The following is a 144,179-nucleotide window of genomic DNA, read 5'->3' as shown; positions in this document are numbered from 1 at the left end:
AACAAAGGGGAGAAATGTTTCAACACAGCTCTGCTCTGAAGTGGTGCAGTATGGGCTATGAAAAGCAACATTACATGAATGCACTGAGATAGCAAGAACTGCAGATGCTGGAGTCAGAGATAACACAGTGTGGAGCTGGAGGAACACAGCAGGCCAGGCAGCATCAGAGGAACAGGAAAGCTGACATTTCGGGTTGGGACCCTTCTTTAGAAATGGGCCTGGCCTGCTGTGTTCCTCCAGCTCCACACTTTGTTATCTATGACAGGAATGCATTTCTTCTTCAAAGAGACTATTCAATTTCCAATTGGTATGGAAAGCATATGGAAGATGGACCAATGGCAGCAGTGTGGCTGTGGAGAGCTAGGTGGGAGTTTAAATGATGGAATTCCCAAGAACATACCAAACCAGAGTTGGCAATCTGTATTGACGTGCCATAGTGAAGATGTGGATTGTTAAAAGCATAGAATTGAGATCTAGATTTTACAGAATGTAAATTAACTGTACCTAGCATGGAAGAATGAAATATTGAGTGTATAAATTGCATTTGCTCCATATAGTGTAAATTTCTTTTAAGCAGCATAGGAAATTATTTAGACCTTTAGAGCAGGAAGGAATAGTGCAGAAGGCCTTGGGAAGATTTTTTCAGTCTTGCATTGCATGTTCTTTGCTTGTTGTTGCAGAAAACATTTTAAAACACTCAGATCCCAGCTCAGTGTAAATTAAATACCATCAAAGAGATGTGCAATTCTAAAAATATAAATCCCTTGTGTGTTGCAGGTATCATATTACTGTCTCTGCAAAACAATCATGACAACTACTTATGATATGAGTAAGCAAGAAAAACACAGATGGGGGGGTGGTGCCATTAGACACATCCCAGTTATTCTGCCACAAAAAATACATCCTTTTAATCATGATCATAAAATTCAGTATTCTGTTAAATTATTCTGAAATTTGGTCTCCAATATCCTATAACCGTCTGCCTGTCCACTCTTAAAACCACCTCTGTCACTAAGCCTTTGGTAATCCCTCCTAATATCTCCTTCTATGGTTCAGAATCCATTTTTGTGATTATACCTGTATGATGCATATTATGTTTTTCTACATTAAGGGATTGAAATTTATTTCAGGCAGTGGCACAGAACCATAGAAAGGTTATACCACATAAAGAGGCCATTCAGCCCTTCACATCCGTGCAAGTTGTATTTACTACCTGCTCATTCTATTTCCTACTTATTCTCGTGGGTTACAACACTTTACATAGAGACCCATTTTCCTTTCAAATGAGTTGGGCGGTGAATTCCAGACACGCGCTATGGTATGACGGAAGGATTTTTCTCATGTCCGCATTAATGCTTCAACCAATCACCATAAATCTGTGTGCCAAGTAATTGGTCTCTCCACTAGGTGCACCAGGTCTTCCCTGTCCTCTCTATCCAAGTCCTTCATGATATAATACATATCAATCAAGTAACCCTTCAGCCTCCTCTGTTCTAAGGAAAACAATTCTAGCTGTACCTTGTCACCACAATTTTCAAGCCCTGGCAGCAGTGTTGAAAATCTCCAATGTAATTTTTCCAAAGCAATTACGTCTTTCCTGTAATGTGGTGCCCAGAACTGTACACAAATCTCCAGTTGTGATCTAACCAATCTTTTACATAGTACAAGCATTACACCCCTGCCTCTTTGGTCAATAACTTTCCCAATGAGGAAAGCATCCCATTGTCTTCTTTACCACCTTATCTATTTGCTCTGTCATCTTGAGGAACCTGTGGACATGTACTGCAAGCTTTCTCATTTCCCCTACTCCAGTCTATACCTTCCTATTTATTTGTGTATTCCTTACTTTATTTGCTCTCCACAAATACATAACCTTGGAGTTTTCAAGATCGAGCTTCATTTGCATCTTTTCTGCCCAAGCAAACAAACTATTGATATTGTCCTGCAGTTAACAGCCATTTTCTTCTATATCAACTACATGGCCAGTTTTTGTCATGTCTGAAAATTTCTCAATCACGCCTTTCACATTCAAGCCTAAATCATTAAATAAACAACAAACTGTCCTGTGGACCACCACTGGAAACTGCTTTCCAGTCCCAAAATCATCCATGATCCATAACCCTTTATTTCTCGTCACTGAACCAATTTTGGCTGAAATCAGCACATTCCCTAGTATCTCAATTTTTTTTTCTGAATAGTCTGTCATGTCAAATACTTTCCTGAAATCCATTGGCAGAGCCTAACAATTTATTTCAATTATTGCATTAGAAGTGAATATCAAGTTCTCCAGGCAACTGATACTACCATCTTGTGCCACTGCTTGAAATTAATTTCTTGGTTAGATAATGGTTCTAAAAGGAAAAAGGCACATGGGTAAGTTTGAAGTGAGAAGTATGAGTGAAAGCAATAGGTGAACACTTATACCATCTGTAGCTTGGTAATCAAAGGAATTTTTCCTTCATTGCAATGTCCAAACAAATGTCAGGGACCAATTTCAGACTAAAGGTGCTTGACTTGGTGTACAACAGCCTTTTAAAGATGGTGCAGGCACCAGAGATGCTGGTGAATTGTGGGATCTTCATTCAGTAGTGAGTTGCTCCAGGTACGATGGTTGGTAGAATGTTTCTGGCATTGGATGAGAGGGGTGGGATAGATAGCTAATGAGATGAGTTTGATAAGATGCGGCAAGAAATCCTGTTAGACTCTGTGGAGAGAAACCCTCTGTGAAACTTGACAAAACTGACACTGAATCAAAAAAAATTTAAGATCTGACCCATTGATCTAGAAATCCCTCCCTGCAGTAAATTTTCCAGCCGACCTATCATGCATGCCTTTTGAATTACCTTGTTATCCCACATCTGTGACCAGGAATACAAATTATATAACAAAATCAAAAATTGCTGGAGAAACTCAGCAGCTTTGACAGTATCTGTGGAAAGAAAGCAGATTTAGTGCTTCAAGTCCAGTCACCCTTCTTCAGAACTGACAGTAGCTAGGAACGGTGGTATTTGTGCTGATGACTGCAAGGGGAAGAGTTGAGCGCAGAGTTGTGGAGAAAGCCCAGAGAAAGCAAACAAGAAGAAATATGTAAATGGAAATCCTGTCAGGGAGAGGAGCAGAACTTCTTCAAGGTTGACATACCTGGAAGAGATGTGGCAGTCAGTTAAATACTAATCAAAAAACAACGAACTGTGGATGTTGAATATCTGAAACAAAAACAGACATTACTGGAGAAACTCAGTAGATCTGTCAGCGTCTGTGGAGAGAAAGCAGAGTTAATGTTTCGAGTCCAGTGTTCAGTTTTATTTTAATCCAATTTGTGTCAGTATCCTTGCCATTACATAGCTGTAGCTTGAAATCCTAGTGTGTTAGTTCTGTCTTTTAAGAAGGTCTAGCAGTTTATGCCTCCTTTCAAGATTTTGATAAATAGTGTGACTCTTTAGTGTGCGACATGGGGAAGTACAGCATTACCAAGAGTGCTGACTTGTGGAAATGGTGAATGACTTGCCTATTCCTGTGGATGCAAATGAAAGAATTATTTATTTGAAGAAAAGCAGGGGGCTATTGACTACAATTTGTCCTACAAACCCGCCACCTAAAAAAAAATTCATTCATCTCCCTGCTGTTTGTGGGATCTAGCTGTGCATAATTTGGCTACAGTGCTTGCCTACATTATAACGATGACCATAACTCCAGAAGTCATTGATTGATATAAGCTGATTTTTAGTATTGCGAAGTGAAAAATGTTATATAAATGCAAGTTCTTTGACTCTTCAAAACATTTAGTCAATGCTTACCTTTGCTTATCATTCCAAATAATTAGAGCAGAGGCCTTACCAAGCTTCCATTTGTTTCATTTGCAGTAATCCAAAGTAAACACCACACAGATGTGAAACTCTAAGTGCTGGGCTTACCTCTGAGGGCTCAGCGATCTCAATATACTTGGTGACATTTAAGGTGAACTTATCACAATGTGTGTTCTATCTGCCTTGAGATAGGCTACCAATAAAATCACACTTACATTACTTTTAAACTCACTTATCTACGATCATGGTCCCAGAAAACAATTAAAGAAATCTATGCAGAAACCTTTTAGTGACTTATTTTCAGTAATACACTATGAAAAACAAAGTGTTATTTGAAAACATGCCAGACTGATGGCCTGGTAGTTGTTTTCCAGTGTAGATGGGAGGTGCACATGGAGACCTTACAGAATCCTCATCAGACCAGACTCCAAAGGAATTGGCAGGGAAATTGAAGATTTGTCCTGGCAATTATTCTAGTCTTAAAGCCTTCCGAATTCTCTGATATAAGTGGATATATTCGGAGGGTTCTGTTAGAGTAATTAAATAGTTACTCCAGAAAGGTTAGATTATTAGTTACTTAGTCTGACTCCTGAGTGTAACAATGCTGTGGTTTTAAGAGGTGTGTTTTGTCCTAGTTTCTTTTAGAGAGAGACTGGGGGAACAGGTGCCGAGCTATGAGAAGACAAACGACTTGTGAGGCCTTGGTTTTTTTTAAAGGCTGGAACAATAGAAGCCGATTGAGTGGGCGTGGTCAAGCTCCCACAGATCCAGGAATTTTAGTTAACTTTCAGCAGTTATTGCTGGGGTCTCAGTGTTGAAAGGCAATGAATCCCTCCTGGCTGTTACACACAATCCGTCTCTCTGGGGAGCTGCTGCATGTATCATTTGCTGATAGTATTGCACATGAGACAATCTGTTTTTCTGTATTTGCCTTTTTGCCACAGGTGTGTTTGTGGGATGTCACTATATTGAAACAGTTACTGTTTAGTAAAATAATCTATTATTCTGTTAAGTTTTCAATAGAGTTGTTACTCCAAGTTCCTCTTTATTTTGTTGCATTTTAACTCTAGTATTTGAATAAATTGTGTTTTGCTTAACGTTGAGTTGTTTGGCCTATTGAATTGCATTTAGAACACAGCACCTCACATTTACCTTGGAAATAAGAAAAGGTTAGGGTCTAGGCTACCTTCTTAATATATTTTGAGGATGTCTGGTCTGGGCCATAACATGAGTAACTCTTAAACTGACCCACAAATTATCCAACACACCACCAACTACATCTCCCCCAGACCCCCAACATCACCAGACCCTGAACTGGCACGCCCCTGTCTCACAGACCTGACACCCGACCCTTGCCTCCCCATCATCATCAGATCTAAGCCCTTCTTCCTCTGCTGCTAGACTCGACCCACATTTACACCTCTACTGGATTCAATTTCTGCACCCCCAACAATCCAAACCCAGCAGCTGTGCTCTGCTGCTGCTGGACCTGACCAACCCCTGTACTATCTGTCCATCATACCCCCAACCCTTCCCACCTTCATCACCCCCACCAAAGACCTGACCCTCCTGATCCACTTCTCGAGATACAAACCCAGTTCACCAAAACACTGGACCTGGCTCCCCCCTCTCCCATCACCAGACCAGATCCCCTCTCCCCAGCTGTACCTGGCCACGCCCATAACACCCCCCCCCCCCACAACCAGGACATGACTCCGCCTCCCAAGATCCAGACCCAACCTTCCCATTCCTCTGCTCTAGATCTGACCACTCCCCATTACTTCCCTAAAACTAGACCTGATCCAACCCACTTTGGAACCGATATCCCACAGCACTGGATCCTACAGCCAACCCTGTTTCGAGACTTCACCCTCCCCACCATCACTGGACTGCACACTCCGTACCACTGCAACAGGACCTATTATCTTCCGGCCTCACCACAACAGACCCTAAATAGTTCACTTACCTGGCCTCCTTGCCAACTTGTGCTGTGGCACTCTACTTATCTGGCACTCTATTTGCCTGGCATTCATTTCCCACTCTACCCATTTGACACCATACCATCCAGCATCTTAACCATTGCTGGGCATTTCAGTTTCAGAATATACCAGCTGACTGCTGTGAAAGAGGGGTATGTTTTGCCTTCCCCTGACAGTTCTGCACAACAAGGGACCTGTCAGAATGGAAGTATTGCTGTGCATTTCTGAAGGAGTCCTGATCAGAATATCCTGTCAGAAATACAGAGCTCATTCATTGCATTAAAATGGCACAGAGTGGCAGCCTGCCTGAGATTCATGCTTCAGAAAATTTGGCCCATTATCAACTCAGCTAACAATTTCCTGTTTTTTCTTCAGCAAAACAGAAGTAGATGTCTCAATCTACAATGCCTGGTTAACATGCATTAAATGAGCATAACTGATCAATGTTGGTGAAGGTCTATGGTAACCAATTTCCATTCTGTTAGCAGCCCAGTCAATTCTGCATCAGGTTTCGCACTGGTGCCAGAAATATGTGTCTGGATTGTTAGTTACATTAACCCTGATCTTCAAGAGTGCCACCCAGACAGCCTTGCAATTTACTGGCACAGAGTCCTCAGTAATTAACTGCCCATATATAATAGCCAGTCAGGGCAGCTCATATGCTAACTATGAAAGTGTATTTAAAGAGTATGACAAGTAAATTTGTAGCACCCCAGTCTGAAATATTTTCAAAAACTTTTATTTGGTTTTTTTAACTTGTTTCTCTTTCCAGGAGTCTATGTGCCAATGTTCCTGCTATGGCTTTTTGCTGAACTCCATGGAGTTATTTTCCCTGCTTGATTTATGCCATTTGGAGGAAGAAATTAAGGAACAATGGTGGGATGTCAGACAGGTCAGGATTCATTACTCAGGCTGTATCCATCTGGCTATGTTTACTGCCAGAAGTGTTGATGTACCAACATACTATGGGATTTCACCTTCAACCAGGTATTTGTACCTGATGAGGTAATACTTACATTAGCTCCCATAATATAAGAACTAGATGTGGATAACATGGCTCTGATATAATTAAAAGATATTTGTTGAAGCTCCGGGGGTATACCTATAATACGGCCATAGGCATGTCTATGTGTGAGCAAATGCTATGCTATTCAGTTGCAAACAATAGCACATTCCCATCAACATGTCATGCTCCAGTTAAGATCATATGTTATGATACAATTGTGGTATCACGAATGTGTCACTTAAAGGTATACTGCATACTAACCAATGAAACATCACACAACAGTATAACTACCAGTCCAGATGGAGCAGTCATTGCAGGCTCCAAGTCAGCAGATACTCAGAAGTAGTGCTGTGCTGTCTGCTGCCAGAGCAGCTGAGATAACTTGGATCCTGGAATAGATGTCACTACTTGCGGTAACTATTCACCACCATAAGCCAGGATATTGTGTCCTTCCAGAGTGGAATGTGGTGTCTGTAAACTCAGATGGAATGGTAGTGACACCTTGCCCGTTACTTTAAATTTGAATTAGGTTTTATTATCAAGTGTACTCAAGTACAGGACACAGGAATAGAGTCATAGAATTGTACGGCACGGAAACAGATCCTTTGGTCTAAATTGTCCAGTGAAAAGTTTACAATGTTGCCATTCACAGTGCCATCTCATGTACAGGTACCTAGGTACAAAATCCTAGGTAAAGGGTAGAAACATAAAGAAATAAGTTAAAAGATCAACATTACGGTTCTTGTCAGTATAAAGTAGTAAATAAGAAATAAAGTTAAAAGTTCCAAATTACAGTCCTTCTATAGCCATGGGCCTGCAGTTGCTCCATGCTCCCTTGCTGAAATTCTACCAACAGAGGTAGCTGTTGGGCAGCACCCCCACAACTCCTCCATCTCAAGGGCAATTGAAACCCTTAACCAGCTATTTAGTGCTGGTATTTTGTGATTTTGCTGGTATTTTATGAGCATTATTAGTGTGCTAATGCCATGTGGTAAATGCTGGTGGTCTGGCTGCAGAGTTGGTGGACTCTGTCCTGCCTGTTTAGGCATCTTGTGCCCAGGAGAGGCTGGCTATTGGAAATCCCAACAAGTGGAAAATGCCAGGACCACTTGAAGCCCACTTCTGGCCTCCCAATTGCCATTGTCACCTTTTCTTCTGAGCGGACACTATCTCACAGGTTCCGGTGAGGCCATCCCACTTACGTTCTTTACTTGCTTTACTTACTTGCTTTCAATGTCAATCCTCCTTGGGACTGACTGCAGTGTCAGCAGTGGCCAACACCCCCAGTGGCAACACTGGGACTGGAGAGGTGCCAGCCATTTTAATCTGCTGGCTGATCACGGATGTAGGACATCCTCCGTCACTGGAGCAGAAACCATGAACTCAGGCTATCCATATTGTGTTGTAGGTTAATGCGCCAATGGATGCAAATTTGTCCTGACTTTTCAGCCAGGGGGTGGGGCCAATGCCCCAGTGCAAAATTCAGGTGATTAATCCTTTTCGTTTACCTTGTGCTTGGTATGCTGCTAAGCTCCAAGTTTGGTTGGCTACCCGGTAGGTATGTACATTTTGATGCTGCTTTTCACAACTCGGGACAGAATCTTGATGCACTTTACGACCAACAGAGTGCATTTAAATTCTAAGTGCTGTTATAATGTAGCACATCAAGCAGAAATCCTGCAAACTTCAGGCTCGAAGGGGCCAAATGGCCTATTGCTGCTCCATGTACATAAATGATCAGATGGTATACTTTGCTGACATTGGTTGATGGATAAATGCTGGCAAGGACACTGGAGGATCTCCCCTTCTCTCCTTAAGATAGTGCCATGTGGTCTGTTAGAGTCATCCAGCATGGAAACAGACCCTTCGGTCCAACCGGTCCATACCAACCATAATCACAAACAAACCTATTCTCACCTGCCTGCGCTTGGCCCATATCCCTCCAAACATTTCTTATTCATGTACTTATGCTAATATATTTTGAACGTTGTAATTATACCTGCATCCATCACTTACTCTGGAAGTTCATTCCACACACCAACCACTCTCTGTGTAAAAAAAAATGCCCTTGTCTTTTTTAAAATCTTTCTCCTCTCACCTTAAAAGTATGCCCCTAGTCTTGAAATCTCTCACCCTAGGGAAAAGTTACCTGCCATTCACCTTATCTATACCTCTAACGATTTTATAAACCTGTATAAAAGTCGTCCCTCAACCTCCTATGATCAGGTGAAGATAAAGTCCCAACCTATTCAGACTCTCCTTATAACTCAAACCCTCCATTCCTGGCAACATCCTGTTATATTTCTTTTGAACCCTCTCCAGTTTAACAATATGCTTCCTATAACAGGGCGAACCGAACTGGAGATAGTACTTATGATTGTGTAAAACTTCATTGGACACCTGACATCTCTTAGTCCTGTACCAAAGAGTCAGCTTCATGTCTAATTATGTGCTAAATTGTGGGAGGGACTCGCCGCATTAAATGATGGGCTGCCACTTGTAACATTCCAGTCTCTGCCTCTCCTTGAAAATAAAATTGTTCCATACAAATCACTTTTTGTTCGGAAAGAATTTCCCCAACCCATTCAAGCAGCAAAAACCTGCCAACATTCTATCAACTTATTTAAAATTATGAAATATTTTGATAAAGGAGACTCGGAGAGAATGTTTCCACTCGTGTGAAATATAAGATAGTCCTCACCGGAAATTGAATAAGGAATTCAAAAACAACTAGCAAGTGAATGTGTAAATGTGAAACTTGATGCCACGGGGAATAATTGAAGCAAAAAGCATAGATGCAGTTAAGGGAAGTGAGATAAGCATTTGAGGAAGAAGGAAACTGATATTGATGGCGTTAGGTGAGGACAGATTGGAGGAGGCTTGAGTGGTGCTGTTGGAAACCAACATAATTATATAATCATTCTGGAATAGATGGAGAATTTGGTTAGTGCTCTAAGATTAATTTTGTTGGAAACTGTTTAAGTTTATTTTTTCAAGAATCAAGATAGTGCAATAATTATTCTTGGGCGATGTTGGTTTTCCCCATCAAGGGTCATTGTTTGGCAAATGCTTGAACAGATAACCACAATGTAAAGGTCTGTCAGGTTTTACAGTTGTCTTTGCTTAATTGAGATGCATAGTGAAATGAGAAAGTTAGTCGTTGAAAATAGAGTACACATTACTTTAGTGAGTGAACCCATGGTTCAGAAGTCTGATAAGAGATTGGTACAATTAAACTGATAACCATAATGACCAGCATATTAATAGGCCTCAGGAATAGTTCTGAAAATGGAGCATAGATTACAGCTAGAAACGAATGTTGAGGATCGTGAAAGGAAGCTGGAAGGCTGAAAATGAAAACCGTTTGGGAACATTGAACGTTGCAAGGATGCAATGAGGAAAACTCTCCTGAAGATAATGGTTGGACAGGACTGATGTGCATGGAACGACATGGCAGGTGGTACATAAAATAAGATCAGGATGTTAGTCCATAGATTAGATAAAATATATTTGTGATCAAGAACTTTGTATAAAAGGGAGCTTTATAGGATAAGAGATCTTGTCAATATTGAACCATGGCTTCACCCTGATTTAAAGGGTTTTAGAATACCTCATATATTGAGAAGAAGTGCTCTTTGATCCATGGATCCATGTCAGCTTTGGTACAACATTGTTGGGAGTTTAAAAATCTTTCAACAAGAAGCAAGGCACAGAAAAGAGGAAAAGATTAAAACAATACCTGTTCACTCATGCTGGTCATACATACCAACCCAGACTAATATCACAATTTGTCGCAATTGTATGATTTTTACTATACAATTAGGGTGTTCCGTCCCATTTTATATTCTGACTGAACTCCAATCCTTTGATTGCAGTCAGTCCTGATTGATCAAAACACCAAACTCTTTAATTTGAAAACCATAAATGTTGATGGACTGATTGGGAGAATGGATTGATTCTGTGCTATATATTCCATGAATTTCTATTTGCTGGAAAGTAGTTTCAAAGCATCTAAGGAAAAAGCCTTGTGACAAAGAAAATCAACAATAAGGATAAAACAATCCAATTTTGCTATTAAGGACAGTGAGTCAAGTTGTAACTTTACTTGGCTAAGTTTGAGGTGTGTTTTTTTTTGGAGGTTTTATCACCATGAGGTTCTCTTGAGGACAAGTTCTCTTGCACTGTTACCAAATTTACCACAATAATTGCCTCCCATGCCCCTAATAGTTTTGTCTCGTGTTTGATTTCTGTCCCATTTGACAACATACTGCTCCTGGAACTAATCACCACACAACAATATCAACCAAAGATTGGCTGCCCTTGTACCCGTGCCATATTTAAAATGTCATAGTGCACCCAGACAAGCATTGGCATTCTGAATCTGCCCTGCTCAAGGATGCGTCCACAAGATATTGGAGAAGGAAAAGATGCACTGTGATTCTCTGACAGGCTCCTGGTGTTCAGAGTGGTGCAGAGGAGGGCTCTCCACTTCCTGCAAGGCCGTCAGAGGAGGCCAAATCTAGTATGTGGTTGCCTCTCGGATTGGTGCCATCTCCAGGGCATGGAGGAATGGTCAATCATGCCAGGATGCCTTTTCTTTCTTTTGCCTTGCATGTTCTGCAAACCTAGTCTCAACTCTGCATCAAAACATCTGGATCCACAAGGCCCACCCATAATTTCTGAGGATGAGAGTACAAAGGTTTCAGAGGAAGCATCAGCGACGCTATCTCTTCCACCCCTCACTAGGCCAGATATTGACACCTCAGTGGGAACCATTGTGATAGAGACTGAGACCTCACTGTGACAGCTTCATAGTTGGCCAAGGAAGAAATGGTTCAGGCCACTGGCACTTGGAAGACTGTCAGAGACCAAGCACCTGCTCAGGCTAAAGCAGGAGATAACCCTGTCAGCAATCAGGGCCTCCACAGGATTGCATAAGGAGGAACATCAACAATAGGAGACAGTGGTCCTGCTTGCCCTGAAGCTGCTTCAGTGCATTGAGTCAAGTAGGATAGTACAAAGGTCAAGGCTTTATTTTGAGAAGCTGACAAGCAGATCGTCTTAAATTGTAATTGAATGTGCGTTGTGTAATTCTTAAGTTAACCAATGCCTTTTTCGTATACCAGACAGCAGTTGCTAGAAAATTTGATTGTGAAGACTGGGGAAGCTAGAGTAAAAGACAAATTAGGATTGGTAGTAGATTCATGGAGATTATGTGTCTATTTTTGATGGACTCTGTAAGGATGTTCAGGAGGATAAGATTAAGATAAAGAAAGTCAGTAATAAACTGGCCTACAGCACCTACATGTGTGCCTTGCAGCTGAATAGAAAATATTAGGATTCTAACAAACAGGTTACCAAGTGGAATTGAGATAATAAGGTGTAGAGCTGGATGAACACAGCAGGCCGAGCAGGAAGGTTGACGTTTCGGGCCTAGACCCTTCTGCAGAAGCATCTGCAGTTCCTACTATCTCTGAATAGCATCTGCAGTTCCTACTATCTCTACCAAGTGGAAGTGACAGCTTTTACACTCCATTAAGACTGGAGATAGAAGATGTAATGAGGATGCTTAAAAAAAAATACTGTTACAAGACACAGATGCAGCTGTGAATGCAAGATGGAGGGAACCACGAAAGGATATAAGGGGTGCCCTGAAAGAATTAATTTGACAAAAAAGAGTCGCCTCCCTGAGGATGACCACATTTCTTGTATACCAAAATTGAACAACTCTAGATGAAAATTAGTCAACAAAGATCAGTGTTAGCTGCATACTCTGCTAGTACAATTAATAATCTTGAAACCTTGATACATACCAGGAAAACAAATGCAAGAGCAGTTTCCCTGGTGATTTCAAGTATTATTGGGACAGTGTAGTTGAAAGTAACATAGAAACATAGAAATATAGAAAATAGGTGTAGGAATAGGCTATTTGGCCCTTCGAGCCTGCACCACCGTTCAATATGATCATGGCTGATCATGCAATCTCAGTATCCTATTCCTGCCCTCTACCCATACTCCTTGATCCCTTTAGCCGCAAAAGAACACATCCAGCTCCCTTTTGAATGTATCTAATGAGCTCCCTCTTGAATGTATCTAATGAACTGGTCTCAACAGCTTCCTGTGGGAGAGAATTCCGCAGGCTCATAACTCTGAGTGAAGAAATTCTTCCCCATCTCATCCTGAATGGTTCACCCTTATTCTTAGACAGTGACCCCTGGTTCTGGACTTCCCCAACATCGGGAACATTCTTCCTGTATCTAGTCTGTCCAGTCCCATCAGGATTTTATAAGTTTCTATGAGATCTCAACATTCCCCCCCGCTGCCATTCTTCTAAATTCAATTGAATACAAGCCCATTCGATCCAGTCTTGCTTCATATGCCAGTCCTGCTATCCTGGGAATCAGTCTGGTGAACCTTTGTGGGACTCTGTCAATACCAAGAATGTCCTTCCTCCAGCTGAGAGACCAAAACTGCATACAAGGTGATCCCTCCTGTTTCTTGGACAGCGAAGTTTACAGGCCCCCAGTCCCAAAGGTTAAAGAGCAGGGGCACAGAACCGTATTTGTGGTTGCTATTTCACTTACCACTCCACTACCAACCCCCTATCCCCTTCCCCCTTAGTTTCTGGTGATGGTCCAGACAGACTGACCCTGGATCACCCCCTCGACTGACATGATCAGACAGCCCCAGACAAGGAGTGCCCAGACCTTTAACTGGCATCTATGGATCTTCTCAGCTGCATTAGCCCTACCCAGCCTGGCCTCTACAGCACCAATGGAATTACCATGGCTCACTTCCTAGACTGCAGAGGCACAGACCCCCTGACCAAGACCTCCAACTGGCTGCTTGACCTTGGCCAATCCCTTGAATTATTATGGGAGTCTGCCCTTTACTTGCTGTGCTGATGGGTGCCTCCAAGGACTTCATTGAGAACTACTCCCCTAAGTGTCAGATAGATAGCTGCCTGCTTGTTGCAAAGGCCATGACTTTTTTTCTGGGTAAGCTGTTGGTACATGGAGTGATATTCATGTTAGCACACTGCTGTACAGCAAGGTAAGTGACTCCTAGACTGTGGACTCTTAGCAGCAATGCAAACTAGCTAATTGTGAGAGTGCATTACTGCACAAGAATCTCACCACACTGCTTATGAAAAGCATAAAAGGTGGAGTGAGATTATCTTGATGTCGAGATGGGCCTCACTGCACTTGTTGCCCAATTCTGCTGCACATCTCACGATAGCCCATGTCGCTCAGCATCCATAAGATCAAGTCCTGTGTTTTGTTTGAGATACTGTGCAATTAGCTGTGAGGGTTAAACTGATATTCTGGGATAGATTATGTTCTCCCCTGCATGTTAATCTGGACCGATGTCAAAGAAGATCAGAGGAAACAAATTGAAATAACTCCACAAAGGCCATTATGAGGGTATCGCTGGCTAGGCAAGCATTTATTGCCCGTCCCTAATTGCCCAGAGGACAGATAAGAGTCAACCACATTGCTGTGAGTCTGGAGTCACATGTAGGCCAGACCAGGTAAGGATGGCAGTTTCCTTTGCTAAAGGGCATTAGTCAAGATACGTTACAATCACAGGCACGTGCATTTCTGGGCTAAAGTTGGATAATTTGGATGTAAACTGCAGCTTGCATCCTTCAGCATGTCATGGTGCAAGGTGGAGACTAAGACATTTATACCATCAGGTCACATGCTAGGATACCCAGACTATGTGTCGTCACATCAATGCTCCCTTAAAGACAATGACCATGTCCAACAAGAGACAATCTAGTCACTACTCCTAGACATTCGATGGTGTTACCATGACTGAATTCCCACTATTGACATCTTGGGGTTACCACTGACCAAAAAATTCAACTGGACTCACCATATAAACACAGTGGCTAAAAAAGCAAGGCAGAGACTAATCCTTGGAGACACCTATCAGTCCAGGGTCCCAGTACAGCAAGTTAAGGGCAGACTCCCATAATAATCCAGGGGATTGGCTGTGGTCAGGTAGCCAGCCAGGAGTCTTGGTCATGGGATCAATGTCTCTGCAGTCTAGGAAGTGAGCAATGGTAATTTCATTGGTGCTGTAGCAGCAAGTCTGGAGGTGGAGTAGGGCTAATGCAGTCGAGAAGATCTATTGGCATCAAAGATCTGGGCACATTTTGGCTGGGGTGTCTGATCATGTCAGTCTTGGGGGTGACCCAGGGTGAGTCTGTCTGGACCATCTTCAGAAACGAAGGGGGAAGGGGATAGGGGTTTGGGCGGTGGGGTAGTAAATGAAATAGCAAAAGCAAATATGGCACTGTGCCTCTGCTCTTTTAACCTTTGGGACTGGGAACTGTAAACTTTGCTGTCCAAGAGAGAGGAGGGATTACTTTCAACTATAATGTCTCAATAATATCTGAAATCACTAGGGAAACTACTCTTGCACTTGCTTTCCCAGTATGTATCAAGGTTTCATGGTCATTATTACTATGTGAGTGACTCACCTCCTGAATCTCTGAAATCTGTCAACAGAAGTCAGAAGTGTGATGGAATGCACCCCATTTGCCTGGGTGGGTGCAGCTCCAACAGCACTCAAGAAGCTTGAAAGAGTAGCCTGCTTGATTGGCACCACATCTAAAAGCATCGACTCCCTCCACCACCGACGCTCAGTAGCACCAGTGTATACTATCTACAAGATGCGCTGCGAAAATTCCCAAAGATCCGTTGACAGCACCTTCCAAACCCACGTCCACTTCCATCTAGAAGGACAAGGGCAGCAGATACTTGTCATGTCAGCACCTGCAAGTTCCCTTTCAAACCACTCCTGACTGGGAAATATATCACTATTCCCTCAGCGTTGCTGGGTCAAAATCCTGGAATTCCCTCCCTAATGGCATTGTGGGTCTACTACAAGGTTCAAGAAGGCAGCTTACCACCACCTTCTCAAGGGTGACAAGGGATAGGCAATAAATCCTGGTGAGCCAGTGAGATCCACATCCCACAAGTGAATAAAAAATCCTCCACTCTTTTCTGCCAGTTTCTCCATCTCCATCACATCTGTTCTGGTGATGTCACCTTCCAAAGGGGTGCGGGGGGCTCAGAAGTGTCCACTATTTTCCTCAACTGAGTCCTCATCCCCACCATGGTTGACAGAGTCCTCAGCCATGTCCGACCCACTTCCCACATTTCTGTCCTCGCTCCTTCTCTTCACACCTATAGCACTTAGAGGGTCCCCAGGTCCTCATTTTCCATTCAACCAGCATACATCTCCAGTAGGATACCACCACCACACACTCATTCTCCTCCCCTCCCTTGCCAAAATTTCACAGGGACCTTTCCCTCTAGACTCCCTGGTGCACAATTCCTCCACTCCCAACATGTCCCCACAGCTCCACGGCACCTTCCTCTACAACTGCAGAAGGTGTAAACCTGCCTGTTTACTTTCTCCCTCCTCCCTATCCAAGGTCCCAAATGCACCTTCCAGGTAAATTCACCTGCGCTTCACTCAATCTAGTCTACTGTATTTGTTGCACACCAATGTGGTCCCCTCTACATTAGGGAGACGAACACGGACTGGGCAACCACATTGTTGAAAACTTACGTTCTATCTGCAAACATGATCCTGAGCTTTGAGTTACCTTCCACTGCAACACATCACTGTGTTCTATGGCCAATTCAGTACTCGGTGCAAGCTGGAAGAACAACATCTCATTTTCCGCTTGAGAACTCTGCAGCCTTCAGGAATCAATATCAAGTTCAATAATTTTGTAACTTGAACGCCTTCGTCCATTTTCTTTATCCACTCCTGCACCTCTGGCCCTGCCATGACACAGGGTGCTTTCAACATAGCCAACCTATTTTCACCTATTTATGGTCTCTATTATCAGCTTTTCTTTCTCTCTGGCTTACCATTATCCATCCCTTTGTCTACCTGTCTATCTCATTCTGGGCTGACTCCACCTCTTCACTTACTCTTTCCAAAGTCCCCTCCTCAAACCCCCAACCCCTGCCTTCAGCACATATATGCCTTTTCCTAGTTACTAACTGTTCTGAAGAAGGATCACTGGACTCGGCATGCTAACTCTGCTTTCTCTTCACAGATCCTGCCAAATCTGCTGAGTTTTTCCAGCAATTTCTGTTTTTTGTTTCTGGCAAATGCAATGCTCGGGTGGCTGGTATACTTAGTGTGCAATTAAAAAGGTTAATAGTAATTTATGGCAGGCAATTTAGTAGCTTGACATTTATCCTTCAATAATGAGGTGGATCAACTACTCACCATAACAAAACCATTCTATTAAAAGGTTCATTTGTGTGTGTCTGTCGCTCTTTGTTACCTTAGGCACAAGTAATTGGAATTCAAGAATTGCTAATGGCTGGGTGCTATTAGGGCAGTTTGAGTTTTCGTGATACTTGTGTTAAGTAATTAGATATCTGTGATAGATTTCTTATAGTAATGTTTTGTTACAAGATCCAAATTAAAATTATTTATTTTTTTACTCTGAGTAGAAGGTACAATCTAAATAAGATTGACAAGTATAACATTAAAACCTAATGAGATGCTGAGCCTCATCCCAAGGGGTTTAGATTATAAGAGCAAAGAGGTTGTATTGCAATTATAGCGCAGCACTAGTCATACCTCATTTGGAGCACTGTATTGAGCTTTTTGAGGATAGACAGTCTTTGGAGAGAGAACAGTGGTGGCTCAGTTCCCGGGATGAAGGAATTTAGCTTGGATGAATTCACTCGACATTAAATTAAGCAATGTATTTCCTGATGTATATAAAATATTAAGGGATTTAACTAGTTTGATATGGGAGCTGCTTTCTCCAGAAGGGCAAGACGTAACAAACAGTGATGAACAGAATCAAAAAATTAAGACAGTTGAAAGAAAAACATGTGGAAAGATTCTGCATGTGGATTGACTCTGGGATATGTGATCATTGCCTATCCTGAAACTTGATTACTCAACCAGTGAAAGGCAGAGACTGGGCCTTGCCAACAATTTCACCAGCTCAGCTGTGCCTAGACTTTTCAATAGAAGGAACTTCCCCTTTTAGCTGAAGTATGGTGTTGCATATTTTGGATGGTGTTGTATCTGCCAGTGTCTGGGGTGAGTTATCTCACCTGATTCCACCCATCTCAGCTGATTATGTCTGAATTTGGAGAATATTGTAACTGTATTGCTGCTGGTGCTTCTCCAGGACTTTGAGGTGACTGCTATCTTGAAGTATAGAGAAACACTGCTACCCAGTAAACAATGACTTAGTCTCGGGTTTGAAATCCTGGTCTGCAACTTCTCTTTTCCTTAGTCAGCCAAAGAATGTGCAAACACATTAGAAGAGAAGATGAATTTTATTGTCTATCTCTGCCTTCATTCATAAGAAGCTCCCGGATATGGAAAATGGGCAACATTCTCAAGATCTCGCTGTTGATTTTAAATAAAGGGACAGGTGTTGTCATAAAAATTTAAGAAATAGGAACAAGTGTAGGCCATTTGGCCCGTTGAAACTGTGTTGCCATTCAGCAAGATCATGGCTGCTCTGAGTGTGCCCTTAACTCTACTTTCCTGCCTGGCCCCATAACTCTTCACTCCTTTGTTGATCAATATCCTGTCTACCTCATCCTTGAATATATTCAATGATTCAGCTTCTACTGAGAATTCGAATGATTAATGAGTGTCTGAATCTGAGAGAAGAAACTCTTCATCATCTCCATCTTAATTGGGAAACTTTTTGTTTTTGGAAAAACTGCCCCCTTGCTCCAGGTTACCCCATGAAGGGACGAACCTTCTCAGTACCCAACCTGCCAGAATCTTCTCTATATCAAAGGATCATCCCTTTCATTTCCTAAACTCCAATGAACCCAGGCCAACCTGCTCAACCTTTTTTGTATGACAGTCTCTTCATCCCAGGAATCAATTTAATGAACCTTCTCTGACTGCTGCTATATCCCTCCTTAAGCATTGGTCTTTTAAACAAAGGCAAGTGGAACTTTGGCCGTTATTGCTGGAGACTTGGAGTTTAAGAACAAGGAAGTCTTGTTACAACTATGCAAGGTGTTTGTGAGGCTGCACCTGGAGTATTGTAGAGTCTTTGTCCCTGTATTTAAGAAAGGATAAAAACAAAACTGTAGATGCTGGAAATCTAAAATACAATTGAAGTGTTGGAGAAACTCAGTAGGTATGGCAGCATTTGTAGAGAGAAAAGTGGAGTTAAATTTTCTAGTCCAGAGACCCTTGAAGGGACATTCATTTAAAACAGAGATGCAAAGGAATTTCTTCTCCAAGAAGCTACTGAATGTCTGGAATTCTCTATCCCAAAGAGTCATGGAGGCTCAATCACTGCAAGTATCTATAGAGGAGGTAAATAAGTTTCTGAAATATCAGGGAGTTGACAGCTATGCTGGACGATCATAAAAGATCAACTGAGGCCTGGGGCAGAACTGCCATGATCTTGTTCAAAGGAAGGGCAGGTTTGAGGGGCCAAATGGCGTACTCCTCCTATTTCTTACGTTCTTATCTTCCATATAAGATTCTTAGGGGGCTTGACAACACTAGTTGTGGAGAGGTTGTTTTCCCTTGTAGGAAAGCCTAGGGCCAGAGGACATAATCTCAGAATAAGGGGCCACTCATTTAACACAGATGAGGAGGAATTTCTTCTCTCAGAGGGTAGTGAATCCGTGGAATTTTTACCACAGAGGGCTTCAAGGCTGGGTTATTAAGTATATTCAGGCTGAGATAGATTTTTAATCAGTCAGGGAATCGAGGGTTCTGGGGAAAAGGCAAGAAAGTGGAGTTGAGGATTACCAGATCCCTATGATCTTATGAATGGCTGAGCAGTCTCAAGAGGCCAAATGGTCTGCCTCTGTTCCTATATCATATATTTAAAAGAGATCACAGAAACTACAGTACAGAATGTGGAGTCAATATGAACACAAAACCATTTTCATAAAAAGTTCACAACTAAGACAGCACGGTGGCTCAGTGGTTAGCACTGCTGCCTCACAGCGCCAGGGACCCAGGTTCAATTCCACCTTTGGGCGACCGTCTGTGTGGAGTTTGCACATTCTCCCCGTGTCTGTGTGGGTTTCCTCCGGGTGCTCCAGTTTCCTCCCACAGTCCGTAGATGTGCAGCGTAGGTGGATTGGCCATGCTAAATTGCCCGTAGTGTTCAGGGATGCGTAGAATAGGGTTACAGGGGGATGGGTCTGGGAATGATGTTCTGAAGGTCAGTGTGGACTCGTTGGGCCGAAGGGCCTGTTTCCACTGTAGGGATTCTATGATTCTGTTCCAAATATTCCTCTTCTATGATTGTGAAAATTTACACACCGAGACAGCCATATTATCTTTATTTGAAAGATTAGCAAGAAACTATTAGCAGGCAGTGCTACTAAAGACATTGAACGATCAGTTCATCCAGTCTGTGAATCACACTTTGGAACAGACTGCGGAACATTCAGCAGCGCATGTTAATGACCTGATCCAGTTCAAAGTTCACCTGTGAACCCAAATCCTAGCTATTCAACTTCAAGAAATCTCACAACCTGCTGTTAAACCTTCACTTTACAAGGCCCTCAGTTCAAGTTTAAGTTAACAAAACCATTCAAGGAACCAGGCATGCCATGTGGAAGACTGGAGATTGTAAATCCGAGACTGAGATAACTCTAATTTGCAGAGGTGCAATACTTCTATCTGTACCTATTTTGTATATATGTTTAAGAGATCAAGTGAGTGACATTGCACCTAATTCCAAGCGTGTATATAAGAGTAAATAACCTCTTTAAATTTATGAAAGTTTGCACTGAAATTATTTAGTTTGAATATATGATATAAGGACTAAGATGCAACTTAGACTTGGCCAAAATAAAGTAAGATTCAGCCCATTGTTGCAGGTAGAAAAGAAGGAGGTCTAATCATTGGAATCATAGAATATTAAATGGTGCTGTTTTTGTGGTGACTTATACACATTCTACTGTATTTTCACAAATATAAATAACAATAAATTTATATCTATTACAGAATAGAAATATGCATTAGTGTTTGGCTTCAGATATGCCAGTTATTCTAATTTGCTGTTTCTACTTATTCTGTCCAACCTTCAATATTCCTTTCTTTCAAGTAAGTACCTAAAGCCTTTTAAAACAATTTACAGGTTCTATTTAAATAATGTTGTGTATAATTCTACATTCTAACCATTGCCTGCTTATGGAATTTTTTTAAAATCAATCTTTAATTCTTTCAATGATGATTTCAATTTATGTCATGCAGTCATTACAACCTTGACAAACAAAGCCAGTGAAGCAGCTGTGCTGGTCTCAGCATTATTCCGCAGTTTGTTTTATAGATTACCTATTTATATTAAGAAGATCTCTAATGGTAGCACATCCCAGTTCTGCAAAATGCACATGCATTATTTCAAAGCAAACTAACATTGGCAGCTGCAGGACTGTAAAATATCAAAACAAAAATCAATCTGAATAAAAAAAAGTTAAGTAGACCTGAAGGAAGCGTGGACATGTGGACACTGGCTTTGTGCCAGTAAATGGAATTTGCTTATTGTGGTTGCTTATTGTGGGCTAATCCCTTCCATTTCTGTCTCAGGGTTATGTGAGTAGTATACACACCATTGAGAGTGGCCTCCACCTCTTGCTGACATGATGCCCTTCTATCCTCTGGAGAGGGACATCCTGAAGGGCAAACAGGCCAACCATCCTCCCATCCACATCACACAGTTGAATCTGTTATAGCCATTTAAACGTGCACTCTGTCACTCTATAAGCAGTTCACAGATTCTGTTCCCTACATGTAAACCTCTTGAGTTTCACCATTTTTTTTGCTCTTCCCCCAAACAGAAATGCAAAAGTTAACAGAGACATTTAATGGCAAGTGACATCTCTATCACATCTGCCTCACTTATATGGGAGTGGCTATATTCCTTCAGATTTCCCCACTAATCCATCAGAAGGTTGGAGTTTGAAACCCACTCCTGAGATTTGAGCACATGGTCTAGGCTGACGATTCAGTGCAGTATTGAGGGAGTACCATTCTGTCTTTCGCATGAACTATTAAACAGAGTTTTCTCAGATGGGCGTAAAAGACCCCATGATACAGTTCAAAAAGGAAGGGAATGTTGTAATGTTGCAAGTGACACTCAACAGGGAGACAGCTGGGAGTCCAAAGAATGCATAAGTTTTATTCTACCATATGTATACAGAGATACAGCTCAACAGAGAGCGCCTGTTTAATGAGCAAAGGTTTTTTATTACATTCGTATTTAGTTTGCAGTATAGCATTTGTCAAGCGACCATAAACCATATGAGATAATTATGGTAATAACTTCTCATTAGAACCAGTCCCCAGAAAGATAAATGTTTTCTGTTGTAAGGCTAATCAAACACCTGCTGTGCCCAGATCCAGTGACCATGTCCTTTGAAATTGAAAAAATCCCATTTACAGCAACAATCTCTCTGTAAGTAACGAGCTTCTACTTCTACATACATTACCATGGTTATGTCTCTATGTGGCTAAATGGCCCATGTCTCCCCTCTGTCTGTGCAGTTCCAAATTAAGCATATATTCAATATGTTTTCTTTATAACTCTTAAAGCCTCAACCAAACTTCACCCTACACCAAAAAAAATAACTGAAACTGATGACATGTTCAATATCTGATTATTATTTGGGAATCTTATAGAGTATAAATTGGCTGTTACATTGCAAACATTCTAACAATGAATACACTTCAAATGTATTTAATTGGCTATAGAAAATGTGGGATGTGATGAAAAGTCATAAATGCACAAACAGAAATTGCTGGAAAAGCTCAGTAGGTCTGGCAGCATCTGTAAAGAAAAATTGGAGTTATTGCTGATATGTTTTTGCTCATTCATATTAGAAAACATTCATCTTAACTCATCATGTCCCCTCTGCTCTGAGCTTGTTGCCTTGGCTCGACCTCTGTCCTTGCAAACTGTCATCTGATTTCCTCAACCTACATTTAGGTTTCCACCCCTGACACGGGACTGAAATAGTTCATTATCAAATTCACAAATGACATCCTGGGTGATCTGCTTGATTCTTGACAATTGAGTTGGCAAGACTTTAGTAAATTTTGCCTTTGCTCCCTTTCACCTGGTCTGGCTATTTGAAACTCTACTCTCATACCATGTAGCTGACTCACTGTTTGCAAGTTACTCAACCAGCTGTGACCACAAAAAGGCAGGTAATAATTGCAGGTCCGGTTAGTGAAGCTACATCTCACAAACAAAATGTACACATTTGACAAGGAATAGGCTGACCTTTGTCTAATTCCACCAAAAATCAGCTGAATGAGCCAGAGTACTTTCTCCCTTGCCTTTTAATTTAGGCACAGGTCACCTTCACTTGGCATCTCAATATGTTGGTGAAAGTCCAAAACTTTTGTATGAGCATATATATATGTGCATGCCTGTGTGTGAGAGCCTTGTAGGTGCAGACCCATTTTTCAGCATTCTGTATTAGTGAACTGTTTAACCACTGCAATATCTCTTCTCTACATGTAGAAATCAATTCAAGTCAAGTTGCCATAATCTTAATGGACCATAGCACTTCTCTGTCATTAGAGACAACTTGTAGTAATTTAACATGAGGGCCACCACATCTCAGGTGAAGGGAGAGGTAGAGAAGGAGAGTCCTGAATGGTAATTTCAGCTGGTGCGGGAATTGACCCATGGTGTCAGTATCATACTGTTTTGCAAACTACCTGTCCAGCCAACTGAGGTAAACCGACCCCCACATGTAGAAATAAGTTATACTTACCATATTGCGAATTGATGATGTTCAATGCTGTAATGTGCTAATTTAATGTTGGAATTACTTAATCCTTTTTTTAATCATGGGATCAATTAGGAAACTAAAATGAAATGATCTCACAGCTGTTATGGAGACATGGTTACAGGAAATCAAAGCTGGGAACTAAATACTGAGGGATATGTGACTTTTCGAAAGGACAGGCAAGGAGGGAAGGATGGCTGAGTAGCTTTGTTAGTAGAAACTGGAATAAATACGATAGCAAGAAATAATTTTGGATTGGGTGATGTAGAATACAAATAGGTTGATGGATAGGATGGGACAGAAGGCATTGGTGGGCATAGTGTGTAGGTGCCCTAACAGCTACTATTCTGCGGGACACAATACATCAAGAGATAACCAGGGCATTTAAAAGAGGCAGTACATTAATCAAGATGCCTTCAATCTTAAAGTAGACCAGGAAAAATAAATTGTCAGAGGTAGCCGCAAGAAGAATTCATAGGACAGAATCTTTTAGAGCTTTGAGCAACGTGAACTGTAGTGAGACTTGTGACAGAATTCCATGAGAAGTCTAGTGAGGCCTAACATGATGTTGGGAATATCTCACACCATCTTAATGCTTTTGTCAAGGAGTTTAGTGAGTTTCTCGTGAGGCAATGTGAGTTGCCAGTTAAGGCTGATTTATTGCTTGTTAACCCCCTTGATATTGGACTAACTCAATTAATAATCAGATTCCTATCTTATCAAATGCTATAAACAAGCTCAATGTCAACAAACCTTGACCTGGGAATCAGAGCAATGTAATTGCGATGCTTGCTCCTAAGAACCACCATGTTGGATACCGTTACGCAACATCTCAGGACACCAGCCACATGCACCTAACCTCCACAGAGATTGCCATCCACTATGTGCTAGTGTCTACGAACCTTCATGGCACATTTCCGATTCATTTACATCCACTTCAGTGCTTGAATGGTACCTATAATTGTAATGCTGCTGCAAGGACATGGTGCACTCAGGGTCATGAACTGGATCAGGCTGCATCTCCAGACTTTTCATTTGCAGTGACTCACTCTGAGCCATTTAGCAAAACCAGTAAGATTGCTATGGTTGTCAGCAGGCTTCAGACAAGTCAAGGGAGTGATAGCTTTCGTTCAGGAGGTTTTGGCACAGAACATAAGGTTCCGCTCTGCCATTTCATACATACATGTTGGTCTCAACTCCGCTTTCCAGCCCACTCCCCATAACCCTTTAACCCATTACTAATAAAAATCTTTCTATCTCTTCCTTAAATGTATTCAGTGTCCTGGACTTCACCCCACTCTGAAGTGGTGAATTTCACAAATTTGTGGATTGTGGCTGTGAGAGCTGCGCTTGGTTTTGATGTTTTTTCAGCACTCAGCTGGATTTACTCATTTCCTTGGGGCAGTATTTGCTTTTTTTACAAGTTTTGCATTGTTTTTGAAACTTTTAAAAAAAGATCAAAAACAAAGATACTTTAAAACAGAGGAAGGAAACAGAGTTTTGGGAGAGCAACCACGTGGCAAGGTTGGAGACTGAGGAATTGCATATGGCTTGGAGATTGGCTTTTTATGAAGTAGCTAACAAGTGAAGTTTTACAACTGTCAGATTGAGAAATTGCACAGGGGCTCTGAAGATTGGGTTTCACTGAAATAACAAACAACCAGTGCAGTTTCATAGCTGACATGGAAGATCTAATATCCAATTTCAGGTGCAGCTATAGAGGTATCAGTGAATTAAAACAAATCACTGCCTGAAATTACAGGGTCAGAAATCACATGGCAACAGGCTATAGTCCAACAGGTTTATTTGAAAACACAAGCTTTCAGAACCTTCCACCTTCTTCAGGTGATAGTGAGAGAGATAGTATCAGACACAGAATTTGTAAGTAAAAGGGTCACACCACTGAGGGTGTAATCAACAAACCTAAGATGCTGTTAAGTCTTTAATCAGTTAGAAGGTTTTAATTGATTAATATGTTCTCTCCCAGTGGGAGAATACTTCAGTGGTCAAGGACATTCGGCCTCGGATTTTTGGGTAAACGTCCTCCAAGGCAGACTTTGGGATACACGACAACGTAGAGTCGCTGAGCAGAGGCTGATAGCCAAGTTCAGTACCTATGAGGATGGCCTCAACCAGGATCTTGGGTTCATGTTGCACAACAGGTGACCCTACCATACTATATACACTCTGACACACACTCTTTCACACAGATCCTCTCATACACACACTGTGTCTGTCTGTCTGTCTGTCTCTCTCTCTCTCTCTCTCTCTTCCCACCCTCTCCTCACCTGCCCCACCTCCCTTCCTCTCCCCACACTCTCTCTCACGCTCTCGCACACTCACACACTTTCTCACTCTCTCTCACGCTCACGCACATGTGAATCTATGGGATGAATTTGTATTTGCAGATACATTCTATTTTGTTCATAAAGCACACAATTTATAGACAATGTGGTGTTTTGTAAATTCCTACGTTAGAAATAAAACCAGTCTGACTCCAAACCAAAACATAAGCAGGTTCTAAACAAGGCCTCATATATAACATGCATTGTCTGACCTAAATTGTCACCTCTTCTTTACACCGATAAAACCTTTAGCTCTCATAGGACAGTGACTTGAAAGGAATTCAGGGATTTACATACACATATTAATCAATTAAAACCTTCTAACTGATTAAAGATTCAACAGCATCTTAGGTTTGTTGATTACGCCCTCATCAATGGTGTGACCCTTTGATCTTTTACTTACAAATTCTGTGTCTGATACTACCTCTCTCACTATCACCTGAAGAAGGTGGAAGGTTCTGAAAGCTTGTGTTTTCAAATAAACCTATTGGACTATAACCTGGTGTAATGTGATTTCTGACCTTGTCCACCCCAGTCCAACACTGACACCTCCACATCATGAAACTACAGGAGAAGAAGACAACATTTGGTTTTTGAATCAGAGATAGTAGGAACTGCAGATGCTGGAGAATCCGAGACAACAAGGTGCAGGGCTGGATGAACACAGCAGGCCAAGCAGCATCATAGGAGCAGAGAGGCTGACGTTTCGGGCCTAGACCCTTCATCAGAAAAGGGGGAGGGGAAGGGGGTTCCGAAATAAATAGGGAGAGAGTGGGAGGCGGATAGAGGAGAGGATAGGTGGAGAGGAAACAAACAGGTCGAAGAGGGGGGGATGGAGCCAGTAAAGGTGAGTGTAGGTAGGGAGTTAGGAAGGGGATAGGTCAGTCCAGGGAGGACGGACAGGTCGAGGGGGCGGGATGAGGTTGGTCAGTAGGAGATGGAGGTGTGGCTTGAGGTGGGAGGAGGGGATAGGTGGGAGGAAGAACAGGTTAGGGAGGCAGGGACGAGCTGGACTGGTTTTGGGATACGGTAGGGGGAGGGGAGATTTTGAAACTTGTGAAATCCACATTGATACCATTGGGCTGCAGGGTTCCCAAGCGGAATATGAGTTGCTGTTTCTGCAACCTTCGGGTGGCATCGTTGTGGCACTGCAGGAGGCCCAGGATGGACATGTCGTCTGAGGAATGGGAGGGGGAGTTGAAATGGTTCGCGACTGGGAGGTGCAGTTGTTTATTGCGAACCGAGCGTAGGTGTTCTGCAAAGTGGTCCCCGAGCCTCCGCTTGGTTTCCCCGATGTAGAGGAAGCCACACCGGGTACAGTGGATGCAGTATACCACATTGGCAGATGGACAGGTGAACATCTGCTTGATGTGGAAAGTCTTCTTGGGGCCTGGGATGGGGGTGAGGGAGGAGGTATGGGGGCAGGTGTAGGTTTTTGAGCCTGATCAGCTAAGTTTTTGATTTGAGACTTCTAAATCTTAATTTTTAAAAAAATCTATAATAGTGAACAAGGTGAAGACATTTTTTTCTTATATTTATTCTGTGATCTCTCTTGATTTGACTTTTAATATTGAGGATTGGTATTAAGTTATCCCACACCAGTGTGTCTGAGTAGTAAGACTGTGCTAACACTGTATTTTTGAGAAGAGTGTGTTTGTTTTTAGGTAATTTCTAGGTCTGTAGCGTGATAAAGGGGCCTTCTCCCATTAACTCTGATTTTTTTTCTTCACAGATGCTGCCAGACCTGCTAAGCTTTTCCAACAACTTTGTCTTTGCTCCTGATTTACAGCATCCGCAGTTCTTTCGGTTTCTATTTAAAGGGGCAGAAATGGCTTTTAGTAGAGTAATGTGCTCTCTTGTCAGATATGAGATATCAGGGAAAATTTAAACGTTCCTGGACGCTATGTCTGCAGGATGTGTGTTTGATTGCAAATGCTATCGGATCGCATGGATCTGTTGGTGCAGCAGTTAGAGGCAATGAGAAGTTTACAAGAGCAAAGGGGTGATGGATGGCAGTTACAGGAAGGTAGAAAAACCACAGATACAATTAGGTAGATAGTTGCTAGGAATGGTAGGAGAGATAGCCAGGTGGTGCAGGAATCTCTTGTGGCTATCTCCAGCTCATGTGGAGTGGCAGGTAGTGGCCTCTCAGGGGACTATAGCACTGACAGCCAGGTTTCAGGTACCATGACTGGCTTGACTGTATTGAGGGGTATGTCAGTTTTGAAGCAATTGATTGTAATAGGGGACTATCTAGTCTGGGGCACAGACAGACGACTGTGCAACCCTCAGTGAGACATCAGGATGGTGTGTTGCCTCCCTTGTGCCAAAGTCAGGGATGTGCAGAATTTTTCTGAAAGGGGAGAGTGACCAGTTGTGCACGTTGGTACCAAAGTCATAGGTAGGGAAGGAATGAGGTTCTGCAGAGAGAATATAAGAAACTAGGCAGGAGGTTAGAAAGTAGGACCTTGAGGGTAGTAATATCTGGACTACTACTGGTGCTATGTGCTAGTGAAAGAAAAATTAGGATGAAGCACCATACAACTTTGCCACAGCAACCCCTGCAAGACAGGTCAGATCATTGACATGGATACTACCATCACACTTCTGAACACCACCCACCACGTACACAGCAGATACTCATGTAACTTGGCCAATGTTGTCTCCCTCATGCACTGCAGCCCAGGATGCCCTGAGGCATGGTGTATTAGCGAGACCATGCAGATGCTATGACAACAGATGAATGGACACCATATAACAATCACGAAATAGGAAAGTTCCCTCCCAGTCAGGAAACACTTCAGCGGTCAAGAACATTCAGCATCTGATCTTCGGATAAATGTTCTCCAAGGTGGCCTTTGAGATGCATGACAACACAGAATTGCTGACCTGCAACTCTACCATACTGTTCTGCGTTTGTAAAATCTTTCTTTACTGTCCTGTTTTGACACCATCACCTTAATCATTTGTTATGATCTCTCCACTTTAATTAGTTTGTATAGTTTTGGATTACTTGTTACTTTGGTTAGACCGTCAGCGTGTGCGTCTTATACCTAAATAAAAACTGAAAGAATTGCGGATGCTGTAAATCAGAACAAAAACAGAAGTTGCTGGAAAAGCTCAGCAGCTTTGGCAGCATCTGTGAAGAAAAAATCAGAGGTAGTGTTTTGGTTCCGGTGACCCTTCCTCAGAACTTGTGATTTCACATAAACCTGTTGGACTATAACCTGGTGTCATGTGACTTCTGACCTAGAGAAACTGAGGCTCTAGTCAAGAAAATGGAGGAGGCATATATCAGGTATAGGCAGCAGGGATTGAGTGAATCCCTAGAGGAGTATAAGGGCAGTAGGAGTATACTTAAGAATGAAATCAGGAGGGCAAAAGGGGACATGAGATAGCTTTGGCAAATAGAGTTAAGGAGCATCCAAAGAGATTCTATAAATACATTCAGGGCAAAAGAGTGACTAGGGAAAGAATCGGGTTCTTTAAAGATCAATGTGGCTGTCTGTATGTGGAACTACAGGAGATGGGTGAGATACTAGATAAATATTTCACATCAGTATTTACTGTGGAAAAGGATATGGAAACTAGGAAGCTTGGGGAAATAAATAGTGATGTCTTGAAAAGAGTTCACAGTACAGAAGAGGAGATGCTGGAGGTCTTAAAACACAAAGATAGAAAAATCGCTGGTACCTGATCAGGTGTTTCCTAGAACTTTGTGGGAAGCTAGGGAAAAGATTGCTGGGCCCCTTGCTGAGATATTTGTGTCATCAACATCCACGGGTGAGGTGCCGAAAGACTGGAGGTTGGCTAATTTGATGCCATCGTTTAGGAAAGGCCGTAAGGAAAAACCAGAGAACTGTAGACCAGTGAACCTTACATCAGTGATGGGTAAGTTGCTAGAGAGAATTCGGAGGGATAAGATTTACATGCATTTGGAAAGGCAAAGACTGATTAGGGATAACCAACATGGCTTTGTGCATGGGAAATCATGTCTCACCAACTTGATTGAGTGTTTTGAAGGGGTGACAAAGAAGATTGAAGAGGGCAGAGGGGTAGACATTGTCAATATGGACTTCAGCAAAACAGTCAACAAGGTTCCACATGGTGGACTGGTTAGTAAGGTTAGATCACATGGGATCCAGGGGGAGCAAGCCAATTGGATACAGAATTGTCTTGATGGTAGGAGACAGAGGATTGCTTTTCAGACTGTGAACAGTGGTATGCCCCAAGGATCAGTGCTGGTCTATTGTTTTTCATCATTTATATAAATGATTTGGATATGAATATGAGGTATGGTTAGTAGCTTTGTAGATGTCACCAAAATGGATTATGTAGTGGATAGTGAAAAACATTATCACAGAGTATAGTAGGACCTTGAACGGATGGGTCAATGGCCCAAGGAGGCAGATGGAGTTTAATTTAGATAAATGTGAGGTATTGTATTTTGGTAAGGCAAATGAGAGCAGGACTTACGCACTTTATGTTAGGGCACTCGGGACTGTCACCAAACAGAGATCTAGAGGTACAGATGCATAATTCCTCAAAAGTTGAATCACAGGTAGACAGGGTGGTGAAGGCTGCATTTGGCACGCTTGCCTTCATTGGTCAGAACACTGAGTGTAGGAGTTGGGATGTTATGTTGCAGCTGTACAGGACTTTGGTGAGGCTACTTTTAGAATACTGCATACAATTCTGGTCACCCTTATATTAGGAAGAATGTTGTTAAACCTCAGAGGGTGCAGAAATGATTTACAAGGATATTGCCAGGACTGGACGGTTTGAATTATATGGAGAAGGTGAATAGGCTGGGGCTATTTTTTTTCCCCCAGAAGTGTCAGAGGCTGAGGGGTGATGTTACAGAGATTGATAGAATCAAGAGGGGCATATAGAGGGTGAATAGCCAAAGTATCTTTCCTCAGGTGGGGGAGTCCAAATCTGGAGGGCATAGGTTTAAGGTGAGAGGGGAAAGATTTAAAAAGGACCTGAGGGATATCTTTCTAATGCAGAGGGTGTTGCGTGTATGGAACAAGTTGCCAGAGGAAGTGGTGGAGGCTCGTACAATTACAACATTTAAAAGGCACCTGGATGGATACATGCATTGAAAGGGTGTAGAGGGATATGGGCTAAATGCTGTCAAATGGCACTAGGTCAGATTGGGATGCCTGGTTGGCCAGGACAAATTGGACCGAAGGGTCTGTTTCCATGGTGTACAACACTGAATAATTTCTCCTTACTTCTGTTTTAAATCTGTCACTCCTTAGCCTATAACTATGACCTCTCATGCCAGTTTGTCCGACAAGGGGAAATGTTCTTTTTACATCTACTTTGTCAATCACCTTTAGCATTTTATATACCTCTTCTCTCGTCCTTCTAAACTCTAGCAAGTATAAGCCTAAACGGTTCGATCTCTCCTCACGAATAAGCCTTTCGTCTCTGGAATAATCTAGCAAACCTTCTCTGAACTGCTTCCAGTGCAATTACATTCTGCCTCAAGTGAGAGGACCAAAGCTGCATGCAGTACTCCCAACAAAGTTTCACCAATGTCTTGTACAATTGCAACAATTCCTTGCTTTCATACTCCATTCCTTTAGCTATAAATGCCAAAATTCCATTCACCCTCATTACCTGCTGTCCCTGCATACTAACTTTCTGTGACTCATGTAGGACACCCAGCTTCCTCTGCACCAAAGTATTTTGGAGTTTCTCTCCATTTAGATAATACGTTGCATTTTTATTCTTCCGTCCAAAATGGATAACCTCGCACTTATCCACATTAAACTCCATCTGCCAAATTTTAGCCCATTCATCTAACTATCTGTATCCATTAATAAATTTCTTTTTTCTTTATTGCAAGTTACTTTCCCATCTACATCAGTATATTCTGCAAATTTGGCTATAGTACATTCTATCCCTGCATCCAAGTCATTAATAGTAAATTGTAAATAGATGGAGTCTGAAGACCAAACCCTGTGGCACCCCATTAGTTATGGCTTGTCCATCAGAAGAAGATCCATCTATCCCAGCTGTGGAGGAGTTTTCCTGGAACAGTGCGTGGTAAGATGGGCTGGAATCAGATATGACAGATGCCCTAAGTTTGAGGTAGGTTGTTAATGAGGTGAGTTTGGGCAAGATGTAATGACAAAACATATTAGGCCTCATGGCAAAAAAAATCTCTCCAAAAAATTTGACACAACTTGTAATTTTGCCAAATTTTATAAGATTCAGCTTAGAGTATATTTGCGACCGCTCACTAGAACATTATATTGTGGATCCAACCAGTGTTTGGGCTATTTTGGATCTAGTAGTGTGTAATGGGCTGGTTTAATAAATGGTCTCAGAGTACAATATTACCTAGGGAACTGTGACCATAACATGGTTGAATTTAGCATTTAGTTTGAGAAGAAACATGGGTTGAAAACAACTAAATAAGGGCAATCACAGGTGGATGAGGACAGAGTCAGCTGGAGTGCATTGAAAAAGGAGTTTAGCAGAAAAAAAAACTGTTGAGGAACAATGGCAGACATTTTAAGAAAATAAAAACTGGAAGAATTGCAGATGCTGTAAATTAGGAACAAAACAAAGTTTCTGGAAAAGCTCAGCAGGTCTGGCAGCATCTCTGAAGGAAAAAAACAGAGGTAACGTTTCAGGTCCGATGACACTTCCTTAGAACCATTCTCAGGAAGGGTCACTGGACCCAAAACGTTAACTCTGTTTTTCTTTCACCTATGCTGCCAGACCTGCTGAGCTTTTCCAGCAACTTTGTTTTTATTTTAAGAAAATAGTTCATGACTCAGTGCAAAGATATACCGTAGTGAGGAAGGATGATTCCAGAAAGGGGATAAACTGACCAGGGATAACCAAGGAAGTTAGGAAAGTATCAAATTGAAAGAAAAAATGTACAAGATGGCAAACATTAGTGGTAAACCTGAGAATCAGGAAAATTTTACAAGTCAATAGAAAATGACTTATTTATACTTGGTCTGTTTCCTTTTAACTAGCCAATCTTTGATTCACTGCACTATGAGCATTTACTTTCCACAATAACCTTTAGTATGGTATCTTATCAGATGCCTTCTAGAAGTCTCAATATAGTACATCCACCAATTCCTCTTTATCCACAAAGAATTCCAATAAATTGATTAAATATAATTTCCCTTTCACAAAACCATGTTGATTTTGCCTGATTATCTTGAATTTTTCTACATGACCTATGTATCTTTAATCATAGCTAACATCTTCCTTTTGACAGATTGCAAGCTAATTGCTGATTGCTATTGCTAATTTCTGCATTCCTTCTGTTTCAAGTAGTTACATTTATTAATTTCTCATATCAGACTACAGCCACCAGGTACATGCTGTGTTTTACCTGTCAGGAATTTGTGTTATCTGGTTTCTTGGTGGAGGAGAAGAGAATTGTAAGTGCAAATAGATCAAATTGGGGTATTCATACCATACAAATATATGGAAATAAACTAGTTTTAATTTATAGGCAAAATTCTGAAGTTAACATTTTAGACTTGAGAGGAAAATTGTTTTTTTTTGGCATCAAGAATCAGCTTTTTTAATTCTCACCCTATTTTGTCACTGTACTTGCCATACTATCACAATTCCAGGGAAGGAAAATTTCTGCATCATATAACTTGCATGCAAAATGACAAGATTTTGTGTGGCTTTTATTTTTTGCATTGTGTCCACAGGGACACTGTAATGGAAGTGACAGAAGTAGTGGATTCTTCACAGACCACATGGGAGAAAAATGGCTGTTGAGATTCTCCCTTGCATTCATCTTTCTTCATTTTCCTCCAGCTCTTCACACTGCTGCTCACTGTAGAGCAGTTGTGACTCAGGATGTGAAAGTTGTACAGCATACAGCACATCATCTTGAATCTTGAATACTGTACTGCTCCTTCAGAGTGGTACAGACAGCAAAAATGCTTCAGTTCCCAAAGGTCTGCTCTAATATATTTTTTATGGCAGCTTGGATTTCATTATATCCATGGTATCATGTTTGTGTGGGTTGCACAGCCATCAGCTACTTTGCCACCTCATTGCATTTGTCACCCAGTGCTCACCCTATGTTTCATCGAGTGACTCAAATGCAGTGACCTGCATGATTTGAATTCTTTGTTCAAATAGCAGTGGGACATTAAAGGGAGTGAAAATCCTTGTTGCTTCAGCATAGTGTAAAGTTGAAATTGGTACTCACGAAGCAGTGTGTATGCAGTCAAGTGTGCCCTATGCCATAGTGAAGCCAGTCAAAATGAATGCTTACTCTGCTGAATTTTCCCTGGTGTGAAAGAAATTTAGTTGCCTATTTTTGAACTAAAAACACAGTGACCTATTGTATGCAATCTTATGTCAATGGCAAACAGAGTTGCTATCTGGATGGAGCCAGATATACAAAATTTCATTATTACAGGCTTTGACAGCCACTGGCAAAACAAACCTTGTCCTAGTCAAGATGGGTCTGCGTACAGATGTCTCATATACAAAGTTCAGATTAGAGGATTGCTTCCTGAACACCCTGCGTAGATATGGCCTCCTGCTAAGAGCTCCTTAACTCCTCCTCCACCTGCATTTGTTCAGCTGTGCTGGACCATTGTTCATTCTCCATATCATGCTGCATGCCGCATGCCATAAGAAATGCCTACAGAGACATTCATGTCTGGGAGAAACTAACGTGCGCAGAAGTCTTTAGCACATGTCCCACTACTCCAGCTATATAAAGCATCAATCACTTACAGAATTGTAGCAACTCCCAGAATAAATCAAGCAGTACGTAATCTGAGGTTGATGATCTTTTAAAAAGGATGTTCTTCATGATGTTTAAAGTATATTAGTTGTAAAAGGTTAAGAGATGGCATTAGCTGAAGTTAGGGATGGGATTTTCTCCTGCCTAGAGATGTGGGCAGGTTGGAGAAAGTGCCAATAATTTGTGGTTGGCACTTCCAGAATACCACCCCCTCCCCTCCCCCCACTCCACCATCTCAGTATTCATTTCTGGACAAGGAGATCCATGGTCAACCTTACCAACTTGCTACCAAATAAAGCCCTCATGTGGTCACTGGCCACTTAAGGCCCTCAGCCCACATCTGGCTCTATTAACTGCCTCCTGATAGGTGAGAAAAGTGGGCTGTTTTCCATACAGAGCAAACGGAGTTGGAGAGGGGGAGGGGCTTCCATTTGCCCCATTCTGAGGATAATTGGAAGTATAGGTGGCAGGTAGCAGAGTGTTGCTGAATACCTCTTTCCTTGCCTCCCCAACACCACCCCCAAGCCCTCTCTCCTAAGAGAATCCATTCATCTGCTTGTCACTACAAGTCTTCATGGCAGAACAGCCTGAATCTCTAGCAACACTTTCCAGCTCCCTGAGGATCCCAGTCTTTGATTTACTGGCAGACACTGGTGACATGAAGCTCGTGGTATGCAGAGAAGCCTGCCAGTCAGCTTTTAAGTTACAGATTGCAGCTTGATCTGATTGGCTCTATCCCTGGTGAGGGTGAGTCATCACCCCCGAAGATGCCCACCCACATTTAATGCAATCTCAGTCTTGGCGCTCTAAAATGGCAGCACTGATGCAAAATCACAGTTGCTGCTGATTGACATTGATTCATCTGCTCTGCAAACGTGAAATGGACTTTCAATTCACCTTCACCAATCGAGTGGTAGGATTTGCTGCAGAGGTGTGCTCGCTCACAGTGCAGATGTTCTTTTAGAATTTTGACGGCACATGTATTATCCCAAAAAATTGCTAATGAATGTATTTTCTCACCTTTAGAAATGGCCTTTTTTCTATAGATAAGGACAAAAAAAATTGAATTAAAACATTTCCAAGCATCAACCCCATTTGACAATCACTATAATCTTTTATTGTTCTCCATTACCACAGATTTCACAGCAATAATGTAATATGATGGGATAGTTAAAACAAATAGAGCAATTTTTAATGCAAAATGATAATCATTACCCTGACTATTTGGTGAAAACAGTACATTATATTCCAGTTAATTGTTCTGGTAAAGTCAGATTAGTTGCAAATGAAATGAGCAGAAATTCAGCAGATACCACCAGTACCCTGAGACACTGAATATAACTGCAGACTTCACTGGCAGCATGTCAAATGTTTCTTAGTTAATTTATTACTGGGTGCAACTTGCTATTGTAACTGTATGATAACTAATGTTCTGAGAGGCACTATTGGATGTTGCTGTCTGATGCATATGTCCTTTACCTTTTCTTAAAATATTCTTAATATTTCACAAAATTTATTTTTGGGAGTGCACACTTTTGCTTTTATTGTTTGTTACACAAGTGTACCAACTGAATTCATTTAATGTTCTGTCAAAATGCATAGAAAGTGCCTTACATCTGTGATGTGAAAATGTTTGGATGGAGCTTGATCTCTGTATATCAACACTCCAATTATAGTCAGCTGTAATCTTTCAATTTACATCAGTGTCAAAATTAGAGCCTAAAGTCAAATCTCCGCATGCAATTTCAAAAGCCCCTGATCTATTAACACTTTTTTTCAATACAAGTTTTGAATTGCCCCATTGGATAATTAATTTATCACACCCACTTCTCCTTTTAAGCTAGTAGCACATTGGTGCTTCTATGATCATGGGTAATGCTGCTTGTATAAGTGTAATCTTTGCTGTCAACATTTCTGTGACAGTGTGGAATAATTCACTGCATGGTTTTCTCATTGGTTTAATTTCAGTCCAAGACACAGTGCAAGCTCTGACTTCTGGATTTTTCCATCCTTGTTTGCATCACAGTGGCGCAAGAGAATTTCACGGAACTTGTCCAAGTCAACTCCAGTAATACTTGGCTGAACAAAACAAGAAAAAAATGTGAGTTTACTAAAGAAGCAACAGTGCTATCATGTTTTCGGTGACTCATGAGTGCTTAGCATTGTATATCTCTATTCCTTTTGCATAAGACATGCACTTCTGACAGTATGCTTAGGAGGTTCCCATCCATAACAGGCAGGAGGTTCCTAATATTATTATAATGATAAAGAAAATGGGTAACTTCAACACTATTTTATGTCAATTGAGCTACAGCAGCACTAGGTGCAAATTTCACCCAGATATGATGACTGTGCTGGTTGCTAAGTGTTGTGTTGAATCTGGCAGTAAGTTTGAAAGGAACTTTTAGCAAATTGATTCAGAAGTTTGAAGGCCATTTATGCAATATCTTTATTCATTTTCTCTAGCTGACATTCAGGTTCTTGTCAGTCTGTGCCAATTGGTATAATTTTACCAGCATCAATGGGCTCAGGTCACAGTGGGGTCCATGGGAAATTCCCTATTTGACAAGCTTGGCAAGCTGCATGAGACATAGGGTGTGTTGGTATCCAGCAACCCATATCTGAAGACCGTGTGATTAGATCTTATCACAGCAGCAGGTTAGTGCATGTATTCCCAAAGGGAAAGTCTGACAATAAACCTGTTCGCACTATAGTTCACAGGAGGAGGTACGACATGTGATCATCATCTATCAAAATCTGATTGCCTGTCCAAAATAGCATTAATCGTGTGCAAGTATTGTTGGATCAACATGGTAGGGACTGTGGAGAACTGTTTTCAGAGTCTACATATACAGAAAACCAGATCCTGAATATTGCTGAATAGAGAGACACATTGCAGGAGCTCTTTGCCCTCCTGTCAGGCTATCCATTTGGTTAAAATAAACCAAAAGAACTGTTGATGCTGGAAATCAGAAACAAACAGAAATTGCTGGAAAATCTCAGCAGGTCTAGTAGCATCTGTGGAGAGAAATCAGAGTTAATGTTTTGGTTCCAGTGACCCATCCTCTGAACCCTATTTGGTTAATTTGTAGGTGGGAGACAGAGCCACATTTTGTCCATGGCCTCCTGTGGTTGAGATTGGCAGTATTTTCACATCACTAGGTTCCTCAGTAATTTTTGAACCTCATTCAGACCCTTCCCACTCCTTATAAATATTGTAGGTTTAAAAGAGAATTCTGGCAATGAAGACACTTTGCAGGGTTGACACCAGTTATAATCTAAACATTATTCCATTATAGAATTAGTTCAACTTTTTTTTTTTAACCAATCCAAGAGGCTGAATGCACTATTCAGAGTTGATGACAGCTGCCTCCTCTCTCAGTAACAAGAAATGAATGAATACACACTAGCAATGCAAGCATTTATTACATCAGTTGACTTGTACAGCTGGCATATTTTAGATTAGTTCACTACGAAGGCCAGCATATTAGTTTACTAGCAAGACCAAAATTCATTACAATCATTTACAATTAAAGCCAGCAAGACTATATTTACTGCATGAATTCACTAGCAAGACCAGTGTTTATAGCATCCTTAGCTTTCTTCTTTAACTGCTACAGTTCATGAGGTGAGAGTGCACCTACAATGAGTGGTATCACCAATGTATATTTTATCACATTTGTAAGTGGTGTGTTCACTGCTACACAATTTTTGTTAATTTAGTACTGATAACATTTCCTCATTTCCTGCAAAACCCTTGAAATGCTGCTTGGCCCTTTGGATTTGTAAAGTATTGTTTGTTTTAGGCTTTCGTCTCAAGACACAATGAGACATGCGTATAAACAACGATACACTCTTATGTTGCTATGTCAGGTCACTGTATGGAACATCAAATAATATTGTTCAAGGTATTTTTGTAAAGAAAAATTTTTTGTAAAAGGCAAAATCACCATATGCCAGAGGACCATAGGACTGCTCTCTCAGAAAGATTCATTGACGGTGAATTCAACCTGATGGTCACCATGCCTCAGGTGAGGGGTGGGGTTGAGAAGGTGCGACCTTCATGACAACCTCAGCTGGTGTGGGAAGTGAACCCGAGTTATTGGCATCACTCTGCATTGCAAACACCAGTCTAGCCAATTGGCCCTCCCTAATTACATCTACCTACATGCTGAAATGTGGAGATTTAAGCCTTATGACCTTTGGAATACCTCACTGCACACAGCTCTGACTAATCACTGCAGAAGTAGGAACTTATATTCACGACATATTTGCCCTTTCTCCAGTGATTGATTAGTGTTACTTTTGTTAATGAACAATATAATAGATGCCAGTCTTGCCAGTGAACTGATATAATAAATACTGACCTAATGAACTAATGTAATAAATCCCAGCCTTGTTAGTGAACTAATATAAAACAAGTTGGCTTTACTAATTAACTAAAGTTTTAAAAAAGCACTTAGACTAATTTCTTAAGAACTAATGTAAGAAACAGTTTCTCAAAAATCAGATTTTGATGCCTAATCTGAATATTCTTTGTCAAAAGCCTTAGAAGTGAATATTTATTATTTTATCTGATGTATAAATGACTATAGAAATATTGAAGAAGCAAATCCTGCTTTCCTATGTGTTATACTATCAATACTCTGATACTGTGAAAATGACATTGAAATCCTGACTGATGTGAGCAGCTATATGATTTAAACAGATTTTTATTTAAAAATGAAATATTAATTCACTTTGCCATAAACTCACCTTCACCAACTCCATCATATCCTTAACAAATCCATCTACTTCAGGACCTTCCAGAGCACCTGTTTTACTCTGCAATAAAGCAAGCAGTTGGGAGTCAACAAAAAGTGTATTACTTCCTGTTCAGACGAAAAAGGCCTAGCAGTTCATTCAATCATATCTTTCCGGAATACCAACTCCATTACCTTTCCAGAAGGTGTTTATAAATAAACACTGGTACAATGCATTCAAGCTTTTTATCGTGCTTCTTTTTTTACAAAACAGTAACTTAGCTTATTCATGGTTCTGACTTAATAATTTGCAATCAGAAACCAGATTCACCGCAGAACAATATATCTAGATTCAGTAACTTGTTTGTGTGGAGGACTTAAGCCAATAGCCTATCCTGGGTCTTCTCTCAATTCAGGTGAGAGAGTTTTAACAAACACTTGCACCCTGCCATGGTGATGATCACCATTGAATCATATTTCCTGTAGGGAAACAGTCAGACATCTACCTCTTGGATGTCAGTAAATCACCAGACTGATTTTGTCCCATTTTCCTCTCTGCTGACCCACTGGGCACAATTTTAACCAAATGGACTCACTTGCAGGATTGGGGGTGGTGGGAATGTAGCGTGTAGGGTGACATAGCTGGTGTAGAATGTAGGGTAGTAACCTGAGAGAAGTGGGTTTTGCTGAGACTGTTTAGTCTCATAAGTCTCCCAGCCAGTTGTATAGTTTAGGCACGTTGATGGCCCACTCCTGTCAATGGAAAGATTTAAATTTAAAGGGATTCCAGCAAGAGTAGGTGTAGCTACATTCTAGAGTTTCAACATGTACAGATTAAAAGTATCGCATGGGAAGGCTGCATCCTACTTTGTACCAATGTAGATTTTGTCGTAATTGTAAATGATATCATTACCTGCCAACCTTACATGGTGGTTGGGGTTTTGGGGGGAGAGAGAGAGAGAGAGAGACAGACAGACAGACAGACAAAGAGAGAAGGGGTAAGGGTGGAGAGAGAGAACAGGCTGAAGAATGAGACATGAAGCTGAGGTGAGCACAGTCCCCAATTCTGTATGCCCTTGCTCTATCTTCACTCCATGGCCCACCATCACTTCCCTGCTACTCAAGAGCTGAAGAGCACTCTGCTGAGGTGCTAAATGGCCATGGAAAGTCCTTCCTCCATCCTATGTGCAGGCCATGAGTGTGGGAAGGCATGTGTTTAATTGTCACATCTCATTCTCCATGAACATGAATATCAGTGTCAATTTGAGACTTAATGTCACTCAAGTTGGAGGCAGACTGCTCCAATCTTCCTCCAAAAGGTCCACAATGCCATTGGAAATGCAAGAGAGAACAGTAAATGAAGTTGCAAGTTTTGTTGTTCTGAGGTGTACTACATGGGAGGATGCAGGGGCAGTCAGTTTTTGAGGGTTGACAACTGAAAGGGGTTTACCAATCATATTTCCCGAACTTGTAAGATCTTCTTTTAGCATGGGCCTACTTCAATTTACAGGAAATAACATCTCTGCAAGCCTCCACAGCCCACAGAGAAAGTCCAAGTGATCTTATTGAAACATAAAACATTCTGAGGTGATTGACAGTATGGATGCTGGAAGATTATTTCTTATAGGAGAATATTGATAGGCTGATTGGCGACAAATGGAATTCAATCCAGATTGTTCAGGTGGTGCACAGGAAACAAAGCAAGGGAATACATAAAGAGCAGCAGGACACTGGGAAACACCCAAGATCAGCGTGCATGTCCATCAGTCCCTTAAGGAAGCAGGACAAGTAGATAAAATGGTTAAGGCGGCATATGGGATACTTGCCTTTATTAGCATAGAGTTATGCTGGGTGTATATAAAATGTTGGTTAGACCACAGCTACAGTACTATGCACAATTCTGGAATCCACATTATAGGAGGGAGATGATACCACTGGAGAGTGTGCAGTGGAGATTTACCAGGATGATGCCCGGTCTGGAAAATTTCAGTTATGAAAAAAGTTTGGACAGAATAGAGTTATTTTCCTCAAGGGGTGAGATGATGGAGATGTATACAATTATGAGGAGCATAGACAGGGTAGATGGGAAGACGTTTTTCCCGTTGGGTGGAGGGATCAATGACCAGGGGGCACTGACTGAAGGTAAGGGGCAGGTGTGTTTAGAGTGAATGTGGGGGAAAACTATTTTCATCCAGAGGGTGGTGGGAATTTGGAACTCACTGCCTTTAACTGTGTTAGTGGCCAAAAGCATCATAACATTAAAGAAATATTTAGATGTGCACTTGCAATGTCAAGGCAAACAAGGCTATGGCCAAGGGTAGAAAATGGGATTAGAACAGTTAAGTGCTTATTTTTGACAGGTGTAGACTCATCGGAACAAAGGGCATTTATCTGTGATGTAGATCTCTGTGACTCCATGATCTTACTGAATGATGGACACAGCTCAATGGGTGATTGGCCTGCTCCTGCTCCTTTTTATTAAGTTTTCATAATTTAAAAGTGGCAAGCAGTTAAAACATAGCAAGATCCCTTGAATAATTATGATTACAGGTGTCATATGTTCGGTGTTAAGATAAACTCATTTGAGTCTCTGCATCCAAAATTCAATTGATTTCTAATTTTGTCAGAAAGTGTATGTATGCACTTACATACATAAAACACAAATATTTTAAAGTATTTAAGAACGACAATAAAACCCACCACATCATAATGAGAAAAAATCTTCTCAAAATCTTTCCGTCTGTCCTCCAGGCGACAGGCCTATATACAAGGGCAAAACAAAAATCAAATCTTTTTTTTGAAAGATAGATGAAATGCTTGATTTGCCAAAATTCTTGCACCCAAAATAAAATTGATAATTCTTGAATTATCAATTAAAATGATTATTCTTGAAAATTTTACAATTATACAATTGTATTCAGTTGGGTTCAACGTTACTCCACATTTTGATCGTATTTGATGCTTGCTTTCACTTTGATTGTCTTTTTACTATTATTCTACTTCCTGTTATTAGTTTTTCTTCCCACCAATCTGAGCTCGCTCTTAGGTCCTTATTCTCTTGGAAATAAACTGCAAAGGTACAACTCCTCCACCTTATACAAGTTCCATCTGCCCCAAAAGTGGCTCAGAAATCTGATGCCCTCTCTTCTGCACCAATTCTCTAGCCGTGCATTCAAATACTTAATTCTCCCATTCTTACTATCATATGGCACAGAAATTAATCATGTTTTTACTGCTTTTGAAGTCCTGAATTTTAATCTCTTTCCTACCTTAGCTCCCTAAAGTCTGCTTCTCAGACCTCGTCCCTCTTGCTAAGTCATTGGTACCAGTGTAGACCACGACTTATGGCTGCTTACCTCCATCCAGAATAGTATCCTGCAGTCACTCTATGACATCATTAAACCTGGCACCACGACAGTAACAGATCATACATGAATTACATCTGTGGTCCACGAAAGGTCTATCTCTTCCCCTAATTAGTGAATCCCCTCTCCCAACTCATGATTGCTCTTCTACTCTTTGACCTCCTCTCCTGTGAAATTGAGCCACTGATAGTACCATGGATTTGGCTATGGCTACACTTCTCTGAGGAACTATTACCTTTACCAGTATCCAAAATGGAACATCAGTTTCCAAGTAAGATCGTCTCAGGAACACCATTACTACCTGCCTGGTTCTCTTGGACTCACCATTCATTCTCTGCCTGTGTGCTCCTAACCTGCGGTGTGGTTACCTCTCTAAAATGTGCTATCATGTAGTTCCCTGACTCGTAGATGCACCACTGTGATAGAGGCTGTCATTCGAATTCTGAAACTTGGAACCTAAGCTTTTACTGTCGTTGTCTCTTCTGCGCAGATGTGTTTGTCCATGCCTTCCTGTATGTCACAGAACGGGCATTCTATCTGGCTGAGCAGCCCTGCTATACTTAAACTTTGTAACTATTCATTATATGTAGAATAACTTACCAGCTATACATCAATCAGATTCTTACCTTTTATTGAAGCAAGAACCAACTACTCCACTACTCATGAAACTCCCGACTTTATACTTAGTCCAAGATGCACTCCCGTTGAGGTATACTCGGACCTAATATATATGCTACCCAAGAATCAGAGGAGAGTCAGCTCTGTTGCCGCTACTGAAAGTAAATGAAATACTTTCTAATCTACCTGTTGAGAGACGTTATTACATACCTCTGGAGCAAGAGGGTCCTGAACCCAGGCCTCCCACTCCAGGGTAGGGACACTACCACTGCACCACAAGAACACCCTCTGAAAGCTAATGAAACCAGATATCTAATTAATCACAGCTACTTTCCTATAAAGGCCTTGTTTATACCTGCCTAAGGCTGGGGAGGAGGGAAATAGTTCTTGTGATGCAGTGGCATTGTTTCTTCCACTGAGCCAGGAGGCCCAGATTCACATCTCAGAGGTATATATAGTAACATCTCTGAATAAGTTGATGAAAGTATCTACCTGCTTAAGGCTAGAACAAACCTCAAACAGTAAATTACATTACGTGCCAAATGCAGATCAGTTTCGATTTTAAAGAGATTGAACCTTAAGATTCTCTTGTTTACCAAACTCCCAATTTCTCACTCAGTCCAAGCCACACTCAGTGTATTTTGTTCACCAACAGGGCCTACCTGATGCGAACAAATTGCTCACGTGCAGGTACTCTGTCATTTCAGTCAGGCCACAGAGTGGTAATACAAAAATACAAGAAAAGTTTAACTTACATCCATTTTGAACTGCAGAAGGAAATTTTCTTCCAGTGACAGAATCCTTCAAAAGGGAGAAAAGAAATCAAATGGTTAATCCAAATCATAAAGCAATTATAAACACCAGTTACTACTCCGTTGGTTAAAGGCTCATTGTATTACAGTACTAAAACTAAGGTGGGTGGGACAGGTGACAAAGAACAAAACAGGAACAAAAACAAAATCGCTGGAGAGGCTCAGCAGGTTTCCAGCAATTTTGTTTTTGTTCCCGATTTACAGCATCCACAGTTCTTTCGGTTTTTATAAAGAACAAAACAGGCCTGTTCTACATTCATTGTGTGACAGATGCATGCTGTTAAATGGCTGTGTTTTAAACTGTCCCTTTCTATTCAAGGTAAATTGGAATAGTTTTGGAGAAGGAAAATCCAATAGAATCTGCGCAGGATTGAGCCTGATACTAAATCTACTTGAAGACAAAGCGACACATCCTGCTTAACAAGGCGGCAGAAAGGCAAATTGAAATTCATTCAAAATCAATTACAAATTTGACAACAGTCACGTGAAAGGGATGCAGCAGGTTTTGCTACTGCGTAGACTCGCAGACAGTAGGATTTGCATGGACAAGAATAAATCAAGTGCTGCAATGCCAGGCTGGAAAGGATTACTTTGGGTTACCACTAAACAGAGGGCTGGCAAAGGGAAAGGACTTGCAGTAAGTTTAAAAACTAAGGATTAACTGGAGAGTACTTTGCTACTGGAAGTCCATTCAATTATGCTCAGAAGATTGAGTGAAGGAGATTTAGAAGATTCACCTTGGTGGGTCAGGGAGAACAGATCTTGTTAAAGCTGGCAAGTGCTTCGGACTTTAAAGACAAGACAATGAGCTGAATCTTATCAGAGATCAGCTAAGTGTAACTTTTGTCAAGTTCCATGCATCATACCGCAATGATGCTTTCCTCGGCTGATTCTCCCACTCAAGGCAGGTAGAAATACTCACCACAATTGGGACATGATAGATTTTTGGCACTAGCACCATATTTAAAAGGCCGTTGTGCACCTAATCAAGCATTGTAAGTCTGAAACTGCCCTGTATGATTTATGACACTTTCCCCAGACACGGTATACAATGGGAAATTAGTGCCTCACTTTGCAGACAGGGACCTGGAGGTCCTGGCCAGATGGGGTAGTACAAAGGATGATTATCCTCTTGAGCCAGCATCGGCCATGATAGCCATGACATTTGACCCTACCAACCCAGACAAAAGGTTGCCACCGGATCAATGTATTCTCAACCATCCAGAGAAATTCCCAGCACTGTAGGAAGAATGTCAATGACCTTCTCCAGTCTGCCAGGATAAATGTCACCATCATCTCTCTGCTACCTCACACTCACTTTATCTCTGCTACTGCATAAACATCCCACCAAGGCTCTAAAATTTTCACTGTTGCCTGCAACATCTTCCCTTGCTTGTTCTCACCCATCCAAATCCCCCAAAATTCTAACCCTGCATACCTCTGTATTCACTCACTTGCGATACCTCACCACTATTCTCCCACCTGTACCAGCAATAATATCTGTACCAGTTACTTACAACTCTTAGCCACTGCCTTTGTTTATTCCAGGAGAAAATTGCCCATAATAGGGCCTAAAGAGCCAGGATGGGTGATGGAGCGCCTACATATGGCTCCTTACCCCCTATGCAGAGAGGAGTTTATTCATCGCTGGGTAAGGACCAGGCCTGGTTTTGTGCAGACGCGGAAATAGCCATATTCCAGCAGCCAATTAGGAAGCATTGTCCATTGCTGTGCTGTTGTATTACCCCCACTGTGAATGTTTTGTTAACATGCTCCTTTGGCTTCTGAAGGCATGAGTGGATCAACACAGCCTTTGTGGCCAAGAGGGCAGTGTTACAAGCTTCGCCCCTCCTTCATCTGTGCCTCAGATGATGCACAGGCAAGACTGTCTCCTGCACCCTAAGATAATGACACCTCGGCAAAAATTTTAGCTCGACTAGAGTCAGGAACACGTGCTGGTGAGCACATCACTGCCATGCCTCTGCAGGTGGTCATGGGAAAAATGCCCCAGGTCATTGGCACTTTGAGTACTGGCAGAGACTAGGCACCTGCTCAGCCCAGGCAGGAGCGGACTCCATGGTGTCAACCATGAGTGACTTCAGTGAAATGTACAAGATGACACAGGAGCAGCAGTCAGGTTTATCAGGGCACAATGGCTGCAGGAATGCAGCAATGCTGTGGGACCCTGCCAATCAGGCATCTCAGTATCTGGCTGCCTCTATACATAGACTGGTTGGTGGCTGCTCTGGAGAGCCAGGTACAGCACTCACAATGTTGGCTGGAAAGGTGGACAAACTGTACCCCATCATTCTAACCCCTGGTCCTTAGCATCAATGACAAGGTAACGGGGGACAGGGACTTCGAATTCACACCAGATGCTCCTTCCTCAAAAGGAGACATGCTGGTGCCAGTAGGCACTCACCCAGAAGAGGAATTACATACAGGCCCTGCAGACATCTTCTCACAGGACTCTCCAGAGATGGCTGGGCCCTCCACCTCCAAGCTGTCAGCCCTGTGGGAGATCAAGCGAAGGAGAGTGCAGCTACCTCTGAGCAGGACATTCCCAGCATGTCTTAGTGTATTAGATGTTTAGTATATTAGAAGCCTCCTAGGCAACATTAACTCTGAATTTTAGTGTGTTTGTTACAACAAAAGTTTTCTAGCGGAAAGTCTTGTAATCCAATATTGTTGCATTGGTCACTGAGAAATGCATACTTCTTAGAAGTTATCAGTCTTTTTGGGGAAAATAACAATTGCAACATTGAATCATGCCTGCTCTGCACCTGAACACACTGTATTTATTGTTTAGCAAATAAACAATTTCAATTGGATACATAATTGGCTTAATGGCAGGAGACAGAGAGTAATATTGGAGGGTTGCTTTTCAGACCAGAAGCCTGTGACCAGCAGTGATCCACAGGGATCTGTTCTGGGCAATAAATGCTGCCTAGCCAGTGACGCCCTCATCCTGTGAATGAATAGAGAAAAAAAAGGAAGGCAAAGTTCAAACAGTGCTTGCTTCCACTGTAGCGAGCATCCAAGCCCATAGAGTGGGAGTTATGAATTTTTAGGTAGATGTCAATGATGTTGAAATGTGGACAAGGTCTGTGGACCTTGGCATGAAGTTACTTAAATGTCCAACCCTAACTAAAAAAAAGTCTACTTGTATCAAAGTTAAAAAAACTTTCAGGGATGATTCTCACGATTTTTGGGAGTTTTTGTGAGCACGGAATCTGACTCTACTGCACAGATGGCATTCTCATACCACTATAGTAAAAACTGGGTCTGATAAGGGTTTCATTTTATTATGAAAACAGGAAGCAGAAATTTGATTATATCTCCCTCAAGTGTAAATTGAAATTTATTTACATTAGTGTTTAATGTTATAAAAGGATTTGCTAGAATAGGGACTGCGAGGCTGTTTTATCTGGTGTGGAAATCCAGTACAATGGGACACAATCTTAAAATCAGAACTAGGTCATTCTACAGGGATATCAGAAAGTAATTTTTCACTTAAAGGATGGTATGAATCTGAAATTCTCTCCAGCAAAACAACTCCCTGTAACAGATTTTGTGCTGAGTATAGTAAGTATCTAACCTTGCCAAGTCATTGAGGTCCAGGCGGCCATCTTTATTTTTATCGAAGAATTTCATCTGAAATAAAGCAGTAACGACCTTTAGTAAGTGACCAGTCCATAAAATTAGCTTCACATTTTACATCAAAGCAATGTATGCCATTACATTACTTTAAAATCTTTCAAAATCAAGATAAAACTGTCATAAAAGTAAGAAATCTTTTCTGAGCACTAAAAGCACTACACAACATATCCTGTAAACCTACCCAGTTGGGTAGTCCAGATCAATTTGATCAGTAAATGACAAGATACTCAACACTTTTCTCCCTACTCAATATTTCATTGGATTGGTTACAATCTGACATCAGCACACCATCTCGTGTTGAATTAGCAGATCTCAGTTGGTACAGACCAGGAGGCCATTAGTGATCCCAGGCTAGATAAATGGATGGATAAATAAATAAATACTGCTGAGCTGAGGCCATTCTTGGAATTCAGCTAAGCATTCATAATGAGGCCAGTTGGCCACTGCATCAACAAAATCAGATTGAGCAGATGGCAGTGTATTTGTTTTCTATTTCCAGAGAAGCTCATTATGAATATTTGGCTTAGATCCACAACTAACTAAATATTCAATCCTGTGGTGGGCCATTTAGAGAGCTTGAAGAGAACTGTTAGCTTTGTATCAATTTGTTCAATTTATTTTTCTGTGAACTAGATTTACAACAGTTATTTATTTGGACAAGGTTAAGCAGTGCTGAGAGGATTAAATATTTTACCAGTGGGATTCTCAACACTTGTGTTTGACTGGCAGTTTTATGAGAACGTAAGAGAATATTTTTTAACTAAGAGACATTTGATTGGCTTTCTTAAAAACAAAACATGGACATTTCAAAGACTTGTCAGTATTATTATATGACTCATTGGTCTGTAACTAGTGAATAGTCAGGATGTTAAATCATTCTGAAAATCAATCTACCTACATTCATATCTGATTCTCCCTAACGTAGAGGACTTTATCCAGTGGAGATATGAATTTAATGCATCCAAAATCTTACACAGTCTGGTCAATATAATGGTCTCTTATCATTTAAGGTCAGACCCCTTTGCTTAATCAATACATTGAATACATGCATAAATCAGACATCATGACAGTTGGAGTTGACAAAGGTTTCAAAGCTATCTGTTAAAAGGTTTCTCAGGCTTCCCCAAGGTTCATGAACAGGCTTATCTGGTATGGTTCCCACAGCCTTCAGCACCCATCTAGTCCCACAACAATAACAAAATAGGGTCAATGTAGATTTGCAGCAGACACTTAAATTTAGACCCTGACATCACTTAGTGATTGTTGGGTTGTAACTCACCTCATTTCTGATCCAGTGAAAACAGTAAGCAGAAGAGTCAGGAGGCGAAGTTTAAAAATGGAGCCCTGCACTCATCCTGTTTTGTTCAGTTGACACAGACTTGCTCAACATCAGATGATGAAAATTCAGCCTAATTTTTAAAAGTTTGCTGACCTTTTATGAGAAGTGCTAACAGTTCAAGAGGTGCAACAGGTTTGAGCAAGTACAGAGGCAGTGGGTGATCAGGAGTTGGACAGCTTTAACAAGGTTGGCTTGTGATTGGTGGTAGGCAGTACAGATTAAGAATGATTATCCAAAAAAAAAAAAAGAGATGATGATCTTTTTAAAGACATATGAAGTAACAAGGATGGGTCTAGAGATTGTCTAAATTGGATTTTCAGAATCATTGTCAATAACTTCTATCCAATAACAGGGAATAGAAGTGGTGATCTGAAATTGTTAAACTCACTAATAAATCCTGTAAAGTATCTGAAAGACGAGGTACTATTCCTCTGGCTTATATCAGACTTCACAGGAGTAGTTGAGGCCAGAACAGGAGTGAAACAGAATTAAAATGACAGGAGACTTGGAACTTGGGGTCAGATTTGTCGACTGCATAGATGTGTTCAATCAAGTGGTCACATTCTATGTTTTGTCTCCCTAGTGCAAAGCATTTTGAGTGGTGAGTACAATATACTAAATTAGTCTGAAAATATGCAAAGCACTGTTTCACTTGGAAGGATTGTTTGGGCGTGGGATCATGAGGACAAACAATATAAAAAAGCAGATGCATGAAAAAGGTGTTGTTGGAAGTGGAGGGGGTGTAGATTTAGATTTAGATTTTATTATATTGGGGGATGGGTTGACAATGAGTAGACCAGGGTAAGTTATATTTGGTTGTGGCAACACTGGGGGTGGCAAGATGGCAAAAGATGATCCACTGAATGCGAAAGCTGATGCATGGAAAGTTCACTAGGGGAACCCCACAGGGTTCACAGAGGAGGAGAAAGGATATGAGCAGAGTTTGGAAAATGGAACAAAATGTCAAGGGTCCAGTTCAACCATGGAAGAGTGGGGCAGTTCTCAATTTAGAAAAAGTAGAGTCATTGTGGATGCACAGCTGGCATTTCACAAAGAATACAATGGAGACAGAGAAACTAGGAGAAGGGAATGGAACTGAGGTGGGAGGAAGTGGAGTCAAAGTGTCTTGGGAATTAATTAGCTTACAATGGATATTAGTCAATAGGTTATCACCAGGAAAGGAAACAGAGAATTTAAGGAAAGGAGGGGAAGAATTAGAGAAACACACACAGACAGGAGAAAGAAGCAAAATTGATACAAACATACAAACAAGGAACAAAAGTAGGCCGCTTGGCCATTCAAGCCTGCTTCCCTATTCAAAATGGTCATGGCTGATCTAATTTTAAACTCAACTCTGAATTCCTGAATATCTATCATCTCTTTGGTAATCAAAAACATATCTAACTCTGACTTTAAAATATTTAAAGATTCTGCATCCACTGCCTTTTGGAGAAGGGAATTCCAAAAGCTCTCAACCCTGAGAAATCTTTTTTCTCCTCATCTCTGTTTTAAATGGGTGACTCTTTATTTTTAAGCTGTGACCCCTGGCTCTAGATTCTCCTACAAGAGGAAACATCCTTTCAATGTCCACGGGTCAAGTCCCTTCAGGATCTTCTTTGTTTGAATTATATCACCTCAGATTCCTCTAAATTCCAGAGGATATAGGCCAACCTGTCTAGCTTTTCCTTATAAAGCAATCTGCTTATTCCAGGTATTAGCCTATATATATATATACATATAGGGCATAACTTCTGTACTTTTGCATTCAATTCCCCTTGCAATAAAACTTAACATTCTATTAGCTTTCCAAATTACCTGCATACTAATCTTCTGTGATTCACGTACCTGGACACTGGTCTCTCTGCAGATGAGAACTCTACAACAGGTCACCAATTAGATAATGTGCCTATTTTATTCTTTCTGCCGAGGTGGACAATTCTGGACTTTTTCCACTTCGTATTCCATTTGCCGGACTTTTGCCTACTCACTTAACCTATCTATATCCCTTTACTGGCTCCTTATCATAGAATACCTACAGTGTTTAAGCAGGTCATTTGGCCTATCAAGTCCACACTGCCCCTCCGAAGAGCATCCCACCTAAAGAGACCCTGCTATCCCATCCCTGTAACCCTACATTTCCTATGGCTAGTTCACCTAGCCTGCACAGCCCTGAACACTATGGGCAATTTAGCATGGCCAATCCACCTAACCTGCACATCTTTGGACTTATGTCCTCTTCCTAACTCACCTTCCTACCATTTTTGTGTTACTGGCACATTTAGCTACCATATCCTCAGTCCCTTCATCCAAAGCATTTATATAAATTGTAGAGTTAAGGCCCCAGCACTGACCTCCCAGGCACACCATTCATAACATTCCTGCCAGCCTGAAAAAGATGATGTTTTCCAGTTTGCAGGGAGAGAAGGAAAAGGCATTGATGGATTTCCACAGGAACACCTTTTGATTGAAGAATGAGTGGAGTTAAAGAAATGGTTCAGTTTGAGAACGGGTTCAACAAGGTGATGCATAGGGGCAGTTTCTGCTTCTGTTCAAAATGTCAAATTATACTCAAATATAACTTTCTAAAATTAATACTATCATAGACCTCATGCAAATGTTCTGAATGAAATATTAACAATAACCACAATTAAAGCTATTCGTAAAGCTATTATGTAAATAGCATAAATGATTTAAGTACCTTAGACAATACTGAGCAACGTGTTATCATTGCTTAGGAAATAATCATCAATGTGAGCTTTACGTGACACAAAATCAATTGGCTGCATTAGCAGTACAGCTGATTAATGCACTGTCTGGTGTAAATCTGAGGCAGCAGACCAAGGAGGTCCTAGATTCAATTTTGTAGTGTTACCTGATGTCAGCCAGTGTTGTGGCAACTGACTTCAGTTCTGAGGGGAAGGAAATATAATCTGTTTGATAAACAAACCAAAAATCTGTATAATATCTGTGATATTGTACATCCAATCCCTCATTGTTATTGACTCAGCCCTAGAGGTTCAAAGCCCAAATCACATACATCCCTAAAGTTAAAAGGGGAAATTTGGTGACCCTGTAACTCATTCTTTCAACAGTCTCTCAAAAATGGAAACTCTAAAGGAACCTGCTTGCTTCCCTCTCCTTTGTGACACAAAATGCCAAAAGTGGAATTTATAAGAGAAAGAATTAGGGGATGATTATTAACTTAGATGAAGGAACAAATTGGTGAAATCCAGTCCCTTATAAACCATAAAACACAGAACTGTGGATGCTGGAGATATGAAACAAAAACAAATTGCTGGTGAAACTCAGTACAGATGGAACTTTCTGTGGGAAGAAAGCAAAGTTAATATTTCAAGTTCCGTGACTTTTCACCAGAACTAATAAACCAGGCTCAGTCTCCACTTGTGTTAGCTTCAACGATAAGGAAAATATGTCCCTGATTTCCAATTATAGGTAGACAACTCTTTCACTGTAAAGACTTATTCATTATCAGCTGAAGTAAACATCTGTAGGCATCAAGAAATCCATCCCAATATTTCCATTACATGCAATTAAATTAAACAGTAATGTCCAAATTGGTTAGAAATACACTGAATAGAATACTCAGAACATTAAGGAAATTGCAGATAAAATGTTAGCGTTGAGACATAAGCAATTACAGAGTAAATGGGATGTGAATTATAGTGCTCATATTGAAGTGAACATTGATTTTAAAAAGACAAACAAACTTTGTCCGTACTAGGTGGAGTTTGCAACAGATTATAAAGGATGCTTACCATAGTGTCAGTATACTCATCCAGCTTGTCATCTGAAATAATTTTCTTGTGTTGAAGGAATAGGTCTCTCAGGAAGTTCTGTTCATCACACAGACCAAACAAAAGTTAACTGTCTAGATTCCAGTTAAAATAGTACTTCGTTCTTTAAAGTATTGCATTTCAATGATCGGTAGAGCAGAGAAAAGTAATCCCACTCTGGTAAATGCAAAATTTTGTACCAATTTCTAATTTTTGTAGGAGGTTGTCAGTATCATCACAATTACATAGCATCCTTTATATTGCCAGTGTGCTTGTCAAATCGACCGTACAATTTCTTTATTCTTTTAGAGGACATGGGCATTGTTCGCAATGCCAGCATTTGTTGCTGATCCTCAATTACCTATTTCAAGGACAATCAAGAGTCAGTCACATTGATGTGGGTCAGAAGTCACATGTAGGGCAGATAAGGCAGGGATAGCAGATCTCCTTCCCTAAAGGATTAACCAGATGGGTTTTTAATAATTATCAATGATAGTTATCATGATCCTCATTGCTAAGCCTTGCTTTGTAGTCAAGATTTATTCATTGAATTTAATTTTTGCCATCTGCCATGGTGGGACTTAAAGACTTCTCTCTATAGCGTTAGTCTCTGGATTATCAAATCAATGACATTACTACTCTTCCTGACTAATTTGCTGAATTAGTAAATTGTGTTACATTTAAGCCATTTTGTCAGAAAAAGGATAAAATCGATTTATTTCAGTTGTATAGTAACTACATCAGAAATATTCAGGCAATTCCTTTAAATTGAAATAACATAGTATCCCATTGTAAACTGTTGGATTAAATCGTCATTTGCTCTCAGATCTGGACAGAAGCTCAACTGGGGAGGACTGTTAAAAAGGATATAAAAAATAAAAATCAATCATCGGATAAATATTGAATTCTAAGATCAACCCCTTTCTTATTTTTATATAGATTTTAAATTCCTTTTCTTAATGTTTATAGTAATTAGTTTTTAGCACTAGTGTTATATGTGCTAATTTCTGCTTGTGTTTTGTAGTGGTTTTGTACTCATATACTCATGGCAATCCCATGTGAAGGGAATGAATAAAGGGAAGCTAAAGGGAGGAAGGCGACAATGACTGAAGAAATATACAATGGTCAGCTTATGATTGCTACTGTAGTTAGACAAGGACTAAAAAGAATTGCTTTCCTTTTTCGAAAATTTGGAAGAATTTATTATTCTTTGTCTGAACCTCAAAATAACAGGTGAGACTTTTAAGAAAACTTTGAATAATAAATGGTGGTTTAAAGTGGGAGAAGGCCCATTAGATGAGCAGGCGCAAAGGCAAATACAACAACTACCTTGCAATAATCCCAGTTGAGAGGTGATTGGATAAATACGACTGTCATGATTGTTTGACTTCCTAAAGTGGATGAGACCATTGGCACGAGGGACATACTTCACAATAAAAACAACAGCAGTTCGAAGGAATGGTCTGGTCAGCCACTGAAGGTGTGAAGAAGTAGGTCTTGCTTGGCAGATTAAGCACCCAAGAATGGACTTTTGTAGATGTGAAGGCCAACTGTTGGACTAGTGAGTGTACTTGTAGAAACTGATTATTCTCCGGAAAGAAGCTTGATTAAACCACACACCTGTCTTCTGCCATTGTGTATACACAGTAAGATCTGAACCTGGAATATGTAGCTCAGGCAGAAAAGGGATTCTACGCAACAAATAAGAACATCTCCAGAACCCATAAAGAGAGAACATTCTGCTATTTTAACATTTTTTACTATTAGAATGCACTGATTTAAAGTAATTGGCAAAATAAGCAAAAGCAATACAAGTATAAGAACCATGATTTGTGTTTTTTGCATTTTTAAGAACTGTGGACTGAAATAAGAAAATGTTTTGAAAACCAGGGTTTGAAATAGAGGTTGCAAGCAAGTAACCTGATAGGGATTGTAAAGAACTGTTTAAACAAGCAGTAATTGACATCACATTGCAGGCAATCAGGGGCAGAGGGTGTGCACCAATGTAGTTTGTGTTGGCAATAAGAAGTTGATTACTGACAGTTATCAATGACAGAGACCTTTTCCTTACTGACAACTGTGTAATTGGTTCTCAGGTGGTTGAGCAGCTGGGATCTGGAAATAAGTTAGGGAGATACAGATAGACAGAGAGAGAGAGAGAGGAAAGAAGTGTGCAGATCTTCTCCCAGTCCAGAAGCTGCCTATTCTCCACAATCAAATCCTCAGTTTAAGCCTGAAAAAAACCCAGTTGCTTTTCCTGCTGCAGTGCCTGTAAGGTTTTGAACTGATGAGACATTTTCCAAGTGAATCTATCAGTCACTTTGTACTTCTTACAAACTACAGAAAGACATCTGAATAAGGTATTTAGGCAGGCTAAGAAGGATCACCTCAATATCAAAACTGGAAAGCAAAGACTACTAAATTGACTTTCCAGTTTTGCTATCTCTGTCAAAAATCTATTTTTCTTATTTACTTGTCTTGGGTCTGCATGTAAGGGGATAATGTGAGGACATTAGAGTTTAGTCTAGTAGTGTTATATGCCAATGGTTTACATCTCTTACCTGTAGCAATAGTCTAATTACTTGTAATAAATAATAATGCGTGTTCTAATTCTTGTAAGAACCTGATCCGTACTTTGTATCAACCTTGGTCTGAAAGTCAGGTAAATTGGGACACCGCGTCCAACTTTTGGGGGGGAGGAATATTTGAGAATAACAAGGGCCAAATTATAGGGCACTGCCCCAGTGTTAAACAGGAGAAATGGTCATATAGCAAGTGGATTGCACTGCCCGAGTGTGTGGTGGAGGTAGGTTCAATTGAAGCATTTGAGTGAGAATAGCCTTCTATTTGAAACAAAGCACTATGTAGGATTTATAGGGAGAAGACAGGAGAATTGCACTTAACAAAATGGTCATTTAGAGAATAGTTTCCTTCTGCACTGTAATAGTTCTGTGACCCTGGGACATATACCCAATGCTCTGAGTCACACATCTCCTGCCCTGTCCCTAAACTCTGCGCACTGACCTGTAACACTTCCACATCGACTATAAACTTGTATGTTGACCACAAACTCTAAGCAATCATTATAAGTACAATACATTGAGCATAAAGCCTACAACCTGACCATAAACGCTATGTATTGACTATTAATCCAACATAATGACTGATATTGGGAATTCTAGAGGATGCATAATATACAGACCACAAGATTCAACTCAATAGGTTCCTAACTTTGCAACATATTATACTGTTATAAAATGAATAGTCATAAAACTGAGAATTAGAGGAGTGTTACTGTAACAAGTTATACAGAAGTACAGTAGTGCTGAAACAAATTTAAAACTCTAAATTTGAACAAGTTTGTTTTTTTTTAAAATACCAAACTCAATCAGACATTTATTACTTGTTTAGCATTTATAATTTTAAAAAGTAAAGCAGCCATTAAATTAAATTCTGAAAGGTCAATGACTACAAACATTTTAATGATCTTTAATGTCCCAAATTTTCTTACAGATAATTCACTAATTCTGAACTGCTTTTTTGTTGTAATGTAAGAAATGGCACTCAATTTTTGCACAGGAAGATCTCAAATTTAACAATGTGCAAATCGCTACATAGTATTATCATGTGATGTTGCTTGAGAGATAAATATTGGCCAGCAATGGGAGGACACTCTGGTCATCGTCAAAACTGGGCCAAGTGATCCTGAAAACAGATGAAGCCTCGGTTTAACTTTTCTTCTGAAAGATAGAACCTCTGGTGCAGTGGTCTTTCAGGACTGTACTGTAATGTCAAATTACATTTGGTGTAAAAATTCTCCAATGCGGGGGTTTAGGAAGGTGAATGTGGGGGCTTGAACTCACAACGTGCTCATTTCTAAAAAAAAAAGTACCATAACTGAGGCACAGCTGGAGTAGGTCGAAAGGGCTCTTTTTCTGTACATTTTGTGAATCACAAGTTATCTAATTTTGGGGACAGAGGGGAAGATATGGCTATGTCAGGGTCACAGTGGGAGAGTGTGAAAGCAGCATACATGCTGTTGGCAGGTGTGCTGGTTTTTTAGCACAATCCCACCCCCGAACCATTACCACCTGCAAGAGGGGTAGATAATTGAGCAGGGTTAATGCTGTATTTAGGCCTATTGTCGAGGCTGATTGGAATTTTCAGATGGGTTACGGATTGTCCAAGCTGTCAGAAACTAGGCTAGCTGCCTGGAGGCCTCCCAGCAGAGGGCCAGTGAGTTAGCATACAAGACTCTTGCCTGACTGGCCATGGCTCCAGCTACAAATACCCTGGGGACGATCCCCATCACCATCTTAGCCTGGCTGGTGAGGCCATTTCTGATTTGAAGTTTTTAAAATAGATAGGGCATTTCTCTCTTTAATCAGACCTAAATCCCTTTCTATTGGCTATCCAGTTTTGAGAACCTGTCCTCAAGCCACTAATTAGCCAATTAATAAAAAAAAATCATTGCCAGTGGAGAATGTCACAGATATCATGCTATCACTTGAATAACACCTGTGCTTACTCAAAAGATGTGACTTACTCGGAGTTCAGTGGCTGAAATATATCCACTGCTGTCTTCATCATATTTACGCCAGATCTGAAAAGGACAACAGTGGAATTAATTGTTTTGGAAACTCCAACACCAATCATATTTATATTCTTGCGGTAGGTGCACAAAGCAGGGTTCATGTATCATCCATTAAGCATCGACTTCCATTACAATTATATCTTAATTGTTGGTCCAATTATTATTTCAACCACCAATGACTTCAAAACTCACTAGTATGTTTGATTGAAATCTTCAAATTTCTCAAGATGCGTCTCAACAACTATTGATAGAATGAAATTATTTTTTGTCAAAATTTAGTAATTTGAGCCAAGTAAAATGATTAGAACAACATAGTAAGTCTTCAGCACTTAAAAAGGATTGAATAAACAAAACATTGAATGAAACAACCTTAAATCAAGATTGGACAGATCACTACTGAAAACAATTTCAGTTAGTTTGGGTCTTTTGTAGTATGGCAGAAATCAGAATCTGGGTTCATTGACCTTGCATGTTTTGATTTTTTCCAGTACAACTTTGTATACCAAAGTGTAGTTCATGCAACTCATGATAGGTGGTTTAAAAAATAGACATCTTTATAAAGCACTTTCATGACCTCAGGACGTTCAAAATCCAACAGAGCAGTACTGTTGTAATATCGAAAATAATGGCAGACTCTTTTTGTTCAGCAAGTTCCCATAAAAAACAATGTGAAAATAATCGCGCTGTTTCAGGGATAAGTATTGGAGAATGTTCTCCACTTCTTCAAATACTGGTGTGAGTTTTTTTTTTTTTTGTTTTGTTCATCAATGGGATGCGGACATCACTGGCAAAGCCAGAATTGGCTGCCCATTCTTTTCACTTCGAGAAAAGATGGTGATGGACCAATCGCATTCTTGAACCCCTGCGGTCCTCTCCCTGCCAGGTACACTCAAATTTGTGTAAGGTAGGAAGTTCTAGTACTTTGACCCACTGATGAAGGAATAAAGATAATCTGTATTTCTAAGTCATGCTGCTGAGCAACTTGGAGGGTTATTTGCAGGTTGTACTGTTCATGTATACCTGCTGCCCTTGTTCTAGGTGGCTGAGTTACAGTTTTGTCGAAGAAATTTTGGCAGGTTGCTGCAGTGCATAATTGGTGAACTGACAATGGGAAGGTGTGAATGTTCTTTGTGGTAGCTGGGGTGCTATAAAAGCAAGATTCTTTGTCCTGGATGGATGTTGAGCTTCTAGAGTATGGTTACAGCTGCAGCCATCCTGACAAATGATTTATAGATGAAGGGCCACACATCAAGAATTCATAGCCTCTGACCTGCTCTTCTAATCAAAGTATTTATATGGCTGGTCCAGTTAAATTTCTGGTCATTGGTAACCTTTAAGATGTTCACGGTCAGGACATAGCACAGAATACTCTTGATCATCATCTACTCCCACTGATTCCCCAATATTTGGGGCATTAAAGTAGAAACTTTGAAGAACTTCTTTTGTTCTTATCTGATAACCTGATTTATCCAAAATAGCTTTCTTTTACCTCAGTCTTTATGATTTTTTTTTTGCCTTCTATTGATCCTTCATCACTTTTTCAAATTGTCTCCCCCTTTATTGCAACCTTGGGCTGAAAATTCTTTGCGTCAGAGTAATGTTTCCATTTCAAAATGTCATCAATCTTCAAGGCAAACCTTATAAGTATATGAAATTAAGTGGTTGATTTAATGAAGTTACCCTGCCAGCTAGGAGCCTCGGTCATATTTTGCATCATTGATCAATATGAAACCAATGGGCAAACTTCCCAACTGCCAATGTGTACTTGGGGGAAAAAAAAATAGTCCTACAGAGTCTAAGTCACACAGCATAAGGTGGCTCCAAGAAGCAAGATGGAATTAATACTTATACAATTGTAAAGCTGGGAAGAGCAGGAACATTTCTCATAACCTCACACTGAAAGATCACTTACCTGCTCTCTACCAGTCACTGATTCCCTCCAACATGACAACCTCACTAACTGATGCCGCCACAGTCCATGTAATGATCCCCAAATCTCCACACCTAATTCTCCCTGACACTAGCCTGGTGATTAATATTTGCCCATCTTCACTTGCCTTATCTTGCAGCAGCCCGCATTCAGTCTGGATTTGTGTGAGGTTTGCTCTTTCCACTTACAAGTGGCCCAGGGTGTAATCAATCTCGCCATTTAGACAGGTATTGTATTTTGTGCTTGGATTTCTAGGCCACAATTTGAATAGCTTCAGGGACACCAAATACTTAATTGTTCAGCATGGGATGTGGGGCAGGGTTGGAGTGGAATTAGAATCAAACTTTATTCTGTCTTCACCAATGTCTACGCAAGTTCACTTCCTGCTGGGCTTTCTGCATTTTGCTCATATATAGGATACCATAGTTATTTGCTGTTTCTGACTGGCAGAAGTTACATTGCAGATTAATATACGTGTCTCACTATAACAGACACAAATGGTACAAGTGCATCAATTGTTTGGACACAGACATGGCAGACTAAAATTTCTAAATGATTTCATAAGTCACCAAAGATTGGACAAAACTCATTCCAAGACAAGTAAGATCAACGGAATTTTGAGGAATTAACTCCAATCCTTTTACTAAAATGCTGCAATTGACAAATGTGGCTCAGCTTGGAAATGTGTTAACTGCTGCTGTTGCCCATGGATTGGTCTTCAAACTTCTACGCTTCACTATCTTTTACAGATGGTTAAAGTGTTTCAGGTGTAGAAAGTTTGCAGATGATACCAATGACTGTGCAAGATTTTACATGGTAGAACAGTGCAATAACATTCATAAAGATTTGCTAGGGAAGTGGGCTATAGTATGTGACTTCAATAAACGTAGTCTCACACATGTTCGTTGGATCAACATAAAATACATTCATATTTTATAAGTAACAATACTGAAATGAATCAACTGAGAAAAAGATTTTGGTCTTTTTGTACAGATCATTGGAGCTTCATGACCAATGCACCGAAACATTAGTTAAACGAACAAGGTAGTGGGATATATGAATAGAACTGTAGAATATCAATCAAGGGACATCATTTTGTAACTGATCAAACCACATGTATATTATGATGTCTGGCTCTGATACATCCATTTGGTGGTGTTTTAGCGACATTGGAAAAGGTTCAGATGGGGGCTACATGAATGTTTCATAGTCTAAAAGCTAGTTCTTTGTTCTAAGAAAGTATGGCCCTGAGGTGAGCCTGTTCAAAAGAAAATTAGTCTCTGCTCTAAAGTAATAAATTAGTGAAGAGTCTTGCAGCATTTGTTAGCTCAATGCCTGAATAAATTATGCATAAGAGTTTTGTCCCACAGTTTATTATGAGATGTGTGAGATATGAATTATCAGCCTCCACTTCTAACCCAAAGGCTGCTTACATACCCGCATGAAATCCACACTATTGTCCAATGGAGTCTCACGTCGGAACAGAAGAAGAAAGTTTTCATCTTCAGGCAGGATCATATTTGCCAACTGCAGAATTAGATGATTAAATGTCAGACCACAGGTTCTCTATATATTTTTATAAACAAAGGAGTCTAGAAATTGGATTCTGTGCTTGAGCTAGAAGATCAGTTTTACATCACTTAACATTTAACATTGGTAAACATTACAACTAATCTCACGAAAACAGCTTAATGTTTTTTGCATGTTGCACAAGCCCGATGGGCAATATTGCGTCTTTCTATGCTCTATTATTCTGATTGACACTAAACATGTGACCTCAGAATTTAATATGGATCAGAATAATCTGAATGTTTGGGTATTCTTTAGTACAGCTGGTGGCTGTTAGGCTGGTCATTATCATCGTCTTCAATTTAAAAATATTGACCACTGAGTGGAGTTATGCTGGTGGTAGCACGGACTTGTGCATTTGTGACATAATTTTACATTCATAAGGTCAATAACAAATAATTCACAACAGCAGAGTTTGCATGCCAAAATTAGTCTGCTCTGTTATGCACGTTTTGCATTTTGTCTGTGGCATTGGTGAGAATTTATTTTAGTTCAGTTATAGCATAATTGCAGCCTGACCCCAGTGAGCAGCTACTTTAAGAACACAGTGAAGTAGAATAGTACTCACTGCACTTAAACTGTTTGAAGTGAGAATGTAATTCACATACAATTTATTTACCTGCTGCTGTAACTATTCCCTTCCCTGATCTCTTAAATCTTCCTGCTGAAATCATGGCTTAGTTAATGAGTTCTTGTGCTTTTAAATCTAAATTTTTCCTGACTTTTGTTCTTCTGATAGACTTTCACTAGATTCTTTGAACTTACTTAGTTTAAGCAGAAATAATTTGAGGACTTTCCCAATCTTTAGCCCCAGACAAAATTTCTTTTCTGGCCCTTTCACTGTTCCTTGCTGCAGCACCATCACATGAGCTGATTGTTAATGGTAGCTATGCTTGTTCTGAGGGGTGAGAACTCTCTTTTTTGTACTCTTTGCCTTTCCTTTCTGGTCTTTGTATAATTTTTCACCTAATTTTGCCTTTGGTTGCTCCTCATAGACAGCACCTTCACCAAGGCTTCTGTACAGTCAGTTCTGCTTTAATGTGATAGCTGCATTCCTGCTCAACATTGTGTTACATAAAATGGCGCTATAGAAGTAACAGAACCTTTGGGAAAAGCAGGGTTGGGGCAGACCACCATAAAAAATATCACTGAGGCCTTAACACAAAGGATAGCACAATTTGAATAAATATTTAATTCCTATCTAATAATGAAATAAAAGTAAATTTAACATCTTGAGAAAAATGTCAAGATGCCTTGATGGGGGAAGGTGGTTTTGAGATTGCTCTGTTGTTATTTCAGGGGCTGAAGGTCATCGTCGTCATCATCATCTTCAGGTGCAGGGTTGTGGTTGCAGGGTTACGGCAAAAAGTAGTTAATACAGAAGTGGATGGCTGTGGTTCATTGTCTTCTGACTGTTTGTTGGGGGTTGGCTTAAAAAAGACATCCGGTTTTTGCTGCTTTGCCCTTTTTCTTCTTTCTTGAAGCTGTTCATAGGGTGCCAAATAAAACCTTATTCACAGTGGGACTCAAGCAGCTCTTCAACCTCCTCACTCTCCACTTCTTCAAATCCAACTTGCTTTGCAAGATCAACACAATGTTCTTTGATTCTTGGGAGCTCCTCTGACCGATCAAAGTTTTTCAAGATTTTAAAACCATCTGGGAGAAGCTTCTGCCAAACTGCATGCAAGCAGTCCTTACTGACATCATCTCAGGCCTCCATGATAATCTCAATTGCATTCTTGATGTTAAAGCTCTTCCAAAACGGAAGAATATTGTCCTTATCCCGCACAGTGGCTGCAATCAGCCTCTTTAAATGTGCGCCTTAAATAATAAGCTTTAAAAGCTGTTATTGCACCCTGGTCCATGGGTTGAAGAAGAAAGGGTGGAATCAATCGAATCGCGTTATAGCCAACATAAGTTTGTGTTTTAGAAATAGCATTCCCCTGTTCGTCACTTGCAGTATAGCCAATTTGCATTGCCAGAACACGTGTTACAGCAGAACCCCCTGTATTTCCCAAACGTGACTGGCTTTTCTCTCTTCTGCCCATCTCGACTTCTGTCCCAGTATTTCCTACTAGTTTCAGAATGAAGTCTTGTCTTTAGAGAGCTGAGCTTGTCTTTTTGATATTTGGCTGATGCTATCACGCTGTATATTGATAATTACATTTCAGTAGCTGACTGACTGCATTTTTAAAAAAAAAAATACAATGCACTTAGTTTTAGAGTGGTTTTCTTCCTTTTCTTCTGTATTTTTTCTTGTGATGGGTGTCAGATTCACATTTCTGCAACCATATGGTATTTTCCCTGATAACCACTCTTGGTACAGTGTAGCATTTGCTACCTCTACCAGTATGTGGTATTGGGTCAGGGTTGCTTCAGATAGTTCACTGCCACCAATCCTTTGATGTTGTTTTGTCTTGGGTCTATTCAGGGATTAATGGTAGAAAGACCATAAAATATCTACAAAAGAGGCACTGCTCTTAGATAAACAAAAGGTTTATTGCAAGATAGAAGTACACCTATTTCTGGTCAAGCATAATTATTAGGAGCTTAGGGAGTTAGAACTGACAAACCTGCTCCTTCTGAAAACTAGAGTGGAACATCTTGCCTCCACCTGTTAAGTGTGTGATGTCAGTACAATAGAGGAGCCAATGTAACATTATCATAGAATCCCTACAGTGTGGAAACAGGCCCTTCGACCCAACAAGTCCATACTGACCCTCACAGCATCCCACCTAGACCCATCCCCCTATAACCCACCTAATCTACACATCCCTCAACACTACAGGCAATTTAGTATGGCCAATCCACCTAGCCTGCACATCTTTGGACTGTGGGACGAAACTGGAGCACCCGGAGGAAACCGACACACATGGGGAGAATGTACAAACTCCACACAAACAGTCACCCGAGGGTGAAATCAAACCCGGGTCCCTGGCACTGTGAGGCAGCAGCGCTAACCACTGAGCCACCATGCTGCCTTAGTGTGAACCCCCTTCAGAATCATCACCTTATACATCAGTAATTGTAAAAGGATTGCAGAAACTGGTCTAGTTGGTTAGAAATTTTACTTTGCATTAGATTAAGCCCCTATAATCAAATCTTTCATTGCTGAGTAAATTGTCTTTACCTCTACCTCTAATCATGATATTCTCCATGTATGTTTTGGTTTCTGTTCTGTACTTGCATAAAGAAAGCAAACTCAAGCTATGTCTTTACCTTTGACAAAAACTCCCAGTGAACTTCAAAAAAATGCTCTCATCATTCAAACAAAATCGTAATAATAACCTATACAAATTAATTCTAAATTTAAACATCCACAAGTGGACAATATAAAGTGTCATGATGGGATTGAAGGTTACACATGGTGGGAGTGTGTATGTAAGCACTTCTGCCTATTTTGTCACATGACTGCATCAGCTGAGCACCCGAGAGGCGCTCCATAATTGAGACGTGAAGAACAGAGGTCTGGTTGTGGAAAGTTGGCATGTGCTATTGCGGACCGCCAGCCATGAATTTCACTTAAAAAGACACTCTCCCAAAAGTGAGAAAATTGAGTGCAATGTTTCAGGTTGTGAACTGAGTATTTTCCAACACTTAGTGTTTTTATTCAGAGGTTAAGATGGCCATATAAAAAGCAAACCAAGTGTAAATGTTTCTAGCAGGACAGAAGTGAACAGTGGAGGAGTTATGCTAAACTTATCTCAAATCATGGATAGACTACACTTGGAGCGGTGTGTACTGTTTTGGTCTCTAGAATATAAAACAATATTAAAGGCACTGAAAGGATACAAAGAGGATTTATAAGGATGAAATAAGAGTGTAAGGTGATACTTATAAGGGTAAGATGAATACCATAGTCTCTTTTCCCTTGAAAAGAGAAAATTGAAGGGTGTCCGAATAAAGGTCTTTAAAGTTGTGAAAGGTTTCAATAGTGCACTCTCCAAGATTGTGTATTTCCACTTCTGAAGAGGAATAAAACTAGAGATAATCAATATTAGGTGGTCACCGAGGAATAAAAATTCGCAAGTATTCAGAAGTATTTACCCAGAGTGTGATGAAAATGTGAAATTCACTATCAGACAAAAGTTGAAGCAAACAGCAGAAATGCAATTAAGGGGACTCTAGATAAGGATATGACGGAAAAGGGAGTCAAGGGTTGTGGTGATACAATTAAATAAGGAAATAGGGGAGGTGGCTGAAATGGAGCAGAAATATTTGCATATAGACTGGGCCTGATGGCTAGTATGCTGTATATGCTCTCTGCTGTTCTTTTCCTAGCTGGATCCTGCCAAAAGATGGGACTGTCAGTCTAGGTCAGTCTTTCTGGATTGTAAATAAGTATGTTTTTCCTGGCATGTTAATTGAAGTTTGTTTATATTGTGAGGATTTATGACAGGAGAGAAGACATTAAAAAATTAGCTTTCTTTTAGGTTTAGAATAATCAAGGATTGATTTTCGCTTACTAAAACTCAGATTGATTAGCTATAGGGCAGTTGAGGCAGAACTGAATTAAGTCAGATGTCACTACAGTCTCCAAAATAAAGGAGATTGCTGACAGTAGTTTAGGAAATACATTATGTCAGTAAAAGAGCGTAGTTTGTGAAACTTTCAGAGCAGGAGTGTATAGTTAGACATTCTTTTTTTAATTTAAAACTGAGAAGGTCTTGGATCTCAGGATGTATGTGGATTCAAGGAAAAGACTACAGCTCAAAAGGACAGGAACTGATGATTGAGGGAAAGTGATTGACATTGTTTACATGGACTGTAGTAAAGCATCTGACAAGGTCCCTCATGGCAGACTGGTAGAAAAGGTGAAGTCACATGGTATCAGGGGTGAGCTGGCAAGATGGATACAGAATTGGTTTAGTCATAGGAAACAGAGGATAGCAGTGGAAGGATGCTTTTCGGAATGGAGGGTTGTGACTAGTAGTGTTGTTTTGGGATCGATGCTGGGACCTCTACTGTTTATGGTCTACATAAATGATTTGGATGAAAATGTGGCTGGTCTAATTACTAAATTTGCAGGTGATACAGGATTGGTGGAGTTGCAGATAGTGAGGACGACTGTCAGGATACAGCAGGATATAGATCAGTTGGAGGCATGGGCAGAAAAATGATAGATGAAGTTTAATCCAGACAAATGTGAAATGATGCATTGTGGAAGGTTACGTACAGGTGGAAATTACACAGTGAATGGCCGAACTGTTAGGAGTACTGATACGCAGAGTGATCTGGATGTGCAGATCTGCAGTTCACTGAAGGTGGCAGTGCAGATAGATAAGGTAGTAAAAATGGCCTATGGCACGCTTGCCTCCGTTGGAAGAGGCATTGAGTACAAGGACTGGCATGTTATGCTGCAACTTTATAAAACTTTAGCTAGGCCACACTTGGAATATTGCATGCAGTTCTTGTCACCACACTACCAGAAGAATGTGGATATTTTGGAGAGGGTAAAGAAAAGGTATGGGGGTTTTAGCTATAAAGAAAGACTGGATAGACTAGGTTTGTTTTCACTGAAATGCAGGAAGTTGAGGAGTGACCTGAAAGAAGTTTGTAAAATTGTGAATGGCATGGATACAGTGGAAAGTAGGAGGCTTTTTCTCCAGGATGGAGGGGTCAATTACTAGGGGACACAGGTTCAAGGTGTGGGGGCGGGGGCAAGTATAAAAGAGATGCGCGAGGCAAGTTTTTCTCACAAAGGGTGGTGAGTGCCTGGAACGTGCTGCCAGAGGTGGTGGTGAGAGCAGACACAATAGCAGCTTTCAAGAAGCACCTGGGCAAATACATGATCAGGAATGAAATAGAGAGATTCAGATCCTGTAAGTGAAGACAGTTTTAGTAAGGAAAGATAAAATGTGTCTGCATAGGCTTGGAAGACCGAAGGGCCTGTTCTTGTGCTGTATTGTTCTTTGTCGAGGAAAAAGCAGTTAAATTAAACCTACAGATTTGACCAGGAAGGGAAATTTCTTTTATTTTTTTGAGTAACCGTAAATGATAGTTGAGGAAGAAACAAATTAATTTTGAGTCCAATGACTCCTCTTCTTCGTTCCAAAGATGATTCATTGAACCTGAATGTTAACTCTGTTCCTATCTCCACTGAAGTTGAGTTTCTTCGGCAGTTTCTGTTTTTGTTTCAGATATCCAGAATCTGCTGTATTTTACTTTTATTATTGTAAAGTGGTGGTGTTGGGGAATAGATGGTATCTTGTTCTGTCATGTGGCTTGAAATCTTTCATGCAGTTATGTTTAGATTGCTTGATTTGGTTTGGTTTGGTTTATTTTATTCACTTTTTTGCACTAAGTCTTGTTTTATTGTTAAAACTATATTGGCAGCTTTGTGTGCTTGTGTCGTAGTGAAAGACCTCCCTGTTCGAGGCCCCAAACTCTCCATCCAGGTGACCGTGACTTATATGCACTTCTTCCAATTTAGATTTTTTTTGTATTGAATGAGCCTAATATGGTCTGCTCCACACTGGGGAGATCAAGCTCCTATTGGGTGACCAGCTTGCAGAACTACTGTCATTTTAATTCTCCACAGAGCTCTCATGCTAACCTCAGTCTTCAGCCATCTGCAGTCATCCAATAAAGCTCAGTGCAAACCTGACGAACAGCATCTTCTCTTTAGTCAGGCATCTTACAGCCTCCTGGACAATGAGGAGTTCAACAATTTCTGGCTGCAATATCTGACACATTTTGTTTCCCCTTTTGTTCACTCTCAGATGTCAGCTGTTCATCATTCTGCCATTTATACCTCAGATATTTTGTTTCTTTACGTGTCCCACTCCCTTGGGCCTTGCATCCCAACCCAATAGAGTCATTTCATCTCTCCTACCTTCCAATCTATCAGAGTTCCCTTTTTGTTCTTTTCCTCACCCTTCCCCTTTTCACCTGCTTAGAACCGACTCGCCCAGATACTCCAGTTTCCAGATGGTTGGAGACTGGATGGTTCTACCCTGAAAGACGTACATTGGGTACCCCTTGGAGGTTCCCAATGCATTTATGTTATGGAATTACCCATGATGTTTGATAGACATTTACAGTGTTTGGAACCCTTTGAGAAAGTTTCCAACTTTGAGTTGGTCATAGGTATTGGACTTGATAATCTGTATAGTTATCCAAGAAATGTGATAGACTGAAACCAGTTCTAACTCCTGGGTACCTGGTACTGACCCCAACTCCCTACTGGACACCCTGCAATGCTCCTCAATCAGAACCTTCAATGATCCCCCCCACCCCCCATTCACCAACTTGCTACTCTAATCCCCATACACTACACACTTGTCTTCTTTCCCTAGCTTCTCAGAGAGGTTCTGGGACTTATAAACGGTGTTTACTTACTAGAATATGGCAGCTGGTGCCAAGAAAGGGAGTGTGGCTTTCATAAAGATCTTTACACTGGTTCCTGCGAGGATTGCTGCACTGCAAAAAGGATCTTGCATTGGAAGTTAGAGGCTAAGTATATAACTTTATGGCCGATCTAGATAGAGAATAGGAATTCCAACACCGTTTGGAAGGTTTGGGCCATTAAGTTTTCTCTCTGCTAATGGAAGATCCTCTATCTGAAATGTTAACTCCATTTTTCTCTCTACAACTATCATCTGACCTGCTGACTAAATTCAGCACTTTGCTTTAATCTTAGATTTCCAACTTTCGGAACACTTTGCATTCGTAGATTGTTTGTGCTGCATGCACACTTGCAGATCTAGATGCCAAAATACTGAATGACTAATATAGAAATGGACGCCAAGACTGATGTCTGGCATCAGAGTCCTTAAGGGCAGTGGGGAATGACACTGTATGGTTGACGTGTCCCTTACATATTGAGTATATTCAAGACAGAGATCAATGAATTTCTCTATTAAAGATAACAAAAAATAAATGAATGCAATAAAGTCCTGTTATTTGCTCTTCACCATACGTGAATTGGTTTACCCATGCAAAGCATTCTGTGAACCAGATCACCTGCTGTGATGTCTATGTTCGCTTGTCCGTTGTTGTCATGGGATACAATGTTACCCACTAAGAGGCTATACTCAAAGAAAATCAATTTTCTACATCTCAGCAGTGCTTTGTTTCAGCAGCTGCTTGATCAACTGAAACCGTTCATCCAAGCCGACAACAACCCAGCTTTACTGGCAAGTCATAAGCAATACATGTTACAACATCATTGTTATATAGCCCAGAAACGTTTGTGACCATCTAGGTACAGTAATATTTATAGACTGCAAATGGTAATTGGCTGTTTTTGAACCTGAAATTCAGGTAAGATTCCTCACAGAAAAGGTAGAAGAAAATGAACACTGAAATAAAATGGAAATGTTACTGCAATATGCTCCATTATTATCATATCCATAAGATATAGGAGCAGTATTAGGCCATTCAGCCCATCAAGTCTGCTCCACATTCGATTGTCGCTGATTGTTTTTTCCACCCCATAACCTTTGATCTCCTTACGAATCAAGAAATTATCTCTGTTTTAAATACATTCAATGACTTGGCCTCCACCGCCTTCTGCAACAATCAGTTCCACAGATTTACCACCCTCTGCTGAAGAAATTCCCCCTCATCTCAGGTCTAAAGGGTTATCCCTTCACTCTGATGCTGTGCCCTCAGGTCCTAGTTTCTCTAGTGAAAACATCTTGTCCATATCTACTCAGTCCAGGCCTCTCAGTATTCTGTAAGTTTCAGTGAAATCCCCACACTTCCTCATTCTTCTAAACTCCATTGAGTACAGATCCAAAGTTCTCAACTGTTCCTCAAATGACAACCCCTTCATTCCAGTAATCAATCTTGAAAACCTCCCCTGGACCCCTTCCAATGCAAGCACATGCTTCCTTAAATGCGGGGCTCAAAACTACTCATAATATTCCAAATGCAGTCTGACCAGAGTTGTACAGCCTCAGCAGTACATATCTCTGCTCTTGTATTCTAGCCCTCTTGAACTGAATATTAACATTTCATTTGCCTTCCTAACTGCCAACTGAACATGCATGTTAACCTGAAGAGAATACTGAACTAGGACTCCCCCGTCCTTTTGTGGTTCAGATTTTCAAAGCTTTTTCCCTTTTTGAAAATAGTCTATGCCTTTATTCCACCCACCAAAGTGCATAGCCTCACATTTTCCGACATTGTATCCCATCTGCCACTTCTTTGCCCACTCTCCTGGCCTGTCCGTCCAAGTCCTTCTGTATCCTCCCTGCTTCCTCATCACTACCCGTCCCTCCACCTGTCTTTATGTCATTTGTAAACTTAGCAACAAACCCTCAGTTCCTTCATCCAGATCGTTAATGTATAGCATGAATAGTTGCAGTCCCAACATCGACTTCTTCAGAACTGCACTAGTCACCAGCTGCCATCCTAAAATGATCCCTTTGCTCCACTCTGTTTTCTGCCAGTCAACTAATCCTCTCTCCATGCAAGTACTTTGCCCCAATACCTTGGGCCCTTATCTTATTTACCCGCCCTCTGTGCAGTACCTTGTCAAAGCCTTTCTAGAAATCCAAATTGATCACATGCACTGACTCTCCTTTGTCTAACTTGCTTGTTACCACCTCAAAAAATTCTAACAGATTTATCAGGCTTGATCTCCCCTTGACGGAGCCATGTTGACTCAGCCCTGTTTTATCGTGCATTTCCTAGTATTCCGTAATCTTATCCTTTAATAATGTACTCTAAAATCTTACCAACAACCTAGGTCAGGCTAACCGACCTATTACTTCCTGTCTTCCACTCCCTCTTTTCTTAAACAGGAGTTTTACATTAGGAAGTTTCTAATCCTCTGGGACCCTCTCTGACTCTAATGATTCCTGAAAAATCACCATCAATACCTCCACAATCTCTTCAGCTATCTCCTTCAGAACTCCAAGGTGTAGTCCATCTGGTTCAGGTGATTTATCCATCTTCAGACATCTCAGCTTCCCCAGTACCTTCTCCTTGGTGATGGTCACTACACTCACCTCTGCTCTATGAATCTCTGAAGTTCTGGTATGCTACTGGTGTCTTCCACTGTGAATATGCTAAGTAACTGCTCCATTCCTCCACCATTTGTTTGTTCTCTTCCCCACCTCCCCATCCCCCCATTACTACTTCTCCATCCTCATTTTTCAGTGGTCCAATGATCACTCTTGCCTCTCCCCTACCTTTTTATATATCTGAAAATACCCTTGCAAACTTCTTTTATATTACTAGCTAGCTTACACTCATATTTCATCATCTTCCCCATTACTGCTTTTTTTTTTTATTTATCCTCTGCTAGTTTTTAAAAGGTTTCCCAATCCTCTGGCTTCCCATAAATCTTCACACTGTAAGCTATTTCTTTTCCTTTCATGCTATTGCCAACTTCCCTAATCAGCCATGGTTGCCTCGTCTCTTAATATATTTTCTTCTTCCCTGGGATGAACTTCTGCTGTGCCTCCTGAATTAACCCCAGAAACTCCTACCACTACTGCTCTGCTGCCCTTCCAATCAACTCTGGCCAATACCATTACATCTGATTCCAGCTTCTCCCTCTCAAACTGCAAGGTGAAAACTACCATATTATGGTCACTGTCCCTGAAGGGTTCCTTCACCTTAAGCTCCATAATCAAGTCTGCCTCATTATACATCACCAAATCTAGAACTGTCTGTTCCCTAGTGGGCTCTACCATGAGCTGCACCAAAAAGCAATCTCATAGACATTCTATGAATTCCTTTTCTTGAGATCTGCTACCAACCTGATTTTCCCAGTCCACCTGCATATTGAAGTCCCCAACGATTATTATAATAGTGTATTCCTTATGGTTTTTTTTTCTATCACCCGATCTATTTTCTTCCGCACATCTGGACTATTGCTAGGAGGCCTGTACACAACTCCCATCAGGTCTTTACAGCTTCATGATACCTCAATTCTACCCACACAGATTCTATGCCTTCCTACTCTACATCACTTCTTACTAACAAAGCTGGCCCCTTCTGTCCATCTGCCTGCCTTTTCAATAGGATGTGTATCCTTGGATATTTAATTCTAAGCCTTGATCCTCTTGCAGCCATGTCCCTGTGATAGCCACAAAAATGTACCTGTCAATTTCAATCTGTGGTAAAAGCTCATTTACCTTTCTGTAACATGATAGCCCTGCCAGCCCTTAAAGTAAAAAGGCACCAATTTAATGACATACGGAGATGGGTCAACATTTGCTCTAAGCTTTGCACTTGTGCAGCCACTCCAAGGTCGCATGAACAGCAGTGTCAGTACGCCAATAACAACACTGACTTCCAGTTCTAGAAGATACTACAGCACACAGACCTCAGAGGTTCATGCAGCCGGAAAGAAAATTTGAGGGAACATTGGTGGTGGTGCTGGGTTGTTACTACTGGGCTAGTAATCCAGAGATCCAGGCTCGTACTCTGGGGATATGGGTTCAAATCCTGTCGAGATTTTAAGTAAATTAATAAATCTGAAAATAATATCTAGTTTTATGGTGACCATAAAACCTTTGCCAATGGACATCAACAAGAATCTGTTTCACTAATCAAAACTGAAAGAACTACGGATGCTAGAAATCAAACAAAAACAGAAATTGCTGGAAAAGCTGAGCAAGTCTGACAGCAACTGTGGAGAGAAACCAGAAGTTAACGTTTCGGATCCAGTGGCCCTTCCTCAGAACTGATGGTAGCTAGGAAAATTACGGTTTTTATGGGGGGGGAGGGGGTAAGGAGTAAGGGGATAAGGAGTAAACAATAGGTGGGGATAGAGCCCAAAGAGAGAGAACAGTTGGACAGACAAAGGACTGGATAATGATCAGGCTGGGAGGGTGATAGCTATTCATGGAGACTGTTAGTCACTAACAATGAGTTGCATGTAAATAGCAGATGATGTGATAACAAGGCCTGGTATGTGGGGGATAGGGGTAAGGATATGGGACAGCTGAAACCCTAAAGTTGTCGAAGCCTTTCTGCTCCTATGATGCTGCTTGGCCTGCTGTGTTCATCCAGCTCTGCACCTTGTTGTCTTGAACTCTATATAGAGTCCAGATGGCTGTAGAGTTCTTAAACGGAAAATGAGATGCTGTTCTTCCAGCTTGCACTGAGTTTCACTGGAACAATGCAGCAAGCCTGAGACCTTTGTAGTGTGTTGAAGTGGCAGGGAACTGGAAGCTCGGTCTTTTTTGTGGACAGAACATAGATGTTCTGTGAAGCGGTCACCCAGTATATGCTTCATTTCCCCAATGTAGAGGAGACCACGTTGTGAGCAGTGAATGCAGTGGACTAGATTGAGTGAAGTTCACTGATGTTTGCCATATTCACCTTAGCTGGCTTACACATGACTCTTAAGTTTTCTCTGAAATGGCCTAGCAAAGCACTCAGTTGTATCTAACTTGCACAAAATCTGATAAAAGAAATGAAACCAGATGGATCATCTGGCATCGAGTATGACTATGGCACACGCAGCCCTGTTGACCCGATAAAATCCTCCTTAGTAACAGCCGGTGGTGTGTGCCAAAATGGAAAGATCTGTTCCACACTGTTAAAGCAACAGTCTGACATAGTCATTTTCACAAGATCAATGTCCCAGAGACTATCGCCACCATTCCTGAGTATGTCCTATACCACCGACAAAAACAGATCCACTAGAGGAATACAGTTGGGAAGGAGTTGCCCCTGCAGTCCTCAACATTGACTCTGGACCCATTGAGGTCACATTACATCAAACATGGGCATGTAAACCTCCTACTGATTACCACCTAGTGACCCCCTTTGGCTGATTAAATCGTTCATCTCCATGTTGAACACCATTGTGGTGGTGAGGGCACAAAACATACTCTAGGTTGGGGGATTTCAGAATCCATTGCATTATGTGGCTTGGTAGCATTAATACTGACAAAACCGAGCAAGGCCTCAAGGACGTAGGTCGTGGTTTGGGCCTATAGCTTTTAGTGAGGAAGTCCAAGAGGGAAAAACATACTTGAGCTTCACCAATCTACCTGCAGTAGATGCATCTGTCCATGAGAGTGTTGGTAAGAACAACCACTGTGTAGCTGAAGTCCTGCCTTCACAATGAGGATTACTTCTATTGAGTTGAGTGGCACGGTCACCGAGTTAAATGGGATAGATTTTGAAAAGATCTAGCAACTCAAGAGTGGGCATCCATGAGGTACTTAGGCCATCTGCATCAGCAGAACTGTATTCTACCACACTCTGAACTGATGTGATGAACACATTCAATATTAACATGGAAAACAACTCAAGAGGAATGACTGCATTATTGATGTTAATTTAACTCTTTCAAGTAAGGATCAAGTAATTCCTCAATAAATTTGTTATCCTGTCATGAACTCTCACCATTCAAGTCCTATAAAACATGCTCAAGTAGTACAGCAAAGACAAACAACATGGAAATTTCTTAAGTTTCTTTAGAATGATTTAATATTGTACAATGGCTGATGATAGTGAAACTTGTTTTTCGCAACAGAAGAAAATATATAAGCCATTCAGCCTCTCACACCTGTTCCATTAATCAATTACCTACTTTGGATCAAAATCCAAAGAGAAATCTCAGTCCAAGTTTTGAAATATTGAATTGACCAAGCCTCAACAGGCTTGTGAGTGCGATCACACCAGATTCCCATGACTTTTTGGGTGAAAAAATGCTTCCTGGCATCAGCCCTCAATGGCTTCACTCCAGTTTTAAGGTTCTGCCTTTTTGTGCTGACTTCACCACAGGAGGAAATAATTTCTTACTATTTACTCTACCAGCTGCTTTAATCATCCTAAACCAAATCATACTAGCATGCTCTGTACTCAAGGAAATACAAACAAAATCCTCATAACTTAGCTGCAAGACATGCATTGTACAGACACAAACTTAAAGTTAGTAACATGCAATTACCTCCTGGATTTGCAGCCTTCCATCAGCAGTGACATCATAAGCTGACATAAATCGCTCTTTCATTTTTTGGACCTTTCCAGCACTGAGGTCGTCCTGTGAAAGCCAAGATTTGATTGACACATATTAAAATACAATTGATATCCAGCTCAATCATACATGATTTGCCAACTGGCTGATAATTCGATGAAGGTTCTGTAGATATCACATAACTTTTCTCAACCCTATCACCATGCATTTCAGTGTCAGCATGCCTAATTCTTCAGATTACCATTTTTGGCAACACATTAATATCAGCCCCCTTCACACTGATAGAATTGTTTAATTTGCAATATGTCACAATTAAAGTGACATTCATGACTGAAATTACGTTGAATTTTGCCGCAAACTGGATAGCAGTTTCATTGCATTGCTGTCATATAGTGAATTCTCCTTGAGCATTAGCTTGTGCAGGTATCTGATAAGTGTGATATTTAAAGCATCTCAGGTCAATGTATTGTCCTTCCCCAACCCTGCACTGGAATGATTGAGAGACTGTAATCAGTCTCCTGCTGAGTCTGGGTATGACTACTGATTTTTCAGCTGCTGTCTGTCCTGCCCATAGAGTCACATACACACACCGGTGTACAATGAACTTATTATGTTAACGTCTCACACCATGCTTGTTTGTCATCTCAGAATATCCTATTGTAACAATATAGTGACTGATGTACATTGACTGCTCCACATGAAAATAAAACCATGAACAATCAAGTACCACTCATCAAAATTCAGCTCGGGATCTGGGATGTCAATATGTTCACAGATAATCCAAACTGTAACAGACCTGAGCACTACACCATAGTCATTACTTGGAAATCCCTCAACATCGATGTTGCCGTCTTGAATGAGACAAAATGTTCAGAAGACCAATGTGTATTAATAAGGCAGAGGATGTCCATTTTCCAGTGGAGTTTTCCAAAGCGAATCATGCCTCCTTGGGGTGAGCTTCAACATCAAAAATGACCTTGTCTGGGACCTCAGTAAGATAAACAATGCCTTGTGACTGCCCAGTTCACCCTAATGAAGAATTAGCATGTCATGGTCAGTCAATGTCAGAGATGTACAGCATGGAAACAGACCCTTTGGTCCAATTCGTCCATGCCGACCCATATCCTAAATTCCATTACTGCACGTGTTGCTACACTTGAAGCTACAGATGAGACCCAGGAGGGGTTCTACACTGAATTTGAGCAATCTCTAGTCCTGGTCCCGGCAGGCGTCAAACTGATCCTCCTTGGGGATTTCAAAGCATGTTCGAGAAGAACTCTGGCAAGGAAGGATTGGGAATCCCATCTCTAACGGAGTCCTCCTCCTGACAAAATATTGAGAACTCACTCTTGTCATAACCAACAACTGTTCCGCAAATGAGACAAGCACAAAATCCCGTGGCACCACCCACTGTCAAACACTAGCACTTGCTCAACTACATCAAGGAATCCAACAAAGGACTGCAGAGAGGTACATTTCAATTGCGCTACAACTGGTGCTGAACCAATTATCACCTTGTCTAATCTACCATTCAATCAGCCTGGCAAAACAAAGGAAGCAGCAAAATTAATGCCACACAAAAAAATTAACATCAAAGCCCTCAAAGGGGCCCATCATTGTCAATACCACATTGCTGGTCATCAGGAGCTAGAGTATGCATAGTACCTGGTTGACCCAAATGTCCACCATAACAAGCACTGGCGTAAGAATCAGTGCTCTCTGTTAAAAAGGGCCAAGCGATATAGGACATAATCAAATGCAAGTGCAAAGTTTTCACAGACTGGAAATTTTACAATAGTCAAGATAGAAGGAACAGTCCTATAAGCCGCTGAAGGCAGTAATACAGCATAAACCTCATGGCATACAGAACAAATGATAAGTAGAAAGACCACGGGAAATCCAACAATTCGCAAATACCAAAGAAATACATGTGCGGTTGCTTCTGTCAAGATGATCTGTGGGCCAAGCATTCAAGTGCCAACCCCACTGACAGCCTAACCATGGAAGGAAACTCAACATCAAGGCAGTCAGTGCTTGCTGGAAAGGACATTTTGAAGAATTGCAAATGACACCAAAATGAATTAGGATGAACAGTGAGATCCTGCACTAATTCACATTTCTGGGGAGTCTCCCCTTGATGAAGGTAGACAGACAATAAAACTCACCATTGCCTCAAGTGTCCTGCTCACAGTTTGGCTGGGTGAGGAAGAGTATTTTGGGTCAAGAATGTCAAACCTAATACTAAGGTCACAAGAGATCCCTATGTTCTGATATGCTTCAAGGACTTGGAAAACTTGCAACACTACAGAAGTACCATCAGCAGTTCCTTCACAGAATGCTGCAAACCCATTTGGAAGAAAATCAGTCCAACAGCTGCTTCCTTGCAGACTCTAACATGCCAAGTATTGAGGTTAGAATCACACGAAATCAGTTTCGCTGGTCGAGACATAATCGTTCATGCACTTGACACCAGACTCCTGAAGGAACTGATCTACTTCGGACTTGGCCATGGCAGGAGACTCCCAGAACAACAGTGTGGATGCGTTAAGGGTTGTCTTCAAAACATCTCTGAAGAGACGAAGAATCCCCATCAACCCATGAGAGTTCCTGACTTGAGGCCACCAAAATGGAGAAGGTTCATTTGAAAGGCACCAAACACGCCTTCATTGGGAATAGAGTTGAAGTGTTAGAGAGAGTGCACAATTGTTCAACACCTTATCTGCCAATCCTTCAGATACCAATAGCCCTGCAGAGTCTCTACAGGTCCGCATCAGATTTGGCACTTATCTCAGAACCCACTGAATTGGAGTGGAAACAAGTCAACTTCAATCCAGAGGAGGAGGAAAAGGGTTACTGCAATACATGAAACTATGACTATGATTGGAGTTGTTTGCATTTTACCCTTGCTCCCTGGAAGCAGGCCAGCATGTGTAGGAGAGTATAAAAGAGGGTCATGGCAACAGCATCTTGGCCATCAGTTGCCTGCCTCCATCTAGGTCAAGTAACAAAGCTACCAGGTAAAAGCTTCATCAGGGTTTATCCTCTGTGGGAATATTACACTATTTCATCTCCACTGTCCTCTGCCCTTTTGCAGGCCTAAGCCCTAGTTCCTGCTTTGAGTCTCTGCATTTGCTTCAAACCCATTGCACATCACTAATTGATTAAAGGTTAGCAACCTGAAATGTTAATGCCACCTTTTTTGCTCCCTGCATATGCATGGTGAGGCAGCGGTGTAATGGTAATGTCACTAGGCTAGCAATCTAGAACCTTAGCCTCTGGAGACATTGGGTCAAATTCCACCAGGCAGATGGTGAAATCAGAATTCATTTTTAAAAATCTAGAATAAAAAGCTATCATAAAAACCCGTCTGCTTAAGTCTGTAAGCAAGGAAATCTGCTGTCTTACCTAGTCTGGCCTAAACATGACTTGTAGTTCACTCTTAACTGCTTCTTGAGCAATAAATACATATGCGTACATTTATATGTGTATGTTAGTTAAGACATAAATCCTTAAGTTTATGAGTTAATGCCTTTACCTCTGATCTAAATTCATTATACCTTGAGTATTATGCAATGAGTATTATTGTTGATGAAAAGGACAGTTAAGTTAGAGGAATTTTACAACTTTGTACTCCTGGAAGGGCATTAATCTACATAACCAACTTTCTAACACAAACTCTCCTCTGGTGAAACTTAGTACCAGAGGGTAAATCAATAAAGTTTAATATTTAGGATCTGCATCTTCCCAAGGATGTGCCATGAGACTGTACAGCAGCTACATATTTTATTCAGTAGATTTTGAGGAAGTGCATTATTTTCAGTAGCATTAGAATAACAAATTTGGTCCTAATTCTGATAGAGTAAAAATGAAATCTGCTTCATAACTGAAATTACAGCAGATTCATGAATCCTCAGTACCAAGTCACGCGGGAATTATGCAAAACTCTCTCTATAAACAATGTGACCGAGTAGGTCACCATAACCTTTATATGTATTTTAGTGTAATCTAGCCACCAGCTACAGCCTGAACTACATTAACAAGCACAATATCCTTCCCTAAAGAACATTCATGAATCAATAGGCTTTTTATAACTGTCTGATGGATTTATCGTGATTTTCAATTTAGACCTTTCCTGCATCAAATATTATTTATTCATTTATCCTTTGTATTGAAGACGACAGCCAGGCCATCATCTGATATTTTGACGTGAGTTCTTTGGTGACTGATGAGACTGTTTTATTTGAAGTTAGCATTCACAAACAATAAATTAAAGAAGAGTGTCATAGGTTGGGGATTGTTTTTTTCTCATTTGGTCAATGGGAGATCTCATAGCAAGCCCACTTTCTACACCAAACATATACACTTGCACTTTCCAGCAGGTGACAGCAGTTAAAGAGTAATTGAAGACTTGTACCTTCTCCCTAGCTGAGGAATATTGAGGCCAACTGCAATGTTTATATTGTAACCTTGATCCTGATCAGATAAATTGGCACATGATTTTACATAGCCACTTCTATGACCTTGTACCAGGGATACGTAAATCATAATTTCAGTTATGAAGCAGATTTAATTTTAACTCTAGCAGATTTAGGACCAAACTTGTTAATCTAATGCTCCTGAAAATAAAACACTTTCTCAACTGACAGCCTCATTGGGCAGTGAGTTTTCCGGTCGAGCCATCAGTGAAAGCCTGTGATCTTGTATTTGTTTAGGATGTTATGCGAAACATTCTATTGCTGTAAACCATGAAAGAAACTTTACAGTTGTCCAAAACATAACTACTTTTGGAGTCTACTTTAACTTTATTCATTGCTCTTCTTTGCTTTTGAAATGTTACTGCTTTCTGTTGTTGCTGGTAACTTTGCCTTTATGATCACATGAATTTCTCCATGACTGGAACATTCATTGTGGGTCAGTTGAGAAAAAAAAGCACGAAATTGTGGTAGGAAGCACTTTGCTTATTTAATGTTACACACTATTCATATTCATAAGAATAAAAAAGTACATCTGCAGAAAAGCACCATGTACTTCCATATCTTGAGCAAAAGTCCCAATTCCTTATCCATGTCTCTCCCCCACAATAGAAAATACAAGCTTGATTTGTTAACAAAAGCATAGGTACTGAGACACATCACTAATGAAAGTTGAAATGTTACCACCACTATTCTCTCCACAGATGTAGAATGGGGTGGCGGTGTAACGATAATGCCAGTTAGTAATCCAGAACCTTAGGTTGATGTTCTAGGGACATGGGTTAAAATGCCATCGTAGTAGATGGTAATATTTACTTTGAATAAGTGGTTTGAATATTATTGAAAATCAGCATCTGTAAAATGGCAATTAAAGTAATTTTTAAATTTATAATAATAGTCTACATTTTAATCTTCAAGTGGCCACAGGAGAAACAAAAGAAATCTGTTCTGTCGTTTCATTCCAGAAATGAAAATGTTGCACCAGGAAGTGATAGACAATGAATGCTGACCTAGCCAGTGATACACATGAACACTGAAAATGAGATGCAAGGGTCACAATTCTGCTTTCTCTGAAAATATTGCATGTAATCTGGTTATCTTACCATCATAAGGACAGTATCAGTTCCCCATAAGTAAACAATGCTAATATTGTCAAAAACATTATCTACAGCAACAGAAGCAAGTACTAAACAGCTAATAAATCCCAAAAGTAGATGAAACTGCGGAAACACTATAACAATAATTGAATAATGATAACAAACTGGATGAAGGACTTGTAGCTGCATGGCAGTATTTTACATTTGTAACAGCAGGCACAACCATTTTCTGTCAGAATTAGGGCCAAATCTGTTACTTTAATGCTACTGAAAATAAAATCAGCTTCTCAAATTCTTCTGAATAAATTACATAACTGCTGAATAGCCTCTCTTGGCACTTGCGTGAAAAGATGCAAATCCTGAATGTTAAAATTTTTGGATTTACACTTCTGGAACTAAGTTTTGCCAGCAGGGAGTTTGTTAGAAACTTGGTTATTTTAAAGAATGCCCTTCCTAGAGTACTAAGTTGTAAAATGTCCTCAATAATTTATCTACCCATTTGATCGACAGTAATACTCAGAAGATGTAATGAAATCTGGAACTTGCTTTCCCAAAAATCTTGGGGATGTTGGATCATTTCTGAAAACAGAGATGCTGAGGGATAGGGATTGGGATCAAAGTTGGTTAAATGTTAAGCTGCATTGCAATCATTTTTTCATTGCTCAATAACATCAAGGTAAAATAGCCCAGTTAGAATCCCTAGTGTGGAAGCAGGTCATTTGACCCATCGAGTCCAAACCGACCCTCTGAAGAGTATCCTATCCAGACCCACCCCCACCCTATTCCTGTAAACCTGCATTCCCCATGGCTAATCCACCTAACCCGCACATCCCTGGATACTATGGGCAATTTAGCATAGCCAAACCGGAGCGCCCAGCAGAAACCCAAGCAGACATGGGGAGAATGTGCAAACTCCACACAGGCAGTCCCCTGAGGATGGAATGGAACCCGGGGCCCTGGCTCTGTGAGGCAGCAGTGCTAACCATTGAGCCACTGTGCTTATATTTATACACACAGAACTGTATATATAGATATACGCAAATACATAAATCATACATAATGAAATACAGACATTTAACATTAAACAATGAAATGAGTGCACTTGAACTGACTAAACAGTCAGCAGACATGGCACAGATGTACAAACATATCAGCATATAAATTAAGAACATGAGTAGCAGACAGCAGACATGAGTCTGTGCTGAGTTGTCTGATCAAGATCAAGGTTGCAATATAAACATTGCAGTTGGCCTCAATATTCCTCAGCTAGGGAGAAGGTATAAGTCCTTCAAGTTCTCTTTAGCTGCTGTCATCTGTTGGAAAGTGCAAGTGTACAATGTCTGGTGTAGAGACAGTGGGCTTGCTATGAGATCTCCAATTGACCAAACAGGACAAAATATTCCCCAAATGATGAGTCTCCTCATTGTTTATTAAGATCATGGTTGATTTGATTATTCCACATTTCCACTTACACCCAATAACCTATCATCAATTTGCTTATCAATAATCTATCTACTTCAGCAAAAACTTTGCTTCCAATGCCTTTTGAGGAGGACCGTTCTAAAGACACACAACACTCTGCAAGATAAATAATTCTTACCTCTGTCTTAAATTCTCATTCATAAAACATTAATTCCTCATTCTAGGATCTCCCGCAAGAGGAAATATCCTTTCCACATTCACTGGTCAAGTCCCCTCATGATCCACCCATCCCAGATGTTAATTTAGTAAACCTTCTCCTCCATTAAAATAAATAATGAAATACTATCCATGGTAGTCCTGATGTGGTCTCCCCAATACTGTGTATAACAATGTAACCTCACTACTTTTGCATTCAATTTCCCTCTCAGTAAACAATAACGTTCTGTTGGCTTTCCTGATTACTTTCTGTACCTGCATACTTTACCCGTTGTGATTCATGTACCAGGACATGCAGATTTCTTTATATCTCGAAACTCTATATTCTTTCACGTGGACAAAACACTTATTTTTATTTTTCCTGCCAAAATGAACAATTTCACATTTCTTTACATTATAGTCTGTATGCCAGATCTTTTCCCATTCACTTAACCTATCTATATCATTTGTAGCTTCCTTGTGTCCTCTTCACAACTTAACTTTCTTACTTACCTTTGAGTCATCAGTAAATTTAGTTACCATACCATTGGTCCCTTCATATAGTTCTTTTATATTATTGTAAAAGGTTGAAGCCCAGCACTAATTCCCATGGCACATCATTCATTATATGCCAACCAGAAGCTGATACATTTATGGCTATTATTTCTGTCAGCCAGCCAATCCTCTAACCATATCAATATTAAACTTCGTATGCCACGAGCTTTTATTTTCCACGATAATCTTTGATGTGGCACCTGTCCAGATGTCTATTGAAAACTTAATTACAGTACATCCGTTGGTACCCTTTCTCTGCAGTATATGGCAATTCCTCATAGAACTCTGATAAATTGGTTATTAATCATTTATAATAAATTTATTGGCTGGAATTGTTTTTATTTTGAAACTCATGCTTACCCATTGTCCCAAACCTTCCCTTTTTTAAATTTGCTCCCTGGTCCTCGAGTTAGAGAATGATTGAAATATGCTGCTTCCCTTCCATTCATGAAGGTTGAACAACCCTAACTTAATATAGTTGAGGGAGATCAACTTTAATGTCAGCTAATGTAATAGGAAATTCTGTTTTTAGCAATACTGCATACAAGTGTGACAGCAGATTTTAGGATAATTGAATTGGAATTTGAAGTCATATTATGTCTTACTCATGATGCTTGTCAAATCAAATTAAGTGCTCATTTCTCCTGAAAGCATAAACTGTTGCTGTAGTGTGGTGCACAGTTGTCAACAGGTCTAGCACCTTGATTATGTCAGCTGGGATACTGCTCTGCGGGCAAGTAATTTTGATAAATTTGACTTCTAGACACCAAGTTACATGTAATATTTTAAAACTGATTCGCAGGATGGGGGTATCACTGGCAATAAAGGATATTCTATCCTTTGTTTTTGCCCATCCATAACTGTCCTTGAGAAGGTGGTAGTAAGTTGCCTTCTTGAACTGCTATGGTCCATAGGGATAATGGTATGCCACAGTGTTGTTAGACTGGGAATTCCAGGATTTTGACCCAGTGATGGTGAAGGAACAGCAAACAACGGGGGGCCAATATGAGGAATTCAGATGCCAAGGTGTGTTTGGGTGCATCCAAATTTGCAATGAATGTTTCTGGTTAGTTGAAACTAGGAGGCATGAACATTAACTTGGATATCTACTTGCATAGTTAATGATTGGATTACATTACATGTGATCAAATACTAATTTTGCAAGTTTTGACTTCCCTGACAACACGGCATGCATTTGAATTGGTAAAAAATTAATGGCTTTGAACATTAGTTACAAAATTATCCCTGAGCATTTCAAAATCATGCTAAACTCTCTTACAAAAAATTGCACACTTCATTGAAGTCTATTCACATGACAACACAGCTTGACAGCAGACAGCTGGGGTTCATTTCAAACATGACTCAGAGGTCATGTAAGAGAACGTTGGGTCTTTCCCTCTGAACCACCACAAGAAGAGTATATTACGTTCTGCAGAATTGACAATTTAAAAATTCAGCATCTCCAAGAGGAAGACATACTTGGAAAGTACCGATCACAAAACTGGAACTGCACTGCTCCAGTTGCATCTCAGACTCGTGCTGCCTTTGGGGCGGTTCCCTGGTGGAAGTATAAAGTCAGTGCACTGACCCCTTTGCACTAGTCATGTTTTTCTTGACGATGTACCTCATTAGATCGAAGGTTTCACAATATTGGTACAGCAGCTACTTTTTATGTTAAAAGGCTTTTAATCATTTTCTTTGTTTAATAAGTCTGAAATAATATTGCATGACCAGTAAAATAAGGGCTATGAATGAAGTAATGTCTGGAGGCAAATGTTTTTATACATTGTTAAGAGCAGCTAATCTATATCATTAGATACATTAGGAGGAGGATGTTACAATTATTTTTACACTTAATTATTTCAGAAGTAAATAATTATTTTTGAATGATAGCCACTGTTTTCACAAAGGCAAAAGTGGTTGTCAATTTGAACACAGCAATGTACTACAAACAGTGAGATTAATGACCTATTCATTTATTTTTTGATAGTTTTAGCTGAGGGATGAGAGAATTATGGAGAAAGATCTGTTGTTCCAATAATGCAATTGATCTTTTATATCCACCTGTGCTTGTGACCAAATTATTAAGTATTAACATTTTGATTTTTGCATGTCACAGATAATTCATGCTGAAATTTCATGAGTTTCTGTCTTTTGAGTGGGATATTAAACAGAGGTGATTGCCTGGCTTTCCATACCTCATCATGATGGCAGTGCTCCATTCAGTTACACGCGCACACAAACAAAAGAAAATTGCCACTGGGCAAGGTATTTATTAGCAACCAGTTTCTGCACATTGCTCTTTTACAAAGTCCTGCACCTTCTGAGATAAGCAAGAGCCAATCGGGGAGGAAAATCCACTTTAAGCCTTCATGAAAGCACAGACTGTCAACTTTGAGTATGCAATTGCACAAGATAACATAATTTAACTTAATTTGGCCTGAGGCAGATATGCTAATCACAAGGAATAAACACAGTGGATCTATTGACACAAGCCAGATTTGACATTAGCAGTGGTAGTTCAATCAAAAAGCATCTGGTACACCTTGTCTTTCATTTTTAACTGTGTGCCTAACAGAAACCAGCCATATACTCTAAAGGGAAGTTTTGCTTGCAAATAGTATGTGAGGATAGATACTGACAGCCAAAGCTCTTAAATTTGTGAATGCATGTAAACATAATATTTATGTCTACAAATATGCTACCATTGTTGTACTATGGTTTGTACACATTTGCTTTACCACAAATGCAATAAAGTTTATTTTTCATAGACTTAGTTTATATTGAATAGTTGCTTTCAGTTTATTATCATCTTTCGTGAAGTGAACCAAAAATGTAAGTCTTGATATTGTTTTGTGGGGTTTCAGGCAAAGTGTTATTTGCCTGGAAATTCTGCTCCCTTTTTTCTCACTGAAGGCATTAACTCAAAGTAATTTAACAAACTCACTAAAACAGGGGGGGGAAAAAATTCAAAGCTGTAGGGATCATTCAATATTTGAAAATGTCTCCCACCAAGTAATGCATCTTCAGTCACCATAAACTCTCTCTGCCATTTGACTCTGAACTGGACTCTAGCCCTAATCAAACAAGAGGAAAATGACTAGAACATAGATAGTTGGTTCCATCAAGCTGTCCTTGAGAAGGTGATGCTGAATTGCCTCCTTGAACTGCTGCAGTCCATGGGGATAATGATACACCAGTGTTGTTAGAATGGGAGTTTCATAATCTTGACCCAACAATAGCGAACGAACGGAAAACAATAGTGGTCAGTATTAGGAATTCAGATGCCAAGACGAGTTTGAGTGCATCTAAATTTGCAATGAAGCACTTCTGGTTGTGCGAACTCCTGAATGGTCAGTGCACAATGACAAGACACTTCTTTTTGTACATATGACACCCATCACCCATCCCAATGTAACCCCAAATTCTCCCACCTTTTTGCCGTGTACTGGTGAGATAAAGAAAAATCCAATAAAGGAAAAAAAGTCTGGATAATTCCTCTCTGACTTGAGGATTTAAGCAATCCATGGAAAATTAACATGGCTTCTTCTTGGATTTCCTTATTCATTAATGGCAATTTTTCTAGTAATTGTATGAAATTCATGTAAATTGATAATTAGAAGCCTCCATCTACATGTTAGACATTAATACTGTGGATTAAATCAATGCAGGCAGTATCAGTTCAATATTAAACATATAGTGATCAATTTTGTGACATGGATCAAAAGTTGATACACCTTATCAAATGCCTCTTCAAAATCCAAATGCACTACATTTACTGGTTCCCCTTTATCAATCTTCCCATTACATCTCAAAAAAACTCTAATAAATTTGTCAAACGTGGGGCTGCTTTTCTCAAAAATTATGCTGACTTTGTCTGATTTATTATGGCTTTCCAAATTTCTTGCAATTAACTCCTTAATAATAGATTCTAGCATTTTCCCAATGACAACTTAGGAGTTATCCAACAGGTGACCCTGATATTTATTGTTGAAGTAGCATTAAACCTTGGAAAAAAAAACAAACACTCTATCCATTAACTAAGTCCAAATCTCCTTAAAACACAATTTTCCATACACTATCCTTTCATCAATGTCAAACTTTTGTTCCATGCACTGACAAATAAAGCAATTCCAAATAGACATTAGCTCTTTAAATCAGATTATTCTCCAACACAGAAAAGCTTTTTGTCTAAAGGCCATAAGTTTGACCTAATAACTTGATAATATAACAAATTCAGTAGCAATCGTGCAGAATATTTTAGAATACAACCTTGCTCTTTCTACAGCAATGCCTTCCTGAAAGTTCTAATTTCAAATCTTCAACCTCCGAAATGTCTTTTTTGAATTTCAATGTGACCAAAAAGAGACAGATGAGTAGTTTATTGCACCCAACTTCATATGGTTTTCATCTTCTAGAGGCCAGAATACATTTGCCTCATGGAATTTCTTTTATCTCAATGCTGAAAATTTGACTCCGATCAGATGCCTTATAATGCAGAAAAACTGGTAAAAGTACAATCTGCAAACATTTTACTTGTGGCTGAATGGTGACACTGAACTTTTGTTGCATTTCTGAATCTACTTCCAAGGTTTTCTTTCAGTCCAATAAAGCAATCAAGAAGAAGCTTTACTTTTTCACTTAAAATTCTGAAACGTTTGTAATAATTGTTGACTTTTAACAAATGGTCTAATTTAGTTTTTCTACTTGTGTATAATCCAGACAGAGAGAGACATGCATTTGAATGGTACCATTCCCAATCTTAGAATGTCTGAAAGCACATCTCAGCCAGTGAATTACTTCACAAGCATGATCATTGCTGTCACCTAGGAAAATAATGCAACCAATTTTCACACAGCAAGGTTCCTCAAAAAGCAATGAAAAAAAATTGACCAATTAAACTGTTATAGTGTTGCTGGTTAAGGGACCAACATTGAGTATGACAGGAGAGAACTTTTACACCATCTGAGAGGGCAGACAGTACCTTGTCTTAACATTTCAGCTGAATGATGGCACCGCTAACATTGTAGTGATCCTTCGAAATTGCACTGGCGTGTAGCTAAAAATATGCACTTATCCACTTCAGTAGGGCTTGAACCCACAACTCTTTGACTCAGAGGCAACAATGCTGGCACTAAACAAAGGTTGAAAGTTACTGAATGTTGTTGTACCAGAATGAAGCCCACCTTGAAACAATAACTTATTAAAACAAGTGCTCACAAAATGAATAAATTATTTGATATGCTCTTCTAGTTTCTTGATCTGTGTGTGTTCGTTTGTTTGTTTGGGGGTGGGTGGGGGGAGGAGCTGTGTGCGCACGTGTTTGACGGTTACTAACTATTTTGCTATTCTTTATTTCTGTAGTAAAACAGAAATTGCTGGAAAAGCTCAGCAGGTCTGGCAGCATCTGTGAGGAGAAATCAGAGTTAACGTTTGGGTCCGGTGACCCTTCCTCAGAACCTCTTATTGTCTGACTAAGGTGATCTCTTAGATTCACAATGTGTTCAGGTTACTGGTTATTCAAAAGATACTTCATTTTTTCCCTTGTGGTATTGCTTGTTGATTTGTCTGTTTGTGCCTTCCTTTTTTTCTGATTGTAAGGGCTAGCCTCTATTATTTTCCAGTCCTCAAGAATGCATCAGCCTAACATAATGACCTGTCAGTTCTCATCATAAAGACTAGTTAATCTGCTGTGTTTCAGCAATTCTTTTGTTTCACATTTTCAAACAGTTGCAGTTTGCTTGCTTTTTTTCATCAGTACCATGTATATCGAATTCTACTTTATATAATATTCAGTGCTGAAGAGTTTTTGTTGATCGAAAGTAACAAAATTAAAATTGTACAAAATTAAAAGCTTAAAAAAACACCCAGTACAGAAAGTTAACCTGCTGAAAACAGTAATTGTTGCAGAACTATTGAACTCAAGATTTTGACAATTACAATTTGAAGTCTAGAACAAATCAGATAAAAAAATAGTTTATTCATGGAAATGATCAGATTGTTGAACCTTTAGAGTGAATGCCATGAAAACTTCATACAATCTTTTCAGATAACTATTTTCTGTCTTTGCAAATGCAAACAGAATTTGAACAATATATTCAGTGAAAATGCTGGAGAAAGTCAGTAGATCTGGCAGCATCTGTGGAGACAGAAACGAGAGGAACAGATGATGTAGAGGAATAAAAACCGAAAGAACTGCAAATGCTGTAAATCAGAAGCAAAATCAGAAATTACTGAAAAGCTCAGCAGGTCTGGTGGCATCTGTGGAGAGAAATCAGTGTTTACCTTTCAGATCAGGTGACTCTTCTTCATAACAGGGCTCAAATAAAAATGAAACATGGAGAGTGGAACATTCCTTGTTCGAAATCTTCTCTGGTCCTCTCCACAATACTTCTGAATGTGGAAAATTAATCAATTTTGCTTCCAATTTCCATCCTTCTCTCACTTTACGTGGTTCATCTCTGATTCTTCCCTTCCCTCCTTTTACTTTACTTTTGTTCCTTTCACCAGCTCCTTCCTCACTGTCCAAGGCTCCAAATTCATCTTCCAGGTGAAGAAGCATTTTACGTGTACTTCATTCTATTCAGTCTACCATATTTGCTGCTTATAATGCTGACTCTTTTATGTTGGCGAGACCAAAGCAGACAAAGAAACCACTTCGTGGAACACCTCCATTCTGTCTGTAGCAATAAGCCAGAACTCCCAGCTGTTTTCCATTTCAATAACCCACCTTGCTCTCATGCTAACTTTTCTGTCCTGGGCCTGCTGCAATGTTTCAGTGAAGCTCAGGGAATGCCACCTCAATTTTCTGCTTGGACACTTTAAAAGGTCTAGGACTTGACATAGAATTACACAACTTCAGAATGTAACCTCATGATGTTTGTCCTCCATTTAAAAAAATTCTTACATTGTCAGTTTGTTTTGGAATTATAGCATTCATACTTTTTTGCTTTTATTTGAACAATACATTGGTTATTAAAAACAAAACAAAAGTGCTGGAAAAACTCTGTGGGTCTGGCAGAATCTGTGGACAGAAATGGGCATTAATGTTTCAGGCCCAGTAACCCTTCTTTAGAATACATTGTTATTCTCGGGCATAACTGACCTTGTTGCTACGTAGAGTTGTAGTGGTATCAATGTTCTGAATGTAGATTTCTGAAGAAGGGTCTAGGCCCGAAACGGCAGCCTTCCTGCTCCTCTGATGCTGCTTGGCCTGCTGTGTTCATCCAGCTCTACACCTTGTTATCTTTGTTGCTATGTATTTTGTTTTTATGTAAGTCCTTTCCACTACTGCATACATGCATTTGGCAAGCAGCTGTCAAATTTGTTGCCTTGGAAATGTTTACAATAAGGTCAATTTAACAAGCTAAAGTAGAATGTGTACTCACTTCAGTACCAAGTTTCTTCATAAGGTGACGGAAAAAATCATCCAGTTCTTTGCCTTCAATGTAGCCATTATCTAGAAGAGATTTCAATAAATAGCATAACCATTTCAATAAAATAATTTGAAGTATCGAATAAAATAAAAATGAAAACATTCTGGAAATCCTGTCTGAAGACCTTTTGGTACTGAATGAACAGCATGAATGTAATACAGCACAGTAAATAGAGCTGAATTTATTAAACAAAATTGTCAGTGCCAAAATCCCACACACCCAGGCTCAAATCGGTACTGAGACCAACATGATTAGCCATAATCTGAGGTATTTCCCGGTAGGTTGACTTCATTATTCACATGTAATAAGTGCTGTATTCAAACTTTCTCTGAATAGGTCTAGGTATACAACTCCTGAAAACACAACAGAAACTGTACGCTTAGAAGGCTGACTGGGTTGCCTTTATAGTGACTACAGCTTTTTAAACTCGAGTTATTCAAGAGCTGCAGTTTTAAGATGTTAGTCAGCCTCAGCAATACAATGATTTTGCTTGGTAGCTGCTGCTTCAAAAGAATGCACAGATGTTGCAGTGAAGAACTACTGCTCTCAGTGAGTACTGTCAAAAGACCAGGTCCCACCATATTATATGTTCCCAGAATGGAGGGAGGAATTCATAAAATTAAAACAGAATATTTCTTTATTGACTATAATAGTACAGGTTCACATCTTCTTAAAAACCAAGGAAAGGTTGAAAGAACAATTTTACTTCACAAAATGATGAGCACACTTGAAATGAGAACTTTCACAGCTCCACACTTGTGAAATAGTAAGTGTGCAATAGATGCACTATCCTTACTCTAGAATGCAGGTTGAATGAACTCCACAATAATGGCACTGACGTAAACATAAAAAGAAAAAACTGAAGATGCTGGAAATCTGAAATAAAACAGAAAATGTTGTAAATACTCAGCAGCTCTGGCCTGCATCTTTGGAATCTGTGGCTCCCCGGTGGTGCTGATACATTTGGTTCTCAAATGAGGAAAACTTCCCTGATTAGCAATGTTGTGCTGGCACAATTCATTCCAAAATACAAAAAGAAAGTACAATAGTGGCCACTAAGTCAAAGCAAACTGGAATGATTCTTGACTAGCAGTTTTTTAAAATTCATTGTTGGGATGTGAGCATCACTGTCTGGCCAGCCTTTATTGTTCGTCCCTAGTTGCCCTTGAGAAGGTGAAGGTGATGGTGAGCTGCCTTCAACTGTTGCAGTCCACTTGCTGTAAATTGACCCTCAATGTAGTTAGGGATGGAATTCCAGGATTTTGACCCCGCGACAGTGAAGGAATGGCAATACATTTCCAAATCAGAATGGTGAGTGACTTCAAGAGCAACTTGCAGGTGGTGATGGGACCATATGGTGACCATATATCTGCTGCCCTTCTACTTCTAGATAAAGTGTTCAAAGGTTTGCAAGGCGTTGTCTAAGAAATTTTAGCGAATTTCTGCAGTGCATCTTGTAGATAATACACACTGCTATTACTGAGTGTTGGGAGTGGAGGGAGTGGATGTTTGTGGATGTAGTGCTAATCAAGTGGGCTGCTTTGTCCTGGATGGTGAGTCTTTTGAGTGTTGTTGGAGCTACACACATCCAGGCAAGTGGGGGGTATTCCATCACGCTCCTCTTGTGTGCCTTTTAGATGGTGAACTGCTGAAGGCGGCTTTGGAGAGTCAGGTAGTGAATTACTTGCCAAAAAGTGTTCCTAGCCTCTGACTCGTTCTTGTCACCAGTGTTTATGTGATGAGTCCAGTTGAGATTCTGGTCAATGGTAACCCCAAGGATGTTGATGATGGGGGATTGTGTGATGGTAACACCATTGAATACCAAGGGGTGATGGTTATATTGTCTTTTATTGGAGATGGGCATTGCCCAGCATTTTTGTGGCGCAAATGTTACTTACTACTTGTCAGCCCAAGCCTGGAGATTATCCAGGTCTTGCAGCACTTGGACAAGGACTACTTCAGTATCTGAGGAGTCACAAATGGTTCGAATTACACCATTGCAAATAGGAGAATTTGAATTTGATAAAAAAAATGAATGCCCTGAACATTAGCCGAGTTTCTGAAGTAATAGTCTAGTGATAATCCCACGAGGCCATTACCTCCATGTTTGTAACCTCTCCACAGGATACAAATATTGAAATCAGTGATTATGGATCAAGTAATCGATATCAATTCTAACTCTTGCCCCTTGTACAAACTCTTTACTGAGGCTCTCAACAGCAGCATTTAAAGGTGGCAAAATTGAAGATTTCACTTGACCTGGCTCAATCATTAACAAAATAAAAATCGAAAGCTCCAAACGGATGCAGCTGCTAAGAGATAACATAAATATACCAAAAAGAACCAGATCCCTCATACAAGGGTGGGGTCTGTTCAAATAATTATGTAGGAAATAGAAACAATGTTGGTTCAAGAGATGGGAAAACTACGGAAGTGAATCATTGCTAAAAGTCTCAGGCTGCAATTGTGGAATAAATTAGTTGAGTTCATTTATGCAGTACAAAAAAATGAAGCATTACGCCAACGCAGTGTCGAGAACAGGACACAACCCTAGGGACAATCAAACCCACATAAAGAAACTTGGCAAAGTGTGCTATACACTTTGGGTTCTGAATAAAGGTCACCAGACCCGAAAAGTTAAGACTGATTTCTCTCCACTGACGCTGCTTAGACCTGCTGAGCTTATCCAGCAATTTCTGCGTTTGTACTGTACAGCCACCTGCTTTATGTAAATCTTGTTCAAATTAATTTGTTTTGTCCTTTCAGGTCTACTGAATATTTCATGTCCCAATTTGTTCGCAAAAGTTTCCGAAATATGACAAAGGGAAATCATATTTTACAGGCAAATTTTTAAATATAGTCACGCGTTCCTTGCATCGTGTCCACATACAGACAAGAACTTAAGTCTCTCCCTATTTAGCACTGGATATGATAAAATAAAAAAATTAATTACCATCAGCGTCAAAGCGTTGCCAAATCTGAAGGAAACCGACGGCATCCAGGTTGTCGAAGCCCGGGCTGTCCATGGCGTTGCCGAGTGAAGGAAAAAGTTTAGAATTGCTGGCAAGCTTCTCTGCTGCAGTTAACAGGAGAGATCCACAATGGGCAAAAGTCGTTTCTCACTCCCAGGATAAAGGCAAGTCCACTGAAATACAAAGCTCACACTCCCCAACGAGCCAATAGCCAAGAGCCAAACATCCTCCAGGGAGCCCTGACGAGCTCCAGCTCCTCCCATCTCAGCATCCTATTGATCAGCTTCCAATGCACTCACTTGTTAAGGTCATGGAGAGAAGGCTGCATTGAAAGGCCGCTTGGAATAATAACAGCAGCCGAGTAGAGAAAGTAGTATCCTTGCGTGATATTTCTCTTGTTTGCACAAGAAACTAAATTGCCAAACAGCAATGACCCAGAACTCGAAAGACATGTGAGAGTCGGAAAAAAAATCAATCCCGGGCAATATTCTAAAAAGTCTCACACAATCGGCGTTTGTAGAATGAATGAAGTGCACATTGCGTGTCTTTCTGCTATAGAATAATCATTTCCAAGGTCGAGCAGAAACAATTGGGGTAACAGTCTCTGCTCATGTCCTGACATCGCTTCCCGCCTAACTGAAGTTGACAGGCCTGCACTCTGTCTATCATAGTTGTTAAGATCTCTGGAAACATTAAGAAAAACAAGTGACCTAACCGAGTCAAAAATATTAGAGACACCCGGCTCAATTTAATACCCTCTGGTGGCGAGTTTAAAGGCAGGGATATTTGAGGGCCACAAATGCAACTGCAAGCCCACTTTACAGTTCCCTCTTCAGACTGAAGGCTTGCCAATTGTGACGACACTTAATCGAACTGTTTACTGAAGTCTTAGAGGTGACTCCAACTTGAGGTACTATCATGGTCTCCCACCGATATCAGCAGCACCCATCTGAGCCCGGGGTGCACTAAATGGCCTGTTAATTGGCCACCTCCAAGAAGAATATTCAAGGGGGTAGGACCTGGATACCACTGGATTCTGGAATATGTTCAGTCCCAATATCCAACAATCTCCTAAACTGGCAAGGTTCAGCCCATAGGGCCCAATCATTCCCACAATCAAAAGGATCTAGATTTGGGTGCACATGGGGAGTGAAATCCCCAGAAATGACATCGGGTCAGGATCCCAGCATTATCCTGAGCTCTTTCAGTTGCACTCAAGCAGCAAGCAGCACCACACCCCATTGGTTAGGAAAACAATTAAGCCAATTAAATCCTTCTTCAACTTGCCATGCTGACTTTCACAGCCAGTCAATGGGTTTCATGCTGTTCCTACATCTCATCAGATTGGAGGATGAAAGTGCACAATGGGAAGTCATTGTTGAATGATTCTGACCCACTAAAATGGCATAAAGACTGAAATCTGCAAGATAAAACAAAGAAGTTAAATAGGTGGCTAAAAGAGTGGTGCGGGAAAGAACAGTTCCTTTTCATGGGGCACTGGCATCAGTAGTAGGACCAATGTTCTAGCGAAAAGGGTAAATAGGCTGGTCAACAGGACTTTAAACTGGAAAGTGGGGGGTGGGGGGGGCGGTGAAGGGAATGGTAAAATTTGCCCCGGTGGGAAACAAAGCAGCAGGTTAACATCGGTAATGGTGGATTCAAGTAAGTGGAAAAATATGAAAGAAATAACACGGAAGGAAAATTCAGGAGAGGTTACTAAAGTCTCCAGCACAGACACAAACAGGACAGAGTGTTTGGAAAAGGCTAGCAATCAAACACGAAAACAAATGAAAATGAGAAGAGGGAGGGTTAATAAAGGACTGAAGGTGTTATGAATGCACACAGTATAAGGAATAAGGTAAATGAGCTTGTGGCAGAGATCGCAACTGGCAGGTATGACGTGGTAGGCATCACAGAGACATGGCTGCAAGGGGATCAGGATTAGGAACTAAATATCCAAGGATATATACCCTATCGAAAAGATAGGCAGGTGGGTTGAGGGGATGGGGTTGCCTTATTACTGAGAAATGAAATTAAATCAATAGGCAGAAACGAAGTAGGGTCAGATGGTGTAGAATCTGTGTGGGTAGAAGTGATGAACCGCAAAAGGTAAAAAAAAACCATAGTTGGGATTGTGTACAGGCCTCCAAACAGTAGTCAGGAGCTGGGGCGCAAGATACACCAGGAGATAGAAAAGATGTGTAAGAAAGGCCAAGTCACAGTGATCATGGGGGATTTCAATATGCAGGTAGACTGGGAAAACCATGTTGGTAGTGGATTGCAAGAAAGAGAGTTTGTGGAATGTCTACGAGATGGCTTTTTGGAGCAGCTCGTGGTGGAGCCCACAAGGGAACAGGCAATACCGGATTTAGTGTTGTGCAATGAGGCAGACTTGATAAGGGAGCTTAAGGTAAAGGAACCCTTAGGAGGCAGTGATCATAAGATGATAGAATTTACTCTGCAATTTGAGAGGGAGAAGATAGAATCAGAGGTAACTGTATTACGGCTGAATAAAGGCGACTACAGAGGTATGAAGAAGGAGCTGGGCAGAATTGACTGGAAGAGGAGCCTAGCAGGAAAGACAGTGGAACAGCATTGGCAGGAGTTTCCGGAAGTAAATCAGGAGACGCAGCCAGAGAGTGGTGAATCAATGGAATTCACTGCCACAGAAGACTGTGGAGGCCAGGTCATTGAGTACATTTAAGACTGAGATAGATAGGTTCTTGATTATCAAGAGGATCAAGGGTTACGGGGAGAAAGCAGGAGAATGGAGTTGAGGAACTTATCAGCCATGATTGAATGGCGGACCAGACTCGATGGGCTGAATGGCCTAATTTCTGCTCCTATGTCTTATGTTCTTATAGAACTGCAGATGCTGGAGATCTGAAACAAAACAGAAAGTACTGGAGAATCTCAGCAGGTCTGGCAGCATCTTTGGACAGAAAAACAATAATAATGATTTGAATCAAGTGACCTTTCATCAGAACTGAAAACAATTGGGAATAGGTGTTATTTATGCTCTTGATCGGGTGAGAGGGGGTGGGGGTCTGCTGAAGTAGTTTACCAAATACCTCTACTTTATCTGTAAAAATGACCTGGAGCTTCCAGTTGCCTGCCACTTCAACACATCACTGTGTCAGCATGACAAAACGTGTGTCTCAGGCCTGCCTAAGTGCTCTACCAAAGCTTAACACAAACTGGAGGAACAACACCTCATCATGGGGCAACACAGTGGCTCAGTGGTTAGCACTGCTACCTCACAGCGCCAGGGACCCACGTTCAATTCTCACCTTTGGCGACTGTCTGCGTGGAATTTGCACGTTCTCCTTGTGTCTGCGGGGGTTTCCACCGGGTGTTCCAGTTTCCTCCACAGTCCAAAGATATGCAGGTTAGGTTGATTGGCCATGCCAAATTGCCCATAGTGTTCAGGAATGTGTAGATTAGGTAGGTTACAGGGAAAAGGGGTAGGGATGGGTCTGGGTGGGATCTCCTCGGACGGTCAGTGTGGACTTATTGGGCTGAATGGCCTATTTCCATACTGCAGGGATTCTGTGATTCTACGATTCTGCTGAGGTGCCTTTATGCCTCCAGGACTGAACATTGGGTTTCAGATTTCACAACGTGAACACCTCGCTTCATGTTCATTACCTACCTCCACACATCCAGGTCCTTTTCTGTATGGGTTTATCCCAGTGTGCCAACCCATTTTTAACTATTCAATTCCTGTTATCACCTATTCCCTTGCTTCCCTTTTCCTCTCAGTCTCTCTGAGCACTATCGCTATCCAGTTAACTTACTCCTCCCCGTGTCCCCCTCTCAAAACATCAGCATAAATACCCCCTTTCCCAACTGCTTTCTGTACTGACAAAGAGTTACTGGATTTGGAACTTTAGCTCAGTTTTTCTTCAAACAGATGCTGCCAGACCTGCTGAGTTCCTCTAGCACTTTGTTTTTGTTTCCGAGATCAGGGAACTTGTGGTTAGCTACAGTGAAAGGTAGCACTGACAGGGGTGGTTCTTTCAGCTTAAATTCACCACTTTTTCTGCGAATAGTATCTAAGTTGCTCAATTTCTTATATTAAGGGAACCCCAGAGTGGAACGTGGATAAATGCTTTAATTTGAAACGTTTTGCCCATGGGCTACCTGTCTAACATTCAACGTTTATTGTGTGCATTAAGGTTATTGCAATTGCGTTGAGAAACCTAAGAATAGAATATGCTGTACGAAGACAAAGTTAAATTTTGTTGCACTTTCTGCAATTTGAGCCAAATGTTTTATGTATTTTACTAGCTTTATGAATAATTAAATGTTTTGAAAGTAAAATTCAAACCTTCCCTGCAGTGTGGGAGCTATCAATGCTACAGTAGCAGACTGATCTAGCCCAATAGCCACAGCAACAGAAATTAGAACTCCATCAAAAGTAGCAGCTTTCTGCAAAACCAAATGCAACTACATGGGTTAGAAGAGATGGACACAGATGCATCTTAAAGGAGGTGATACGTTCAGGTGTAGATTCGGGTTAAAACCAAAGATCAGCTTCCTCAACAAATCTAAACAACAGCGTCTCAGACTCTCAGGAAGATATACAAGCTCTGTAGCCCTTAGGAAGTTGATCTCTGTCCAAGGAGGGGCCGGTGCACAGGCACTACTCATGGCTGTCAAGGTGGCCACAGCACTCAATTATTTCATCTCTAGGTCCTTTGGGGGAATCTGCTGAGGACATCTGCAGATCTTACAGTCTGCAGCTCACAATTGTGTCACCCAAGTTTACTAATCCCTTTTTTTAAAATCAAGGCCACCAACTATATCCACTTTGACAGGAATGAGGGTAGTCAAACCAGATTGCTGTCTGCTTTGCTTCACTTGCAGGATTTCCAAAGATCTAGCAGATGTTTGCTCATACTGATGTGCCACCAAAGGTCCATCAGATCAATCATGTTTTATGACTCGGGTTATGAATTAATCCTTTATTAAGGAGTTCTACTCTTTTAATATGCAGTTTGTCTGTAATCACAAGAACATTATACATATCTGGGCTGAATATCCAGACAGATGCCATGACCCATTCATCATTCTGCAGTCTCATCTCCACTCGACCTCCTCTAGATATCCCTATTTGAGGACAGAAGATGCGAATGATCCTGAGCACTGTGCAATCATTGGTGATTAGTTCCACTTAAAAATGCAGCCTTTACATCATCTAAGTTCATACTGCAATTATGACTTTTAAGAACTATTTCTCTTTCTGATATAGGCAAGATAATACACTGGACAGATATTTCCAAATGTAATCCCTGCTGAAACAATGGAGTCCTTTCCCTCTCAAAACTGTAATACACAATGTTACCAACTGGAAGACAAATGGGAAAAATTAGTTCTGCTGCTCCCTTATTACTCAAGTTAATCCAATTAAATATTTTTTGCAGGATTGCATTCTGTGAACTAACATTCCAATTACCAAATGCATAGTGGGCATTGTGCCAGCTGAAATTAAGACATCATGCGGTCTTGAATCAAATTGGTGTTGCACTTTAATTTGATTGGGTGAAATTTTAAATCCATAAATCAGTCGATCCTGTATCACAGCTCACAGAACTCCAGTCAACAGGTGGTAACTAACAGCTGGAGATTTAATGCTGAAACATAGTAGATAAAAAGGATAGTATAAATTACATGAAAGAAGTAGACTTTGCGTGATAATGATATTTATGGAGTCATAGAGTTGTACAGCATGGAAACAGCTAACAATGTTCTCTTCAAGAGTTTTCTCTATTGCGGAGCCTCAACCCTAAGTTAAAGATATTGCCAATGTTATATCTCTTACCATGTATAGGCTATAGATTTCAGCAACTATTTGGGCCCACAAAGTCACAGATTGGTTATAATCAAAAGAGGAATAGCTGTTCAAGGAGTATGCCACCTGTTTGATACACAAGTACAGGCTGCAGCAAGATGTACAATGAAGCCATTGCAGATGAAAATGAAGAAAATGAAAGGAAGAAAGAAGATTTAAAGAGCAATTACATTTTTCTTGCATAAGAAAGCGAAACACATCCTGGTACTCTTCAACGCATGCTTGTTTATTTATTGCTGTAATTAGCACTTCCTTTATATTTACCAACAGCTTTTTAAAATATATATTTACAGGGGATTGGCATTGCTGGAAAGGTCAACATTTATTGCCCAGCCCCCAACTATCTTTGAGAAAGCGGTGATGCGCCACCTTCTTTAACTGCTGCAGTCTCTGTTAAAATATGTGATTTAACAGTGATATTGACAGTCACGTGCTAGAGTCTGAAAGAGAGAAGCAAAGCCTGGACCAGAGAGTAGAGTACTTACCATACATGTCAAGTGCATTGTAGTGTAAATAATAGAGTTTTGCAAAAATCTACCAGTGCAGACCATAGTCACTTTCAGATTGAGGGACACCTTCTTAATATATATTAGGCCACAAGTTACACAAGAAAACATCCAAATTTCATTCAAAAGTGCAACAGAACCACATATCAAAAGGTATTAGATTTGAAGTTGCACTAAAATGAAAGAAAAGAGATACAATCCTCCGTCAGATGGTGTGGGGCATGGAGAAAAACCTGTAGGTGGTATTCCCATGAGTCCAATGTCCTTGTTTCCTACGGTTTGGAAAGTGCTGCAAGGAAGCCTTATTGAATTACTGTAGTGCATCTTATAGTTGGTACAGCCAGCAGGCAGACATGCACCAGTAGATATTTTCCAGTCAGTCAATCTGCTCACAGATAGTATTATATAGTGAAATAACTTCACAGAGGCTGGTGTACTATCACCAAATCATCCTCTATTTACACGTGGAGAGTCCTTGACACTGATCCAACTCCCTCAGAGCCAGCTCTCAGAACACACAACACCTTTGACACTCCTTTTATATCTATCAGCAAGGGCTCCCTGATTGGCCAAGATTAACAGCCTCAAACACAGAACTCATATTCTATGAGGGCCACCTGGCTGACCTTGTTACAATCACTACATCCCTCCCCATCTCAGTCTGAGGACACAGACCAGTTCTTTCTTTTGTAGCTTCTCCCAGGGCATTTTAAACACCGGGTCAGGTTCCTTCAACTCTTCCTCTAATATGGTCAGCATGTGTTACATGCTGACCCCTTGCTTCCAGAGCGTTTTGGAAGTAATTTTTTCTCTTGTTCAGGGAGCAAAGGCATCAAGGCAGTGACATCTGCCATGTTTATCTCAGTTGCCAAGGTATCTTCAACCCTCGACTGACAGGGAGAACCTATGGATTCCAGGACAATTGGAAAGGCTGTTGAGAAGCTGAGCACATTTTGTTCCTGCACCATTTGCGAGTGTGCACCTTACATATGGTCCATGTGCTTGTTCAGGACTGTTGCACCTACCCGAACATTCTACATCACTGGACCTGACCTAGCATCGACCATGCAGAGCCATACCTGTGGTTCCTACACTAAACTTTGTCCCTTGAAGTACATTGTCTCTCTTGCTTCGTGGAGGCTTGGGTCTGGCATTGGTGTTCTTGATGCCATTTCACCCTGCCCCCAGTCTGGGAAGATCAGATTTAATCTGCTGCAGAGTCTTCTCCCCATTAGCAATTCTGTTGGAGCCATCCCTATTGTTATACGAGGGGTGGTCCTATAATCAAATAGGAACCAGGACAGTTTAGTATCGAGTGAAGCTGGAGGCTGTTTCTTTAAGCCTGCCTTCGAAGTTTGGATTGCGCTTTATGCCAAACCATTGGATGATGGGTGGTATGGAGCTGTCCTTATATGTCAAATACCATTTGTCTCGAGGAAATACTCAAAATTCCCTGCTGGTAAATTATGGCCTCTTATCTGCGACAAACACTTCCAGGAATCCATGTACTGCAAAAGATGTGTGCAGTTTTTCTATCATCGTCCCAACGTTTGACGAATGAATTCCTTGCAGGTCCAGCCACTTTGAGTGGGCGTCCACATGACTAAGAATAATGTGCTCGTGAAAGGACCTGCATAGTCGACGTGTAACCAAGTCCAGGGTATATCCAGCCATTCCCATGAATGTGGGGGAGCTGCTAGCAGCAAATTTTGTCCTTGGTGGCACTCTGGGCACTGCCCCACCAACACATCTATGTGTGCATCTAATCCTGGCCACTGGACATAACTTTTCACCAACATGTTCATTTTAGAAATCCCTGGATGACGCCTGGTAGAAATCAGCCAGTACCTGGTGGCAACTTTTGCTCGGGACAGTCATTCTCGCTCCCCATAATATGCTATCCTCTACTGTGATCTGGTCTCTCCACTTCCCGAGATGCGTCAGTTCTGGTTGTGACAGCCCTTTAGTTTCCTCCATCACCACCAGCTGTTTCAGTTTTGCCAGGACCAAATCTTTCTGCATCCAAAGTCTGATATTGTCAGCTGTAACTGGAAATGTGTAGAAAATTAAAAACCATTACAGATTCTTGTAGTGGTGGTACTACCGGTGGTGGTGTTTCTGCCAGCAGGAGCGGCTCAATGCATCTGCGTTTACTACTTGGCATTCCGGACAGTGTTCCGTCTTGTAATTACACACACTTAGTACTACTGCCCACTGTAGAATTCACCTTAAGCAATGTGGGGACACTGCCTTGTCCTCTTGAAGTAGATGTAGCAGGGGTTTGTGGTCTGTTATTAATATAAATTTACGTGCATAAAAGGTATTGGTGAAATTTACTGACTCCAAATATGACCGCCAAAGCATCCTTCTCTATCTAGCAGATCTCACGTCGGAACATAGTGTGCCAACATTTTAGAGGATGATAGCTTTTTCTTTCATTTCCCTGAAAGCTATAGTTTGGCTATGTGACCATTTCCGAGGCTGACCCTTTTTTAAGGGTTGATGCAGAAGGTGCCAGAATGGAGGCCAGGTTATGTATGAACTTTCCATAATAATTCACCAGCCCAAGGAAAGACCCAAGTTCTGGTACAGACGTGGTAGCCAAGGCACCTTTGATAGTCCTCACTTTATCTTCCAATGGGTGTAATCCGGTCTTGTCGACGCTATAGCCCAAGTAAATCACTTGGGATGCCTGGAACACACATTTTTCCCTTTTGAGGCATATGCCTGCCTGGGAGAAATATCTAAGGACTACGTCCAAGTTCTTTAAGTACTCCTGATTGGTCTTCACTGCTTTTAGCCCATCATCTAGATAATACAAGGTCTACCCCAGGTCGCCATTTATGTTCTCTGAAAGATTACACAGGCTGACAATACCCCAGATGGCAGTCTTATATATTGTTACAAACTCTCATGGGTATTAATTGTAGCATACTTCTGGGAATCCTCAATCTAACTGCAATTGCATGTATGCATGGCTCATATCCAGCTTCATGAAGGACAGTCCCCCTTGCCAGCTTTACGTATAAATCCTCTATGCAAGGGATTGGTTATTTATCCAGCCGTGAAAAATGGTTTACCATTTGTTTAAAACCCCACAAAGGCAAACCAACCAGTCGGGTTTCACAATTGGTATGACCAGTGCTGCCCATTCCACAAATTAGACTGGTTTGATGATTCCTTCACTTGCCAGCCTCCTGCTTTCTGCCTCTACTTTTGCCCGTAAGGGCCATCCAGTGCCATTTGCCTTACAGAATCGTGGAATTACTTCCTAGTCAACATGCAAAGTGGCCTTGGCTCCTTTGATAGTTCCTGGATCTTCCTGAAAAATGTCTGGGTATTTAATTAGAACTTCACTCGGGCAACCATTTTCTAATTGAAAAAAGTTGAGCCAATCTAGGTGAATCTTTCTCAACACCAATTCCAACCTATCTAGCTTGGATCTGAGGCTTTTACTATAATTAATGGTAACTGAACCAACTGCTTCTCATAAGAAACCAGAACCAAAGTTGTACCCTGAATCTGTAAAAGTCCCCTAGTAGAGGTTAACAGTCTAACTGAGGTCTTTTGCAGAGCAAATTTTGTTAAAGACTTGCTCTACGATCACTGAAAAGGCCACGCCAGGATTTGAACCAGGTGACCATTTAACCAGACATTTATTTTGATTGTTTCTGATTTGGACATTGCTAAGCGATTTAATTGTTCCAAACCAGATGTAGGTGGACTTTCCAGGGTGTGCACTCACCTAGATACTGGTCTACGAGTTTTCTTACTCAATTTAGTTCTAATGGGACTTTGCTGCTGTTTCGAGTCTGCATACTGGCAATAACTACGATGACTTGCTGCCCCACATCTGAAGCAAATGTTAACTGTTTGGCTGAGGCTTGGCTTTGTTTTGGGCTTTTGCTGTGGGCTGACCTAGAGACCCTCTACTCAGAATATGGCCTCAGTGAGACTATGCAATTGCCTTCACTTAAGTGGTGTCCCTCAAGTTCAGTCAGACTGGCAAGGGTGTCCACTTCCATTGGAATACCCTGCAACTCATATGCATCACTTACTGCATTTTCCAATGATAAAGCCAGTTGTAGTGCCTGTTTGAAGTTCAGTTGGGCTTCAGCCATTAGGCGCTTTTGCATGGTCACATCATTAATCCTACATAAACAAAACAGTCTCTCAGCATCTCATTAAAGGTTAAACCAAAGTCACATGTCTCTGCCAGTTGTCTTAACCAAGTCAAAAATCCCGATACAGACTCCTCGGTTCTTGAAATGCCAAGTAAAACTGATAGCATCTCAGAATTAGAGGCGGCTTGAGGTCATAATATTCCTTAACTAAATCCATCAACTCTTGAAAGATTTTAGTATTTGGTGCCTCAGGGAAGTTACACTCCTAATAACTAAAAAAAGCTTTGGGTCCACAAGCTGTCAGGGGAATTACTTGTTGCTTTTCATCTACCCAAGTGTCATTTACCTGGAGAAACTAAAGCATTCTTTCCACGTTTTAGGCACGCAGTCTTTGACAGCAGGATCAAACGAGTCAAGCTTCCCAAATAATGGCATGATATCAGAAATTCTTACCCCAACTCAAAGACGATTGTTGCGAGTGAATTTCTTCAGGAGCATGCTTTTCTCTCATCACTACTGAAATAACTCCAGAGGCCAGTAACCCGTCACCAAGTCACCCTTTATTTACATGCGGCAAGTCCTTGACACTGATCCAGCTTTCTCAGAATCAAAAGAACATCTGATACTCCTGTTTTTATCTGTCAGCCAGGGCTTCCTGATTAGACCAGATTAACAGCCCCAATCAGGAAACTGATATATTCTATGAAGTCCACCAGGCTGACTCATTACAATCACTACACACACTTCGGGAGCAGATAGGACTTGAACCTGGGTGTCCTGGCCAAGAGATAAGGACATTACCACTGCATCACAAAGGCTCTTACATGCACCAGTAAAACAGGGAGTGTAAGTTAGAGCAGATGCCAATCAGTGGACCATTTTGACGTGGGATGGTGTTGAACCTGTTGTGTATTGCTGGAGATTTACTCATGAGGGATATAGAGAGTCTTCCATCAGTCTCCTGCCTTATGCCTTTTGGGGAGAAAATGAGGGAATGAGTAACACACCACAAAATTACCAGGCTCAGACCTGCTACAGTAGCTGCAGTCCAGTATCAGTATTGTTGATGGAAATATAGAAACATTCGGCCCTTCTATCCTGCTCCACCATTCAAAATGATCATAGATGATCATCCAACTCAGTATCCTTTTACCGCTTTTGCCCCATAACTTTTGATCCCTTTAGCCCTAAGAACGATATCTGTCTCATTCTTGAAAACAATCAATGTCTTGTCCTCAAGTGGCAGACAATTTTACAGGCTCACCAAGTTCTCTGGTTGAAGAACTTTCTCCTCATGTCAATACTAAATGGCCTTTCCTGTATCCTTAAGACTGTGATCCCTGGGTTTGGACTCCCCTTTTCAGTGCAAAAACCCATCCTGCATTTACCTGACTAGCCCTGTTAGAATTTTATATATTTCAATGAGAACCCTCCTCATTTTTTTAAACTCCAATGAATATAGTCCTAACTGATCCAGGATCTCTTCATTGTCATTTCTATCTTCCCAGGAATCAGTTTGCAAACCTTTACTGCACTCCCTCTATAGCCAGAACATGCTTCCTCAGATAATGAGTCCAAAGCTGCACACAATACTCCAGCTATGGTGCCACCAAGGCCCTGTACAATTGCAGCAAGATTTCCCTGCTTCTGTACTCAAATTATCCTGCTATGAAGGCCAACATCCAATTTGTCTTCTTCATATCTGCTGCACCTGCATGCTTACTTTCAGTGAAAGGTTGAATGAGGACATCCAGTCTCATTGCACCTCCCTCTTTTCAAAGCTATCACTATTCACATAATAAACCATCTTTGTGTTTTTGCTACCCTTGGATAACCTTACATGTATCCACATTAGACTTGGTGTACCATGCACTGGCTCAGTCACTCAACTTGTCTAATTCGTAGTAAATCTTCCTCACAGCTCACCCTACCACCCAGCTTTTGTATCTTCTGCAAACTTGGAAATATTATATGTAGTCCCTTTATCTAAACAACATATATATATGTTGTTAACAGTTGGGATTAAAGCACTGATCCCTGGGGAACCCATTAGTCACTGGCTGTCACTCGGAAAATGACCCACATATTGCTTCTCTTAATTTCCTGTCTGCCAACCTGTTCTCTATCCATGTCAGAATAATCCCATGTGCTTTAATTCTAGTTAATTTTTGTTGGTGGTGCAGGATTCTGTGATGGTACTGTTGAATGTCCTGGTGGGGATGGATAGATTTTCTCTTGTTGGAGATGATCATTGCCTGATACTTGTGGGGTACTACTCTTAATTGCTGCTCATCAGCCTAAACCTGAATACTCTCTAGGTCTTGCTGCCTGCAGGCACAGATTGGCTCAGTATCTCAGAACTTGCAAATGGTGCTGAACACTGTGTATTCATCAGCAATCATCATATTTGATCTTATGACTGAGGTAAGGTTATTGATCAAATAGCTGAAGATAGTTGAGCCTAGGACACTATCCTGAGAAACTCTGTAGTGACACATTAGGACTGAACCTCATACAACCACAGTCATTGTGCTTTCTGCGAGGTATGACTACAGTCAGTGGAGAGCCTTCTCCCTAATTCAAGTTGACTTCAATTTTGCTAGTGATCCTTGATACCACATTCAGTCAAATGCTGTCTTGATGTTGAGAACAATCATTCACAATTTACTGCTGAATTCAGCTCAAGGAAACAAAGACTTACAGCCCTGAAGGCCATTCAGCCTATGATATCTATTCCAGCAGAAAAAGAATTATCCAATCCAACCCATCTTCAATCTCTTGGCCCTAAATTCTATAGGTTACTGCACCTTGAGTGCATCTCAAAGTTTTTTTTTTTTTTTTAAATGTTTTGAGGTTTACTGCCTTTCAGAAATTGAATTTTAGGTCTCAGCCATGCATAGCGATAAAAGTTCAAACCTGTTCTAATACTTCTACTGATTATTTTAATGTGCATCTTATTACTGATTTCTCTGTTCTTTGTATACATCTATCTAGTTCCCTTAAAATTTTATGTTTTATACTTCACCATTCTAAAGAAAACACCTATCTCATATTTTATCAGTTAAAATTGTACATTATTGGCAACATTCCTATAGATTTCCTGTGTCCATCTAGTGTTTTACATAGATTCAGCAAAGCCTTACTGCTCTTACATTCTGAGACATGGTCAATAAAGGGAAGCATCTGCATGCTTTTTTGATCACTGTCTACTTGTCCTGTTACCTTCAGAGATCTGTGGAGATGTGCTCCAAGGTCCCTTCATTCCTCTACACTTCTATGTTACTATTCATGGAGTATTCCCTTGCCTTTTTGTTCTCCTCAAAAGTAATGGTTCTCACTTCAGTGAACTGAATTCCTTTTGTCATTTTATGGCTCACCTAACAACTCAGTTGATCTCTTCATGTAGTCTACAGCTTTTTCACTCACTATCAAGCACATGGCCACTTTTTGAATCACCTGCAAACATCTCAATTGTGTCCCCTACTTTTAGATCTGCCTCCTTGATCTACACCCACGACAATCGAGGGATTCAATGCTGAGGCCCTGTGGAACTTCACTGGAAACAACCTGTCACAAAACCTTCTGTTCGTTAAAAATCTTTGCTTCCTGGCACTGAACCAATTTTGGATCCAATTTGCTTACTTCCCTCAGATTCCATGACTGTTTTTTTTTGTTGAGTCTTCCATGTCCTTGTGAAAAGCTTTGCATAAAATACGTAGACTACATGAAATGTACTTCCTTCATCAAAGCTTGTTATGTCCTCAAAACATTTGATCACTTAATCAGACATGGCCTCGTTTTCTCAAATCCATGCTCATTTGACTTAATTAATCTGTCTTTCCAAGTGACAATTTATGCTGTCAGAGTTTTAGCTAGTAATTTGCCCACTGAGGTTAGGTTGCTTAGTGTGTTATTACTTAGTCTATCCTTCCTTTTTTTAAAAAACTGCATAATGTTAGCAATCCTCCAGCGCTCCACCTACACTTCCTGTAACCAAGACAGGATTGGAAAATGATAGTCAGAACTATTTCTATTTCTTTCTAGATCTGGTGAGTTACCAATTTCATGTTAAACACTAACATTTCCTCCCTTGCTGTATTGGTATCCCATTCAATGTTTCACATTCATCCTCTAGTGCAATGACTATATTGTTTCCGCTTTTGTGAAGAGATTCTAAAAGTATTCATTAAGGACCATGCTCACATTTTCTGCCTCCACATCCAAGCTGTTTCCTTAATCTCTCATTGACCTTTCTCTTCCCCTAGTTATCCTCTTGTACTTTACGTATTCACAAAACATCTTTGGGTTTGCTGGTTTTACTTGCCAATATTTCTTCATGTGCTCTTTACTTTCTGAATTTCCTGTTTAATTTTACCCTTGTACTTTTGATAGTCATCTAGACTTTATGAGGTATTGAGCTAAATTTTCTCTATTTTTGCCTCATCTTATTCTGTACAATCTTTGCTATGTGGGTGGGGGACGGTGAGCTGTGGAGAACTGAGGTGGTGAGGTTTGTGAGTCCCACTCTTTTTCTTTATGGGAATACTTTTGTTCTGAATTCTGTTTCTTCGTGAATGTCTCCCGCCGCTTTAATACTGGTGGACTTCAAGTAGCTGCTTCCAGTCCAATTTTGCCAAATTACACGTCAGCTTAGAAAAATACTTTTCATCTATTTTTATCCTTATACATAACATACTGTAAACTTAACTGAGTTGTGGCCACTGTCATTAAAATAGTCCCTCACTGATGTCCTCCCACTTGTCCCATAGCTTTCAATGTTATGGCAGTTCAAGTGGTAAGCCAAGTATTTTTTAAAAGTTGAGGTTTCCTGCCTCAACTACCTCCCAGGCAGTGCAGAACAGATTACTATGACTCTGGATGATTGTTTCTTTCCCCCTCAAATCCCCTCTAAACCTCCTCCATTTCATCTTAAAATTATGCCCCCTTCTTATTGACCTTTGAATTAAGGAGAACAGCTGCTCCTTATCCACTCTGTCCATGACCCTCATAATCTTATACACCTCAATCAGATTCCCTCTCAGCCTTCTCTACCCTAAAGAAAACAACCTCAGCTTATACAGTCCCTCTTCATAGCTAAACTGCTCCATCCAAGACCATACCCTGGCAAATCTCCTAAGCATATGTTCTAGTTCAGCCAGAACTGCACACATTACTTCGGCTGTGGCCTAACCAAAGTCCTGTAGAGTTCCAACATAACCTTCCTGCTCTTATAATCTGTGACACAACTGATAAAGGCAAATGTCCCGTATGCCTTGTTAACTATCTATTAACTTGTCCAGCCATTCATGGCATTCTCCCTTGTCTTGTTACTTCTTCCAAAGTGCACCACCTCACATTTATCAGGGTTAAATACATCTGCCACTTATCTGCCCATGCCACCAACCCATCTATATCGTTGTGTAACCTAATACCTACTTCCTCATTGTCAACCACCTGGCCAACCTTGGTGTTATTCACACTTTTACTTACCATAGCCCGACATTCTCATCTATATCATGAACAATAAGGCTCCTAGCACTGATCCCTGTGGTATGCCACTAGACACCAGCATCCAGTGACACAAACAGCCTTTTTGTTTTAAAACTCATCTGTTAACCTAAAATACTTTTAGCATTAAAATAGAGACCACCCAGCCTCACCTTACTTCTTGAAACCCAACATGGTTGAACTCCCTTTGCCTTAGTTCCTTTACGAGAGTATGCCATGTCCCTATTGTACTAACACGTGTCCCTCTCCCATGCTGATTTAGTTTAAACTTCTCCCAATAGCACTAGCAAAACCACTGGTAAGGATGTTGATCCCATTCTGGCTCAATTGCAGACCATCCACTTGTACACCTTCTCCAGAAATGGTCCCAGTGATCCACAAATTTAAAACCCTCTCTTCTATATCAACTCTTGAGCTACAAATTTATCTGCCCTGTTCTCCTATTTTTTGTACTTGCTAGGATATAGCACTGGGAATAATCCAGAGAATACAACTTTTGAGGTCCTGCTCTTTAATCCACTGCACAGGTCCCTAAATTCTTGATGCAGAACCTCATACCTCATTCTGCCTATACAGCTGTTAACACTGCTATACTATAACCTCTGACTTGTCACCATCCCCCTTCAGGATGCCCTGCAACTTTCTCAGCAACATATACAGGAACAAAAACAGAAGTTGCTAGAAAAGCTTAGCAGGTCTGGTAGCATCTGTGAAGAAATAAAAATCAGAGTAAATGTTGTTTCGGGTCCAGTGACCCTTCCTCAGAACTGATGGTAGCTGAGAAAGCGTTGGTTTATATGCAGAAAATAGGGAGGAGGATGGGGTAGGGAGTAAATGATAGGATAGAGCCTGAAGAGAGAGAAGAGCAGTTGAATAGACAAAGGAGTTAATAACGATCTAAGACTATGGATAGTTGTTAATGGAGACTGTTAATGACTAGGTGGTGTGTAATGGCAGGCTATGTGATAATGAGGCTTGGTGTGTGGGGTAGGGAGCTCGGACATGGGAGAGTTTAGGCCCTAAAATTATTGAACTTGATATTCAGTTGGGAGGGCTGCAGGGTTCCCAAGCAAAAAACAAGGTGTTGTTTTTCCAGCTTGCGTTGAGCTTTGCTGGAACACTGCAGCAAGCCAGATACAGAGATGTTTGCCAGGGAACAGAGTGGTCTGTTAAAGTGGCGGGCAACAGGTAGATCAGGGTCTTTTCTGTGAGCAGAATGTAGACGTTCTGCTAAGCAGTCACCCAGTCCATGCTTCGTTTCTCCAATTAGAGTCGTCCACATTGGGAGCAGCGAATGCAGTAAACTAGATTGTGTGAAGGGCAGGGGAAGTGTTACTTCACCTGGAAGGTATGTTTGGGCCCTTGGATAGTGGATAGGGAGAGGTAAGTGGGCAGGTGTTGCACCTTCACTGGTTGTAGGGAAAGGTGCCGTTGGACTGTGGGTGTGTGTTGGAGGCGAAGGAAGAGTGGACCAGGGTGTCCTGGAGGAAACAGTCCCTGCGGAAGGCAAACAAGGGAGGTGAGGGAACACATATGTTAGTGTTTAACATGAAATTGGTAAATCACCAGATCTAGAAAGAAATAGAAGTAGTTCTGACCATCATTTTCCAATCCTCTCTTGGTTACAGGTGGTGCCAGAGAGCTGGAGGATTGCTAACATTATGTGGCCAATTGCTGAAGCTACAACACCAAATATGCACAAAACCACAAACACAGCGTACAAATAGTTAATGAGTAGCAAATGACAGTTGTACCCCACAAATGTCAAGCAAACAGCATCTTCAGCAACAGAGCACCCACACAAAAAGCTTAGACCTTGTGCGGAGTTGTGCACTATATATTTACCATTGTGCACATAAGCAATTACTTTCAAAAAGCCCAAGAGTCTAACTGTATCTCTATGCTAGAGTCGTGCACCCAAACACTGTTCAGAAGTAAACTTGACAACTTAACGTCCTTCGCTCAAATAAGACTCCTGAATAAAATATTCTCAAATCTTTAGAGAAGCATATTGACTGTTAACTTTTCACATTATAGTTATTGGATCCTTCAAACGCGCTGACCACGAGTCACTAAAGTTATGTATTAATCTCTCCTAAATGATGTCATAGCTATCCCATAATTAATTGTACAAGCATTTCCTGCAATTATTACTTTGACATTACAAGTAGATGATTAGCTATGTTTTCTTCTGATGACACTTTGAAGCCAAATTTTAATTGGAAAGACTGTTGTTGCAAACTGCAAGAAAGTTGGATTATTTACAATTAGTAACTCTTAACTCTCCAAGATGACCAACATATATCACTCCAGTAGTAGTAGCACACAATGTTGGAAATACCCAGCAGATGGACAGAACTTGTGAAGAGAGAATCAGATGAATGGGGAGTCTTACCAACCCTAAGGTAACAGGCTTCGAGACATGGCAGGAGGGTATGGTGGGTAGTAAAACGTTAGGGGGCCCATTACAGTAAAATCCTGAGATGTATTTCCAAAGTATTTGGACAGTAAGATAATGATGTCACCCAGGGGTGGGTGTGCCAAGAATCGTTAAGAAGCCAATTGACTTCTACTTCATGATTGTCAATTGTTTTCGGGGTTCCAGTTTTAAAGGAGACAAGAGCTTAACAGCAGGTGTTTGGTGCCAGGAGGCCCAAAGCATTAACAGTGTCAGCGTGTCAACATAGGGAAGGTGAGAAGCATTAAACTGCAGGACAAAGTAACTGGAGGAGTCATATCAGACTCAAAACATTAACTTTGTTTCTCTCTCCACAGATGCTGCCAAACCTGTTGAGTTTCTCCAACACTGTTTTAATTTAGGAAGACATTGGAGGTATTGCAAAGCGGGAGTACAAATCAGAGATAAATTATTGGAAAATGTCTACAAGATCCAAATCATGCATTCAAATTAGAGGATTGAGGCTTTGAATGCTTCTATTATTAATGAAGCTTTAATTTTGAGCTCTCCAGTGAGGAGGAGAATGAAAGAGTAACAGTCAGTTGCATCACAAGGGAGCAGAGAGCTGCAATGCCCAGAAAAGTAGGCTCCTGATAGAGTTAAGTCACACAGAATTAAGGCTCGAGGAGTACCGCAAATGCACACTCATACTCACAGAGGCACTAGGCAGCTGAAAGGGTTTACTGATAAAGGTTCTGTTTCACAGAAATGTTGCAGCACCAGTGTCAATAAAGACTATTACCAGTCTACATCCTGACATCTGAGCTGTTCAGGATGCTGGAGGATGATTTGAGGCTACTGGAATGTGGTGGCTAAACATCAAAGCAAACCAATAAAGGTGCTGATATCTTTGCAAGTCCTAGTATACTATGATCCAGAACTTCCTATTGTACAGTAGATAAGACAGTAGTCTTATTCCAGGTTCAGCATTACGGGAAAAGAAGACCTCCCAATTATGTTTTAAGGTTCCCAACTGACACTGAGCAGTGCGGTAATAGAAAATGACAGACACACTGACTTGGTTGGTTTTGCAATTATGTGACCATATCTTAACCTATAATTTAAGATTGAAACTGATCACAAACCACTGAATTTATTGAATATGGAAGAGATTACAAATATGTCACACCAAATCTGGAGATTTTGATTACACCTGATGTGACAATGATACTGTTACAGAGTATGTGCAACAAAACTATCAGTACTGCTGACACTCTAAGGGAGCGAGAGAACTCCAGAGACAGTAAAAAAAATGAAGATAATCAATATTAATGAAATAATGATGTTCAGAAAACTAATGGGGTTAAAGGCTGACAAATCGCCATGGCCTGATAACTTTACTCCGGGGGACTGAAGAAAGTGGTTGTGGAAATTTTGGATACATTGGCGGTCATCTTCCAAAGTTCTATAGACTCTGGAGCAGTTCATATGGATTGGAAGTAGACAAATGTAACATTATTTGAAAAAAAAGGTGGGAGAGAAAAAAACAGAATGGAATATATTGTAAAAGATGTGATAACAGAACAATTGGAAAGCATGAATGGTATTAGACAAAGTCAGCATGGGTTATGATAGGGAAATCATGCATAACTTATCTAATAGCGTTTTTTGAGGATGCAACTATTCTATACTGGGCAGTTACTAGGCTCCAATCAGAACATACAAATAGGTGGTTCTATTCAGAAGGTGTGCACTCTGCAAGAACTCAAACAAGTCTGAGCAAACCCATGAACCCAGCTGATGACTCACCAGTGCTCATGTGGTTCACCTCTTAAAAAGGATGCTATCCCAACATAACATTGCAAAACACCATCAGACCACAAGATATAGGAGCAAAATTAGGCTATTCAGACCATTAAATCTGCTCCAACGTTTGATCATGGCTGAAATGCTTTTCAACCCTATTCTCCTACCTTCTCCCTGTAGTGGCAACATCTTCTCCTCATCCTTCTAAACTCCATCAACAACAGACTCGGATTCCTCAATTGCTCCTCATATGGCAAGCCCTTCATCCTCAGGATCATTCTTGTAAACCTCTTCTGAATCCCTCCAATGCGTACACATCTTTCCTTCGATGCAGGGCCCAAATTACTTACAATATTCCAAATGCGGTCAGCAGTACTCCTCTCCTCTCACATTCTAGCCCTCTTGAAATGAATGCTAACATTGCATTGGCCTTCCTAACTGCCAACTGAACCTGCACGTTAACCTTAAGAAAATCCTGAACTAGGACCCCCTCAGTGCTTTCCGAAGCCTTTCCCGATTTAGAAAATAGCCCACACTTCTATTCTTCCTAACAAAGTGCATAACTTCACACTTTCTCATATTCCATCTGCCACTTCTTTGCCCACTCTCCTAGCCTACCCAAGTCCTTTTGCAGTCTCCCTGCTTCCTCTACACCAACTCTCCCTCCACCTATCTTTGTGTCATCTGCAACTTAGCAATAATGCCCTCAGCTCCTTCATCCAGATCGTTAACGTATAACATGAATAGTTTGGTCCCATCATAGAACCATGCGGAGTTCCACTATTCACTAGCTGCCATCCTGAAAAAGACACCTTTATTCCCACACTCAGCATTCTTTCAGTCAGCCAATCTTCTATCCATGTCAGTACCTTGCCCCTAAGACCATGGGCTCCTATCTTATTTAGCAGCCTCCTGTGTGGCACCTGGTCAAAGGTCTTCTGGAAATCCAAATAGATGATATCCATTAGCTGTCCTTTGTCTAACTTGCTCGTTACCTCCTCAAAAGAATTCAAACAGATTTATCAGGCATGACCTCAGGCATGAAGCTGTGCTGACTGAGCCCTATTTTACCACGCACTTCCAAGTACTCCGCAATCTCAGCCTTAATAATAGCTTCTAATATGTTACTAACAGCCAAGATCAATCTAAGTAGCCTATAATTTCCTGCTTTCTGCATCCCTCCCTTCTTAAACAGGGATGTTACATTAGCCAATTTTCAGTCCTCTGGGACCCTCCATGACCCCAGTGATTCCTGAAAGATCACCACCTATGCCTCCACAATCTCCTCGGCTCTCTCCTTCAGAACCCTGGTGTGTAGTCCATCTGGTCTGCGTGATTTATCCACCTTCAGATTCTTCAGCACTTCTCCTTAGTGATGGCTGTTGCACTACCTCTGCCCCTGACTTTTGAAGTTCTGGTCTGCTACTGACATCTTTGAATGGCAGAGCAGTCTCAAAGGGCTGAATGTTATTCATGCTCTTAGCTTCAATGTTTAAAATTAGCCCACAGCAGACTGTCTAGGTGAGAAAGTTTTGAGGACTGTAGGATGGGGGAGTTGGGGTCGCTGCTTGTAATGAGTTCCCTTTAGAGAATGCCAAACAATGCACAGAAGAAAGCCATAGGCAGGTCTAGCACAGTAACAGAGTAAAATGGCTGAGGAGAACTGAAGCGTTAGGATTAAGGTTAAAGGATTTGAAAAGGGAGAGTTCCTGTTTACCTTTATGGTATGTTCATATCAATATTAATCAGAAATAAATGTACATTTTGTACCTTATTCACAGTCTATAAACCTTAATTTTGATATACAAAATTGAAAATGTGAGCGTACAATCACACTCATATGATCTTGTAATTGGTTGTCATATGCTATCAAAAATTACTGACACAACCACAGCACCATCTTGTGGCCATCTTCCATCAAACTATATGAAGACAAGTTACAAATAATTAATTACTTAGGCTATAAATTTAATACACTTTAGTTTCCCTGTCCTAGTTTAAACCACTCTCCTAGTTTTAAAATAAAATCTTTTTCTCACCAAACAATTACCCACCTGCTGTCCTCTAACATTGCTCACTTTCTTTGGAAACTTATTAGAGTTGTATTGCTTCCCCCATCCCCAAGAACTAGTCGTCTCTCTGGTCAGATCCACTTGACAGTGAATGTTTAAAGTGTTGGATGATTGCTGATAAAATGGCTTATTTTGTTCTGGATGGCATTGAATACTTTCAGTGCTTCTGAAGCTGCACTTCATTAGACATTTAGGCAGCTGGATACAAAAGCAAAATATTACAGGTGCTGGAAATCTGAAACAAAAATCATTAAATACCTTCTCTTAGTTTTCTCATCAGTGGTTGCTGATTTCACCCTTGATCGAATATTCCCACCTGATTTAACTCTACAGTTTGTCCAGCTCAAAACACCAGGACGATGGAATATCCAAATCTAAAATTCTAACAACAACTCCTTCGGCGATCTTACCTTATCCCATTCTCTTAGTTTATCTGAACCCATTGTCCATCATCTCTCCAAGATCTACCCACCCTTCCCCTCTTAACTTTGGCATTAAGAGACGACTTTGGTTAAATTTGACAGGAGTACAGAAATCTCATCGCCTCAGCTGAAAGCAAGAGGTGACCCTGCTGAGGCCAGCAAAAGGACCCTGGGAGGCATATTCCCAGTGAATTCCCAGGGTAGGCCACATTTGACTAATCTGGCTCAATACATTACGGTAAGTAACTCATGTGATGGGTAGGAAAGTATTGCTGGAAATTGACTGGAAGGCTTTTGATAAACTTCTTCATAAGAGATTGTGAGGAAATGAGAGACAACAGAATTGAAGATGAAGTGGTCATATAGCATGATAATTTGATAGGACGTGGGAGACAGAAAGGAGGGATATAAAATTTTATTCTCTGAATGGCAAGATGTGCCAAGTGATGTTATCAAGTTCTGCAGATTTTTACCACAAAGGCCAATTAACTCATCCTATCAATGACGATGGCCTACCCCCTCCTCTGATTCAATTTGTCTGTCTTCCTGCATCCAAGCTCATCACCAAAGGGCTGGTTAAATTATGGATCTCACCCCCTTCATCTCAGCTCTACTTGTGTTCTCATCTTCAAATTCACTACCTCACTGTGCTCTCTAAACCTTCCCTTCTAAACTCCCTGATCCATATCCTTTCATCAAATGGTACTCTTAAACCATTCATTTACCACGATGCTTCTGTAGTTGTTGATTTGGTCAACCAATATCTCATCAGCACTTTTGGTGTTCACGACCTCAGCAAAACCCTGCACAGACACCTGTTCAAGGTGCTTCCATTAGTCTGGTCCTATCTTTCTTCACTTCAGCCTGAGTGTTATGAAGTTGGGTAGAGTACTTGTCGATTGGGAGACAGGAAGTTAGAATTTGGTGTTTGTAAAATGCTGGGGTTGGAGGGGTGGAGGAAGCATTGTATGGTCCCTTTAAAAGAATGATGTGCTTTTTCTATGCTTAGAGATTTAAAACAAATGTGAACAGAAGTTTTAGAGTTTGCAAGTACACAGACAGAACCTGAATTGAAACATGTGTGTCAAAAAGTCATACACATGACAGGCCAAGCAACAGTTTTTAACCACGACAACAGGGTTTTGAATTTAGCCAATCAATTTGAACTAGGCACTTAGATACCAAAAACCAATTAAATTTAAATCTGATGGTTTTAACAGCATGGGATTAGTCCTACTGAAGAAATTGATATGTCATCAAGGGCACAAAGAAGGGGCAATTGGGCAAAGGCAGGAGAACTAACTGCCACCTGCCAGAGTTAACAACCCTCAGCTCTCAAGAGAGAATCGCTGGCTCTCACAGACTCCCCTAAGTCTTAGAGAAAGAACCATCTAAAGAACAAAGGTACCCACCGCACAACTACTGAATATTCCTGACAGAAGAACTGACGGAGAAGACACGTAACCTGGCTGTAATTTTGAGAGACTAAATTCTACTTTTTTATTTTATATGAGTGGGGCTTGTATTTATTGGTACAACATACCATTAGAACATTGCTTTATTTGGGAAAAGTTAGTAGTTGGAAGGGCTTTATTCGGTTTGTTCATAGTTTAGTTAATTTGTTCACTGTTAGAGTTAGATAAATAAATTGTTACTTGTTGATTGTAAAGTGAATATCAGGGATTTATTTTATTTAACCACTAGAAGTTTCTGAAAGGCAGGTTACACCACTTTTCACACTCCTCTTACAGATTATAGGGTGAGGTTCTCCTCACTGGGTGTTTTGGTTTTATTTTGGGAGGGGGGTCAACCTCCGCTTTATAATGATGCAGTGTTAAAGCATCTAGTCAAATGTGAGACTCTCATCAATACTTTTGCAGCATTTCAGTCTCCAAACTAGGAAAACAAGGCAGTGAGGGCAGATAACTTGAAGTTAGGGTCTTAACATACTTCAACGACATCTATCCTAAACCTGCCAAGATCCTCTTTAAATATGAAGATCAGGATGTGGTATATCATCATCCTGTAGATGATGATGATGATGATACCAATTCACACTAGTAGCACAAAGGCAATATAGAAGTTCAATAAATTTGACAGTTAAAAGCTTAAGTATTATTCTTCCATCTTCTTAGGGAGATCACTTCAATATACAAGCTAAAACTAGTAAATGAAAAAAAGTGAAGAGGATTCTTCTTCCATTCCCTATATTTACTAGAAATTTACTGGGCATCTAAACAGAGAATTATCACACACCTAGAAGAATAACTTGGAATACAGAAGTCAAAAAGCACATTTTCAGTAATAAAAGTAGAGATAGCAAAAATGTAACAGTGATCTTCACTCAGAATTTCTCCCTGTCTGCATTGAAGAACAACCACCTCTCATTCATCTATATGTGCTTTGTTTCTTTAAATTCTTAATGTTTCTTTCCACTATTTAATGGCAATGGTCTGATACTATATTCAATAAGCATTTGATGAAATCACCTTATGTTACTTTTTCTTCTATTAAAATGTTTGCTTAACCATAACTAAGTTCAGTTGTGAAGAGTACAAACCTGTAGAACTGGCTGCATTACAATTTTAAAAATGCTGACTAATCAGCTGCACGTGTCCTGTATTTTCTATTTTTCTTTCAGATTCTCAAAGTACAATATTTTGGTTTCTAATACGGTTATACTTTTGGTGTCAGAATAGTGAACCTAAACAATACAAGCAGATTTTATTCATTGAAGAGTGTATGATTTCAAAGCTTTTTTGCATTTCCATTTTCTTCAGGGATTCTTCATTGTCACAGTGCAAAAGAAATTTTGAGCATTGTTCCTAACTCTCAAACTAAAAAGAGAGAGATGAACTGGAAAGATACAAAAGACCAAAAGTATTCATGTAAGAGCTGGAGGAAAAGCAACCAAGTTTGGTTGAGCTTGCACACATGCAGAAGCAAGGCTAGTTTAATTAAATTCAGTTTGCTTTAAATTAACTTATCTAAAAGTCAAAGGAAGGAGGAGGTCAATTTTATTAAAACACAGGAGACAAACATTTGAAAAGTCAAAAGAAGGTCCTTTGTCAATTATATCTATAATTTAATCGAATTTCTGAACTGTCTGGAAGTCTTCAATTTTTGATCTCCAAACAAAAAACTATTCAGCTGACAACTCTAGCATTGCTTAAAAAGTAACTCTGTGAGCAAATTAATTCTCAGAATACAGATGTTTTTTGCAAGGCTGTCATTCTTCAACCATCACTAGTTCATCTTATACTGTGTGACATTTCAATATACTAGTCAAAGATAAAGATTATCTCTGTCACCTTCTATACGAAAATATACATTCCTTTTAAAAATTTACTTGCTACAGAGATCAATACTTTTCAAGGCAGCTAACGTAAGTAATCATTACTCCTCACATTAAAATTAGAACAAACTTTAAAATACTGGTTGCTTACGCACATTAGAATTCAGAATGAAATTCTTCTGACCATGTCTTACCTGAAGTTCTTCTTCCTTTTAGACTTATATCAACGTAATTTGACAAAAATACTGCGTGTATAATTGAAAATGTGAAATTAAGAAGGTCTTAGAAGCAGTGTACCTTATGATGAAGAACATAATCTATTTTCACCAAGTGCAAATCAGCAAGTGTTATTATTCCCAGAGCTCCAAAAGTTCCTTTAACGAGCTAACAATACAGAAAATTGCGCACCTGTGAAACACATACTTATGAACTGCAGCCAATTTGAAGGATAATGAATTATCAGAAAAAAGAAAAGGTAATCACAACTCAAATTATTTTAAACTCAGCTCAAAAAGGTCCTGAAACAGACCTCTGCAATCCACGGATTGAGAGTCACAACATGAGTCATAGAGTAAGGGTGAGCTTTCTACCCGGCATTGCTTACCTTTTAAATCCACGTACCTTTTAAAATGTTACTCACAGCAGGATACACAGTATATTCAGAGGTCTGGAAACCGAACATGTAGCGAAAACCAACATACAGATTAATCAACTGTTTTGGTTGATTAATTTGTGCTTCCTGCCACTTCTTCAACACAGCGGCACTGGCACAATGGGTGGTGTGTGGGTTCCTGAGCCTGTCTGCTCCAGGCCAACAGCATCCTCCTCCCTCTCCACTTTTCATCTTTTCTCTTTTCCTTTTCTTTCTTCATCTTCTAAGCCAGAGTTGTATTGGTGGGGCAGCAGCTGCAGCATCAGTGGCATGGATCAGGACTCGTGGAGGCAGCGGCAGTGCCAGGAGCAGTGACTCTTGGTGGCAGTAGACCCAGAGCCTGGACTCTTGGCAGTGGCAGCAGGGCATTGGCTGCAGTGGTGTCAGTGCCCAGAGTGGGGACTCCTGGCTGCAGGCAGGCCCGAAGCAGGGACTCTTGGTGACGTTGATGAGGTGGTGGCAGTAGCAGAGCTGGGGTCTCCTGAGGGCATCGGCTTCGTCATTGCTGTACCGGGGCAGGACTCCTCGAGGTCCGGAGACCTTGCAGAAGACTTGGAACCATGCTGGAGACCCAATTTGAAGAGAAGAAGAACTCTTATTTAAGTAATTTCTTTTTACTCTTTTTGTAACTCAAATGGCACTGGATTATGGTGACAAAACACTTCTCACAGTATCTTCCTAAATATATTCATTCATTCTAAATTAGTTGTGTTAAGAAAAATATTGAGCAAGTAAATTGTTACTTGTTGCTGTTACTCATTTAGGGTCTATATATAATTAAGCACTACTGTACACATTGTAAATCTCAGTAAGTTGACCTCTGAAGCTTCCAACATCTTCACAAAAACGGGTGTGGCTTATGTCAAATATAAAAATGCGAACTTCTGGTGTGGGTTGTCATAGTTCTAAAATATGAAAAAAAATTACACCAATAAATACATTAAATTATTGTGGCATGAATGATTAAATTATTTGTACAAAGAATTCGAATTAAGTTTATAGTTAATTGTACTCAAGTACAAAGTACAGTTAAATAGAATAGAATAGAATCCCTAGTGTGTGGAAACAGGCCCTTCAGCCCAACAAGTCCACACCGACCCTCAGAGCATCCACCCAGACACATCCCTCTATAACCCACCTAATCGACGCATCCCTGAACACTATGGGCAATTTAGCATGGCCAATCCACCTAGCCTGCACATCTTTGGACTGTGGGAGGAAACTGGAGGAAACCCATGCAGACACAGCGAGAACGTGCAAACTCCACACAGACAGTTGCCCGAGGGTGGAATTGAACCCGGGTCCCTGGCGCTGTGAGGCAGCAGTGCTAACCACTGAGCCACCATACCACCCAGCTTCATGTGTACAAAGTTGCCACACACGGTGCAATCTTAGGTGCTAAAATAGATTAGGTACAAAAATAGAGAAATAAATAGAAAAGCCAGAAGTTCTACATTACAGTTCTTAATAGTATAAATTAGGAAGATAAAGAAATAAAGTTAAAGATAAACATTACAGTCTCCTATAGTCTGCAGTCTTTCCATACTGTGGGCTTGGTCTCCCCACACCGCTGGGCTTGAGATCTGTGACAGGCTGACCGCACTGGACCCCAGTCCACCAGCCAACCACTTATGGTCAGCAGCCCGCTGGCCTCTCTGGCCCCTCTGGCCCAGCAACTGCTTCGCTCAGCTCGGGCCTACCGATCACTGGCCTTCCCACAGGCTGCCCCGCTCCAACCCGCTGACCATCCTGCTCCTCAGCTGCTGCAGCGCCACTGCTCTCTTTACAAGCCAAAGCAGGCTTAAAAAAAAACTTTAAAATTTACAAAAAAAATGGAAAAAGAGGGAAAATAAAAGGAAAAAAAAAAAAAGAGGGAAGCATATGGAAAGAACAAGCCCCGAGCTGAGCCTGGATGCTGCCTACTCCACCACCATCTTGGAAAAGATACCGTTAACCATAATCAAACTTTTTAAAACTGTCAAATTCACAGTTTTCCACTTTCAACAGAGTTCATTCATTTCATTCTGATTTACTCTGGCTCTGGTGTTATAATAATGATCTCACTCCAAAACAAATCATCTTCCTCTTTACCCACTGAATTGGATATTCTGCTACTTTCATTTGATACACTTTATAGAATCCTACAATTTGATAACAGTTACTCACAAACTATCAAGCAGGGAAGCTTCATCCACCTATTCCATTTGGTATGATCTTTTGATTATTCATTTATGGAATGTGTGCGTCACTGGCTAGGCCAGCATTTATTCCCCATCCCTAATTTTCCTTGAGATGGCAGTGAACAACTGCATTCATGTGGCCTAGTACAAGCACACAGTGCTGTTAAGGAAGAGAGCTCCACTATTTTGATCGAGTGCAGAGAACAAACAGCACTATGGTTTGGAGAAGAACTTGCAGATAGTCGTGCTCCCGTATACCTGCTTCCCTTAACCTTCTGTACAGGTCTTAGGTTTGGAAGGTGCTGTCAAAGGAGTTCTGGTGAAGTTGCTGTGTCTCTTCTAGCTGATGCACACTACTACCATAATGCGTCATTAATGGCAGGAGAAAATGCTGAAGGTTTTAGGAGGTTGATGTGGAATCTGCATTCATCCAAGCAAGCGAAGAATATTCCGTCACATTTCTGACTAGTATATGGTTGACAAGTTTAGGGAATCAGGAGGTGAGTTACACATGGCAGAATTCCCAGCGTCTGCTCTTGTAGCCACGGTATTTATAAGGCTGGTCCAATTCAGTTTCTGGTCAATGGTAACTTGTAGAATGTTAATAGTAAGGGATTCAACGATGGCAATATCAAGGGAAAATGGCTGGAATTGGAGATGGTCATTCTCTGGCACTGGATTGTTAATTCTTGAATGGCTTGTCAAAGCATGTGTCCAAAAGTTGAATAACTTCAATTCTGGTCTGTCAGCAATATGGGTTTATTTCTTCACAGTCACCTCTAGATCTCATCAGTTACATTGTATCTGAACATTTCTCACTGATTAACTGCATCCTTTACGTAGGTCAGCATGACACCTATTCAATACATTATTGATCCATAACTTGTCCCGTTCTCATCACACACAAAAACCCCCTGCAGAAAAATCTGATGATTAGCATGATTTTACATTTGAAAATTGTCATTTCATTCTGTGGATCATGGCTAGTACCACCATGAATCTTTTCTTCTCGTGTTCTATCATTTTCACTCGAAATGTTTATGAACATTTCCCTCCACAGCTTCGCTACAGGGCATTTCAAATTTCATGGGCATTTTGTCCAAATTGCTGATGTAAAAACTGTTTTTGCCACCATGCAATGAATCGCTGGAAACTGGTAATTTTACAATTAGTCTATCCAATAAAACCTATCAGCAATCTTGATCTTCTGCCACAATACTAGACTGTTTTGTTCCATGCAGCAGCTACACCAACCAGCTTTTAGTCTGAAATCTTTGCTGGACTCAGGGTTTGATTGGGTCCATTTAACTGGCCATACACACATTGAATATCTGGTACAAAAACAGAAGTTACTGGAAAGGCTCAGCAGGTCTGGCAGCATCTGTGAAGTTAAAAAAAAATTAACGTTTTGGGTCCGGTGACCCTCCCTCAGAACTATCTGGTGCTGACGTAACCAATTTTTTTTTTCAGAGTGCATTTGGGATATGCTTTTCAAGGTCAAGCCAGTAGCTGGACCTGTTCTCATGGTGCATTGAGTCTTGGACATCCTCTCAGGGTAGATTGGTTGGTGTTCCATTCTCACACCAGCTTTTCACTGACAATGAAGTATTGTTATGCAGTTCAATTATTCGATCAGTTAACAAATGATACAAGTTTCAGTCACCGGACCCAAAATGTTAACACTGTTTTTTTCCTTCACAGATGCTGCTAGACTTGCTGAGCTTTTCCAGCAACTTTGAAAGCAGCTTCACCTTTCAATTTAAAAACCGAAAGAGCTGCAGATGCTGTAAATCAGGAACAAAAACAAAGTTGCTGGAAAAGCTCAGCAGGTCTGGCAGCATCTGTGAAGGAACAAAACAGAGTTAACGTTTCGGGTCCAGTGACCCTTCCTCAGAACTGATGGTGGCTGGGAAAATGTCGGTTTATATGCAGAAAATAGGGAGGTGGGTGGGGTAGGGAGTAAACAATAGGATAGAGCCCAAAGAGAGAGAAAGACAGTTGGACAGACAAAGGAGTTGTTAACGATCAGGCTGGGAGGGTGAACAGTTGTTAATGGGGACTGTTAGTGTGGGGTAGGGGGCTGGGACATGGGAGCGTTTAGGCCCTAAAATTATTGAACTCAATATTGAGTTGGGAGGGCTGTAGGGTCCCCAAGCGGAAAATGAGGCGTTGTTCCTCCAGCTTATATTGGGCTTCGCTGGAACACTGCAACAAGCCAGAGACAGATGTTGGCCAGGGAGCAGGGTGGTGCGTTAAAGTGGCAGGCAACAGGTAGTTCAGGGTCTTTTTTGCGAGCAGAATGTAGATATTCTGCAAAACGGTCGCCAAGTCTATGCTTAGTTTCCCCAATGTAGAGGAGACTTGGGATACATTATGGAAACAGAGTCAAATTATGCTGCAAACATTTAGAAGATAGAGGAGTTTCTGGAAGACATCTTAAGTTACTGAAGTAATTATAGAAAACAGAGGGGGATTTCATTTCTGAAGCAGGGTCTAGGCCCGAAACGTCAGCTTTCCTGCTCCTCTGATGCTGCTTGGCCTGCTGTGTTCATCCAGCTCTACATCTCGTTATCTCTTATTATCAGGGATTTCCAGGGTGATTTTTCTTAAAAGAGAATGTATTTTTTTTGGGGGGGTGGGGGGCGGTGGTGGGGTGGTGGTAGTGGGATTTGCGAGACGCTGTGGGCAGGTTGTACCAAACCAAGATGGGACTGGTTTAGTGGACCAGAGAGACCTTTCCAATTCTTTTTTACGTTCATTTAACTGTTCTCCACATCACAGAGACCTCTGTACTATAGATGACCTGTGTCAAACACGCATTTAGACTTATCCCCTTCCATCTCATCCCCATAAAATGGCAGCAAAGCACAACTGAACAGGAAACAACTGTAATAATGGACTAATTCCATGATAAATAATGAAGCAAGTACTTTTACAAGCATATGAAAACTAACCATTAGTAACCAGAGAGTTATCAATTAAAACAAAGTTCCGATGAATTCAGTCAAAATAACACAGGAATGTAACATGAAGATTGCCTTGTGATCACACGTCTGTAGCCTTTGTTTACGTACTTCCATAACCTTTAAATGTGTGGACTGAAAATACTTTATATTGAGACAAGACTTGATATAAAACCATTAAGATGCTTTATTTTACAGACAGAGAATCTTTTATTTTTGGCATAAGCTATTCAACTCAAGTGTGTAGAAAATGAAGTTATAAATGCTTGCTTCAATTAATTTCAAAATCTCTACTTGTGACTAAGAAAAAAATACATCACATCACACTATTGACATCAGCAAGTCAACAGTGTTCAGTACTGGCCGACTGAACTAATGAACGAATTTTCCCTTGCTAAATCAAATTCCTTACTCAGTTTTAATTTCACCAAACATTAAATGTGGCACAGCGGCTAACACTTCTGCCTCACAGCGCCAGGAACCTGGGTTCGGTTCCACCCTCGGGCGACTGTCTACGTGGAGTTTGCACATTCTCTCCATGTCTGCGTGGGTTTCCTCCGGGTGCTCTGGTTTCCTCCCACAGTCCAAACATGTGCAGGCTAGGTGGATTGGCCATGCTAATTTGCCCATAGTGTTCAGGGATGTGTAGATTAGGTGGGTTATAGGGGGATGGGTCTGGGTGGGATGCTCCGAGGGTCGGTGTGGATTTGTTGGGCCAAAGGGCCTGTTTCCACACTGCAGGGATTCTAAATAAGGCATTTTATTTTGCTACTTATGATCACAGAATATGGGTGAATTGTCTGACATTTTCTCTGTTCAGTTAATGCAAGCATGTGCATTTATTATATAATGCCTTATCAGGTAATCCCAAAGCACTCCGTGACTCAAGTGCTCTGAAGTACATTCATTGTTGCAACACAAGTAAACATGGCAGGTTATCTGTGCAGCAATGTCCCACAAATAACTGGGAGATAAATTAACAGCGTGTCTGATTCAGGGCTTTGATTCAGGATAAATGTTGGTCAAGACACCAGAACATACTTGCTCTTGTTCTTGTGAGAGCCAAACATTTGAGTTTTCTTTTTACAGCCAACCTGATTTATCTTTGCTTCAGCATCTCTTTAAGGACGGCAACTCTAACCCACGAACACTTCAATACCAAACTAGAGGTGTTCTTAAATCATTGGTGTGGAGCTTGAACCTGTGAACATTTGACTTCATCGAGATTACTAACACTGAAGCAAGGCTGAAACTCCAGTTTCTCAGTAAACCTGCCTTAAAGTCCACTACTTCACTGCAAGAGTTGATTCTGAGAAGATGGCTGTGCTGGGCTTAAATTAATAGTTTACATTAACAATAAAAGGTATAGAAAATGTGAAGCAAGTTAATGAATTAACATTCAGCCACAGCTAATGTTAATTAGCACTCCTTTGCTTTTTAGTGACTGCAGAATAACACTGCATGAAAACTTCTAAACCAGCCATTAAAAAATATTCATGAGGGGTTTGTACATTACCTGTAAGAGCAGCATCTGTTGTTCACCCATAAATATTCTTGAAAAGATGGTGGTGAGCTGACGTAGGTAACTCTGTTAGGAAAGAAATTCCAAGATTTTCACTCTGTACCACCAAAGGAATGGAGCTGTCATTTCAAGTCAGATTGTTTGATGTATGCTTTGGAGGGGGTACTTGGAGCTGATGATGGACCAATGCATCTGTTGTCCTTGTTCTTCAAATGTAGTAGAGATCATGGGCTCGGCTTGAGTCTTGGCAAATTGCTGTGGTGTATTTTCTGGATGCTACACATTACTGTTTTTCTGATCGCGAGGTGGAGGGGATGGTGGCTGAAGCAGAGCATTTTGTCCTAAATGGTATTATCTTTGTTGAGTATTTTAATTCCACTTTAAAGCATGCTACTTAAACGCAAATCATTTCCAAATCTTTTCTATTGCACTGGAACCAAATAAGCCAACATAGAGACAGAGAATATATGGTCTCTACTTGTGTTGCAAATCTCAATTCTCTTGAAATATATGAGTCTAATTCTCTTCATCTAAAAACCTTTTAATAACAGTTTTGATTACTTCTGGCTATGGTATCACTGGCCTTTTGTGCAAGTTATCTGCTTAAGTGAATGAGTAAATTCCAATTTCATTTTACCTCAACTGGAATCACTTCTAGCCTTTGAATCCACAATGTACAAAAGCAAATGTTGTAGAGATGTAGGTTTTAGATGACAAGAAATGCAAAATTATCAGTGCAATAGTGCAAAATTATCTTGAACCACAATGCACATGAAGGATAACATACAACAGATTATTCACAAGTAGTTTCAACATTAATCTCAAAGTGAACAGATATCATTCTTGTTGCTCCTTGTTCAATTCCCTGATTGCATTTTGTTCATTATGATTGAAATCTGTGTCCATAATCATCTTCTTTACAATACGAAGCCAAAGCTAATGCAGCATGCAATGTTGAACTTCAACAGAGTGTATTCAAGGAATGATAACAGAACAGTAGAATCATTCTCTTTATTGGTACAAATATATACAGAAAGAAATCCCCTCTACACTGGAACTAACTTACAGTGAGCATTATGCACCACTGGAAGGTATAACGATTAAATCATTTCAGATGTAAAAGCAGGTAGGTAAACAGATCATCAGTTAGCCTAATGATTAACATAAAAAATAAACTTCCCAGTTCCAACAGTCCATTAGCATGAAACTGCTAAAAGTTACACCCCACATGATGGACCCACCACCCCACATGTTCTTGCTCATTGTGCTTATGGCAATGTTTGTGAAAAAAGATTTAATAATCTGAAATGGAGTATCTGTACACCTGGAGGCCAAAATATGCCTTGTTAGATGACTACAAACATTTATCCAAGCTTCTTTTTTATTTATAATAAATTATACAAATTTATTCCTTTACTGTGCTCAGTTAGTATCATTATTTTACTCAATTGCATACAGGATTATATCTTGTGTGCACATCCGACACACAAATAAGCACACAGGAGTACATCCGTAAGCTTGCTGTTCATTGTACAGAAGCTGACCTTAAAAAGTTTCCAGTTTGGTTGCTTGGTTTACAATGTCTTTGTACAAGGCATGTATTCCCATGGCAGCTGTTTAACAGAATTCCGGTATATGAGAAAAATTGCCAACATTCGCAGGCATGGTAGCAAAATTATAAAAAAAAAAGAAATGTCGATTTGTCAGAAGTGGGAAGCAGGGAAGATTGAAGAAGGAAAAGATAGGAATCACCGGGATAAGAGAAAAATACTGTGCATGCAGCAAATAAATGTAATAAACAAACAAACAAACAAACAAACAAACAATCTTTTAAAGAACCAAGCTTTTCTTTTAAAAGAAAAAAAGATTGTTTTCGAAGCAGGAATTTTCCAATTTTAATGATTTTTAATTTGATGGCTGCTGGTGAATAGAAACATCTCAGATCATCTTTACACCCTGAATACTTGTATTACTGTGTGCTCTTGTGCTGCGCAACCACCTAATCCAAAAACCTCTATACAAATATGTAGTCTTTGTCTCCTTCCTCTCCAGAATCACTGGACTTGCTGCCATTCTTTCCCTCCACTTTTGAATGCTGCCGCTCACTCTTGGGCATCTTTTCCTTTCCTCGCAATTCTTGATCTTCTGAAAACCGGCCTGGTTTGCCATCATCAGAGCGTGGGCTTTGCCTGGAACTTGTTTCTGACACAGAACTTTGGCGTACTGGTAAATTTTAACAAGAATAAAGAAGAAAATATTACTGTGAAGCACATCAAAAAACAAAACAGATGACAAAACAGGTACATGGAATTACAATTAGTACATGAGAACATGTTCAGAAAATTGAATTTTACATTGAAGCTTTGAATGACTAAGATTGTTATCAAGCCTAATCCTAAAGCAACTTAAGTTTTGAAATCCATACTTGTCTCACTATGCAATGGGAAAACAAAAACACTTCAGTGGCTGAATTTGCAGTGCTGAAAATTCAACCAGTTCAATCCAGCAGGCCAGAATTCAAACTTAGAAATTTGTACAGCATACATGGAATGCGAATCAGCTTGATACAAATACCAGCACAGTTCTCCAGATATAAACTAAACAAAAATATTGCTCATTTGAAGATCTTAGAGCCAAAATTAATTTACAAAATAAGAACTTGTTGAAAAATCTCAGCACATCAGGCAGCATCTGTGGATGGAAAACAGAGTTAACATTTCGGATCTATGACCCTTCTTCAGAACTAACTGTAGCTAGGAAAAGGTTGGAATATATGCTCGAGAAAGGGTGGGAGTGGGGCAAGGAATAAAAAATAGGTGGAGATGGAGACCAGAGAGTGGGAAAAGAGAGCAGTTTCTGATTGGTCAGTGTTGGTCAGGTGCTAGTTTGTGTTAATCTGTTCATTCTGTTGGTGCTGCAGGTGAAGAAAGCTCACTGCATTATAGGGTAAATGTATCCCAGTCCTTCCAAAGGGTTCGTACAGTTAGTTCATCTTCTAGTTTGTACAGGGAGTTCAGATAGGAAGTTGTGGGGGGCTATGTTAGAAAGTAACAACTGTAATTTTCAGGTAGCTAATTAAAATTTAACTTGTAAACTAACAGTCAATAGAGGGTTAGTCATGTCAGTTGGTGGGGTTTTGTGTTCCACCTGCAAGATTTGGTCAGGCATGGACACAGAGAATCCCTGATAATTACAACAAAAGGAAGTGTACCCAGCTTCAGCTGCTCACCCGAGAGATTGGCTTAGGTGGCAATTTGAGACACCAAGGAGCACACAAATGATGGAGACTGTCATAGATAGAAGTTATAGAAACAGGGTCACATGCAAGGTACAGGGAAATAGATGGGTGACCGCTAGAAGGGGCGGGCTGTCAGTGCAGGAGTGCCCTGCAGCTGTCCCCCTATCAAACAAGTATTCTGTTTTGGAGACAGCAAGAAGTGCAGATGTTGGAAGTCAGAGTCAATAGTGTAGAACTGGAGGAACACAGCAGGTCAGGCAGCATCAGAGGAGCAGGGAAGTTGCTGTTTCAGATCAGGACTCTTCATCAGGACTGTGAAGGGGGAAGGGAGCTGGGAAATAAATTGAGGGAGAAGGGGTTTGGGGCTGGGGTAGGTAGATATGATGGCGATAGGTGGATGCAGGTAGGGGTTTGTGGGGATTGGCCAGTGGGAAGGGAGGGGCAGATAGGTGGGAGAGAAGATGGACCGGTTGTGTCAGGTCAAGGAGGTGGGGATGAAAGGGAGGGTTGGACGAGACGAGGCTGGGGGTGGGGAGATTTTGAAACTGGTAAATTCTACATTCAGGCCATCGGGTTGTAGGCTCCCAAGGTGGATATGAGGTGTTGTTCCTCCAGTTTGTGCATGACGTCATTGTGGCACTGGAGGAGGCCCAGGATGGACATGTCAAGAAGGGATTGGGAGGGAGAGTTAAAATGGTTGGCAACCAGAAGGTGTTGTTGATTACAGTGTACAGAGCACAGATGCTCCGTGAATCGGTCACCGAGTGTGCACTTGGGCTCTTCGATGTAGAGGAGACCACATTAGGAGCAACAAATACAGTAGATCAGATCGGAGGATGTACAGGTGAACCCCTGTCAGATTTGGAAAGTTTGTCTTGGGCCTTGAATGGAGGTGAGGTGGGGGGAGGTGTAGGGGCAGGTGCAGCACTTCCAGTGGTTGCAGGGAAAGGTGCCAGGTGCGGTGGGATTAGCGGGGAGTGTGGAGTGGATGAGGGAGTCGCGGAGTGAGTGTTCCCCACGAAAGGCAGATAAGGGTGGGGAGGGAAATGTCTTCAGTCATGGTGTCCAATTGCAGGTGGTGGAACTGGTGGAGAATGATACATTGGATGCGGTGGTTGGTGGGGTGATATGTGAGGACAAGGGGGGATTCTGTCTTTATTTTTGTTGGGGCAGTGGTGCAGGAAATACAAGAGATGTGGTTGACAGCATTTTGGATCAACAGGGGGGGTTACGGTCATTGAAGTAGGAGGACATCTGGGATGTCTGGTATGGAACGCTCCATCTTGGGAGCAGATGCGGCGGAGGCAGAGGAATTGGGAGAAAGGAATTGCATTCTTGCAGGACAGTGGGCGAGAGGAGGTGTAGTCCAGGTAGCTATAGGAGTTGGTGGATTTGAAATAGGTGTCGGTGCTGAGACAGTTACTGGAGATGGAGACAGAGAGGTCCAGGAAGGGGAGGGAGGTATCGGAAACGGTCCAGGTGTATTGGAGGTTGGGGTGAAAGGTGTTAGCAAAGTTGATGAACTGTTCAAGCTCCTCATGGGAGCATGAGGCAGTGCCGATACAGTCATCAGTGTAGAAGAGGAAGAGGTGGGGGATAGTGCCAGCGTAACTGAGGAAAAGGGACTGTTCCACGTGTCCTACGATGAGGTAGGCATAGCTCGGATCCATGCAGGTGTCCATGGCCACCCCCTTATTCTGTAGGAACTGTGAGGAGTTAAAGGAAAAGTTGTTGAGGGTAAGGACAAGTTCCGTTAAGCGGATGAGGGTATTGGTGGAGGGGGACTGGTTGGGCCTGCGGGAGAGGAAGCAGAGGGCTTTTAGGTCATCTGCATGGGGGATACAAGTGTACAGGGATTGGATGTCCATAGTGAAGATGAGGTTTTGGACGTTGGGATAATTGAAAGTCTTGGAGGACTTAGAAGACGTGGATAGTGTCCTGAACGTAGGAGGAGAATGCCCGGACTGGGGGGAAAATAGAGTGGAGGTAAGTGGAGATAAGTTCAGTGGGGCAGGAGCAGGCAGAGACAATGGGTTGACTCCAGTAGTCAAGTTTGTGGATTTTGGGAAGGAGATAGGAACGGGTGGTGTGGGGTTGGGGAACAATGAGGTTGGAGGCTGCAGGTGGGAGGTCACCTGAGGGGATAAGACTATGGATGGTCTGGGAGATGATGGTTTGGTGATCAGGGGTGGGGTCAAGATCAAGGGGGCGGTAGGAGGAGGTATCAGAGAGTTGGCGCCTGGCCTCGGCTATGTAGGGGTCAGTACACCATACCACACCACTACTGCACGCCCCTTATCCGCGGGTTTGATGGGGAGGTTGGGGTTGGAGTTGGAGTAGAGGGAGCGGAGGGCTGTGCGTTCCGTGGGGGAGAGGTTGGGGTGAGTGAGACAGGTGGAGAGGTTGAGGTGATTGATGTCGCGACAGCAGTTGGAGATGAAGAGGTCGAGGGAGGGTAGGAGGCCAGGAGGCCTTGGAGTGGTGTCCAAAAGGATGGGGTTTGTTAGACGTGGGAGAAGGGTCTGTAGAGGGTGGGTTAGTCTCGCGGTTAAAGAAATAGGCATGGAGGCTGAGGAAAGAGAGTTCAACATCCAGACATGTACAGAATGCTTTGATGTGTGCACACAGGGAAATCAAGGTGAGTCCTTTGCTGAGGACTGACCGGTCATCCTCAGTGAGGGGGAGATCTGGGGGGATGGTGAAGACCTTGCAGGGCTAGGTGTAGAGCTGGAGCTGGGAGTTGGGGTGGAGACTACCTAGGGAGTGGGTGTATGTACGGGATGGAAGCAGAAGGGACATTGTCAACATTGGTGGCAAAATACTGAACAGGGGGTTGTCCCATCAGGTGACAGCAACAGCAGCCAGGGCAGTAGGACCGTGACTGGCTCTGCTATACAGAGGGGAGGGACAAAGCATAGTAGGGCAATAGTAATCAGGGATTCAATAGCCAGGGGCACGGATTGGTGCTTCTGTGGCCTGGAGAGTGACTCCAGAATAGGATGTTGCCTCCCGGGTGCCAGGATCATTGATGTCTCTGACCGGGTACAGGGCATCCTGAAATGGGAAGGTAAATAGACAGAAGTCATTGTCCATATTGGCACAAATGACATAGATAGGAAGAGTGACAAGGTGCTAAAACAACAATTCAGGGAGTTGGATATAAACTAAAAAGCAGGACCTCTCAGGAAATCTCAAGATTACCCTCCATGCCATATGCTACTGAGGGTGGGAACAGAGACAGAATACAAGTGAACACATGACTAAACAGCTGCTCTAAAAGGTGGTTTGGGGGTGGGGGGGGGAGCTTCAGCTATGTGGATCACTGAGATGTCTTCCAGTGAATGTGGGACCTTACAAGGAGGACAGGTTGGACCCAAACTGGAGAGTCACCAATATCCTGGCAGGGAGTTTTGATAGTGCCACTCAGGAGGGTTTAAACTAATGTGGTAGGGGAGTGGGAACCAGAGCAGCAGGTCAGTAAGTATAGACATTAGTGAAGAGCTCGAGTGTAAGGAAAATATAGCTAAGAGGAAGAGCAGTTGAGGAGAGGTTGGTGAACTCCATGGAACTGGAGACAATGCAAGAAGTATAACAGGTAAGATGGATAAATTTAGACCCTGGATTAAAGCATGCAATTATGATGTTGTTGCTATCATAGAGACATGGTTAAAAGTGGTACAGGATTGGCAGCTTAACATTCTGAGATGTCAATATTTTAGATAAGGCAGAGGAGGAAATAAAAGAAGTGGGGGAAATTGTATTACCGGCTGGGGAGCATGTCACAGCTGTGTTGAGGGAGGACACCCTGGAGAAAGGGGATAGGATGTGCAGGAGATAGGAGAAGAGATATGTATTCAGATTCTGGAAAATGTGAAAATAACAAGGTTGTTGTGGTGGGTGATTTTAACTTCTCCCAAGTTGAAAGGGACTCCCTTAGTGCCAGATGGGGAGCAATTTGTTAGGTGTGTCCAGGAGGGTTTTTTGAAACAGTATTTGGATAGTCCAATGAGGGAGAGGGCCATACTGTATATGGTATTGGGAAGTGAACCCGGCCAAGTGATCCAAGTTTCAGTTGCGGGGCGGAGGCTTTGGGAACAATGACCATAATTTCATAAATTTTTGGATACTTATGGATAACAAGAAGAGTGGACCTCGGATGAAGGCCAACTATAACTGAATTAGGCAAGAATTGGAGAATATGGGGGGAATGCAGAACCGGCATGTTTCTGTGAAAACGAAGGACAGGATGGCAGGATTTTGGAACCCTGAATGACAAGAGAAATTATCAGCTTAGTCAAAAAACAAGGAAGCATACCTAAGGTTTAGGCAACTAAAAACAGACAAGATCCTTGAATAATATAGAGAAAGTAGGAAAGAGTTCAAACAGGGAATTAGGAGGGCTAAAAGTGGCTAAGAAATGTCCTTAGCCAGCAGGGTTAAAGAAAAGCCCAAGGCATTTTATACATATATTAGGAGCAAGATGGTAGGTACAGAAAGAGTAGGCCCACTCAAGGATAAAGGAGGGACGTTATACGTGGAGCCAGAGGAAATGGGTGAGATCCTTGGTGAGTATTTTACATTGGTATTCACCAAAGAGAGGGACGTGAGGGATGTTAAAGTTAGGGAAAGGTGTGTGAATACCTTCAGGCAGGTCAACATAATAAAGGAGGAAGTATTGGGCATCTTAAAATATATTAAGTTAGACAAACCCCCAGGGCCAGATGGCATCTATCCCAGGATATTGTGGATGGCAAGGGAAGAAATAGCTGGGGCCATAACAGATATCTTTGCATCCTTTTTGGCTTCAGGCAAGGTTCTAGAGGATTGCAGAATGGCTAAACTTGTTCCTTTATTCAAGGAGGGAAACTACTGGAGAAAATATTGAGACAGGATTTATTCACATTTGGAAGTGAATGGACTTGTTAGCAATAGGTTTGTTGCCTACATGGGCTTCAGTAAGGCTTCTGTTAAATCTCTCATGGCAGGCTGGTACAGAGAGAGAATCTTATGGGATCCAGGGTGAGCTGGCTAGATGGATACAAAATTGGCTTGGGATCATAGAAGACAGTGTAGTGGTGGAAGGGTGCTTTTCAGAACGGAGATCGGTAACTAGTAGTGTTCCACAGGGATCAATGCTGGGGCCTTCATTATTTGTAATATATACAAACGATTTGGAGGAAAATGTAGGTGGGTCTGATCAATAAGTTAGCGGATGACACAAAAATTGGTGGAGCTACAGATATGGAAAAGTATTGTCAAAGGATACAGTGGGATATAGATAGATTGCAGATATGGACAAAGAAATGGCAGATCAAATTTAATCTGGACAAAGACAAGGTGGTGCATTTTGGAAAATCAAATTCATGTGCGAATTATACAGTAAATGGCAGAATCCTTAGGGGCATTGACATACAGAGGGATCTGGGCATACAGGTCCACAGGTCCCTGAAAGTGGCAACACAGATGGATAAGATGGTTAAAACGGCATATAGCACACTTGCCTTCATCGGCTGGGGTATTGAATATAAAAGTTGGCAAGTTATGTTAGTTGTACAAAACTTTAGTTAGACCACATTTGGAATATTGCATGCAGTTCCGGTCACCACACTACCAGAAGGATGTAGATGTTTTGGAGAGGACACAGAGAAGGTTTACCAGGATGTTATTACTAGGGGTCACTATTTCAAGGTGAGAGGGGAAAAGTTTAAGGTAGATATGCGTGGAAAGTTCTTTACGCAGAGCGTGGTGGGTGCCTGGAACATGTTGCCAGCGGAGGTGGTAGAGGTGGGCACGATCGTCATTTAAGATGTATCTAGACAGATACATGAATGGGCAGGGAGCAGAGGGATACAGATCCTTGGAAAATAGGCAACAGGTTTAGATAGAGGATCTGCATTGGCGCAGGCTTGGAGGGCCGAAGGGCCTGTTCCTGTGCTGTAATTTTCTTTGTTCTTTGATGGTGCCTGGTCAGGAGGGTTTTAGTTTTGAGGAGAGGTTGGATAAACTTGGATTTTTCCATTGGAAACACAGAGGCCAAGGGGCGATCTGATAGAAGTCTACAAAATTATGAGGGGCATAGATAGGGTGAATAGTCAAGACGTTTTCCCAGGGTGGAAAGGTCAACTACAAGAGGGCACAGGTTCAAAGTGAGGGGGGCAAGTTTAGGATGGTGTAGTAGAGAATGGCGCGTACCTGGAACAGACTACCAGTGGAGGTGGCAGAAGCAGCATATCTTGATAGACGCACGAATGTGAGGCAACAAAGGGATAGGTACTGTGTATGGGCAATAAGTAGTGTGTCTAAATAAGGACTGGGAATTGGCGCAGGCTTGGTGGGCTGAAGGGCCTGTTCCATGTGCTGTATAATATTGTATTGTATTTTACTGTTATATACATTGGGTGGAGTTGGAGCCCAAATTCCAGAAGCTGGTAATTCTGTAGCTGTTGGCTTATGTATAGTTTATAATAGCCAGAAAAAGTGAGGGTCTGTAATTCAAAAAAGATGATCTTTCTGTCCTTAGGCTCACAACTACAACAGACCAATACTTAACAGAAGGGCTGGAACAGACAAATGCTTCCAAATCATTGCCATCTTTAAGCAAATGCTAGGTGGAGCAAGGTAGCAGCTTCAGATATTTCTGTCAACATCTCATTCCACTAACAGACTTTTGCAGCTTCCATCCAATACACTTGAGAAAGTGAGAGATTTTAAAATGCCAGGCTATATGCTTCCTTCTTACGAATGGTAGAATGTGCTGATAAGTTTGTACTTGAAGTCAATTCTCATACCACAAACATAATGCAGCAAGAATTTGAAGCAGACAAAAGGTCAATAATGCATAGTCAGGGAATAATGAAATTATAACTAACGTCAATCACAACAATTCATATACCCACTTAAAACTGCAAATATTGAAAACACAAAGCACCTGAAACAAAAATGACTATTTAGCATTTTGGACAGATTTATTTTGATGGAAATTCCTAGATGAAGGAGCGATACATAGAATTCTAACTTAGATCCTTTCTTTGTTAAAATGCTGAAAGATCTGTTGTGTATTTTCAGAACTTGTTTCTGTTTTCCAGTGACTGAATTGGGGATTTTAATTACACAAATGCAAACTGGGATGGTGGTAGTGTAACGGGCAGTGAAGGACAAGCATCCTTAGATTTCATTGAGGGGAATTTCTTAAAGATAAACATCCAACAAGAAAGAAAGAACTGCTAGATTTGGTTCTTGGGAATGAGGTGGGGCATGTAGATCAAGTGACAGTATGGGAACATTTAGGGAACAATGATCCCCTTATCATAAGGTTTGGGATAACAATGGAAATGACATTGGTTAGTTCTGAATAGAAATAATCAACTGGCGGAGAGGTGATTTCAATAGGACTGGAATGACGCTGGGGTGAATAGCTTGGAATCAATCTTTGGTGGGACAAATAAATAGGTCAGCAATAGATTACCTTCAAAGAGGAGACAGGTCAGACACAATCAAGTTCTTTTCCCTCAAAAGGGAAAGACAGGCCAAACAAATCCAGCATTCCGTGGATGGCAAAGGAGGTAAATAATAAAGAAGAAAAAGTCTGCTTATGACATGTGCCGAGTAGTAAATACAAATGAGAGCCAAACTGAATACAGAAAGTTCAGAAGAGGTATAAAAAAAGCAAATAAGAGAAGGAAAGAGGGATGATAGAAGAAGACAATCAGCTATCAAAGGTATATCCCAAAGTGTTCTTTATGCACATCATCAGTAAAGGATTTACACATGGAGGCAAGAAGCATGGTGGAGGTGTTAATTTAATACTTTGTCTTCCTCCTAACCTACATAGCAGATGCTGCCCAGCCATGGTGGTAAAGGAGGAAACTCAGTCATTAGAGGGTTTAAAACAGATAAACAGAAAGTATTGGATAAGCTGTCAGCCCCTAAAGTTGATAAAGAGGCAGGAACAGATAAAGTGCATTCAAGGATACTGATGGAAGCAAGAGTAGAAGTCATAGAGAAATTGTCAATAATCTTTCAATCTTCCCTGTGTCTGAGTGTCATGCAAAGGAATGGAGAACTGCAAACATTACGCTCTTAACCAAAAAAGATTGTAAAGAGAAGCCCAGTAATTACAGACTGATCAGATAAACTTGCATTGTGGAGAAAATTTGAGAAATAATTACTTAGGAATTAATAGTCACATGGAATCAATGTGGGTTAATTTGGAAGAGTCAGCATTAATTTGTTAAGGGAGAATTATGTCTAACTAGGAGTATTTTTAAGGAGTTAAGAAAGAGGGTTGAGCAGGGAAAGCCAGTTTGTGTGATGTATGTGTACTTCCAGAAGGTATTCAATACAGTGTCACACAACAGATGTGTTGAGGAAATGTATAGGCATGGAATAAAAGGAAGATTAGCAACTTTGATACAACGCTGGCTGAAGGGCAGAAAGCAGGGAGTAATAGTTAATGAGTATTTTTCAGGTTCGAAGAACATTTATAGTAGAGTTCCTCAGTAGCCAGAATAGTGATTCTTGCTTTTCCTGACTTATATAAATGACCTAGATCTTGGTGTGCAGGGAACAATTTTCAAGTTTGCAGATGACAGAAAACTGGAGAATTGGAAACGAGAGGAGACCAGTGCAGAACTTGAAAACAGCATTGACACCTTGATGGATTGAGTAAATAGGTACAGGTAAGGATCAATGTGGAAAAACATAGTGTTCTACTTTGGCACATAAAACATGGAGAGACAGTATAAATCAAAGAGTACTCTAAGGATTTACAGCAGCAGAGAGACCTGGGGGTATGTGCATAACTAATTAAAAGTCACAGGCCAGATCCATTAATAAAGCATGTAGTATCTTAGAATTCATTAATACAGGCATAGACTACAAAAATCAGTATCATAGAGGTCTATAGCACCAAAAAAGGCTCTTTGGCCCATCGAGTCTGCACCAGTCAAAAACAGTCACCTAACTATTCTAATCCCATTTTGGCACTTATCTCATAGTCTTATATGACATGGCATCTCAAGAGCACAACTAAATACCTAAATGTTATGAGCTTCTCTGCCTCTACCACCTGTATAGGCAGTGAGAGTTCCAGACTCTCAACACCGGCTGTGTTTAAAGAAAAACAACATTCCTTATGTCCTCTCTAAACTTCCTGCCCCTTACTTTAAATCCCTGGGCATTGATCCCTCCACTAAATAGAAAAGTTACTTTCTGTCTAACCTGTCCAAGCTCCTCAATTTTATACATCTCAATAATGTTCCCTCTCAGTCTTCTCTACTCCAAGAAAAACAAACCCAGTCTATCCATTTTATCTTCATCACCAAAACTCTGCAGCCCTGGCAACATCCTGGTATTTCTCTTTTCTTCTTCAGTACAGTCACATCATTTCTTCAACACACATACGTACAGAACTTGCATACGATATTTTAACTGTGATCCAACAAATTTTTTATACAGAGCAGGGAGGTTATGCTGAACTTGTAGAGGATACTGGTTAGATATCAGCTGGAGTATTGCACACAGTTCTGGGCACCACACACAAGATGGGAATCCAATGGAGAAAATGTATAATAGGTTGGTGAGAATGGTTCTAGGGATGCTTAACTTCAGTCATAAGGATAGATTCGAGAGGTTAAGACTGTTTACCTTGGAGAAGGCGGCCAAGAAGAGATTTGACAGAAGTTTTCAAAATAATGAGGGATCTGGACAAAGCAGATTGAGAGAAACTATTCCTGCTCTTCAAAGAATCAAGAGCCAAAAGGGATAGTTTTAAAATGAGCATCTGCGACGCAAGAATTGTTTTTTGTGCAGTAATAGTTATGTTCTGGAAGCTACTGCCTGGAAGTGTAGTGGAAGCAGGTTCAATTAAGGCATTCAAGAGGGCTTAGATATTTAAATAAAAACAAATGCACAAGGTTACAGTGAAAAAGCTGGAAATTGGTACAAAATCAAAATGCTCTGGGAGCCAGCATAAACACAGCAGGCTGAATGACCTCCTTCTGAACCATAAAAGTGATTCTGAATTTCATGAATAAAACAACAAACTGTCTCATTCTTTTCTTTCATTTCATATGGGTGGCACGGTGGTTCAGTGGTTAGCACTGCTGTCTCACGGCGCCAGGGACCCAGGTTCGCTTTCACCCTTGGGCAACTGTCTGTGTGAAGTTTGCACATTCTCTCCATGTCGCGTGGGTTTCCTTGGGTGCTCTGGTTTCCTCCCACAGTCCAAAGATGTGCAGATTAAGTGGACTGACCAGGCTGAATTGCCCACAGTGTCCAGGGATATGCAGGCTAGGTGGATTAGCCATGGGAAATGCAGGGTTACAAGGATATTACTGTAGCCTTCATTAATTCAACAGCAAAATGTGACAGATGCTGGAGATCTAAAGCTAAAACAAAAACAAAAAAGTGCTGGAGGAACTCAGCAGATCTGGTAGCGCCTGTGAAGACAAAGACAAAGTTAATATTTGGAGTCCAATATGACTTCTTCAGAAGCACTGTTACTCAATATTTTTTGCATTCACAGAGATCAAATGCTTCAATGATATAATTAGAAGACAAAGGTTTATATACATAGGAAAAACAAAACGAGGTGCCGATATACTAAAGTGGTAGCAAATTAAATAGCTGTTCCCAAACAAATGAAAGACATCTGGCAGTGAGTTCATTAATCAACCTGAATTTATGTATTCAGGAAAAACAGCAATCTATGTTCACATTGTGATCACAAAGAAAATGAATGAAGTGAATGATTAAATTATAACACAAACACGTTACTAGCAAAGTTTGTGCAGCTGGTGAAATCTTAAAGATTTTGTTCAATCAAAAACAAATGAAGCCATTACTGTAGCAACTAAAATCAAAGCAATATCTTTGCAACTGTAGTATCCCCATCTCCAATTCTTTTGGAACTTAGACTTAACTCAATAAAATAATTTAATTTCTGTAATCATTAAAAATGTTTAAAAAGTGCTAATTTTATTTGAATCCAACAGAAACCTTGCTTGTAGTAGAAATCTCAGTACTTAAATTCCACAGATTGCTTGATTCTGAAAATAAACAAGAAGTTGGGAACGAGATACTACAGTTTACAATTACAAGACATAAGGTCTGCCTCCAAGCACAAAAATGGCACCAGCAAATTTATCGCAATCCAATAACAAAAATGTGTTAACGTTTGTGCCACTTATGAACAAATGGTATCCATCATGGTTTACTGTCTTTTGTAAGTTGGGTTCCTTCATTGCAATGATTCAAAAAGCAGTAGCCTAAATGTCTTAAAATAATGGTGCTGTAGCCCAGACCAATCTGTTCCAAGCTTAGTTTTTTGGGTGACTCATGATGCGTGTAGGAACTCAATAGTCATGGAATGAGTATAATTTTTGAGAGATGGAATTAGTAGCTTTTAAAGCAAAGACAGTTCCATGCTTCAGCATGGATGTTCATATTTTCTGGCTTGAATTTACATCCATTCTACACAAGCCTAAAAGTCAAGCCTTTTTGAAGATTTCAATGTAAAAATGCCTTTATACCGGAATTAGAAACATAATTAGGTACAGGAAGGGTCTTTTTACTTATATGTACTTTTTCTTAGTTGGTATGGATGTCTTTAAATAAACTGTATACTTGCTGGTGCCAACTTCACCCACCACCACCAAAGGCAAAAATTCTAACCAGTTATTGGCTGCGATTTCTTGCGCTCAATCTCGCTTGCATCATTCACTGCGCCAGTTGATGATTGCCTCAGTGTTCTTTTGACACGTGCTCCATTTTTTGCCATTTCAGAATCATGTTCTGTGTCAGCTCTACTATCAAGTCCAAATAGCTCTACTAGGGAAAAAGGGCACTTTTTAATCTTAACTTCACATACAAATTCAATCCATAATGGAGCATCAGAAAATAAACCTGAAGATATTAATTGATTGTTAACTCATCAAGTTGTCTTGCACTATAAAAGTTTTCCATTTCAGAATCCTTTAAGGTGAGTTGTCTGTCCATTGTTTTAAACAATAAAATTAATTTAAATGTACAGAACTAGATTTTATTTTAGCAATATTCCAGGAAACTCAAAGCTCTTTCTAATTTGTTATGTGTAATGCAGTTATGCCTTCCTAGTTACAGTAAGCCTCATGCTACCTATCTCTGGACATCAGTACTCAATGCTGAAATAATACTTTTATTTGTCCCATTACATAAGCACTGTTCCAAATGTTTAAACTTGTTTGAATAGATAACTGAAATGAATTAGAGTTGCTTTGATATTTAAATGCATAAAATTTTGCTTGATGCTAACTTATATTTTAATATTCACATCACAATAAGTCTCAGTCCAGTAATTACGAGTTTCATTATAAATATTGTTTCTTTTGTAATCTGACTTATGCTTCAGTTTATGGAGACAGACAAATGGAAATACACGATGAAAGACAAATTCTAATTGCATGTTTTGAACATGTAAAATGCATACAATATGGTTCACAAATTGTGTTCCACACAATTGCAAGAACTAAAAAGTATGCACGACTGGCAATTGTAGAATTAAGTGTAAATGCAAGTAAGTTACATTTGTATATCAAACCTTTTATTGTCAAATCCTTTTACAAACTTTATGCTATTGTATACCACCAATTTACAACACTTAAGCCATCACATACTGGAACCTTACCAGTGTCCAATTGGTACCAGAGACAACAAGCTATATAAATTGCAGAATTTATTTCATGTTTTCTGTAAATAGATATGCCCCAATATTCATGCTCTCAATCTTGGGAGTTCTCTTGCTGCAGTGGCACGATAGCTGACCTGGTTCATTTGGGAAACTGGTAAGGTAACAGATCTGCAAATGCAGGTTGAAGAGTTGCTGTCTGCTGTATTGTTTAATTGTATGACCATGAAGCATTGTAAATGTCCTCCCTCCTCTCTAACTTCAAAATTTCTATGTTTCTCTTGCTTCACATTAAGTAGTGTTTGCCTACCTTCATGTGAAGATGACCAGCTGCTAGGCCCACTGAAAGGAGGACTGTTCTGTCCATCTTTTTCTGATGGCATTCTCCTTAGAACAGGTGGAACCAGAGCAATTTTGGGGGAAGAGTGACCAGATGGTGATTCTGGGGCTTCCTCTATAAAAAGGAGTAATAAAGACATAATTTTTGTAGTGTTGTGTTTCCCCAAACAAAATTGGCAGTGCTTTGAGATAGGCGATCAATGGGTATTGAGTAATCTCAATGAATCCTCTCCCAATACACTATAGGTCAAATTTACAAGGGTTTCCAGCAGTTATTTTTCCCTTCTATGCAGCACGAATCCTAATCAACATCTTACAAAATAGATACCATTAGTTCATTAATACAAAACTAAACACCTAAACTAGATGGTCAAGTCTGCATGACCTTTAACTTATCAATCGGTGAACAAACATATCACATATTCCTGTATAGGAATAAATCTAAATGCAAGTAATCTATAAATTTAAATAATAAGTTTTAAAAGCTTTAATAATTTTTAAATTGAAGACCAATGCTAAGCAATCAACAGAATCCACTATCCAGTTGTGCTTAAATCCACTTCCTGGGCTTTATTTATACCAGATTTCCACATTCTCTTAGAATCTAACATTCAGAGGACAGATTATTCCAAAAGTTGTTAGGTGGCAATGCTTTTCCTGCCCAGAAATAGGTGACAAGTATATTGTCAAGTTTTCAAGAGGTCACTCAGGACAGTTTTGGGCACCACTGAAGAGGAGGTCAAAGGACACAGATCAGTTCAGGTTGTCATGGTGAGCAGTGTCATCGGAGGCACAATGAAATGTCAGCTCGGAGCACCTGAGGTAGTCGTTTGCAACAGCTTAGAAGTTAGTTGGGGAAAGAAACATTCTATGTTGGGCAATGATGTTCCAAAGCAGTTGAACGGTTCTGAATAGTCGGGGATCAGGAAGGTTCTGGAAGCTGTGAGCCACTAATAGGTCAGTATTGTCGGTTGTGCAGTTCAAAAGCTAAAAGCACCTTTTTCATGCAACTGAGCAAGATTAGAGTTTAGAGAAAACACAAGGGCAGTTTTTAGTTTGGTGGAGCTAGCTGTCAGTAAAAAAGCTGGAATTATGCCTTTGAACAAGTGGAACGCACTTTGTAGAGTGCAGGGGGAATATATCAGAACAGGAGTAGTTATTGAGGCAACTAAAATGGAACAGCTCAAGAGGAAGTTTCACTGTCAGATTGGAAAAATACTGAATTGTAATCCTTCATGAAGCTTAATGAGATTTGATGACCCATTATGCCATTAATCTCTGGAGAAATAGCTACGATATCTGTAAGTTCCAACTTGATCACACTTAATATTTAATGTGCACTGTGGAGTATTTGATCACGTTACATTATCCATGTTATATATTGTAGTAAAATATTGTTGATGTTCAAAACCATGAAATATTATGGTTTTATTCTCTTAGCAAGTTCCCTGGAATTCACCTTTTGTCTTTTAAGAAAAAAGGTTAC

The 144,179-nt window shown here is 40.7% G+C and overlaps 2 protein-coding genes across 2 annotated transcripts in view; both read right to left on the bottom strand.

The window, feature by feature from the left end:
- Positions 1 to 35,774: 35,774 nt before the first annotated feature.
- On the bottom strand, positions 35,775 to 93,377 carry scgn (secretagogin, EF-hand calcium binding protein). The gene is made up of 11 exons (XM_020533137.2): positions 93,132 to 93,377; positions 90,131 to 90,201; positions 74,975 to 75,067; positions 60,976 to 61,065; positions 57,561 to 57,617; positions 52,997 to 53,074; positions 47,820 to 47,875; positions 44,165 to 44,210; positions 42,127 to 42,186; positions 39,440 to 39,508; positions 35,775 to 36,763 (listed from the first exon to the last, which is right to left on the bottom strand). Exons 1-11 carry the CDS (start codon positions 93,202 to 93,204, stop codon positions 36,635 to 36,637), a joined length of 822 nt encoding a protein of 273 aa, XP_020388726.1. The 5' UTR covers positions 93,205 to 93,377; the 3' UTR covers positions 35,775 to 36,634.
- A 34,071-nt stretch (positions 93,378 to 127,448) lies between these two features.
- LOC109934313 (F-actin-uncapping protein LRRC16A-like) overlaps positions 127,449 to 144,179 on the bottom strand; it is a 403,104-nt gene continuing 386,373 nt past the window's right edge. The window contains exons 35-37 of the mRNA XM_048608843.1: positions 142,665 to 142,808; positions 141,364 to 141,519; positions 127,449 to 128,675 (exon numbers count right to left, since the gene is read on the bottom strand). Of these exons, the coding sequence (XP_048464800.1) occupies positions 128,467 to 128,675; positions 141,364 to 141,519; positions 142,665 to 142,808 (509 nt within the window). The 3' untranslated portion in view covers positions 127,449 to 128,466. The remainder of the gene's footprint in view (positions 128,676 to 141,363; positions 141,520 to 142,664; positions 142,809 to 144,179) is intronic.

This window comes from Rhincodon typus, chromosome 2, assembly GCF_021869965.1.
Source record: "Rhincodon typus isolate 14 chromosome 2, sRhiTyp1.1, whole genome shotgun sequence".
In the NCBI taxonomy this organism is placed as follows: Eukaryota; Metazoa; Chordata; class Chondrichthyes; order Orectolobiformes; family Rhincodontidae; genus Rhincodon; species Rhincodon typus.
The sequence above is the reverse complement of the archived record's forward strand: the minus strand, read 5'-3'. Positions and strand labels throughout refer to the sequence as shown.

Bases quoted from the DNA above. Each gene is read 5' to 3' on its own strand.
- scgn (XM_020533137.2), bottom strand. From the start codon at position 93,204: ATGGACAGCCCGGGCTTCGACAACCTGGATGCCGTCGGTTTCCTTCAG. The intron at 47,876-52,996 runs GTAAGCATCCTT...GCTTTATTTCAG, and splicing joins ATGAGTATACTGACACTATG to ATGAAATTCTTCGATAAAAA. The intron at 44,211-47,819 runs GTTAGATACTTA...TCCCTTTTGAAG, and splicing joins GACCTCAATGACTTGGCAAG to GATTCTGTCACTGGAAGAAA.